General features: G+C 38.1%; 7 protein-coding genes and 1 non-coding gene across 9 annotated transcripts; 4 read left to right on the plus strand and 4 right to left on the minus strand.

Moving 5' to 3' along the window:
* Positions 1–6,369: 6,369 nt before the first annotated feature.
* TRNAQ-CUG (transfer RNA glutamine (anticodon CUG)) lies at positions 6,370–6,441 on the minus strand. The gene has a single exon. It is a non-coding gene; the product is annotated as a tRNA-Gln (tRNA).
* Positions 6,442–8,297: 1,856 nt separating this feature from the next.
* Positions 8,298–22,951, plus strand: LOC109042986 (uncharacterized). The gene is made up of 12 exons (XM_019059992.2): positions 8,298–8,558; positions 9,176–9,215; positions 9,941–10,152; positions 12,673–12,883; positions 13,576–13,703; positions 13,894–14,043; positions 14,639–14,762; positions 16,364–16,578; positions 17,669–17,825; positions 18,464–18,673; positions 19,400–19,621; positions 21,015–22,951. Exons 1-12 carry the CDS (start codon positions 8,460–8,462, stop codon positions 21,233–21,235), a joined length of 1,989 nt encoding a protein of 662 aa, XP_018915537.2. The 5' UTR covers positions 8,298–8,459; the 3' UTR covers positions 21,236–22,951.
* Positions 22,952–25,897: 2,946 nt separating this feature from the next.
* On the minus strand, positions 25,898–33,326 carry uri (unconventional prefoldin RPB5 interactor). Of its 2 annotated transcripts, none has more exons than XM_019059993.2 (7): positions 33,083–33,326; positions 31,370–31,483; positions 30,397–30,646; positions 29,529–29,678; positions 28,274–28,412; positions 27,122–27,635; positions 25,898–26,345 (listed from the first exon to the last, which is right to left on the minus strand). In XM_019059993.2, the coding sequence occupies exons 2-7, from the start codon at positions 31,427–31,429 to the stop codon at positions 26,214–26,216; spliced, it is 1,245 nt and encodes a 414-aa protein (XP_018915538.1). In that variant the 5' UTR covers positions 31,430–31,483; positions 33,083–33,326; the 3' UTR covers positions 25,898–26,213. The 2 variants fall into 2 exon arrangements, with proteins under 2 accessions (XP_018915538.1, XP_072157957.1); XM_072301856.1 differs by having other exon boundaries at positions 31,370–31,550; positions 33,083–33,325.
* Positions 33,327–33,772: 446 nt separating this feature from the next.
* On the plus strand, positions 33,773–38,350 carry LOC109042997 (splicing factor C9orf78). Its single transcript, XM_019060017.2, has 6 exons — positions 33,773–34,028; positions 34,339–34,450; positions 35,137–35,285; positions 36,078–36,293; positions 36,994–37,127; positions 37,802–38,350. The coding sequence occupies exons 1-6, from the start codon at positions 33,916–33,918 to the stop codon at positions 37,978–37,980; spliced, it is 903 nt and encodes a 300-aa protein (XP_018915562.1). The 5' UTR covers positions 33,773–33,915; the 3' UTR covers positions 37,981–38,350.
* Positions 38,351–38,501: 151 nt separating this feature from the next.
* Positions 38,502–43,006, plus strand: LOC109042967 (uncharacterized). Its single transcript, XM_019059957.2, has 3 exons — positions 38,502–40,671; positions 41,243–41,401; positions 42,493–43,006. The coding sequence occupies exons 1-3, from the start codon at positions 40,434–40,436 to the stop codon at positions 42,663–42,665; spliced, it is 570 nt and encodes a 189-aa protein (XP_018915502.2). The 5' UTR covers positions 38,502–40,433; the 3' UTR covers positions 42,666–43,006.
* Positions 43,007–43,153: 147 nt separating this feature from the next.
* Su(P) (prostaglandin E synthase Su(P)) lies at positions 43,154–53,609 on the minus strand. Its single transcript, XM_019059956.2, has 6 exons — positions 53,147–53,609; positions 51,487–51,696; positions 50,567–50,766; positions 49,601–49,813; positions 48,109–48,391; positions 43,154–45,720 (listed from the first exon to the last, which is right to left on the minus strand). The coding sequence occupies exons 1-5, from the start codon at positions 53,447–53,449 to the stop codon at positions 48,112–48,114; spliced, it is 1,206 nt and encodes a 401-aa protein (XP_018915501.2). The 5' UTR covers positions 53,450–53,609; the 3' UTR covers positions 43,154–45,720; positions 48,109–48,111.
* Positions 53,610–53,685: 76 nt separating this feature from the next.
* LOC109042964 (transducin beta-like protein 3) lies at positions 53,686–67,043 on the plus strand. Its single transcript, XM_019059950.2, has 15 exons — positions 53,686–53,850; positions 54,484–54,535; positions 55,286–55,508; positions 55,973–56,147; positions 56,728–56,901; positions 57,278–57,447; positions 58,339–58,517; positions 61,805–62,005; positions 62,752–62,944; positions 63,312–63,436; positions 63,787–63,945; positions 64,521–64,686; positions 65,080–65,304; positions 66,128–66,255; positions 66,707–67,043. The coding sequence occupies exons 1-15, from the start codon at positions 53,822–53,824 to the stop codon at positions 66,890–66,892; spliced, it is 2,385 nt and encodes a 794-aa protein (XP_018915495.2). The 5' UTR covers positions 53,686–53,821; the 3' UTR covers positions 66,893–67,043.
* A 2,136-nt stretch (positions 67,044–69,179) lies between these two features.
* Positions 69,180–110,736, minus strand: LOC109042965 (kelch-like protein 17). The gene is made up of 12 exons (XM_019059954.2): positions 110,502–110,736; positions 107,620–107,716; positions 100,849–100,970; positions 93,364–93,478; positions 80,705–80,811; positions 77,208–77,324; positions 76,507–76,720; positions 75,948–76,092; positions 75,275–75,375; positions 74,604–74,759; positions 73,764–74,019; positions 69,180–72,686 (listed from the first exon to the last, which is right to left on the minus strand). The coding sequence occupies exons 1-12, from the start codon at positions 110,613–110,615 to the stop codon at positions 72,449–72,451; spliced, it is 1,782 nt and encodes a 593-aa protein (XP_018915499.1). The 5' UTR covers positions 110,616–110,736; the 3' UTR covers positions 69,180–72,448.
* Between the last annotated feature and the right edge of the window lie 33,443 nt (positions 110,737–144,179).

Below are 144,179 nucleotides of genomic sequence, written 5' to 3' on the forward strand. Positions count from 1 at the left end.
AACGCTTAGCTCCAGCGTTCTACCGGGCCGATTTTTATGATTTTTGCGGCCATCGGCGGACAATTGTCTTTAGATGAGTTTATTTAGATTTTGAAAATCTGACCCAGGTTTTTTTATATTGCGTGGTAAAGTTGCTAATTCTCCCATGTAAACAATGTAAATTTTTATTTTTTGTCATAGTTCGTTTGAGCGTTCTACCGGGCCGATTTCCATGAATTTTTCGGTTATCGACAGGTAATAGGCCTTAGATGAGCCCGTTTTAATCAGATTTTGGAAATAGGACCCAGGTTTTTTTATATAAGGATAGACTCCATATTCCCTATGTCTTCTACGTCTATACACCCGAAAAAATGTGAAGTTGATTTAACATTCTAGATGTAAGAAAAGTGTGCGAGAACTTATGAAATGCTGGTTTACCCGCCACAGCAGTTAGTTTTACATATTGGCATTGCTAAAATAACTGCTGCAGCCGATAATTCAGCATCTTATGCGTTCTCGCACACTTTCTTCACGTCGAGGATGTTAAATCAACTTCACTTTTTTTTTTCGGTGTAGCTTTGTCTATCCAATTCAATAATTAGCTCGCAGGGGTTCGAACCCTGGTTTATAATAAAATCAAGTTGCAGTGACCCGTCACCAATCGGCAATTCAAATGCGTTAGCGCTCGGTGCGAAAACTGATTGCATCTGGCGCGTGGCGTGTCGGTGGTCGATGTCCGGACTCCGGGTGAACGCTCTGAGAAGAGTTGGGATCGAGGTGAGGGCGGCCTGAAGTAGGCGTCCGCGGTCGGCCCGACCGGACGTCACTTTCGTCCAAGATCAAGACTCCGTGCCCGACGTCGTCGGACGTCTATTTCGGTCCATTACAGAATCATTTACCGCCGGCTTTGTTTCTCTTGCCTCCAGGGTCACGCCGGTGTCGAGGTCGCCGGAGCATCCGTACTGTCGGAGGCTCTAGAGGGTGAATTTTAAAAGGAAAGGGGCTGCTTTGACGATCGCAGCGCTCCTACTTCATGTCCGTTAAAAGTTCCGGAATTCGGAACCTTTTTGTTCCAATTTCTCCCACTTCATGTAGAGTACCTATATTGAGAGAGTATGGCCACTGGAGTTACCACCTCTGATTGGCTCAGCCATCTTAGGCTGAATGGAGCCCTTAGGACCCAAAAATGGCGGACGCCATAAAGTTAATGTAATGCAAAATGATTCAAAATGTAGTTGTCTTTGCTTATCGTAACGAGAACTTTACCCAAATGCACTATTGCGACTTTTTTACATATTTTTAAGGCTAATCGTGAGCAATTTTCGAGAAAAATGATCTTAGATGTAGTAAGGTTGGCAGCAAGTGCGGTTGGTGATAACCGTCAAAAGTTGGCAATGACCCCCCTCCCATCCTCAAAAACCAAAACAAAGCACCACCATTTTTGGGTCCTAAGCCTCTCCATGGGACCCAGTGGCCATACTCTCTTAATATAGGTACTCTAACTTCATGACCGTCAAAAGTACCGGAAAATGCGAAAGGTCCGGAACATTTTCGGAATTTCAAAAATTTCGGGAAAATTTAAGAAAATCTAAAAAATCCGGAATTCGGAACTACTTCCGGGAAATGGGAGCACTGGAAAATCGTTTATAGCTTTTTTTGCGGCAATTTTACCGCGCTTAAACCCATGGACAGGGGCAGTCTGGCCAGGGATTCGAGGTTGCACCCCAGACATTCTGCTGGGTGGCTAAGAGGACCCCGCCGGCGCCGGACTGATTATTTAAATCGATAGACAAAGCGATAGACGAACAAGACAAAAGAAAAATTGGGCACAGCACGCCAATTTTTAAAAAAAAAATTAATAGTTTTGGTAAAAATATCGACAACAAATTCTGATTTTTTGGGCAGAAAAAAGGGCCTATGTAGTAAAAATAGGTGCTTTTTAGAGGGATTCCAGACCTATATGACGGGTGCATGACAGTGGTGGCTTACATCGGAATTTCTAAATTTCTTGGGGAAGCGCTTTTTAACGACCATTGTCACGAAAAAGAGGTCCAACTGCCGAGCCAATGTCCGTCGCTTTCATCTCTGCAGTCTGGAAGCCAATTATCCCCAATTTTCGGAAGACAAAAACCCTTTTCTTCAATCCGGTCACATTATGCTGAAAAATAATGAGGACGGAAGATTCGTGTGAGACTGTCGTGTGAAGTAATTGACGATCCTCTATGTCAATTCCGACCGACATACCTTGAACTCTCATTCCACTCTGCACGAAAGTCAATGGTAACCGGGGGAAGAGGAGTCAGACTTGACAACGGACCAGAGACATCAAAGCAAACGGACTTCCCGTCAAAACGCGATCAATCAGAAAATAACTCGCGACCGCGAAACCGCGACACTCACAGCTGCCAGGTTGCCTTGTGAAATTCGCAGATCGATTACAAAATTATGAAATGATGGAGCCCGATCACGGTATCTAAAAATCTCACTCCTTTTTTTATAGCCTCGAAAGAATATTATGAAGAATATTAAGAAATACTGCAATTTGGAAGCCGATGTAATTCATTTTGGTAGTTTTACCATTGATTTGTTGGCACCAACGGGATGAAAAGGTGCCTCGATGAAAAACATTTTAATGCGAAATTTTAGGAGAACATTCTCTGGAGGACAGAGAAAAGTCACACAAAATTGTATCCGATGAAAATTTCACTTTTTATACATCTTTATAATAAGAATATTATCAGACATTTTTATGCGAAATTTTCGGAGAAAATTCTCTAGAGGGGAGAGAAAAGTCACAGAAAATTGTATCCGATGACGATAATCATAGTTGCGCTCATCAAAATAGTAAAATGTACCTAACTGAAATACTGCAATATCGGAAGCCAATATAATTCATTCGATAGATTTACTCTTGATTTGTGAGTACCAACAGGACGAAAAGGCCCCTCGATGCAAAACAACTGGTAATTTAGATATCGGTATCACAATGACTCCTCGCTACGTTTGTTTCCTAAATGGCGAAATTGAGGGCGAACTTCAACTTGCCATAATCTGATACCGGGTCCATAAACTCTATTGAAGTTTATGGAGCAAGATATAAATCAATAGCTGAAGTGCAAAACCACGTATCTCCATTGCTGTGTTTCAAAATCTCGAATCCTTTTTTATTTTTTCGACGAGAAACACGTCAAGTGTTTAACTTGAAATTTCTATTGGATATTCTCCTAATAAAGAAGAAACATTAGGGAATATGTTTTTAGAAATTAAATTGACTAGTTTCTTAATGAAAAAATAAAGTATGACAGGAAGTCTGCAACGTTGCAAATGGAGGTAAGTCGTTTCGCACTTTGGCCATCGAAATGTATTTTCCGAACATACAACTATTCGCGCTCTCCGGTATGTTTGTTGCCTACTCGGTGGAATTGAAGGCGAACTTTAACTTTACGATATTTGCCAATAGGTTTAATCACTGTTTAATGGTTTTATCCAGGTTTCAGGAGCTAGATATTTGTGCACGTTTCGAATAAACGTCTACCACGTTAACTAAAGATTTTAAGCACAATTTGGCAGCATTCGCGACAGTTAGCTGCCCCTCGGGATGACCCAAGGGCGCGGGGCGGGGGTGGTGACTGGCGCTCTTGGAGTCGCGAGCAATCGTCCGCCCACGCTTCGAGAGATGGTGATCAAGATGTAATTGCGACATACACAGATACCACTTTGATTGCCATTCTTGTCAACTTTCGATTAAGTCTGTTTGGGTTCCATTACACCCGGCTAAGTCTGACCTATTTGATCGGTCACCCTACCCCCCCCCCCTTCGAAGCTTTGACTCATTTGTTCGTAAGCTCTGGATTAAGGTCCTGTTACTGTGTCATCAGGAAATTGAAACTGTTTGCAGCTAGGTTTTTGCACCAGTTTCAGCTAAAAGCATGTTGATTTAGTTTAGATAAAGTTAGACGTCAGTTGCGAATTTTTGATGGAAAAGGGCTACTTCGATATTTTCTCTTTACGTCTTGAATATTCTAAACCATCTCGCTAAGTAATATAAAATATATACTTGAAAAGACAAGTAAAGCGCTTTTAACCGGTTAAAAACATCAGTTAATCGATTTTATTTTGCTTTTGCTAAAGCAGTGAAATCCCTTGATACAAATATTATATTTCGAACGTATCAGTAAGTAATCTGCAATTTTTCAAGTACGGAGATCTCTAAAGTACCCATCTCAATTGTACTCATAAATTAAAAATCAATTGGGCTCCTCTTAAGACCGCTCTTTAAAAGTACAAACATTAATTCAATTATCAAGTAGGTACCACTACTACTACCACCAAAGTCAATGAGGCGCCTTGAAAAAAAGGAGACAAAGAAGATAGTAAAAACTTCCTTCCGAGCTGGAGTTTTCCTCTCAAAAAATTGATAACAGGAAAATGAAGCGGGGCAAAATCGTCACGTGGGTGGCATGAAACATGTGACAATTTTGAAAGTGGAACATAGCGGTAGGATGTAACACGTTTGACACAATGTGCTTGTGGAGGGGGAAACGTGTGTCTCTCGAAATTATTGCCACTTACTTCCAAAACTTATTCAAATCGAAAATTAATAACCAGGATTACTGTTGGTTTGGAGAGTTTCAATAATTTGCATATAGGCGGTGCGTAAGTCGGCAATCACATATCGACGGTGAAACTACCAAACCACGTATCTCGTTTGCGGTGTTTAAAAATCTACGCTCAAATTTTATTTTTTTGAAGTAGACCAAATCACTATCACTCCTTGAAATTTTCACGGAATTTTCTCCGCACAAAGAGGAAAAATCACAGAAATTTTCAAGACTGGATATTAAGTAGTTTTTCATTTAAAAAATAAAGTATGACAGGAAGTCTGCGACGTCGCAAACCGAGATACGTGGTTTGGTAGTTTCACCGTCGATATCTCGTTTACGGTGTCTGAACATCTCCGCCTCTATGTTATTTTTCTAAAGGAGAACAAAATGTCAGCATTCCTTGGAGTTTTTGCAGAATTTTCTTCGCACAGAGAAGAAAAATGACGGCAGTTTTAAAGAATTGCCGTTGAGTAGTTTTCCGTTTAAAAAATTAAGTATGACAGGAAGTCTGCGACGTCGCAAACCGAGTTATGTGATTGCCGACTTACACCGTCGAGATGTGTTATAAAAAGAGCTTTTATCGTGCCATTTTTCCTGCTCAAGTAAACTTTTATTTCCACACTTTTTGAGCAATGAAACGAAAAACAATGTTGACTTGGCTGGAAAATGTAAAATCAATACGGTGGAAGCAACATAACCTGCCGCAGGAAAAGGATCATCTTCGAGAAAACTCAAAATTAGATATTGATACTAGAACTTAAAATTAATCATTTCATAATCTTTTTACACTGGTTTAAAGGAAAAAAATTATGCATAATAAAAGAGAGACAATAAATAATTACAAAAATGAATGTAAGAACTTGTAAAACATAAGAATAAACATTGGAACAAACATTGGAATTGCTTAACCGGATGATTGTCCGGCTGTGAACGTAAAAAGCCTTCATTTTTGAGGGTATGCAATACGGACATCCTTCGAGTTCGAATAGTTGTATCCAGGCGTTGTCATTCATGGAATACTCGTCGTAACGTTAAACGAGACACACGTTGCCCTTTCTAAGAAAAGCAGAGGATATGAAATAGGTATTTACTTTAATCGTTTCTTTTTAAAATCCTAAAAATGTCAAACTGCATGTCATAAATGTAAAATGTCAAATGGAATTACGACACAGTTGGAAGTTTACAGTTATCAAAAGCGCAGTTTAAAGAAGAGTAATTAAGTAAATCTCTAGGTTACCATGTTTAGGACATTGAAGTGCCAAACCACGATGCAATTTTCCGGTCTTATTTGTAGACACAAAAAGGGACAAAATCGTACTTAATTTCATCTTTGGGCCACTGAAGAGAGTTTTTCATCAAGATCGAATATTCTGATGATCCATCGATCAAACTTGACGAAAGCATCTCTACTAAAAATGTTGGCACTTTGGACTAAGGTCCCTACTTCTGTGAACGATCACAAATTTAGACATAATGTAAGGAGATTCAATGAAATATCAGCCAGCATGATGATAAGCTGAGTCTTTTTTCGCGGAGCTTCAAAAATTTGCAGTCTACCCCAAGATTGCTTCTAACAACTAGCAGGACTCAGTACACTGTATCCAATAAGTAAACCACCAACAAGATCGCAGGAAGACTGTATTCTATATGCGCGAGCTAAAATTCGACCGTCCTTCGGAATTATTGGGAGCCTGAAAAATATCAAAATCGGTGTTTTTCGAATAGCGCTGAATGACTAGATTACATCTGATATTTTGTGGAAGGGGCTAGGGGGTAAAAAGCTCGAAGGTCCCACCGAGACTCGAACTCGGATCGCTGGATTCAGAGTCCAGAGTGCTAACCATTACACCATGGAACCTCGCTGTTGCGAGATGCTGAGTTCATCGGATTCAAGCGCGTTTGGGCTTTATGAGACTCACATAGAAAATAAAGAGGAAAACCCCCTTTGAAGTGATGATACTGGAAGATTGCCAGACAATGTCATAGGAACATTCCTGAGTATTGCATGCGGGAGTAGTCGCATTGTTTCACCAATTAATAATGTCTAGCAATCACGTGAAGGTGTGACAACTGGACGTATTTCTGGCAAACAGAACTATGTACATTATGACGTGAGCCCTATTATGCATATATTCTTGAGGGTGTCAGGTCTCATGTCCTAATGCATATCGATAGTGAAACTACCAAACCACGTATCTCGGTTTGTGACGTCGCAGACTTCCTGTCATACTTTATTTTTTAAATGAAAAACTACTTAACATCCAGTCTTGAAAATTTCTGTGATTTTTCCTCTTTTTGCGGAGAAAATTCCGTGAAAATTTCAAGGAATGATATTGATTTGGTCTACTTCAAAAAAATAAAATGTGAGCGTAGATTTTTAAACACCGCAAACGAGATACGTGGTTTGGTAGTTTCACCGTCGATATAGTTCCGTTTGGCAGGAATACGTTCAACTGTACAACAGTGTAAAGTCAACTGTAATTTTCCTTATTCGGCTGTACTTTTAAAAAGATTTAGGTAAATACATTTACGTACAATTTTTTTTATTCTTTTTAGCAGCACAAAAAAAAAACAAACAAAAATAACACGTAAGGCCAGTGTTAGGTTCTCGAGGGAAAATTTTAATTCACTCAATTTTGCCGTGACTTAAGTTTAAATCTTGAAAACATGAAAATAAAACCACGCGAAACCATAGACTCCTGCGACTCACTCCTGCTCAAAAAAGTACTCAAGTAACATAGATTACGGTAAATTGCAATTACACGGTTAGATAAAATCAGTGCTATGCCTGACAACATCGAAGTGCTATGTGTGTTGCGTATCTACTGATTGAAGGGGCCTCTTATCGAAATGAATTGCAATAAAATTGAATTAAGTTGCATTTATTGCTAATTAGGTACTTGTCTTTCTCACACGTGCAACTTACCATTGTTTAAATTGGCATTCATTGACCTACTTGGAAGGATTCTATTCAAACATCACAGTGCAAGTTGGTTCGTTTCTTGACATTACTTCTGCCGAGAGGAAATAGGAGATGAACCTACATTGCACTTGGTTCCCTCCTCTTCAATGATTTTATTTTCCTTTATGCAAGCGAGAGGAACCAAATTATTAAAAAGTTAAAAAAAAGTAATGATGTTTGCGACGAATTTTGCTTTTTTAATCAGGAATAAACAAATAAACCCCGTAATTATTAAAATTTTGGAACAAAGGCTTTCCTTCATGAGAAATAAGAAAGAAATACCAACAAGCAGGTTTCTGTCCTCCGCAAAACTTGGTTCCTCAGTTCCTTTTCATAAATCTCGTTCAAATATTTCCTCCTATTTTGCGAATAACGCTATCTGCAAATCCGAAAAATTATGCCAACCAGGTCGCGCTTCTTCAAAGAGTAATATTTGTTCACCTCATCCCAGTGTTTGTTGTTGACCAAATCTTTTTAGGTCATGAATCAACACTGACTTGCAGGTAGCTGTAAACATTGACGTCCAATGCTACTCAGGCAAGTACTGAATTTCGCCCTTGCGTATTGTGACTACCGGACGCAAATCCTCGGTACTCGGAGGTGCAATAAAAGCATTAGTCGAGGTAAACAAAACCCCAATAAAATCGGAAATCTCTCAAGAAGCTCGGAGGAAACACTCGAGGAAGGCTCCGGGATTGGTCGATCGATCAGGTGAGAAAAATAAGGATGGAATCTGAACGAAACAATCGATCGTATAAAAGACTATTCATCGGAAGTATTGTTATTGATTTTGCATAATTAGAGCATTGTGCTGGTGTTATCGATCATCGGGTTCCAGATCGCGAATTTCATGTGCATTCGACTTACCTAGGTGATCCACGTCCAATGTTTAGTTTCATTCAAAATATATTTAAATGTTTAATGTCACGATGAAGGTGTTGAAACATAATCTGTGGTTGAGCCTCTTGCTCCTGACGTTGAGTTACTGTTCTTCGTTGAAATTGGCTGACATTGTAAGTTTCGATTTTCTTCATCATTGGGTATCTTGCACGTATTTGGACGTATTTCTATTAAACGGAACTATGACATTCATTAAGACATGAGCCCTGAGACCCATAAGAATACATGCATAATAGGGCTCACTTCATAATGTACATAGTCCCGTTTCATAAAAATACGTCCATTTGGTTCACAATTATAAGGGCGGGAAAATCTTCGGAGGATACATGATTAATTGCGTTGGACAAAAAATATGAATTCATTAAGTAACTTTAGTACTTTTTAGGGAAAATTTTGGAACTGCTCTCCCCGTAAACTCAGAACTTTCCCCTTTCTTATATTTATTTTCCTCTTACGTAGTTTAGTTCACTCTTAACTATCATTTTGAACTTTTAATTTATCAATTTGACCCCCAGCGCCCTCTTTTACTGTTACCCTCGAGAAGTTAAGCGCTTCATAATACGTATTCTGAAATTTGCTTTATAGAAAACGGTCGAGGATATACTGTAAAAAAATAAGTCGCCATTAGAATTATTTTAAACGAAGTAAGACACGAAAAATCTTCATATTTAAAAATTCGGCGGTATAAGTAAAATTAAAAGATGTTAACATGCTTGTTTATTATTTACAGCGCAGAAAAATTGAATTGACGTCAGCTCATGGATTAAGATGTAAGTTTTAAATTTTCATTTTTGCAAAAAAAAGAGATTTCCAAGGTCTGGCTCAATCTTTACTAATTCTTCAAAACTATTTACAGAAAACCAAATGGCTGTCGGCTTCTCCTCAGATTTTTGAAGATCGGAATTGATCGGCAATCCAGAAATATGAATTATTTGCTCATGAATTACCACTAGCTCTTCTGCCTAGTACAACCCACCGGAAAATTTTGTTGACCCAACAGTTCCGTAGGTAGTTTAAGTAAATCTCATGGACCTAGTCCATCAAGAAACATCTACCGACATTTAAAACAACTTAAGAAATAATTCAAGAAAAATAGTTTGAGGAAACAGCTATTTCTGTCGAAATAAAGCTTTGTCCTTTTTTTCAAGAAAGACAAAGTATCAAGAGAAAGTATTAAGAGGCAGGATGGACATTTTCTTGGATTGGAAAGCTTACCCATGAGGTACTTTAAGTCTTTCTATTTCCTGCATGCGTATCTTTCATGTTCTCTACGCTTTTAAAAAATTTGACAGAAATTTTTTCTCTGAAAAAAAGGTGGTTTTACATGCTACTTGGGTGCTGCGCCACTGCTCAGACCCTTAATGTCACTAAGAACATGGCTCGATCTTTGCCGAAGAATGACCAATGTTTGCTTTCCCGAGAAAAAATTCCAGAGATTTATTGTCTGTTTCCTCACCACACGTTACAAATAGGGATCTTTTCCTTCTTTCCAAAGCTGATGGGGAGAGCTGTGATAGGCCTTGCAATGGTTCGACCAGAACCTGCCACTTTTCTTTCCACGTCACGGAAGAGGTCAGCATGAGTATTTTGTGCGGCGATTGTCCGTTCGAGCAGAAGGATTGCTACGCACGAGGGTGCGTAACTGCTGGAGGCTACGTGCGTCGAATTGTAACCATCAACAGTCAAGTCCCTGGTCCGCCGATCCACGTAAGTCAAATACAAACTATGTTGATACTGTCGATAAATTGTGATATTTATCGACTCACAGTAAATAACGATTATATAAATACACGGTAAAACTTGAGATATATCATGAATCATGTAATATTGAAATCGTGTTCCCAAGTGGCAATGATCACAAGAAGTTGCGATTTGATCGGAGAATGTATCGCAATTTTATTAACGTTAATTTATTTGTAATATGATCGAGCGAAAAATCGTGACAAAGTGAGATGAAATTTCGATGTACTCGATTTATTTCTGATATTATCGGTTAAAAAATTGGGATGAGTTTCGATCTCATAAACTTAAATTTGGTTATAGGACATTCCGTCGACGATTTTTTGTCCGCGCACCTGTTTTTTCCACGCGAATTTACGTCCACGCGTTTTTTCGGCACAGGAGTTTTGGTCCACGTGCCAGTTGAGACCCAAAGCTAATTGGCCCACATGTAAATACAAACGACAATTGCTCACGACGTTTTTGGATGAAAATGTATAATGTCTTGCAATAATGAGAGTTTGCTTGTTTTTTTGATTTGTCTGTTTGGTCCAACGGAGAATAATATACAGTTGAGAGATTTGGTAAAAATGGGGGAGCTTCAATTCCATGAGACAAAATTCACTAAAACTCTCTACACATCTTTGGTCTAACAGGACTTAATTATCTTTCAAGAAATTCCCACCTTGTTATACCTGAACCGGATAAACCTCTACATTTGCCTCACCTAGAGGCTCTTAGATTTTTCCTGTGTACGATGAGTATCTTGATTTATTTTGCGAGGAAAGATCTTTACTTTTAAAGGATGCCTATCATTCTTGATTCGTTCATTTTCGTATTAATACTGTGCAACACCTCTGTTGTGAAATAGTTGCTTCAGGCGCCGCCGCACGGCGGGCGAAACGCCTGCGACGAACGATTGGCGCCTACAAACCTAAGTGGATACTTCAAGCATTGTGCAATGCGTGAAGTATCCACTTAGGTTTGTGGGCGCCAGTGAGCCTCTCGCGCTGGCAGCACGCCGCTCCGCTCTGTTAGGCTGTTATATTTATACTTGCATGGTCAGCGTTTTTAACTCATGATTTTGAAATGTTTGCGCACTCTGCATTGATTATTCTCATTTAAATTGATGGGGAAAAAATATGTATCAAATTATCAAAGGAGAATAATAATATAATGTGTGTTTTTTAAATATTGGTGGTTCCGTGTCAAATTTAATGATTTCCAAAGCACTTTAATTTTTTCTTTTACATTTTGTGCTTTTATTGTGCTGCAGCGAGGTGTGCGCGCGACCAAATGCTCAAATTTGACGTATTTGACTCGAAAAGATCGATGTCCAAATGAGTTAAAACTAAAGATTGCGTGCTTCTTGGTTTTTTTCCTCTTTTATTCATTTTTGCAGTTTTTGTTGGCACCACTGTGGCTGATTGAGATTAATGTCGCCTGGAAAAGGTTTTACAAATATGTGTCACGTTTTAAAAATATAAATGTTTTTAAAATGAAGTACTAATTGCGTAAAGAAAAAATTAAAAAATAAAAAGAAAGTACCTATGCATATATAAGGTATATTGTACATCGAATATTTTAAGGATAGAAATAATACCAAATATTCACCAATGACAATTTAAAAAGATGATTCAAAAGGAGATAGTAATAACATTTCATTTAGAAAATGAGCAACCATAACAGCACCTCCTTCCCTCTCAATTTCTCATTTCCATATTGTCAACATAATTTTACCGACAAAAACCGACTAAAATATAACGCTTGGACCAAGTCACGTTGCTTATTTTACGTGTGAGCGTAAACTACTGGACAAAAAAGGTGCTGACAAAAAATCGTTGACAAAACGCCCTGAAACCCTTAAATTGAATCAATGAGAACGAAAACACACCAACTCGGAAAAATGAAAATAATCAAGACACACATACAACTGCGGAATAGGTGGAGAAGTTATTAGTTTAAGAAAAATATTTATGCCGTCGAAAGACAAGCACTTATGGACACTTTAAAGGTCCAAGTTGGAACAGATGCGCTAACTTTAATGACCTTCATGTAAATTAACTGTCTTTGATGGAAATTAAGCATTTTCGAGTTACCGAGGTGGTGTGTTTTCGTTCTCACTGATTCGATTGAAATCGCAATTTTATAGACGTTATTTTATTTGCAATATTATCGAGCAAAAATCGTGACAAATTTAGATAAGATTTTGGTTTCACTGTAGACGAATTTATAGAGATAAAATTACGACATAATTGAGGACCATCGCTCGGATGTTGATGATCCTGGAAGTTTTATTGCCAAAAAGTCGTAAAAAAATTGTAACCAAATTTCGAAATATCACGATTTTCCCGTTGAAAAATGCTACTTGGGTATAGGTGTGATAAATTGTTTTCAATTCTTCATTCAATCAACATTAGGAGTTTTTAGGTGTACTTCGCGATGGATTGAGCCAGGGTACCTACAGTCATGGACAATTTTTTTTAAGTGGTAGTATATTCATTCCAGGTATGTGAAGGTGACACAATAAAAGTTGATGTCTACAATCATATGGCGTCTGAATCCACGACCATTCACTGGCATGGATTGAGGCAGTTGGGAAGTCCGTACATGGATGGTGTGCCTTTCGTCACTCAATGCCCCATACTCCCGAACAACCATTTCACCTACTCGTTTTTAGCGGAGCCGGCAGGCACGCATATGTACCACGGGCATACAGGTTGGTTGGATCAAAAAAAGCGGAAATTAATTATTGCAGATTTTTCAGGTGCATTACTATTCCTCCTGGTAAACTGCGTTTGAAGTGAGAGGAGATAAAATTGCGTGGTTGAAAATGCTCACAATGACGAAAATTTTCAGCGATATGCAACTATTTGTTTGGCGAACGGTAGAGGCAGATCCGTTTCCTTCTCTTCTAGGAAGCACTTTTTTTTAAAAAAAAGCGTAAAAAAAATTGAAGGATACGCAAAACGAACTGCAAAAAACTAGTGTAACGCCCTCTGTTTCAACTCCTCGATCTTATTTCTAGATAAATAAATAAAATAGAAGATTCCACTACAAAAATTGAGAAGGCGTGCGAATTCTTCTGGGTATCGTTACTTGCTGCTTTGAAAATTATCGCCTCGTTAAGTCAAAAATTTTCAGAGCTCTTTTATAATGTGGAGAAACGGTTACCATAAGTTAACATAACTGCTGCAGTTTCAGAATCAGTTATTATCATATTTAAAAACAAAATCAAATAATTTTGCATTATAATTTATGCACTGACAAATATTCTTATACGCAATAAGTATCCTTAGAAAACGAGATTTGCTATGTCCTTCCCTCCCACAAAACGTTGATACTACATTGGAAAAATGATATGTTCATAGCTAATGAAACACTGATATCCATTAATTTCACGTTTTACAGGATTTCAGGAGGCAGATGGTCTTTTCGGTGCTTTCATAATTCGCCGAAAAGAACCGACGGAGATCCAAAAACTGTACGACTTTGATCTTCCGGAACACACGGTTATTTTATGGCACTGGTATTCGCAGGTAAGAGACATTTATCTTCGTGATGGCCAATGTCACAAATGAGTTTTTCATTTTATAATGATGGGGTTCTCTTCAAAAATAAATTGTGTCAGGGAAACTAAAGCGTCGCCTTAACTTCAGAGTTAATTTATATGTTCTCCACAACATTTTCCAATGACGTGTGTTAATTTTTATAATTTTATGCTTTCAGTCGACGAGTCAAAAATTGCCAATAATACTTTTCCGAAATGGAACGGTCAACGGCTTGAACCTCATAATTAACGGCAAAGCATCAGGCGTTGAATACACGCGTGGTAATGAGACAGCGGTGACTCCACCGGAGATCTTCTTCGTGCAAAAAGTAAGTTCTTGAACTTATACACGATGAACTATAACTGAATGAATTTACGCTGTAAGGAACTACGTAAAACTGAATTAAATGAAAAAGAATTATGTGTCCAAATGGCACAGCTTAATGAAAATATTAAAGTAAAGTTGTACTTAACTTGACGTGATAAAATCGCAATTTTTACCGATATTTGCCCACGTTAATAAATTCCGATTTTAAGCATCCGGTAAAACGGGTTTCATGTATCATGAAGATAGGTACGCGTATTTACCCGGTTTTGAGAATGCTGAAATGATATCCATAAATAGTTGGCAAAATTTTCCTTTCCTTCCAAAATTGCCGCCATTTTTGTGGATCCCAACCGTCTCCAAATAAAATAGTGCCCATATACATTCTCTACAAAAATACTCTACGTAAAGGGGATCCGTTGACTATGTGATATTCAAAACAACTTATAGCCCATTTTAATTCTTAAGTAGTAACGCGGTTTCTTTCAAAACTCTCTACTCATAGATACTCATCTGTGCTTAGTACACCTGTTTTTTCTAATTAAATAATTCAATTTTTCAACGAATAATAATTAATAGTTACCCATTATCATTTTCAGGGGAACAGATACAGATTTCGGATAATTGTCAACGCTGCCATATACTGCCCTCTTCAACTATCGATAGAATCCCATACGTTTTCCGTATTTGCAAGTGAATCGGGTACTTTCGACCCCATCGAAGGTTTGCTCCATTGTTTACTTCACTGATTTAAAATTGCCAGTGCCACAAAAAAACAAACATTGAAACGCCCAGTCCATATTATGTCGATTCAATTTGAGATCTCTAAGGTTTTAAAATTGAAATCGACGCGTCTTCGAATCAGAAAGATAAATATGACACGTCATTGTTGCAATAAATAGTTAGAAGAACCATAAAATTGAGTTAGTTTTGTAATGAACCTCTGAATACACATAGCGATCGTATGGTGACTTTAACGAATATGAGGAGTGTCACCTAAATTTTACTGAGAAATTGGATCCATGAACAATATTTTTAGTTCACCCACTTAATTTCCCTACGCTACCCAATCTATGTGTAGTCATCTTAGATGCAACATCTTAATGCGAACAATGCAACTACCGTTTCAACGTCGTGGTGTGGTATCATTCGAAAATGAAGGAGATTTTTTCTGTTTAGACCGAAGTCCGACCAAAATGAAATCATACATCGTACAATAACGCATTAACTCTCTGCCTCATCATTTTTGCGTTCATTGGTTAACCTATTTTCCATGCTTTCAATGTTTGACTTCGCGTCAAATTTCTTGACCATGTATTGCTTCTTTAATATGAAAAATACAAAAATCAGTGGTCAGTCAAACTTTGAATATTTTTCGCTTTATTTGATAATGCCATTCAATACAAAATGATGATGAAATGTTTAAGTTCTATAAAAGGTGCACGAACAGAAAAATGGACAAAATTTTAACCCGCGAGAGCCAAAAATATCTAGCGAACGATGGGGACACATCTACTAGTCACATGGTTTCAATAATTGTTTTACATTTCCTCAATTTTAGATGAGTTTCTGATTTTGTTTACTCACATAGCATTAGTGGGTACAAGGTTTTAACTGACCAGCGCCCTTTGTTTTTTTTTCTAAAAAATTTCGCAATCAACGTAAGGTTTAATGTGGTAACTCTATGGTGACTTGAACGCAGATGAAGAAAAGTCAACTAAATTTTAATGTTAGCCTAGCAATGGATGCTTAAACAATTTTTCTGATTTACCTCCTAATTTTCTCACCCAATTATCAATCGACTATAGGCTTTGACATGTTTGAAAAGGGAGGGAGAGAAGGAAAGAAAGAGAGACAGATGCGTTAGACGTATTATCGTTTGTCGCAATTCGTCGCTCCTCTAACGCAAGGGTGTGTCTTTATTTCCATACTTTCCCTATTGCTGTCCATATAACTTCATGCCTTCGCGGCTCACATGGGTCCGTCCTAACGACACACAGTGGATCAAGTCAATCAGAGAGTTTGGACATGAACATTTTTTACTAAAACTGCAAATTTTGATGTTTAATTCGTCGCATTTTAAATTTTGAGAGGTGCCTCTAGAAAAAAATTTTACGAGGAGACCAGTGGAACCCTTTTTAAAATCTCAAAGTTTTGATTTAACGGAGTTATGAGCGTTAAAAGTTTCCAAATTTTGTCCGACCTCCCCTCTTGACTCGATCCACTGTGCTACAGAGGAACGAAGAATGCTCATCTTAAGGTCACGTGATATATGACCCTATGTCCTGTCTGTAATTGTTTTCTTCACTTTTCCAACATTCCAGTTGAATCAATGATGATAAACGCTGGAGAGAGGTATGACATCATTCTGCACGCGGACCAAGAACCAGATTGTTACATCCTAGGAGTAAGGGGGATCGGTGACTGTTATAAAACGCAAGTGCGGCAAACTGCACTCGTCTGCTATAACACCGTCCACATAGGTCCACGAATTTTCCAGAAAAATAGGAATTTCCCGTACGCATCTCAGCCAGGCCGTGTGAGTATTGAGTTTGACATTTGAAAATCAAGCGGAAAACTTGATCAGAGTAAAAATTTGCCCTTCAGATGTAACTTAAATCAACACGTACATCTTGAGCAACTATTTTAACGCCTCGGAGGTGCGTTTTGCCTGCCCCAGGATTTTGAAGGAGTTTTTTTTCAGTGTACGTGTTGTCGCAGGAGAGGAATTAGCATCGATTAATTATTGATAACACTGCCTAAATAGGATCTCTACTCATTTGAAACAAAAACTTTGGAATTCTTGAATCAATCTGAAATGTCTAAAATGCTAAAATTAACACGTATAACACATAAAAACTTGGCATGTGTTTTATCACATGCCAAGTAAATATTCTTGTGAAAATGAAGATGGAAAAAATATTGATTAACCACCAGTTGCAATGTGCTTTGGACGCAAAAACAGTGTTTCGACTGAATATATTTCAGGGGACGAGAGCGTTATTTAGGAAGGCGGGAAAGCTGCAATAGGCTGCACTTATTGGCAATCACTCATTTCTTCTTTGTACCTGATGAATTAATGACTCTAAAGTTTAACTTAAGAAAATTCTCCTCAAAATTTTTGTTTCTAGATGTTTTATGGAATCCTGAGTCGTCCAGAAAAGTCGACAAATTTCATTTTATACATTTTTACGAAATTTTGCATCTCTCTGGGTAATCTCTCAATATCAACGAACTCCTGTAATGAGTATTTTGGCCCAAACACTTATTTTAAAAAAAATAGCTACAACTTATGATCATGGGAAGTAGGACATATAGACTGCATGTAGCAGAAAAAGAGGCATATTTGTGAGACATATCTTGGAACGGAGAGAAATAAGTTTGAGGTTTACTTCCTCCACAAAAACAAAATTTCATGTGAATATTTGCACACTAAGTATTCTTTTCGGACATGAACTTTTATTCCGGGGGGAGGGGGGGATTAAAAGAGCTCAAGACTGTCCTGAGCGATTTTTCTAAAAAAAGAAATATTACTTGGCTCGATCCTTTTCGCTAAACGCTATTAAAGCTGATCGCACTTCACTCAAAAAAACTGAAGTTTTGATTTTTCCTCCGTTTTCCCCGTATAGTTGTTCAACGCTGCGGAAGAGATATCTGCTCACTGGGAGAATAATACAATCATCCCCTTGCACTCAGCTAACAGCACTTCACACGGATATTATGAAAATCCCTACCACGGTGAACCCGATCACGTATTCTATTTAAAAACAATGGTTAAACTTTATCGTAAGTGCTCTAATTTTAGTTTTTGTTGATTTCGTTTAAATTGTAGGTCTCTTTGGCTGCAAGAACATGCAAAATCAAGCCGATCAATTCCTCTACTTTTCATTTTTGTAATTAATGTAGAGCACTGTAATAATTTAGTATGGCACATGCACGACAAAAAAATTGAGATTTTACCCTCCGATGTAATCACGTGCTGCAGTTACGAGCGGTGGCATGGCGTGCTTTGCGATATATCGATTGATTTGCCATTTAAATCTATGGAAAAGGATCGATTATCAAGGTGTTTGCAGCGAACACCTTAATAATTGATTCTTTACTACAGCTTCAAATGGAGCGATATCGATAATCGATCATTCACGCTCCGCCACTACTGAATACGAGGTGTCTGGTGTCCAGAGAGGCCCTCTCTTTACAGAGAGAAAGGACAGCTCATAACCCCTTATATTTCTGGCGACGCAATTTGCCTTGCACCAGCAACTATTCATTTAGCTGCCAACTTAATAGCGTTTTTTCGCTCATTGTGAAATTATGACCCAAAAGATTTATTTTTCTAAACTGACCTTGTGCATATGTAACTAACTTTCCAAAATGAACCAAACTGAATAATTTTTTAGAAGAAAGTGTATTTCTTTTTTTAGCGGAGCTACCGATACCTGGCCCGTTTCCTCAAATAAACGACATCGGATTTGAGTTTCCTACATCGAATCTCCTGAGGAAAAGTTCTGATAAGTTCTTTTGCAACTATTCTCGCATAGATTCTCAGTACTGTATTGGCCAATTCTGCGCATGCACACATGTTTTGAAAGTCAAAAGAAATTCGCTGGTGGAAATGGTTTTCTTTGACACAAGTAAGACCCTACTAACATGTAAACCGTGCTTAGTGCTTTTTAATGTAAATGTGCAGCGGAGTTAGCTCCAGAATGTGAATAGATAACATTTGAATTCTTGTTAATTGAGGAGTTGAGTTTCCGGCTCAAGCATTGATAATTTCAGGAAGAAGTCAGTTACGGGAAAGAATCATTTCTGTAAAATTTGTGGAAAAATTAAATGCAATAAGTGTACATTCGTCTGCTTGAAGTATGTGAATATAGTTAATTAGTCATTTCACTGCACGAAAGTGCTTTAGTTAAGTGAAGAACCCTCTTACTTGGTTAGTTCAACGTCAGTGACAACATCACAAAGGGACAGTAGATTATTTGACAACTCCAACAGAGCGAAGGACAGCTCATAACTCCTTCCATTTTTGGTCACGCAATTTGCCTTGCACCAGCAACTGTTCAGCCTCTTTTCAAAGTAAGACCTGTTTTGGAGAATGGGCATCAGTGGTCGGAATCAATCGAAATGTTCAGAAATTCCCGTAATGTATGACGTGTTGTTTTTTAGTTTAGTTTTGGGCACACTAAGTGAAACCACTGTTAGGCATTTTTTAAGTAGATGCGGAAAATTCACAGTAGCTTTCAAGGAACGTTCGTATTTCAGCTTTCGCCTTTTCTAAAACTGAAAAGCAAAACTCGCGAGGACTTGAAAACTTCGCTGCAAAACGAAAATTAAAACTTCTTCAATTTTAATTTCAGGTGGTGCTGATAGGAATCAAGACCACCCGTTCCATATCCATGGGCATTCTGTTCGGGTGGTAGCAAGCATGACCGTAGGGCCTCATTTAGATGAGGCTACTGTGAGGCAGATGAACACCAATGGGACCCTAAAAAAGGACCTCCATCGCGCTCCTCTCAAAGATACCTTTTCTGTACCCAACAAAGGCATCGTCGTTGTGCGACTCATCGCAGATAACCCAGGTGCCTACCTAATATTACCCCCAGTTATTCATAAAAATGTTTTTTAATCCATAATCTAGAGTGCTCAATATTCTGAGTTTAGGTATCGTTTAAATCTAAAGTTCTCCTTCGATTTTTCTGCATAGGCAACAATCTTACCCGGGAGCGCGAATAGTTGTCTTTTCGAAAAACAAAGATTTCTATCGCTCCATATAAGCTTCGATCGAACCGATAAATGGTAGGTATCACCTACCTAAGTTCGCCTTCAGTTTTTTTGCATGTGGGCAAAAAATGTACCATAGAGCGCGAATAGTTGTCTACTCGCGAAGTAGACATTGATCTCGGAACCAATTTTGTTCAGCCGCTAAACCCTGAATAACTAATGAATGATATCGTCCGCTTGATGTTCGCCTTCAATTTTGCCACATATGCAACAATTATACATCGAAGCGCGAATAGTTGTTTTCGGAGAGTATACTTGTTGACGTTCCATCAGCTTTGATTATAATTATAGTGATAGACGATGTTGTGGATCTAATGAAACTGGTAGATATCGCCTGTTTAAAAGTTCACCTTCAATTTTCTCTTATCGACAATAATCATACGCAAGTAGCAGTGATCGCGATAAGTTGCGATTAGATCGAGGAAGAATGTATTACGATTATTGACGTCGCTTTGCTGCAATATTATCGGATAAAAAGAATCCGATTTCATCGCATTAATTTGCAATATTATCGAACAAAAAATCGTGATAAATTTTAGATAAAATTTAGATTTTATCGAACGCGATTTTATAAATGTGAAATTTCAACAAGATTGAGGATAATAGCTCAGATGTTGATTATCCCAGCGATTTTATCGCCGAAAAATTGTAAAAAAAAGTAAATTAATTTCAAAATATCGCAATTTTTCCGTTGAAAAATGCTACTTAGGTCGCAGAGAAAGAATAGTTTTCTATTCGAAAAAACACATTGTTGTCATACCATAACGACGGTGTAAGTCGGCAATCACATAACGCGGTTTGCGACGCCGCAGATTTCCTGTCATACTTTACTTTTTAAACGGAAAAATACTCGGCGGCAATTCTTTAAAACTGACTTGATTTTTCTTCTCTGTGCGAAGAATATTCTGCGAAACCTTCAAGGAATAATGTCGATTAGTTCTCCTTCAAAAAATTAGCATAGAGCCGGAGATTTTCAGGCACCGCAAACGAGTTATATGATTGCCGACTTACATCGTCGATAAGCTTTGACCAAACTGATGAACGATGCTGTGAACCTATTGAAACTTGTAGATATTGCTCGTTTGAAGTTCGCCTTAAATTTCTCGGTATAGGCAAATATAATGGCATATGACATACCATACCCTCGGAAATGAACAGCGTTTTACTGAACATTCTATTTTTTGTGTTTAGGATACTGGATAGTTCACTGCCATGTTTCGAATCACATGGAACTGGGTATGGCTTTCGTGTTGCAAGTCGGCGAGGAGCGCGACATGACACCACTTCCCAGGAGTTTCCCGATTTGCGGAGACTGGCCGAACGCCCAGGAAAATGGAGCCCCAAATTTCACTCCTCCGATACTCGGCCTTCTGTTTTTTGTTCTCATGGTGGGATCCGGTGCTCTGAATTGATGAGTTCTTAGCAGAAAATGCAAAGCTACTACCTGACTGAACGCCCAGTTTTCGGGCAGTGCAAGCTGTGCAATCTCCATATGAACTTTGAGCGCTGCTGAGGGTACACGGAAAAAAATCTTTGGTGCTTATAGCCAGATAGTAGGTGACATTTACCATCTTGGATTCCCAGATTCGACCCCTGAGAAAATTTTGCTACGAGCACAAATGTATGATGGTTAGAAACCTCAAACCGCGATCAGGTAGGCGTTGACAACAAAGATGGTAATTCGCACCAACACTGCTGGGCGGGCGCGCCGTCCTCCGTAGACGTCCCGCACAACGTTGCTGAGATAGACCTTCAAAGATGGTAAACTGACCCATCCGGATGTTTAGTGTATCAATCATGAAAGCAAGGAGAACCTAATATTTTGTGTTTTTAGCCATAAAGAGGAGTATTTTCTTGTGAAACGTACAGCTAAAAAAATTGAATACAAAGGTGTGCAATGTCGGGGTTCGCAGCTAGGGGATGGTGGAAAAGGGTTAATCGCGTAAATAAATTTCGAAATCGAGTAAAATGAGACTACAGCACTTATTGTGAGGTGCTGTAGTCGTATCCGACCTATCAAATTTTTATGCCTACCGCGGGGATTGAACCTGGGACCTATCTAACCCTAGCCGAAGACCCTAACGATTGAGATATAAAGTATGATGAGAATTTTGACCGAAAAACCTGTACATAGCTTCGATTTGAACGGAAAACCAGGATATTCAATCTACATACTTAGATTGGTTCATTCATTTTTCTAATTTTTGTATTTCATTTTATTTTTTAACGTTATTTCAGTTTTTTACTTTATTTTATTTCGTTACTTCATTTTAAATTTTTTACTTTATTTTTTTTCTTTACGTAATATAATTTTTCTTTGATTATTTCTTTTTAATTTATTTACTTTATTTTAATTTTTTTCCTTTGTTTCTTTACTTAATTTTAATGTTTTACTTTATTGTTTTTTCTTTACTTAATATTATTTTTCTTTGATTATTTATTCTTTATTTCTTCCCTGTATTTTACCGTTACTTACTTTATTTTATTTCTTGCAATTTTTTATTTTTTTACTTTAATTCAGTCACTTCATTTTAATTTTTATACTTCATTAAATATCTCTTCGTTGTTATTTATAACTGCATTTTATTTATCTATTTTTTCTTTTTTTCTTTTCATGTCGAGAATCAATTCAAAATTTTCAAACTAGGATTATTTTTATGATTGGCTAAAGTGCTTCTAGCATTGGACAAATAAGCCCAGGCTACTTACTTGAACAAGTGAGATTATGTAGAATAGAAAATAAAAAAATTACCCCTCTAAAGTACTGAAGCCTTGACATGGTGTTAAATATAGTGCATGCCTAGCCTACTGGTAAACCTGGGATGTTTAGCTTAACGACAGCATACAATTGACAAGAAACATTGTTAAAACATTAGTAACAATTGATAAATTTCTGCCATTTCCTTGGAATTTTGAATGTAGAAAAAAATTGATTTTGAAAACTATTATTAGTACCAGGGGCCTTTGGCCGCTACGCTGCCGACAACCAATGCGGAAGAAAACAACATACGTAAAAAGTCGTAGAACAACCGTGTTCAAGTTATCTCGGAGATTAATGGATTCAAATACCGTCAATGTTTTATTTTTGATCAATGTTTTTAAAAGAATACACACTGTTATTCTAATGAGTTTCCGCAAATTTTCCTGAGTGATTTAAAATAGATAAAAGAAAATTTGACTTAAAACGCATAATATCCGAAATCTAAGCTCAGATTCGGCTTCCTCGTGAAAAATCGATGCAATTTCATGTATCATATGTCACCATATCATGAAGGAAAGAGATTAACGTAGGCGTGTAGATTCTAACATATCAGTCCGACGTGGCAACATGGGTGATTCGGAGTGGGTCAGCTGATGAGTAAGAAGAAGTTTGTTTTCTCGGAAACGGACGAACCAAATGCTTGGCGCCGGCGCCTGGCGGCGTAGCTCAAACGTTTGAATTCTGTGCCTACTTCCGCATACCGGCCGGCTTTGATAGAATCTTTACGCCTACGATTACCCTCTTTTCTTTATGCTATGGTAACATATGATACATGAAATAGCATCGATTTTTCACGAGGAAGCCGAATCTGAGCTTAGATTTTGGGTATGATGCGTTTCAAGTTGAATTTTCTGAATTTGAAAATTTAAGACGGCGGACGTAGCCTAAATTGATACATCGGCTCCCATTCCATCGATTAAATTCGAATTTTTAGTCTTATTTCGAAAATGCGAAAAACCAAGGTGGCGGGCGTGGCCTAAAACGCTATCTCGGTTCCTGCTCGTCGGATTTTCGTAAAACTTGGTGCCAAGGGGAGGGGGGGAGGAAAGAAATTTTCAAACACTGCAATCGATATGTCGCAGGCAAATAGTAAAATTAGGCATTTTGTCAAATGCCTAGGCAAATAGTCAAATACTAGGGGCTATGCCCCCTGACCGCTACGCGGTCCAACCCCCTGAAGGCGCTCCGCGCCATCAATGGCCGCTTCGCGGCCTATTTTTACCTCCTATCAGTGTTAGTTTTATTTTTCCCCTCAAAAATTACGATATGAGGTATACTTTACTTTTAGAATGAAATAATTTTTGGTTTTGATGAATATTTTAGTTCGTTTTAATCCGTTTTTTTTTAAATCAGTGAAAAATTTAACATCGTCCGAGTTTCTGAATTGTTGTAATAAATGCCCTTTAATTATCATTAAAACCGAGCAGAGTCAAGAATAATTAATTGCGCGAAGTCATATAGTTTTGCGGCGACTTTACCGTCGCCCGAGCCAGGGACGGGAAAAGGAGTACGCTCCACGAACATATTATTACACGCTTATCAGTCACACAAGGTGGGTTGAATATGAATTCTTGAAAATTTATCAACATACTTTCCCTAATCAGCCCATATCTGATTGCTTTCTTTGGTGACTCAATGTTGGTAAAGCGTAAAAAATTGACGGGGCAGACTACTAACAAAATACTTTAATTGAGTTATCTGAGATGGTGACCTTCATAATCAACAAGTTTATAATTTGCACTAACGCATTCTGTAGTTCAATGAGCCCACTTAACCGAGTAGCATCAACCAAAAACAAGATAGGTGAAGCGCAAGCGCACTCTTTGGTGCAATGAGTCAACTTGATGGAGCAGTTTACCATCAATTTTGTCTCGGTGAACAGATTTGTAATAGCTAGTAGCAACTAATTGAAAATGATTGATTTCCCTAAAGACGTTGTGGACAATACAATGCCGTTGGTTATTCTATCAATTTTTTCATGTATACGGCACCAACTTTTAATTAACAAAATCAAGATGGTTATCCGCGCACAGTCATTTTTTTCCGTGTATCGCAATATCGTATGCATGTATGAAAGCTGGAACGCCTTCAGTTTTTCTGAATGCAACACGCATGGCAATTGAGCAGGAATAATATTAAATCTGAAAGGCACTACTATCACATGAGGTTGATAGATAATATAATAAAATCGACGGAATTAATTTCATTAAAGTAGATACAATTTGAGACCCCATTCACTCAAGTTTTCCACAAATTAGGATCTTTAGAATCAAATTAGAACCATTAAGAAGTCTTCATCCAGTGCAAAAAATGATGAAATTTCATCTTTTTTTTTTTGGATGACAATACTTTCTCTACCCGCAAGAGGAGTGAGAAAATAAAAAATCTCTATGAGAAGGGAGGGAGAGGGTTCTTATGAGCCCCTGACAAGACTAAAGCACTAGATTCTCGATAAGTACTCAAGTGCCACTGATCGAAATCGAGTAAACTGTTGAGGATGTCACTACACTTAAGTCCATCATTCCTAATTTGATGTTTCATATTACATTAAGATCAACTAATATTCTTTTTCACTGCCAATTTGTTTCCAGATAATTTTCAATACAATTTTATTTCATGAATGTGATACCTAGTATTTAGTGATTAGTATGAGTAAGTAAACTTCCTCATCTTCATTACTTAATTAAAGTTTCCACTTTCCAGATGAATGAATAGAGCCAATTATTGATATGTTAGACATTTAATTTTTCTACTTCATAAGTAAATGTACACTAAATGTAGATAATAAAATAAAAGCAAATTTTGTGAAAAGGAAAATGGTGTATACCTGTTTGATTTATGAAATAAAAAAATAAACCTTATTGCAGCAGTGATAACATATTTCTGTTGTTTCAGGTGATAAAAATCAATGGTAAGGGCTTTTCTGTTATGTCATGTGCACATTTGGACTTGCTGAATTTTCTCCCATAAAAACATAATTTCGTGGAAGACTTGTTCTTTTTTTTTCTGTCTTTGAAATTTTCCGAAGATCTCACATGCTAATTTTTATAGCATGCCTGCAAAATTTAAGTGAAATATTCATGACTTTTTCAAAAATGAAATATATTAGGGGAGAAAATTCGGCAATATGAATTATGAATGTCAAATCTTGGCCTGACTAAAAAATAAGGCTATGGCTGGGTCATCAAGGGGGTCAAACAATGATTACACTTCAAATATGTTCGCATTATTTTTGCAGAAAAAAATTGAATAAGAAAAGCAGTGCTTGAATCTCAAAAACATATTACGAAGGAAAATGAAAACAGTTGTGGGGTTTGGTCAAATAAAATATTTTACTGGAAAACGATTTCCTTACAGAAAATATCTCGGTAAACATTTATAAAAATAAAATATGGTATCCGATAAAATGGCCTATTCAACAGAGGACCCTCCTAAAACTTAAAACCCTCATGGAGTTGACTTAAAACTTAAAAACAGAAAAAAAAGAATACATTCATGTAAAAAATGTGAGAATCTGCCAAAAAATTTAAGAACATTTCTTTCACCGAAGTTGATAACATTATAAATACAAAATTCACTGAGGTACAAAGATAAAAAAATACAATAATGAAGAAAAAAATATCACATTTCTAAGAGGTAGTTCTTCTGGAAGCTTTGAATTTGCTAAGTTTGGGTTTCGGAATGGGAGGTTCCTCTGCTGCCTCAGATTCCAATGGCATTGCGGTATCCGCAACTTTTCTTTCAACAATGTCACCAAAGACCTGTAGGACACAAGACAAAGTACATATTAGAATAATTAACAACTTCGTCCACCGCAAAACATGGTAGACAACAACTTAATCCAGGAATAGGCTGACGTTGAGTTACCGTGTACAGTCAAGATATGACTATAAAATAAAGGCTCCTTGAATTCTTCAAATATATTTATGTTTGCTGCGAGGATTTTGCAAAAACATCTAATCTTGAGATAAATATTTCCATCATAACTCTTCTTCAATTGGGTCATCATTATATCATTAAATTGGGTTCATCTCCAGCTTCAGAAGGACAAGAACTTTTTGAGGGTTGGAAAGTTCCAATATGACCTGCTACACATTCCGTTAATAATTTGAAAAAAAAAAGAGGAAGTTGCAAAGTTTTAAAGAAATAGAAATTGCACTGGTTCCTTTTTTCTAAAGCGATCCAAATAACTATCTTTGCTTTGATTTGCTTTGTTAACTCCACGCCTTAAAAGAATAATGTTTGGAGAAGAATAAAAGACGAAGACTAAAAATAATAAATTTGGCAAAGGATTACAAATGGTTGAAATTTACTTTCATAAAACTCACCGCTTTCACTTATTATATTTTACTGTTGACGCACTTCCAGACCGAATTAACGTCCCTTTGTCAGGACTTGCGTGCGCCTTGACTGTCTCAAAACGCTTCGACAATAAAATATAATAAGTGAAAAAGGTGAGTTTTACAAAAGTAAATTTTAACCATTTTACCAAGTGCTTTCACTGTTTGTTTAAAATTGTTTGAAAAATATTACAAACCTGAGGTAATGGTTCAGCATCCACAGGAGCAGAAACTGTTCTTGACATATTTGGAAACAGTTCTTCATTCTCATAATCACTGTCATTTAGATTAGGATTAATATTTGAACGAGTGATGATATCTTGGTCCAGGCTGGCCGATTTTTTCAATATAGACTTCGGTTTGAACAGATGTGGAAAAACCCTGTAAATATCTGAAGGTTTCTCTATAGACTTCACATCCGACTTTTCATCTACTTGGAGGCTTGAGGAAGGCTCAGTAACTTCTTTACTATGTCTAAACTTGATGACGATGATGTCCTCATCATTAGGTTCTTCAAGATTGAAAGTTATGCTTCTTTTTCTTTCAGGTTCAACTTTTAAGGGCTCTGCTTTTCCCTTTTCTTCAGCCTTTTCCTGCTCCTTCTCCTCTTCTTCTTCTTCTTCTTCAAATTCATCGCTCAGAGTGTCCGTTGAATAATCCTCTTCATCTAGATACTCATCATCTTCGGCATTTAGTTCATCAATCCGCTCCCTATGAAAGTAAAAAAAAATTATGAGTTTTTAAGAGAATGTAGATTTTTTAAAGTAAAGACTGACTTTGATCATCCAGTAAAAAAATCTGACACCTTTTCAATTTAAATTTTAAAGGTTTTTATTTTTTATTTTTGCTCCATAAAATTGATTTTCCTAAAATCGTGTGTACACAATTCTGTAAAATTTCTTCCCGGTGTAGAAAATCCGTTCCCGTGCACGTAATCTATCTCCCGGATTTTTAAAGGGTCCTGAGTATAGGGTCCCAAATATTTCCCGATCAATAAATGCTAAGAAATCAGCAGTAATTTCATTAAATGCCCAAAAATTTTGATTGATTCATAAATATTGTTTGAGAAGACAGCTGTTGAAATGAATCCCCTTAATATTCTCTCTTTAAATTACATCAAAATGGCACCATAACTTGGATGACTCTGTTCACTTTCTAAAAATTTTATATTATTGGAAAAATATACAAGCAACTGCTTGACTTTCCGATTCTTAAAAAAATCTTTCACAAGTTGAAAAGTGCCCTCTCAAAAAGAAATGATCACAGTAATAAAGGAAGAGAGAAAAAAAAGGATGAAAAGTTATGAAAATAAAATAGAGGTTGAAAAATATCATTTCGAATACACTTACATGGCTTCACCTTGGTTAGATTCTTCAGATTCTAGCCTTTGCAGTTTTTCCCAGACGTCTTCATCTTTTTTGGATACTTCTTTTTTCCTTTGTTCTGCTAACTTCCTCCGGTATTCTCTTTCTCTTTCTCGATGCTTGACTGATGGACATCAAAATTAAAATCAAATTACTAACGTAAATGTACGAATCTACTACTTAACTATAATGATCTTAAGCACTTGAAACAATTTTGTGCATTTAGATCAAGTTAGGCAGGCATACCTGCTACATAGAAACTTTGAGTAAAAACCCTAAGTAAGCAGAATTTAAGTAAACCCACTTAAGTACTAAAATTTTATGAGCCTTAAAAATTGAAAATAATCCCAAATTAAACAAACTGGAAACATAGAGGGGATTGAATTCACCAAATCAAATTTTTTTATATCCAATAAAATGGCTCATGAGACTTCAGACATAAAAATCATGCACTTTACAAATAAACTTAGGAAAATCTTCAAGCCATTTCTGTGTACTTAATCTACATATCAAACATGGGAGAAGGTGAAATTTTGATAGCTACCTAAACTAAAAAAAAAAAATGTGTATCTTTATTGCAATGTTTCAGAAGTTCCAACTGTTCCATTACATAAGGACAGCTGCGATTAATAGCAGAGAAAAGCGATTTTCAGTCTGGTGTGGAATTTTCCAGACTCAATGCGTACAGCACTTCCCTCTTGTCTTTATTCTCTTGTTGAATCATACTCTCTGTTCTGCCCTCAGCAAACAATTCACCGGTGGTGGAATTTGCGTGTGTCATGGTCAGGCAGTGTACTGTACAACCTATACCCACCCAGCTTTATTCTATCTCCAGTGATCCCATGCACATTTCTGTTTCTTCCCTTCTGTTTTCGACAAAATCTACAGACTTAAAACCTTTTTCGATGATAATGATTGCAAAAACTTTTTGACACATGAGTGTAATTTTATGTCTCCTTCTAAAATCTTAAAGCAAGCAGGGCTTACTCTGCTTAGCTGGGCCCAAAGCGTTGGCCTAACCTACCACGAGCACGTTTCTACTTCAATTTCCTGACTTCCTTCTAAACTCCCTGATATTTCCTGGGTTTCTATGGCCATTTTAAGGTCTCTGACATTCGCTTAATTTTTTCCGTTTTTGAAACCGTTTTCTTGTCTGGTCTAGTTTTTCCTTGCACCAAAACGACCATCCAGTAGAGATAAAGATTAATATTAGATGGTTTTAGGGAAGAGAAAAACTTACTTCGCCATTCAGCTTCTGCTTCTTCATCATAAGGTTCAATTATTTCTTGAACGTTTGTTTGAGGGAATGCAGCTGACTCACTGGGGAAATTTTGACGTGACTCTAAAAGCTCTGATTCCTTCTTCAAAGATTTCAATTTTTCCTCGCAATCTGCAATCAGAATGATTAGAAAATTAAACATTCTACAAATAGGCCTCATAAAAATTAATGAGGAAAGAAAAAAATTGCAATCCAACTCTGTTGCTACTTTTATTGCTAGAAAGACATGCTGAGGTACTCAAGATCTTGACGAAATGATTCTATTTAGAAAAAATTCATTCATAAGTATAGTATTCTGCTTCTGCCTGAATTCTTCTTCTGATAGTAGAAGCGGGGTTTTAAGTTGGATTCTGATTACCTCAGGCAAGGCGATAAATGGAGCATTGGTCAAGCTCTTCTCATTTTTTAAGGGTCATCTTATCATCTTTCATGATGTGAGATTTTTTTTTAATAGAAGACTTTCTCGGGTTTTTGTTTCCCTTTTCAGTTTGAGCAGAGTAGAATCTTCGGGTCAGTGGGCTAATACAGTATTCCGCTGATTTTTTTTTCTTTTCTTTTTTTCATAAAAAAATTTGGTTTAAAACTATTGTAACTATTACAAGAGCGATGTGCCTTCCATCTACTTGCATGAGTTAAATTTAAAAATGTGAATATGAGACAAAGTAACACCAGATACCTAATACAAATTTTCTAAAAGACCAGGAATTTTAGGTTTCTCAGTCTTTTGTAATACGATATTATTATTTCAGCTCATGCTCTAGAGAATAGTGCTATATCTTCAAAAATTTGTCCTTGAAAATTTTTAATCTTAGGAGGGAAATACACTTACATTCTAGGCGTCTTGTGCAGAATTCTCCAGTTTGAGCAGCAGACTGCTTGACAAACCAACCGTCTCCAAGATTGACTAAACACTCATTCGTGTGAACTAGATCGCCTTTCATGAAAGCTTTTTTTCCAATAGGCACCATGATTGGCACTTTGAGGTGTTTGCTATACTCTGCTAGATTTTTTTTTACTTCTTCAAGACTTTCTTTGTATGTTTCCCATGTGAGAGTAGATTCTTCATTTATCCTTAAGGCCTATGGAATATTGAAAAAAAGGTAAGTTTTTCAAGTACAATGAGTGAAAAAAAAATTCCGAAAAAAGTAAACAATAAATTAACATCAAATATTCATTCTCAAACAAAGGTATTTTGATAAAATTATTTTAATCTAAATTGAGAGTAAGGGTCAGAAAATGTGTAGGTTTAAAAGATGGATGATTCTGAATAAAAGAGGATGTAGGCCATTTGACCTGAAGAAGGTAAAATTTTACAATTGATGCAAAATACAACATTTTTTTATAAGAATTTTCAGGTAACGGCAGATTAATTTTGGAAAAAAGTTCAACATTCAATGAGGCCTTTTATGCTAGTGCATGGCAAATGAAGGTTTTATATGTGTGAGTTATTAATGATGACAATTGAGTAAGAGAATAGCAAATCCGCTTTATTTTGTTAACTACATGGTTCGAGGCGAGATTTCTAACGAAGACTATCATAGGTGCGAGGCGCAGTTGCGCTGGCTGGCTCGGAGAGGAAAAATGCCAGCGGTCATCGAATTTTTGCATCAAACTGTTAATTTCTTTCTATTCAGTGGCCAAGCCACTCAGGCTGTCTCACTCTGTCGACCGTAGTCCTATGCTATGTTGCTACATTGAAAAGAAAATATTTATCCATTCCAACAGCAAAGACTTGGCAAAATTAAGATGGCAAATAGAGACTAGACTAACAATAAAGTTGGAATTATTCAATAATGTCTCACCTTTTCATATTGCTCATGCAAGAAGGAAAATGAGCCTGGATTTGAAACTTTTTCTTCCATTTTGTTAGCCGCTGATTCAAAATTGTTTACCACCGCCAACAGTGGGATGTAGCTCTGTGTTAAGTCAGCATATGAGAAAGAAACATTAGATGAGGACTAAAAAGGTGAGCTTTAAAAATATCTGCGGCAGAGAAAAAAAAAATGGGAAAAATCAGACACAGTAAAACTTGGTGATGTTACATAATTCAGTGAGAGAGGGCTAAAGTCGATGGCTAATGTCGAAAAATGTAGGCCTCCAAAATGTTTAAAAATCTAGAATTACACTTCAATTATTCAAAAGGATAATAACCAAAAAATCTCCTTCATATTTTATGCGGACATTTTTGAATGAGTGATAAAAAAACATATAATTTTTTTTCATTTGTAAATTGAGTTTTTTTTATACTATACATAATATATTATATAAAAAGACCTGTTACTTGGATAAGGACTTTAATTTCTTCTGAAAAAATAAACCTGAGCACTGATTTGCAACATAATAGTCGTATATCACAGTGAAACTCCCAAATGCCATATCTCAGATTGCAACGCTGAAGACTTCTTACCAAAATTAATTTTTGAAACTTGTACCTCCTCCAATTTAGAGGAACAAATCTAAAGCAAATAAAAAGTTTTGCAGGGGGCAAAAGATAAAACATCTTTAAAAAACTATGAAAATGGAAGTTACAGTTTAGTATTCAATTACGGAGGCCATGAAAAGAGCACCACAGATAACCATGGGATCCACTTGACATAAGAGCAAAGAATCGAGAAGATAGGGCATTTGATGCATTGTAATGGACGAAAAACCAGCAAGCTATTTAGACCATTTGATGAAGTACAGGGGAAGTATAACTTCAAGACAAGGCAGCTGGCAAACGGCGGTCGCATTTCCTTTAAGGAGACTCCAATTCCATTTCAGAGACTAGAGATGTGCAGAGGGCTGCCATGTGACACCGTAAAAGTACAATATTTGACCACCCATGTGTATTTTCCTTGATTTTGAGCTAAGTGACAAAATTGCCACAATGTATTTTCCAAGAAGTGAACAGCAAACTGACTTTAGAGCCAATATCCAGTTGAGTTAGGGGGAGTCGGAAACAGAGGCTCAATAAGTCGTCACCTTCCAGGCAAAGTATCACAAGCGCCATGCGACGTTTAAAAATTTCCGCCGCCATTTTATTTCTTTACTGAGAAATTGTTGGTTGAATCTGTTTGGAAATTTCACTAAATTTTATCGGCAGCACAAAGAAAATTCAGTGAAATTTTCGGACAGCTTCGTTGAACAATTTCTCTGTAAAAAAATAAAATGGCGGCGGAAATTTTTAAACGTCGCATGGCGCTTGTGATACTTTGCCTGGAAGGTGACGAAGTACTGCAGCCTGATCGTTGAAACTTTAACTGGCTATGTCGGCAAGATAAGACAAGACATAGCCCTATCTGCTCCGTGTAATATAACGATTTTCGATTCTTGTTGTATGTACCGACATAAATTTAAACAATCGGGCTGCTGAAATACTTTACCAAGGTCTAAACAAGTTACGATCAATTTACACTTGATTCTATATGGTTTAAGCTGGCTTATTCCATCATTGAACTGGAGTGATTCTTCATGGGTGAATCTGAACAGATAAAAGACCGTCAAAGAGACAAAATTAATGCTAAAATTCTTACTAAAAATGATGCAGGTTGAAAACCACCAGAATCTTGAACATGATTCACTACGAAAGGTTGCCTTCATTAAAAAATTCACTCGGAAGAAAGTGCACGGGACAAACAGCATGAGTCGCTACTTTACGTAAAATTAGGATAAATGAATAAATTTAAGTTACGAACAGTGTAAAAGGTGTGAAAAAGAAATTATAATCAAAGCCATGCCCATGCCGCTTTTTAATTCATAATATAAACATAACCTTATTTTGAAAGTGGTCGTTCAAATCAAAGAGGTTCAAATTGCTACATTTTTCCAATTATTCCTCTTTTCGAACAGAAGGAATCTTAACCGCAAATTCTGAACCAGACGCTTTGATTGGTCTAGAGCGGTTCATTCCATTTATTCCGAGTTGAACCAAAATAAGCGGGAATTTCAAATAATTCCGGATATCCTGTCTACCAAATAGTTTCCGTTTCCGGTAAACAGTGTTGTCAGTTTTATTTATCAAATGCTCGTAAAACTGACAACACTGTTTACCGGAAACGGAAACGATTTGGTAGACAGGATATCCGGAATTATTTGAAATTCCCGCTTGTTTTGGTTCAACTCGGAATAATTGGAATGAACCGCTCTGGACCAATCAAAGCGTCTGGTTCAGAATTTGCGGTTAAGATTCCTTTTGTTCGAATAGAGGAATAATTGGAAAAATTGTTTACCTTTCATTTAGAGGTTATGTCATTGTTTACCTTCAAAAGTTAACTTCCAGACAAAAATGATTAATTAAATAAAGGGTGCACTTTTTTTAAATTTTGTGTGGTGTCTCCCCTCCCTCATTCTGCAAGTGTAGTTCAAAATGTCTGACTCTTCTTCGGAGCCCAAGATTTCGTTCAAGCATCGCAAGAAACCAATTCGGATGAGGAAACGTTCCTCAGGAAGCAGCAGCGAAGAAGAGGGTGCTCCAGTTCTGTAAGTATTTTTGTTTCAGCTGGTGTGACCAATATGGATTGTTAAATACATCTTCAGAATTTTTTTTATTGAAACCACATTCCTGTCAAACCCTGTTGTTTTTAAACAATTTCATCTTTTGTATAATCTCGGTCGAAGGAAGCGACCCAAATAATAAAGCTAGAATCAGTTATTCTTAGGTAAAAATTTGGGAATCTAAGATGACTAGCATTGTGGGATTACAGAATATTCATTATAACTTGTCTCAGGAATGCAGTCATGGAGTATAAACCTATGTTATTATAATTATTTTCATTGCTATTTGTTCCAGATCAAAATTGGAAGAAGCAAAACTTCTCCAAACATTAAGAAAAAGACCAAATGGAGTGAGCGTTGTCAGTTTGGCCATTGGCCAGAAGGTGCCTGAAATTGAAGCGTCAGTTGTAAGTAGAACTTCATTGTCTCCTTCTAATTGCCATACTCCATGAAGATGTTATTGGAAAGAGGACATTACTCGAGAGAGTAATTTATTTTACTGGGAAGTTTCTTAAATTTAATTGACCAATGAACTCCTCAAGAGCAGAAGCACCATAATTTTTAACTACATTACTGAAATGAAAATGGAACTGTCTGGGAAAAGAGACATACTTAGTCCACAGGGAAATTTTTTCAGTAGGTAGGGTGATCATTATCAAATCGAGTCAACAATTCAAATTTTTCCATCAAAATCTCTAAATTTATTCTCAGGTGTCTGTGAGAACAAGTTGTGAGTCGTTCAATTTATTTTTGTGCTAATAGAGGCCATGCAGGAGGATCATAATGCAGCAATGTCTTGTCCTAAATAAGACAGATTAGAACTTCCAAGAACTTTTTTTTGTACTTAATCACATCTGTGAACTGCCAACTTAAAACTATCATAACTCTAGCGTCGATCAAAATTTTTAGGGGAGTCTTGTTCCTTAATATTAGTAAGATGCCACTCCCGTATTAATAACTCAATTTTCAATTTTTGTGGACTTAGTCTCACATATAAAATCAAAATTCTCAAACCATACAAAATAAGTCAGTTGATCATGATATTTTATTGACTTGGTTTCACATGAATTGTTATCTTTTTGAACAATTTTAGACGGACCCTTTTAAAGTGAAGACAGGAGGACTCATCAATATGAACGCCTTGAAATCTGGTGCTGTGGAGCAAGTCGACGATGCGTATGACACAGGAATCGGAACTCAGTTTTCTGCAGAGACAAATAAAAGAGACGAGGATGAAGAAATGTGAGTAATCTTTTCTTTTATTTGATAATTTCATCTACTGCAATTTTGAGAGTTAATCAAACTAACAAGGCAACAAGTTTGCTTCTGGATAGTATCTCTCCGAACAATCTTTTTTAAAATCATAGGTACATTAATTGTTCAAGTTGGGAACTCTTTGTAGGCACATTGTATTGGCATTGTCAAAACTTCACAAACCAACTTTTTTTTTAAGAAAAAAAAATCAAGCAGTACTCACCATTACTTTAGATATTCAAAGATTATTTTTTATAATCAACAAAACTTTAGTATTTTTCTTTTAATAAAATCAAGGAGAGAAAATAAAAAGAAAAAGTAGGTAAATGTGAAGCGGTTTTGCTCTACTAATTTATTTTTTGGCTTCAAATGAAGCTTTTTTATGATCATTTTAATGGGTGAGATACTCATCATGATCACTAAATTAATGAGACTCAACAGTTTAAACATGAAAAATGATGGTGGCATTTTGATGACTGCCTCATGGACTGGACTCATGCCTAATTTGTTTTTCCACTAATCAAGAAATATTTATCGACGAAAGAAAGAATTTTTCTGATGACACTTAAAAAATAATTTTCAATGCTGTAAAAGCTATGTTCTATCAAAACCTCTGATCAACTTTTTATTTTACTTATGATAGCAGGGAAATAATTCTAGCAATCTCGCAGTCAACAGTGTCTCACAGAATTTGCCGTGTACAGGGTGCAATGCAGTCTTGTCCCCTCTTGTGTCCTGAACTTGGTAGTTAAATCATTTTTCTGCCTTCTATTTTCACAGGATGAAATACATTGAGGAGCAACTATCCAAAAGGAAAGGTAGTAAAAAGGAGGATGAAAAACCAATCGTGTCGGGTGATTCAAAGTACTGCTCTCCAGAAGAAGCAGCTTTACAGGCTGTTCCAGATCATTTGCGTTCATCCACCACTCATCGATCAGAGGAGATGTTGTCCAATCAAATGTTGAGTGGTATTCCGGAGATAGATTTGGGAATAGAGTAAGTTGTATCCTCCAGTCATGACTTTGGGGGATGAAACTCTCATTGGAGTTAAGATCAGAAGAGAAAAATTTACACCCAAGGGGTAAAACAAAATTTTACTAATGAAAATTTGAAGGATCAGGAACGAAATGAGTCTAAGATAAGATAATTTCACAGTATATATCCATTTTGAATGCTTACATTCCTTTAAATTTTGTTGGCAAACCTTCCATTATCAACAAATGGACGGAGTTTTACAGAAATTCAGAAGTTACATCAAGTTAAAATGAAGAAAAAGACGTTCAAAGTTTTATTCCACCATGAAATTCAATGTTTTGGACAAATTTTAATACCCTTCCTATGTTTAAAAATTTTTTCGACACTTCGAATTTTTGAGCGGAGAAAATTTATGATTAGTTCAATTCAAAGCCTTTCTTAGCTAATCCCCCCCCCCCTCCCCTCTAAATGCGTCTTTGTGCATTACTGTTAAACATAGTCCGAATGTTAACCAGTTTAAAATCGTCAAAACTCCTACACACCTGATGAATTCATTTTATCAGCTCAGATATCCAGAATTTATGAGTGATAATGTGAGTGTACAATAATTAAGTAGGTTTTAAACTTTCCTTATTGATTTTTCTAGATTCAAATTAAGTAATCTCTCATCCTTGTGTTACACTTTGAAATATACCTAATGTCAATCATGCTTTCCTTTCAGAGTCAAAATAAAAAATATAGAAGCAACAGAGGAAGCCAAATTAAAATTACTGGCAGAAAGGCGCAACAAAAAAGATGGCCCTTCTCAGTTTGTACCAACCAACATGGCAGTCAATTTTGTTCAACATAATCGATGTAAGTTTGAAACTGGAACGATACACCTATCTCTTACACCTTATTTTTTGTTTCAAGAGAGAAAACATTGATATTAATTTTAAATGAAAAATTCCCTTCTAACATTTCACTGATGATTTTTTGGAAAATCACAATAATTGAGAAAATCAAATAATGTATTATTTTATCAAATTTAAGTAGAGTTGGATTCTGGCGTTCAAATTTTCTTATCCGATCATTCAAGACAAGCAGGATGCTCTTAACACAATTCGTTTTTCCCTGTACAAAGGAATGTAACTTCAGTTCAACGTTACAAAATTGACTCAAACTATTCAATATTTTACAAGTAATTTATCTAGGCAATTTTTTGCCAAAATTTGTCTGATTTTTGCATGAGATCAGAAGAAAAACCAGGGAAACTTCTAATTGGAAATGCCGAATATTCTCCAGGTAGAAATGAAATTTTCAAGAAGAAATTTGGCAACATTGCAATGTAGTCACGTCCCTATGTGGGACGAACAACAAATTAGTGCCCCCAACAGGCTTTGATACACTATTTTGTAAACTGTTCTTTACACAAGGGTAACTATTATAAATCTAGATCTGTCAAAACAGTCTTGTTTGTTTTCATTTGTAATGATACTTTTGACGATCCTCTTCTTTAGTTGATTTGTAATCTTTCTTTCTAATTCCAGTCAACATCGAAGAAAGCGGTCCACCAAAGAAGCGGGAGAAAGTGGCTGTCGAAGAAGTCAAACCAGCTGCCACGGCAGGAAATCCAAAAGACAAAGACAAAAAATCTGATTCTGGTCGAGAAAAAGCCACCGACGACTACCATTATGAAAAGTTCAAAAAACAATTCAGGCGATATTGATATCTTCCATCACATATTTGTCAAGAGAATGCATGGGATCTCTCACTAGAAAGGTCTGACTTTTGCTCTGGTCTTCTTTCTTTTTGAGATTGTGCAGTCTCTCTTTGATAATTAGATAAAATGAGAGCAAGTCAGATAAATTTGGAATTTTATTTGCTGTTCAAAAATTCAAGCTGATTTGTTTAAGAGCAAATGAAGCAGTTTTAGAATTTTATTTGGTCCAATAAGTTGTGTATGATTGTGTGTAACACTATTAGAGACAGCTAATTGATCTAGACACATTTTTAACAATTTTAATTTACTTTGTAAATATGTAATTTGCACATAGTTTTCAAGTTGTAAATAAATGTTGATCATTTTTTTTTTCCAATTGTGATGATCAAATCTTTTTATCTTTTAAGTTCATTTCTTAGCTCAAAATTAGTTTTTAATCAATCATACACACCAAGTTGCATTTTGAAAGAACTGAGTCGAGAATTGTTCTGAATTCAACCAGTCTTGAATTTTCTCCTGACAAAGATTGAAAGTTCAGGAAAAAGATTTTGAACGTGGAAGTAGTTTTTAAATTTTGTCGTTAACATTGAGTCGTATGGAGGCATAAAACTTCTGACATCTTTTCCTTGCTTCTAACTTTATGCAATTCGGTGTGTTTTTGTTAAATTCAGCCCGATCACACTTCATTTTTAGTCCAGCAATTGAAAATTTTATCCGAAAGATAGGATCTTCTCCCAACACTTTTCATAAAAAAGAAATAAAAAAAAGTTGTAATGGGAACCAAAAAAAATTTAATTTGTGTCGTCATTTATCAGGTTATCATTCACCATCCACCAATCAAAGATTTCATCAAAATTTAATGCCCAATTTTAGCTGATAAGCAGGGAGACTGCTACTAGAGTTATTTATAAAATAATTTACTCAACCAAGGGACAAAGATTTATAAAAAATTCTAATCTCCTGCCATCTACATTTTGGATTTTTAAGATGTATCACTCAAGACACCTCCTGATTTTTGGTTCCCAAGCTCTTATGCAAACAAACTCGGTCATCCTCACAAAGAGCTCATTAATTGTTAAAAGTGACCGGTGGTTCCCGACAGGAAGTCTTTATGAATGGAGCAAAGCCGGCAGGGGTCACGACCGAAGGCATTTTGTCACAGGTTCATCAATCTCTGAGTCACACACAGAAATCTAATAGTTATTCAACACTGTAAACACAAAAATTCCTCGCCTGGTGTCAATGTCATCTTCGGGGATTGCAGCCAGATGGGTGATCAGCAGCAGACTAAACAGTTCCCTGAGCGGTCTTTGCCCTCTCAAGAGGGCAAACAACCTCAGTAAACAATCAAAGAGGGCATGTTTAATTAGTATCTTCTTGTCAATGAGCTGGCTGGTCACTTAAGAGGGGCTTCCTTGTGGCACTGGACAAAATCATCTCCGTGGACACTGAGTTGCCAAATTATATGAGGAATTCACATTTTGGAATTTTATTTTTGATAAATATTTTGCAGACAAAAAAAAAAAAAAAAAAAAAAAAAAAAAAATTGGCACTAACCTACCCTACCCTTTTTCAATAAAAATTCCTGTGAAAAAGTACGATTGATCATCGATGAAATTACTGTCATTATAGCATACAGAGGAGAATGAATTATGCCCTTCATGACTTCATTATTTAACTCAACCCCCTTTCCCATTAAAAAAGTGACTTTAGATTCAATACAGAGATGTGAGGACAAAAAATGATTGTGAAATCAGTAGCTTGATTTACTCACTAATATATTTGTTCCAAATTGTTTAAAGCCACCTATAAATGTAATGATCCAGTTGCAGGGCCACATGTCGACAGATTAAATTGGCCATCACATAACTCGGTTCGCGACGTCACAGACTTCCTGTCATACTTTATTTTTCAAATGGAAAACTACTCAACGGCAATTCTTTAAAACTGCCGTGATTTTTCTTCTCTGTGCGAAAGAAATTCTGCAAAAACTTCAAGGAATGATGTCAATTTGTTTTCCTTTAAAAAATAACATAGAGGTGGAGATTTTCAGACACCGCAAACGAGATATGTGATTGCAGACTTTTGCCGCTGATGTGCTTTACAGGGAGGAGGGAGTCTATATCTTAAGTGTTCTTAAGGAAGACCTTTCGTTGTAAAATTCCTAGGAATTGCAGATGAGAACTATTCCTCCCCCCCCCCCCCCAATTTTAGGGCATGAAAAGGATCTTGACTCCTTTGCTATAATTTTTTATTTGGAAAGTCCAGGTGTAAAAAAATATGACTGACAAACTGATTTTATTTCTTTTTATGGCACTTACATGCCTTCCTCAAAACCACATGATACCAATGTAAGTGATGCGGGGCTGGGATAGGGATTCACACTTAGTGAAAATAGAGGCAACTGCTGGTACAGTTATAATTATTCAGGTTTGGCAACATTGTCAGGATGGAACAAAATGCTCCATTCTCTTCGGAAAAGTCAATACTCTGTGAGAGTACTCACGGAGGCTTCAATTCAGTCATTTTCATCTCAAAAGTTGCAGCGGTCACACAGTCAGCTCTTCAAAATGTTGTTAAGTTTTTCATTGCTCGTGCTAGTTTCCGACTATGCATTCGGATTTTTTTTCCCATTCCCTCTGAAAATTCCAATCCCTTTTAAAGTTCCTGTACCTGTGCCTGCGGAGAAAGAGCGATGTAAGTTTTCTTTTTAACTTTTTTTTTACCACAGATAGTAAAGACATTTTTGTCGTAACTCAACTTCTCTCTTCGAAGCAGAGACATTTTTTGTGAAGGAAAAAACTTTAAAAAAAGCTGAAATTAGATCACACACTGCAAAAATTTATTTTAACAGGATTGAAAGTTAATTACTATTGGAATGTGCCGGAGGTATTTGTGAGACATCTGCTCAAAAAGATAGATTGTTGGAAGAAGAGGCAACTTTTTTATCGTACCTTTCTTATTGTTAATTCTAATCTCTGATTCAGGAGGAATTATATTAATCAACTGATCAGTTTGACTCAAATTTGCAAAAGTGCACAGAGAAAAAAAAGTATAATTGTCTTCTTAGAGGTTCTACTATCTATACTATAAGCTCCAAGTTTCTTCTATTGACAAAGGGTCAGAACTGAACAGATTTGGACTTGATGTTAAAAAATAGGTGGCTTCCAGACATTAAATGATAGTTATGGATTCCACCCCTGTTGTTGCTTTCACTTATTATAGAATAATTTTAAAAAATTGCATTTGCATTTTTGTAATGATTTAGTTTTCTTGCCTCCACCATGGTACTACTATCCAAGGGTGATTCCTACTGGACAGTGCATTACTGATTTGAAACAGGAAGGAACATGTATGACGAAAGCTAGCTGTAACGTTCAAGGTGGTAATGTGGGTGGCAGCTGCACAGGTGGTGTTTGTTGTGTCTGTAAGTAAACAAGCTTCACAAGAGTAGATTGACGGTGAAACTGTAGAGGCACTATGTATCTCGGACTGCAACGATATTGATCCTGTCATACTTAATTTTTTTCATGGAAAAATATTTAGGTAATATCATTTCTTGAAAACTTCTCTCTGTGTGAAGAGTAATCTTCGAAAATTTCTAGGAATAGCGCTGGTTTGTTCTCCTTTGATAAAATTAAACAAGAAATGAGATTTTGAGGATATGGATGGCCAAAAGGCTAAACCGCATATCATCTCCGTTTGCAATGTTTCAGACTTCCTATTACACTAAGTTTTTCCTTTGAAAAACTGATCAACTCAAAATCTTCAAAACTTCTTTGATTTTTTCTCCAGCAGAAAGTTCTAGTATGAATTTCGAGCTATAAAATGGCTTGATTCTCTTTGAAAAAATAAAATAGGAGCGGAAATTTAGAAACATCGAAATGGAGATGTGTGGTTTCGCACTTCAGCCATCAATATGTGTTCCTACAGTTTCACCTTCGAGATACATGCAAGCTTTGATCTAAACTCTACAATTTGTTCCTTGTGACAGTATCTTCCAGAGAGCATTGCATTTTTCAAATATTTTAAAAAACCGAGAATAGTACGGGAAAAAGTATATACATATAAAGATTTTATATTTTAAATGCTGAAAGCTTCAGTTTAAGACCTGTCTTTTGAATTAATGATAAGATCAGATTAATGTGTTGTCTCCTGGCTGAGGCAATGTAACTCATCTTTTTTTCTTGCGACTCATTTTGCTCAGTCCTTGATTGCATACAAAATGTGATCCGCAAGAATAAATAAGTTACATTTCATGGATTGATCGAAGAAAAATTTTCCTATGTAGTTGTATTCTATGTGTGGCTCTAAATTACTTGACGAGAGTTGATAACTATGTCTAGAAAACTGTGCGAGCAGTCATAGAGGTGAAAATTTAACGATATTGTTGATAACTTAATGAAAAATTGTCAGATTGCCAATAAGGTCTTCGTGGTACTTATTTTTATCATTTTCTTCTGAGATCATGTAATAAAGAACCCTGTACAGAACTGCGAATTATTTTTTGCTTTCTAGTTGAGAGAACTTGTGGCGGAAGCTCTAAAGCAGATGTAACCTATTTCAAGAGTCCAAGCTATCCAGGCCCATTCAATAGTGGGCTCCAATGCTCATTGACAGTTTCCAAAGCATCAGACAAAATATGTCAGGTAATCACAAAAAAATATCATATCTACTTCCAATGTCAGTGAGTGGTTGAGAATCACAGCTCAACTTTTTTTGTTTAGAAAATTCTCCTCCCACCCTTGGCCTCTTTTTATTGTGATAGGTAGATTAGTTATAGTTTTTCTTATTTTCATTCTTATATCAGTGCCACACTGGGCTCTTTTGACTATTTATTTATACTTATGAGACTTTCATTCAAATATTTACGGCCAATTGATATTTGATTTGAGGATAGTACAATTGATTTTTACACATTCTTGCGCCAAATCCGATTAATACTTTTGATAATTGAAGTTGAGCTATGCCTGAGCTATACATAAAACTTCGGTATCATGCAAAAGAATGATGAAATTTCGGTGAGCAGAAATCGAACCAAGTTTTGCAACAAGGGACTAAGGAAACTAAAATGGTCCATATGTTGTTTATAAAATGCGCCAAAGATAGTAGTTCTGGATTGCAGAATGGAATTTAATTAATAGTTAGAAAAAAAATTCTTGAAATAATTAGGAGTCCATTTTAAATCAGCATTTTAAGAGTTTTATTTTCACTTGAAGTTTACAATGATGGGAAAAGAATGAGTTTTTTCCAGTTTTTTAGAACTTTTAGCAGAGAAAAATAACTTGTATATTGTTTTTTGCCCCTAGCTGCGAATAGATTTTGAAACTTTCAACATCTCTCAACCCACTAAAGGAGAGTGCAAACATGATTTCTTGACAGTTGGTGAGGAGACTGTGCCGAATATTTGCGGGCAAAACAGTGGACAACACAGTACGTAATAAAACACATTTATAAGTTTAATACAGAACCAAATTTGAGGGAAGCAAAAGGGCAGGATGTAGATAAAAAAGTGCAGACTATTTTGAGGTGTTCCTTCCGTTTCTTTAATTTTTTCATGAGTTTAATAAAGCTGGGTAAGCTCATAAATTAAAAAGTCTATCTTGAAATAATTTACTTTGAGAAGCTTATTATAACAGACAATTTGTCAGTTTTGAAAGATAATCCAGCTCAAAAATTTAAACAATTACGGTCTCTAGTTTCAATGGAAATTTCTTATCTGTATACGTACATGTCGCTTCATATTACTTCCTGGAACTCTACAACACCTAACCACCATTGTTCCCCCATTTTTTTTCTTTCACTCAAACAATTACAGACATTCAGGGATAAATTGAAAAAAAAAAAAAAATGAATAAATAAATGAGAGACTGGATGAATGGGCCACTGGACAACGTCTCAACTAAAAGAAACGGCATGCATTTTTCCTTCAAATTCTTACTTAAAAAACGATTCATACAATGGGAAGTACAGAAGTCAACTCCTGAGCGAGACTTTGACAAGTATTTTAACATAAATTACATGAAAGTTACATCATACAAGTGACATCATTTGTACTTTTGTCATTCATTTTCCTTGTAAAATTTTGAAGAGGTAACATGTTGCATAATGCTTGCATTACACATTCATACCTTGTCTGAAAACCCATTCAGACAGTCATAAAAATAAAATAATCATTGACTTTCATACGTAAATCGTAATTGCTATGTCCAAAAAGTAACACAAATTTCAAATATGTTTACAGTTTATGTTAATTTTGATCCTGAAAAAACAGTATCTCACGTATCGGTGGATACAAGCTCAGCCGTTTCCTTCAATCGACTTTGGAACTTGAAGGTTAAACAGATTCCGTGCAACTCAAAATATCAGGGTGAGTTTTATCAAAACGAAAATTTACTTTGAAAAAATAGATGTGCAAACTTTTTACGAGTGTGATTTCATTTGTTGGGATTGGAAGTTTCAAGACTTGGTTTAGCCCATAACTTGGGAAAAAAATCTGATATGATGTTTACTTTGAGCAAAGGACAAATTTTTATTTAATTAGCTGTGTCTGTATCTGAGAAAACATTAATCACTTACAATACAGTTAAAATAAAATGGAGGTAGCAAATTATTCTATGTGAGGTTCTATTCACGCTGGTACATATTAGGATCAAAATCGCTGTGATATCTAAATTAATCTTGTGACTTCAAACTGAAAAGATTAAACAAGAAATACATGCTAAAATTGGATAATTTTGTGAATCTTGCAACTTTTTCAGCTCCGAATGGGTGCCTACAATACTTTGATACTACATCTGGATCAGTGAGCAGCTTTAACTACGGGAGCAAAGGCCAGAAAAGTAAGATTTTTCCTAGATTCATTATCAAATCATTAATTCATTACTAGTAATACAACTGGGTACAAATAAGGAAATATTCATAAATACTCTCCAAGCCTCTTTCAGGCGATGTTCGAAAAAAAATTGGTGGTAATTCATAGGTTTCCACATAAGATACATTATTTGTTGATAGGAAGGTCAACACAGATAGCAGAATACAAAATGCTTTCTGACTGACGAGGATACTCAAGTTATTAATATCGGTATGATAGCTGAATCAGCTGAAGATGGCGGCTTTGAAGCATTAAAAATAATTATTTTTCCTTCTCAAATAAGGTTACGAGAAAGACGTTTGATTAGACAGTGGAAATGCAGAAATACGGTTTGGAGGTTCTGCGTTAATTGCAAAAAAAAAAAAAAAAAAAAAAAAAAAAGATGTTTTGTGACTTGTGGACTTAACATCAATAATTAGCTAAAAGCCAAAAAGTTGACTTTGAAATAACACTTATTTTTGCCAGCTGCCACAGCACATACCACTAACATTTCTTTCGAACGTTATATGTACTACTCGAGTGTTGGTGGCACTTAGCCCTTCATGCAGCATGTAGTTTTTGGTACCTCGAACGAAGCACTCAAGTTTTGATTTTTTGGCCCTTAAGCAGTTATTGATGATAAGCCTGTGCTGTGTTTTTTGGAGACTGTAAGGGAAGAACCAGCTTAAGACAAGCCAATTTACTTCTAGAAATGCGGGACACTCATACTGTTGATTTTCTCCTTTTTGCAGCACAGCTTTTAACGAACTTAAACTACGGCGTTTGCATTGCATCACCTAAAGATTACTGCAGTTTAGAGTGGTCAGGTTCAGACAGCTTCAACATGCCCTCGGAGACGGAATCTTCAGTTCACTATGAAACTTCAACGGCGCCTGTGACAGGTAAAAATCAAAAAGTCTTACAAAAGTCAAAATGAGTGTCTAATAGTTAAAAAGTTACTTGTTATCAATGATAATTACTGCTGTGATCCACTTTGCGTGAGCCACTAAAGCTAAAATGTCCATCCATTTTTCAGGAGATTTATAAGTGACAAGTATTGCAATAGTTGTGAAAATCTTTAATCTTTATTGTTTTCCAAATATTTTTATCACTTACTTCTTCATTTTAGTCGACAGAAGTATTCGTTTCCATTTAATTCAACCTGCAGCCTGATTGTTGAAATTTTGTGTTTATCCGGTAGACATAGGTGACATAGGTTAAAAGGCGGAGCACGATTGGTCGTCTATGTCTTATCGCTGCTTTATCGTGCCTATGTCGGGTGGAACTCTCGAAAAGTTAAAGGCACCTCTTAAGTTTCCGACAGTATGTCGTCCATTCCACCTGACAAAGGCACGATAAAGCAGCAATAAGACATAGCCGACCAATCACGCTCCGCCTTTTAACCTATGTCATCTATGTCTATCCGACAACCACAAAATTTCAACAATCAGGCTGCTGGGGCACTTTTAGAGAGCTAATTTAGCAGAGGGTGGATCTATCCCTTCCTTGATTTGAAATCAGACTTTCTGTTCAGAGATGCAGGAAATGTCCAGTCTTGATCTGAGATATGCAACGAACATGAAGCAATTTTAAAAATGATAACCTTTTCCCCCTGATACTTTCAAAAAAGGGGAAAATCGCAAACTTAACCATAAAATTGAGTACTTTGCTATGAAATCAGACATTTGGTTGTGATGAAAATCAGGAATATGACTATACGACTGAATGACTGTGGGAGACAAAATGCTGCAAACGTTTAGCATTTTAGAGCTTTTTGAAGCCATGCTTTTTTTCAGGCGAAGGAATAAAGGAATGAAGGAATAAAATATAGAGAAATTGCTAATAAAAGAAAATCTTTAATATGCACCGAATTTAGAACAATTTTCGGATTTTTTTTATGCTAATCACCTGAGGTGAATTAGGACCCCTCCTAACAACTTATGCTCCTCTCTGATTAAGCTAAAATAGTGATCCTGAGTGTACTCATAAATTTTGCTAAGAAGATCTTTAAAACTTTAAAAACTCAAAGCCAAATTTTTTATTTGATATTTTGAGCCCAAGTGTTGGCATTAATTGAGATTTCACCTCATAGATTTAAAATATTTTAGTTATTAAGAATCTTTTCATTGCTTTCTAAATTTTTAGAGCAACCTGATGAAAAGGAAGGCAGCTGTGCTTCAAATTTCATAGTAATCCCCCACCCCTATGAAGGAGAGACAGCGACAACAACAGACCGGTTTTGCGGCAATACTTTCACCCAAATTAAAAGTAAGTAGAATATTCTATTCAACATCAAGTAATCAATGAGAAAGCTTATTTCTTTGACTGATCTTTTGAAAATTCATAAATTAACTTTTGGTGAAAATTCTACACCTTAACTTCTCTTCCTAACAAAAGTTTTCTCGCAAAAAGAGTAATATCTTAGTGGAAATTATTTTATGAAAAAATTAGCGCTTTTCTCCTAAAGTTTTCCCTTCTTACTTTTCCAGCATTATCTAAACCGTTTGTGCTGACAGTTGTGACGGCTAAAACAGCGAGTTCTGAAGAAACGTGGACGGACAGTGGTTTCAAACTTAATTTTAGGCTATTATCATGTAAGTGCTAAAAGGTTGAAAAAAATACAAAATCAAGTGTTCCTTCCACAAAAGTTGCCCTTCAAACTTGCCTGCCTCTGAATGGATTGGAGGACTGCTCGTGAAATTAATCAGTGTCTTTATGATTATCCCTCAAAATTGTGCGTACATGACAGTGAACAAAGAGAAAGTATAAGTGGTGGAAGCTAGTTAGGGATTTGTTTTCACTGACATCACTTCAGTGAAAACGAGTACAAAAAGAGGCTAAGCAGAGAAGAGCCACTCAGCAAATCAGCAAATCTGTTGTGCTCAGCAAGTTAAAAGGTGCGCATGTTGGCGATTGATGTTAGCTCAACAAACTGTCGAAAGAACTCCATCAGATTTTCGCTGACAAATTGTTATGCTGTCTTCGGTTGCCAACTTGCGCACGCCTTAAGAGCTGTATCTTAAGGTTCTTCTTTTAATTTGAAACTAAATATCATTCAAGAAGACTACCTAAGTTATGAAATGACACACAAAAAGGTTATCAAACCCTAACTGGTTATCATTTTCTGCATTCTTCAATGAGCAAGAAATACTTCAGAAAGTTAAAAAATCTAAGCAAGTGAATTAAAATTCATACTTTATGACAGAATCTTATTGATAACATTTCCTTAGAAAAATAGGGCTCAAAATAAATAAAAAACGCTCAAAATGAGCTTAAAATACCTTTTACGATCTGGTCAGACTTGCGGTGGCTTGATTCATTCCCAGATGATTGTTGACGGCTATTTTCATGTCTTGATACCATTGCTCCACCGATGATGAGTTATTCATCAAGTCTTTAAAAGCGTCACACCCTTCAATGCTGCTGAGGACTCCATACACTGCCAAGTCGCCCAGATTAGGAACATTACCGCCAATGAACTTCGTTCCTTGTTTTCTTATGTTGTTAACATAGTATTTGCACTCATCATAAAGTGACTCTCGAACATCATCTTTCAAAGCATGTCTAAAAAAAAAAAACAAACAAATTTAGAAGGTAATGAAATGTACAAGAGTGCAATAAAAATTTTAAAAAAGCTAAATTAAAGATTTGGACTTTTTTTCTGCTTCAATGGACTTTATTGACCTGTCACAATTCCTTATATCTTTTACGAGCGTCTTATTAGACTTCTTTTTCCTTTTGGAAATGGAGGCATACAGTTTTTTATTTCAAGCTCCATTGAAATCCAAACATATTAGTTTTAAAAAAAGAGACCAAAAGTTGGATAAAATTCCAGAAAAAACAAAATAATGGGACAGTGGCAAGGAATTTTTGGAGGGTTTTAAAGTATACCTAGTTTCACTTTTGTAAAATACCATGAAAAACCAAAAAGTGCATTGGAAAGTTAGAATAATCAAGAGCAAAGAAAGGCTGATCAAAATGCAACCAGAATCAAAGGCTAATACTGTAATTGACCTAGCAAGGCAATACCTGAGGAAGGGATCAACTAATCTGAAAACGCTGTTTCTAACCTAGCTACAATATCACAGCCTGCCAGGAATATTGTTTCAAAAGACTAAATGAGTCCCATTTTTGGCATTTTCAAAACGGTTTTTTTTTGCCATTAGAGGTGAAAAACTTCTTGGAGGCTTGATTTACTCCGTACTTTCAGAAAATGAATTAAAAAATGGTATGCTACTGACTTATTTTCTAAGTTATAAAAAAAAATTGAACTTTCGAAATTTTCCTCGCCTTTTTTTAAACATAAAAGTGTATTTGAAATTTTAAGCGACACAGGCTTAAAGTTTTTATTAAAAAAAATTATTCTTCCATCTCGACAGTTTTTAATTTAAAAAGTGCAAATATTTGTACTTATTAGCTGTAGAGAAGTGTCTGATAGTGTTCCTAGATTGCTGTAGATGTAGATCTTGCGAAAAAATATTGTGAAAATGAACAAAACAATGGTGTAAGTTGGCAATCACATAACTCCGTTTGCAACGTCGCAGACTTCCTGTCATACTTTATTTTTTAAACGGAAAACTACTCAATGGCAATTCTTTAAAACTGCCATAATTTTTCTTCTCTGTGCAAAGAAAATTCTGCAAAAACTTCAAGGAATGATGTCAATTTGTTCTCCTTTAAAAAAATAACATAGAGACGGAGATTTTCAGACACCGCAAACGAGATATGTGATTGTGGACTTTCGCTGTCAAAAAACAAGAAGAATAGGCTTACTTTTTCTTGAGACTTTTTCCAATGAAATACATTACAAAAGCTCCGACATAAATGATAAGATACCGCTCCCAGGTAGAGAAATTCTTTTCCCATTCTCCAGCTTCTGAGAACCAGTTAAAGGCTTGCAGAGCCTCGTCCTTTGACCGATAAACATTTGGTGATAGAGTATGCACCAAAACTTCATCAGCCCACTGCCTCCACTTTCTTTCTTCCCTGAAAAAAAATAACAAAAAATTTGGGATATTAGAAATCCAAGAATAAAGAATACAATTTTATCTGGCATGAGGTAGCACACTGCAATATCTTAAAAGAGTTATTACTTTGATTGAAAATTCAGACAAGGAAAAAAAAAATAGAAAGAAAAAGTCAGGATTGGAGCTAACACATTAATGACACTGATAGATGGGACTATCAGTAGCATTGCATTTTCTGCCAAAAAAGCAACAAAATTCTACTGTATTAGATTCTCCGTTTTTAGAATTAAAAAGAGCATACAAATAGTCTCAAGGTATCTTTGAGTAAATCCTTTTAGTATTTTAGTTAATTGATTAGTCTACATTGATGCATAACTCAGTTGCCCTGGCAGCTGCGTATCGACGGTGTAAGTCGGCAATCACATAACTTGTTTGCGGTGTCTGAAAATCTCCGCCTCCATGTTATTTTTTTAAAGGAGAACAAGTTGACGTCATTCCTTGAAGTTTTTGTAGAATTTTCTTGGCACAGAGAAGAAAAATCGCGGCAGCTTTAAAGAATTGCCGTTGAGTAGTTTTCCGTTGAAAAAATAAAGTATGACAGGAAGTCTGCGACGTCGCAAACCGAGTTATGTGATTGCCGACTTACACCGTTGATACATGAATAACTTCAATTCTATTTCATTCTATTCTACGAGATGAGATGGTCTAGTATTTGAGGTTCATCATTTTGAGATAAAAAAAATGCAAGAGCGAAATAAAAAGTCATACTTACGCATCTATATCGTTATCAGAATCTTTTTTGTTTTTATGGTTCATGACAAAATACTTGTTCATTACATCGCTCTTTACTTTACCATCTAAATCTTTGAATTTTATCGATGGATAAAAATTCACTATATCTGAGAGGTTGGCATTCTTGTCCAACATTAGGGTTCTGAGAGCAGAGATAATCATTGAGCTGTCATTCAGTTGCTGAAAAATGTGGAGAACATTTTGAAATATTAGAACCATCTGATCTTAGAAAAAGTAAAAAGTAAAGAAAAAGAAGCAAGAGATAAAAAACAATTAATTGAGGGAAACAAGAACTGATTTCTGATCAAATACAATTACTATTTTTAAGTGAAAAAAGAATGTTACAGGTATATCGATTTTAGAAAATTTTGGCACATGAAAGAATAAATCTTTCGCTAAAGGAAGCATGAGTCAATTTTACTGTATTCATTGAAACTGTAGAAAATACCTAGGGCGGTTTATGACTAAATTAGCCAACTTAGGGCAGCACAAATGAAACAAAAACATTGTAACACCAATCAGATCTCTCTGGTTGATTACTGTGATTTGGGAGGCAAATATTCCTTCATAGTGAATATCAAGATATGTCTCACTCCTCATGGTTGACAAAAATTACCAATTATTATTGTTTAAATAATTGATTTTCCCTTTAGTTGTATGCTTTCAAAGTTCGCTACCAAGGTTTTTTTCAGGTGAGCTGTGCTGATAGGAAACATTAACCTGATGTACCTTCTGAGCAATTTTTTAGATTTTTATGATAATTTCTGATCATTTTCCAGTTCTAAAAAATCTCCTTGTGATAACGATTGATTCATGGGGGTTTTTTTGAGGAGTTTCCCATATGTAAATCTCCATCAAAATTTAGATAAAAATGGGAAATTAAAATGCATCATTAGATACCTGGTAACCGCCATCAACTTGTACAAGGATTATCGGCACTTTTTTGTACTTTGACCACTTTATCTGCTGCCGTAAGACTGGATTCACTTCGACTATATCATACGAGACTCCGTAGAAATCTAGAAAAGCACGAACCTTACAGCAAAATGGGCATGTAGGATATTGGAAAAGGATTACTTTAGGACCAGTCTCATGTCCTGGAACTTCAATCTGAAACAAAAGAGGATAACAGATTTTATGATTATCATTCAGAATAAATTTATTTACTAGAAGATGTAGGTAGGTGCTTAAATGTTTTGAGACTTTTCTCTGAAGCATCCTCAGGCATTGCTTGAAGGAGGAGGTGACAGCTGTCCAAGTAAGTTCACACCTACGTATGAATAAATGTATCTTGAAATTCATGAAGAATATTGATGGCTAGACTTGGATACGAAATATATTGGTTTGCAATATTGCTGACTTCTCATTGTATTTCATTTTATACTAGTGAGAAAACTGATCATCGTTACATCCGGAGGATTTCCATGGATTTTTGTCCCTTCGAGAAGAAAATTCTACAAAAATTTCAAGGAATAGAGTTGTCTTGTTTCTCTTACAAAATAAAATTGAAATACAATTTTGGAACATTGTAATCAAGATACATGGTTTCTGAGCAAAGCCATTGATATTCTTATTTTAAATTCATGCCAAACCCCCGTTAATCTCTGGTTCTGGCTTTAAACTATGAAAAAGTCAACTCAATCTAAGAAGGGAAGAGCATCAAAATGCGCTCCAATTATATTAGAAAGGTAACTAGGTAAATACAAAAAGATAATGGGCCATTACCTAGATCAAAAAAAAAAAAAAAAAAAAAAATTATGAGAAATATTTTTTGCTACTACCTACTTGAAGAAAAATGAAATCTTATGATTTCATTTTTCCGATTAAATGGCTGATGCCAATAGTTCAATAAAAGTTTTCAAGAAACAATGGATGAATTCATGAAACAAAATGGGATCATTGAAGAGAAGAGGTACCACAGTGCTGAAAGAATGGCAAGACTTTTCATTACGACAGTATCCTTGTTTCTACCTCAGACTTGGGAAACATTTTGGGTAAATATGTACATAAAACTCATGAATACAGCTTATTATTTCATTGATGGTCAACAGATTTATTTCTTTACATCAAATACTTAAGTGCATCATTCTATGCGTTGATTAAGTACAAACACCGTAACAGCGAGAGCTTACTCATTCAAGAGTAAAAAAATTCAAGTTTTATTTGTGGCCATTCTTCAGTGATGCCATCTGAATGCATGTTATAAGCTGTTGAGTGTTACTAATGTGGAGTTTATCAGTGCTTGACATAATAGTATTTCGACATACGATCGGCAAAATCTACTAGTATAAAATCTCGCAAATACTTTCCACCCTTCTTCCTTTAAGTTATAGGGGTGGTTGCAATGGAAGCAGCAAACCTCGTATTACAGCTGTATTGTATGTATTCATGCAAGTATTAGACGTAGTGGCTTTGCTTGGAGAATACAATATTTTAAATTTAGAGCAGCGATTATACCAATTAATTTCTGCTGGGGCTGTCCAGAGCCAGAACTCTGGTTGCTGTCTCACCGAGAGTCAAATAGAAAAACAAAACTACACTATAAGGCTCCAAAGTTTACCTTCTTTGATGCTGGCACATCTGGTAAGGTTGGTAAGATTTCATAGGTCGACTCTGCTTTATTGGGGACTGGTGTCGGATCCGGAGCCTTGTAATAGGCATAATATCCTCCAATTAGAGTTCCGAAGGCAGCACTGTACCCGATGACTGACTTCCAGCTCGTTTTGGGTTTTGGATCTTTGAAAGCTGTAGAATAGCCGCAAAAACGATCAAAAATTATTCTTTTAGGATGGGCGGTGAGTCCTGAATCACCACCCCGAATTGACTTTTGAATCACACTTCTCACAGCTCGGTAAAATGCCATTACGCATTCCCTTGGAGGATGATTTATCACTTTAACTTACACAATATAAATTTAAAAGAAACTGAAGATTTCACTGCAGTTAGAGGTAGAAATAAATTAATCGCGATGAAATTAGCGCCGATCACGCAATTTCACATGTGATTTGAGGTTACGCGATTTGGATAAGGTAAACATGCATTTAGTTCCTATTTTCCACAACACTATGAGCGCTAGCTCCGAATAAATAAATACATAACCTCAAATAGATAGTCAAAAATTCAAAAAACAACAAACACACGTGTTCACAGTTTCTTTTGTGGTTTTGACTTTAGTTTTGATCGAATTTATGTTTTTGCTCGACAGCCTCATTTCATCAGTTTCCTATCAGTAAAGATGGGAACACTCATCAATGTGAAAGAAGTGTAAGTACCTCTCAGATAATTGACTATGCTACTCAATGAACGATGACGGCAGGGCTCAATCTTTTTGGAGTAATATTTTACTGCTCTCTCGATTGCCACAGTATCGAAGGCTGTAGTTTAGAAATAGGCCGCAGCAGATACTAATGAATCTCTCTGTTGGCTGGTCCCTTGCAGTCTTGACAAACAGCTGCCTCAAATATGGAAAATATATGGAAATGCAACTTCACGTAACCTAAGGACTTCTGAACGCCAGTCGAGAGGCAGCCAAGTATCATTTGATTTTGTGCCCAAGAATGTACAAGAAGAGACAGTAGGTAAAATCTGTAGTGCATCGTTAATGAATCGATGGATCTGATTTTGATGATTTAGAAGCTTCATTCTACTAAATTGACAGAAACATGTCCGACTGCAGACTACTGAATTTTAAGCAGCTCATTTGAATTCGATGTGTTTTCTCAAATATTTCATTCACCTCACCACACCTGCAAAGTAGGCACTTTTAAGTAGTTAGTGTAATGCAGGCTCGCAACTCCGCCCTCCACCTAGAGTGTTCTGTAATTTGAGAATGCTCCCTTGGATTTTCTTGAGAGCTCATAAAAGTAATATTGTTCGTTTTACTTTTTCTGCCTTTAGATTCAAACCTGACAAGGTCCATGAAGCCTTCTTTACTGGAGGAAATGTTGCAGTAAGTTATTTTTCATCTTTTTATCTATCTCTAGTTAGAATCATTTTTGGTCCATGAAACTTTTGGAGACCCGCCCAAGACAAATAACCAATAAAATTTTTAAAAAACTCACTTGCACGTAAAATATTGATTTGCAAGCCGGAAAAACACGTCCGCAAATAAATATTGTACGTGCTAGTGAGTTTTTTTTTTTTTTTTTTAAATTTTATTGACTGTCACTACTTACTTTTAGACTACAAACTCGTAGGACATTTCAGTCGCCTCTGGAATACTCATGGAGTGTATCTCACATTTAGTCTGTGAAAGCCCTAATGAAAACTGTCGGCAAAATATGCAAATGTTTGGTGCATATCCCAGCAGATGCTGACTTGAGTCTTCAAAGAAATGATGGAAAGATGTGGGTTAATTTAATCCATCTAGCAATATGCATTGTTGTGAGCTCCGACAAACTGTTGTTTGAAAACACCTAGATCTCTCAGAAAGTCTCACACTCATGGAGTGAAAAAGATAGTTAGCTGACCATATATAGGTGACGTGGGCTTCTAAATGACGTTATCTAGTAATTTTTGTCGTGTGAATCAAGTTTCATGTATAATTTTGAATAGGATCCTGGCATTACTTATTAGAATGCTTCAAATCGTGTCTTGTTTAGTGATCCATTGTTGCAATGAGTCTAATAAAGTTTTCTAACAAATTTTCCTTCTCTTGCTTTTTTTTTGTATTTATCTAAGTAATTTTGTCTTTTTTCAGTGGACTAAAGATGGTCAGGAGCTTCTATGTCAGTGTACTGCGGTTGTTAAAGTTCTCAATGTAGAGACCGGCAAAGTTACAACAACTGTTCCAAAATTGTCTGAAGAAGAGGCTGCAAACGAGGAAGATGCAGACACAATTCTAACATTTACGCTTAGTGAGGATGACAAATTCATTGTTACCGCCCATAAAAGTAGTCTTCTAAAATTGTGGAATTGGAAAGGTACTCATCTGATACATATTAGTTTGTAAACGAAAAAGAAAGCAAAATTATTTTTCATTTTGTAAATTTTTAAATAGCTGCAAAATAGTATCGTAAAGGAATCTTTTCATCGGAGATCTTTTCATTATCATCCATCCATTTTATTATTGTCATGAAAAACTGGAATATGCTGTTAAAATGCTTTAGCTTGAATACTATACAATCGAAGAAAGTAATAAGTTTTGAAGTATCAAAATTTTTAAACTGCTTTTGGAGTGTATGCAGCCTGCCTAATCCTCCTGTATTTGTAATTCTATATTCTTCACAATTTTTTCTGGCCTTGTTTCAAATTAAACATCTCTGTCGATTGAGCAGCAAATCCTTCACATTGAACATTCACCTCTTTTTTTTTTAAAACAAACCGATTATTTTTCATTGTTCTATACATGTTTTCGTCTCTTTTTCCCATTTTGGATTTTGTGCAGAGGAGAAATTAGAAAAAGTTTGGAAAAGTATCCATAAAGGTCCTGTCATCAAACTAGCTTTCAATTCCGATGGGAGTGTTCTGGCAAGTGGAGGAAGTGATACAAGCATCAAGATATGGAACATGAAGTTTCAATCCTGCACCAATAGTCTGAAAGGCTTGCAAGGCGTAACAAGGTATGTTTGCCATATTTTTCCTGTCAAGAAGAGATCAAACATCCAGGAAATGCCCTAACATGCTTAATGGCTTGTTTGCTCATCTGTGCCAATTTTGAATATGAAAATAATCAAACAATTTGGGACAAGCATGGAAACTGGGCACTCGTCAAATCTTGTTAATTTTTTACAATGTTTTTTACAACCTTCTTATGTATACTTTCTTGCATCTTAAACAGCAACCTAACCATGTCTTCTTGCATAAACTAAAATAAAAGTGCTGAAAAATTCCTTTTACACCTCTTTTTTTAAGTCTAGCACATAACAAGTTTCTTCTTTTTGCTCATATTGTTCCAAAAATCATAAAGAACTTCGCATAACAAAAATTTGACCTGGCCCAAATTCCTTTGATTTTCGTGTTTCATCTTTTTTAATAAAATTTGGTTAAGGCCTCTGAAGCCTTCAAAGAGGCTTCCATGATGTTTTGGACTACCCTTGATTTTCGCAAAAAAAAGTCAACACAACGCAGTGATTGAGGTTTTGAGGATTTTGAAGTTTTTTCTTGCGCCTTTTTCACTCTAAAATTTGTGTTTGCTTTCAGTGTTCTATGTTTCTACGATTCACCGAGCGGTGCCAAGAAAGTCATCGGTGCTGCCGATGACCCAGACATTCATATTTGGGACCTAGGATTTGACGATTCAGTTGTCAATTTAAAGGGTCATTTCAGTAAAGTGACAGGCGTTGTTGTCTGTAAGGAAACCAATCAGTTAATAAGGTTTGTCCATCATGGTATATTTATTTAAATTATTTAATTCTTTAGAGCTAGTAATGGTTGGCAGTCAAAGTTTAGAAGTCACAATGTGATAAATTTCATACCAAAGTGTGAGAAGAGAATACATTTTGTTAATGAAGCGTACTTTATAAGTTCTGATTTTGAATTTATTTGGTAACCACTCTATAATTCAAAAATTGCTATTTTAAAATCCTGTTAATTCAAGGTGAACTAAAATCCCTTGAAATCTGAATAAGCTTGCGGCCACTTTACTGCATTTGATTCAAAGTTTTGCAATTAATTCTCTATTTAGTCCAGATTCTTCTTCAAAATTCATATTTTACAAAATTAACAGATGTCTCTTTCTTTTTTTCCTTAGTTGTAGTCGTGATAAAGTTATGATTGTTTGGGACTTGAAATCATATACTCAAACTCTAACAATACCAGTTTACGAAAGCTTAGAGGCACTCCTTCTTTTACCGAAGAAATTAATGTTACAAGATTCAAAAAAGTCCTCGGGTGTTCACATTGGATATGGTGGAGAAAAAGGTGTTGTGTTTTTACTTCATACTATAATACTTCATTTATAACATTGGCAAAAAAGCATAATTGTATTTGTGACTTTTGAAAGGTTTTGCCAATTATTGAAATATATTATTATAGTGTTTTACTTGATTTCTTTTTCAATACGTTGGCTTCTTTAAAAATACAGCAGATGATCTGCCATCTTGATTCTTTCATCTAGTTTAAATGCCGAAATTAAAATGGCCGATCTTCAATTCTTTCTTGAAATTTTCCCAACCAGTTTAATATAGACTTAATTTTAAGAGAGGTCCATGGACCCAAGCAAATCAAGTTGCTAATGATGTAAGCTAAATAATTTTTTCTTAGAAAGACAATTGTTTGTTTCAAGCTTTGAATTGCACCCTCCCTGTCGCATATTTACTAAGTATGTGGCAAAAATGTCGTTTTATTGCTAAAGGAAGAAACAATACCGTGGTAAAATATCATCTTTTACATTCTGATTTAAAAGCAGACAACCAGCAAATCTTCCAGAAACTTCAGTCGCATTTGTAATTTTTTTATTTTCCATCAAATTTCAGGAAATCCATTGATTTTTCCTTTTCATATTTCAGAGAGCAATAATTTCTCCTACTTATATTTTCTGAAATTTCAGGTCCAGGGTCTTGTTCTTTCGTCAAGAAGTTTTGACCTCTGATTGGACCTGTCTACAAATGCACCCTTACTTTTCAGAATAAAACAGTTGATCATCTCAAAATGCATAACATCTTTACTTTCCTCATCTAGGTTTCAAATGCTCCAAGGTTTCAGAAAACGAATACACTCTCAAGCCTTCTGTCAAAGCAAATTGTAAAAATCGCTGTGATTTCAGTTCATTTTGTAATTTTCAGAGGTAACTTTAAGTGTCTTATTTTTCAGGGCTTTTCAAGGTCAGAAATGTGAGTAAAAATACAGAGGTGTTCTCTGACTCCAAGGAGACTGCCACTCCTATTAGTCAATTACTGTTCAATCAGGCAACGGACATGGTTGCTGTAGTCTCTGCAGACCAAAATATAACGTTGCGAAAAATCGGAGAGTCCTTTGAAACATACAAGCAGGTAATATTTTAGTGTAATTATTATTTAGATTGATTTTTAGGGTTATTCCAGCAGCGGATGCATCATTTTATTTTATGTCCAACTGCCTCTAACCAGATGATGAGAATTCTGTAGGTCTAGTGTCCCATATAAAAGCCCTTTAATGTCAGCTCGGCCCAAAAGACAAGAGGGGAGGAGCTCGTTCATCTTCTCTCATTGCCTGAAATGTAGGGAAAAAATCACCTGCAAGAAAGCAGAAATACTAGGCAAATACAGCAAATAACTAATGGTGTATGGGCCGTTGTACCTCCTTTCTGCAGTATTGTTTAGTAGTTGTTGCTTGAAGGCAAATTCAGGGATTTTCTCAATATTTCTGCCCATCAAAAGGAAAGAGACCTTAGCGCACAGAGACAGAAGTTTCTTAAGGTGGGGCAGAAGACCGAATTCGTGTTGTCAACAAAAATCGATCTTCACGCGGTTTTATAAAGAATACATTGGGCCCAATTTAGCTCACTTTTGTGCCAACACATTTGTATTTCAATCAACAGTTTTCAGCCTCAAACATGACTGATATATATATATGAGTCGCTTTTATAGCGCTCTTTGGCGCTGTGCGACGCCTAATCGCCACAAAGCTCGGTCTTCCCACAGGTCATCAGGGAGTTGACAATCTCTTATCTCATTTAACACCCCCTGTCGCCAACCTCTCACTGGGCGTCCCCTACGTCTCCTCCCAGGAGGAACCCAATCAAGCATCTTTTTTGGCAGCCTCTCTTCCGTCATCCTATTGACATGACCATACCAAACAAGTTGTTTGGTCATGACGTCGAACACGATGTCATTTTCGACTTCCATTATCTGACGCACTCTATCATTACGGACCCGATCTCTCCTAGAAATTCCTGCTGACCTTCTCCAGAAATCCATCTCCGTTGCTCTTAGCATATCCTGTGTCCGTTTCTTCAGCTGCCAAACTTCACATCCGTATGTTAATATACTTTTGACTACAGCGTTGTATATCCTCCTCTTGTTATCTTTGGAAATCCGCTGATCCCAGAGGATTCCATTTAACATCGCTATAGCCTTCCTTGCTAAGGTGTTCCTTTCCCTGATAGCTTGATCCGTCCTTCCATCCTGGGTCAACCGCACTCCCAAGTACTTAAAGTGCTCGCAGCCTTTGATCTGCTGCCCATCCTCCAACTCAATGCTTTGCTGATCACCGCCAAAAGTCATCTTCTCAGATTTGGATATGCTGACTTCCAGACCCCACTTCCGATACTCTTCTACTAGCTTGCGCATCATGTATTCCGCGTCATCTTGATCTTGAGCAACCACCACCTGGTCATCAGCAAAGCACAGAGTAAACAGAGTTTCGAGATCACCCAAGGGGACACCCATACCAGAGCATTTCTTTTTCCATTCTTTTAGCACGCACTCGAGATAAATTTTAAATAATGTTGGCGACAAACAACATCCCTGTTTTAAACCCTTAGTCACATAAAATCCCGCTGACAACCCCCCATGGCACTTAACTTTGGTAAAACTCCCTTTATAAAATCGCTTAACAGCGTCAATCAACCCCCCGTTAAAATTCGATTTTTCCAAGGCCTCCCAAAGTTTCACCAACGGCACGCTGTCATACGCCTTCTGGAGATCCACAAAAATTAAATGCAGTTCCTGAGCTACGGCCATTTTCTTCTCAATGACCTGGACAATAACAAAGAGGTGATCTATCGTAGACCTGCCAGCTCTAAAACCAGCCTGCTCCTCTGCTTCGTGATCCTGCCATTCGTCCTCGATCTTCGCTTTCAGTATCTTCCCGTACACTTTGCTTATTGTCCCGGTCACTGAGAGCCCCCGGTAGTTGTTACAGTCGTCCTTCCTTCCCTTCTTTTTGTAGATGGCCTTGATCCAAGACTCCTTCCACTCCCTTGGTACCTCGTCACCCCTGATGCATTGTTGCATCAGTTTTCTGAGGCACTCAAAGAGCTTGGCAGTCCCGTACTTGACCAACTCGACAGGAATCCCACCAGGACCCGGTGCTTTGTCATTAATTAGCTCTTTAACCGCTTTAATTATGTCACAAGTGTGGATCTCCAAGTTGTTCATTCTTCCGTTGTCCGTGCTGTTGTCTCGAAACTCTGGGCGCCTTTCCGTCAAAAGATCTTTAAAATGATCCTCCAGTTTTTTAAGTGATATCGGAGAAACGATGTCGCGCTTCATGTCTCTACGTAAACCTTTAATTAACTTCCAGCTCTCAGCACTTTTTCTCCCCCCTAGGTAGGTGTTAATTCTAGAACAGTTGCTTTCCCAAGCTTCATTCTTCTTCCGTGTTATGAGGCTCCTAACTTTAGACTGAGCTTTCCTGTAAGCAACTTTATCTTCAGTCTTTTTAGACGACAGAAATATAAGGTGTTTTTGCCTCTTAAGATTTATCTCGTCTTCAATTTCTTCATCCCACCAGTAAGGATGCTGGTATTTATTACTGGTTTTGTGAACACCTAGGGCTTCTTTCGCTGCAGAGTGGATACAATCTTTGATGAACTGATATTGCTCTTCCGTGGTACCCGAGAGTCCATCCCCCAGCTTCTCATCTAAGCGTTTCCGATACAGAGCCTTGACACTAGGGTGCTCCAAGCTTTCGATGTTATACCATACTTCATGATTTTGCGTTCCCTGACTCTGCTGTTGCTCAGGCATTGGCTCTTTATCTTTAATCCCTTTAACGGGAAACGCTATATCTGCTCGGAGGAAATGATGATCACTGCCGCAAGAGAGTCCCCTGCACACTCTAACTTGCTGCAATTTCAACTTAGTAGTGTGCTTTACAATTACATAATCGATGATGGATTTCAATCCTCGCGTTGGCTGGACCCAGGTATACTTATGGATGTCTTTGTGTTGAAAAAAGCCATTCAAAATTGACTGATAATGACTGATAATGATTATAAATTATGCATCTTTAAAACTGCGTTTTTTAAACTTAAACTTCACCAAATTGCAACCTCGGTTCTTTGTTACGTTTTGGGCAACTTTTTGCTGCAAAGACAGTTGTCAAACACTCTTCCAAACAGCAAAACCAATAGTTTACTTTGAGTTTTTCTGCTCTTCAGTTTCTGTTCCTGTGAATTGTTCCAGTTTTCAAAAATAATTTCAAGTCATGACATCTTTGGAATTTTACTTTGACTGAGGACGAAAGTCCATTTATTGATATACTTGATTATATGGACCTGCTGCACTGCTTCAATGAGCCATTTATAAATTTATAAGTACCCATTAATCAATACACATGTTCTCTTTGTTCACAGTATGTTGGATTTTGCGATGAAATTTTAGATGTAGCTTTTATCGGTAACGATTCTCACATAGTGGTGGCAACCAATAGTCCGGACGTGAAAGTGTACAATGTTGAAACTTTTCATTGCCAGCTTTTGCATGGTCACACAGATACTGTGTTAACGGTGTGCGCTACTACTGCCAACCGAAATTTATTCGCATCCAGCAGTAAGGTAAGCATCTGCATGTAAATTTTTTATGTGCAATAGGTGTTACTATTAATGGGGTCAAGATTTGTGAAATTATTAATGATTGACAATTGCAGCTGCTTCTGATTTAACAAACTATTTTCCTGTTAAATCATTGATTCTGATTCCTTCTTCATGAGAACATTACGGGGGTCTGGAAAACCAGGAAAGTCAGGGAATTCGAAGATGAAGATATGGCAACCTGCATTTTTGCCGTCTATTTGTTTTGTAGAAACCATACCTACTAAGTTTTTATTGCTCCCCTGTAAAGTTCTTGAACTTTTTTTGCCTGATTTTTTCCATTTTCCCTGTTACTTTTTTATTTTTTTATGAGCAATCTTTGCCATTTCCTTCTTGTGTCTGGACATCTCTCTACTTTTCCTGATACCTCTCTAATCCTCTATATTTCTTTATTCTTCTCAACCTTTCTTATTTTCCCTATATTCTGTAAGTTTTCTCAATTTCCCCTGATATTTTCCGGATGCTCTCCTGCCACCCCCCCTCCCTCCGCGTCTGTGTGTCCTGTCCTGCTCCGCCCTAATTTTCCTGTTTCTAAGGTATTTCTTGATTAGGGATGAACCAGAAGTAATGAGGTAGCAAGTAAACCTAACTAAAAGTAGCCTTAATTTTTTCCGCAGTATATTTCATCAGATACTAGCTACAATTAAAATCCAGAAAATAGTTTTTCAAAATAAAAATAAAAAAAAACTATGTTTTCTTCCTGTTTACAGGACAAGAGCGTACGAGTGTGGTACATGTTTAGCAGCGAGAACATTCAGTGCGTTTGCGTCGGTTCACGTCACACGGACTCTGTGAGCACTATCGCTCTTAGTCGTCTGCCGAAGTCCAAGGATGTGTTTTTAGTTTCTGCCGGTGTAGATATGTGTATCAAAGTTTGGTCTCTGCCAAGGAAATTCAAACCAGGTTAGAGCAGTGAGTCACTCATTCAATGTCTTTCAACTCGATAACTAAAGATTCATTTTATAGTTGTGTTAATACCACAGTGCATCTCAGCATTCAAAAGGGCTCCGACAGGTCTTGAAAATAGAGCAAAGTTCAAAAGTCAGGAAAAAATCTTTACCTAAAAATGTCAGTGAAATGAAGGAAGTGTCCAATAAAAATTAAGAAAAGCTGAAGAATTTTAGGAAAACAGCAAAATGTCTGAAAAATCAGAAAAATTCCGAGAGAAATTGAGTTCTTAGGAAACTCACTGTGTGGTCATCATGTTTTTACCAGCGTCAAATTTTATAATCTAATATCATATTCTCTTCATAATTTAACTTTTTTTCAGAGGATGATCAGCAAATTCTCAATGTGAAACTAACAGAATTAGCTCATCAGAAGGAAATCAACTCCGTCTCCATATCTCCAAACGATAAAATTATTGCTTCTGCCTCTCAAGATAAAACTGCAAAGGTAATTTAAATTACTATCCACCTAATAATTTAGTTTTAAGATCTGTTAAGAAAGACAACTCTAGCTGCTTTATCTCCTAAGTTTCCTTTTGTGTCAAATCAATGATTTTGAAAAAGTATAGTCATGACGAGAAGTATAGTCATTAAAGAAAAATAGAACAGAAGGTTTGAATGAACAATTAACGCAAGAGATGCACCTCTCTCTATCGATACAGATAGGTTACTGATAGAAAAAGTAAGAAGACTTTTGTCTTTTTGGGCTGCGGAATATTCTGAAAATATTTCTCCGTGTTAACTGTTACCACGTTGAAATTGTTAACTTTTTGTAATGCAATGCCTTTTGGTTTCCAGCTCTGGTCTGCAGATAAACTCAGTCTTATTGGCGTTCTGAAAGGTCACCGTCGAGGAATATGGCACGTTTGCTTCTCTACAGATGATCAGGTTGTTGCAACCTCATCTGCCGACGCTACAATTAAACTCTGGGCCATTTCTGATCTCAGTTGCGTTAAGGTATTTTATCTTTAATTCTAAACCATCGCTCCATGTGGCTGTTCTGCTTTAATTTATTTGCACCTGTTTTTTTTTTAGTTGATTGCCCTTTCAGCTTGTAAATTTATGTTTGATTGTCATAGAAGATTTTTTTTTCACTGATAACTTCTTCATCAAAGTACACTCATTTGGTACAAATAGGTCCAAAGGTATTGTCTCTTTCTGAATCATTTTTATGAAACCAATCATTGCATTTGGAATCGAATCATTTAAAAAAGTTGTGATAGGTATTATTTTTTTCTGTAAATGTCTAAAATGTTTAGCTTTCCCATTGTCAGTTTGTGTCTCTTTTTAGCTTGCGCTATGTATAGATGATGGAAAATTGATTTTGTTTCGCTAGTAAACATATGATCAAATTCAAATTAATTAAATTTTTGATTCATACACCAGAGAGATAGAGAAAGAAAGCAAAAAATAAATTTATCTTGTCATTTTATCGGTCAATTATTTTCAGTCGTAATATTTCATCAGGCAATTTAAATTATCTAAAAAAATTATAAAATGAAGTAAAATCCATCATTTTTACCTCATTTCAGACTCTAGAAAGTCATGACTCATCAGTTATGAAGTGTATTTTCATCAATCGGGGAACTCAGATAGCCAGTATAGGAGGAGACGGTCTTTTAAAATTGTGGCTTGTCAAGTCAGGAGAGTGCATCGGCACATTTGACAAACATTCGTCCAAAATTTGGGCTTTAGCTGGTATGTATTGATTTCTCTCAATTTTTTGTTTTTCCTATCTGTTCAAACCATGTAGGTGTAACCGTGTTCTTTGTATCAGTGCTTAGCATCTCGGCCAAAACCTGTACGTTAAAGCAAAATCCTGCAGTTATAGTTAAGCACTATAAAATTTTCGGACATTTTAATCTCTAAAGTATCCAAGCTAGATATACTAGAAGTCAAAATTGTTCACTTTTTTAAATTTATTTTTCTATACATGACAGTATATAATGAATTAAAGGAATGGAAACCCAGACAAATTTGAAAAGTTCTTTACTGAAATCTGGAGATTATCCTTCTTACCTCCTCACTGCGCAACAGTTATGTCACCTGTAGCAAGTACATCATTACATGTATTGTTACTTTATTACTTAGCCAAAGAAGATGGGGAGCAACTACTAACTGGAGGTTCCGACTCAAGACTTGTGGAATGGAATGACCATACAGAAGAGGCGAAACGTGAAGCTGCCGAACGGTTGCATGAAAAAATTGCTCAAGAGCAGCAGCTGGCCAACTTGATTCAGTCAAATCATTTACTTCCTGCCTTACAATTGGCTTTATCTTTAGAACGGCCTCTACAAGTTTTAAAAATTATTGAAAGTAAGCTCTCTTTTCTCTTATCTTTTTTTTTACTTATACTCGTTGAGAGAATAATCAGCCACTCGATGTACTCCTTAAAAAGGTCTCTGGAATCAATTTTTGTTTCTATGTGAGAATGAATTTTTTTAAGATTCAAATTAATTTTTGTTTGTTTTCGCGTTCTAAAGTTTAAACCTACCAGAATGAGTACAGAGTTTCCTTGAGCTGGTTCTTCACTCGTAATTGCATTCAGAAGAGATACAAATGTAGTCATTACACATTTACACTCCATGCTTTTAACTTGAACAATTTTCCGCCAATAAGGAACGTAAAGAAATATATTTTTTGTGTGTGTGTGTAAAAAATGATTTCCGCCTTGGATAGCTTGTTAAGTAATGAAATTGGTTAAATTTGATTTTTTCATCCATTGTCTACTGTAGCTACAATGTCCACTGATTATATCGACAGTAGGATTTCAATAGGTAATCATTGGGAAAGCATTTCTAACACAGTGCTCAACCATTTTGATCTCTATTTCATTTTTTCAAAACATACTTTTAATGCTCGAAATTTTTACAAATAATGCTGTTTCTCAGAAATGACATAGATTAGTTTTGAAAGTGAAGAATGAAGTGTGATGAAAGAAATTCGCAATGGGAGAAAATTGTGTGCACTGTTTTTAGAAAGCTGTGTTTTTAATCTAAGAGATTTTCTGTTGATTACGTAACCAAGAAATTGCCTCTTTTTTTTGGCGAACATGATTTTTGCCTCGAATAGCCTGTAAAGTCTTCAACTTGGTCCAGTCTGAATTTTAATCCTATTGACTGGTATGTCTGTTCCTCAGAGGTGTTCCCCAAAGGAAAGGATCATCTTCAATCCACAGTCGAGATGCTAACTGACGATGAGAAGCTTTCGTTACTTAAATGTGCGGTAGCTTGGAATACAAACAGTAAAAATGCTTATGCTGCTCAGGTAAGATAGAAATCACGTATGAAAATCAATAAGTATTTGTAACAATTTTAAAAGCATCACCTTGAGTAATTTTCCGTTTGGACCTACTGATGTTTTATCGTCTTTGAAGTTTACAAAAATACCAAAAATTCTCTGAACTATGAGCTTCCAAACCTTTTGACAGCATATTTCTGAAAACTCAATATGTGTAACACTAAGTTGTCATCAAGAACCTCTAAGTTAGAAATCATGCATGGGAAAAATTTATGATTTTGTCATGTAAACGTTGTAATAAACTACTCTATATAAAGTTTGCACAAAAATGGAAGAGAAAAAAAAGTTATTGAGTTTTGACAATTGTCTAGATAATGAGGCTGTATTCCATGTCTCTGTTTCTTTCCATTTTTTTCTTCTTTTTTTTTGTCTGAAAGTGAAAAATCAGCTTTTTAGATTCCAAATTTGGTGGTTTCAGCTAATAATTTCAATTCTTCTGGACGAAGTTGGGAAAGAGAAGTTAGCACTGCCGCAATCCACTTTAGAAGGTCTTCTTCCCTACACGGAGAGGCATTTCAAGAGGATAGACCAACTGACCATGCAACTTAACCTTCTTCAATATACAATCAACCTAATGCAACCTCATGCAAAAGAAGAACCTTGAGTAGACTGTAAGGAAGATAAGAGGAAATTTTATTATGTCTTGTTGGAAGCTTAAAAGAAATTGATACGGAAGTGTCATCGTTTAATTTTTGATACAAACAATCTGTTTTTAGAATGATGATTTTGAATAAATGTTATCATTATTTATTCAATTGATGTCGTACCTTTAATCTTCTATTCCCAGAGAGTTTTGTCCTAATGCAAGTTTGTCCACAATCACTATATAATAGGTTACACGGGTTTAGGGACATTCTTACCCTATGCTTTTTCCAGCCGTATTACATGTACTCTGCGGCGTATGGCTGTGGTTTTTTGCCTTGGCTATATGTATTCCGACTTACAATCATTTTGATGCCAAGTCCCCCAAAAGTTACTCTGTTGATGTCATTTGCGGTTATTTGGCTTAGTCGTCCCATTTCAAACAACACTAAGGAATGTTGTAGCTCCGCTCAAGAATTAAACCTTCGCAAAAATTCGAGGCTTTGCAAAATGGCCCTGGTAGCCCTTTCTATGTGGGGTTTGTCATGACTGTCAAGTAACTGATTTATTGCTAACCTCAGACTCTGTACTTTATCGCCAACTTTGAATTTCTGACAAAAACATATCATAGATCTTGATGCATTGACAATGGAAGTAAAAAAAAAAAAAAACGGAGTTATCTTTATTGCGAAAAAAAAAAAAAAACAGGAAAAACTGTCAATAATTGTGGACTTTTGTAGCAAATAGAAGAAGATTATTTCAATTTTTAATAATGTTAAATTTTTCCTGCTTTTAGTTTTGATAATCACTCTGTTTTAATTTAAAAATTCATCTATGACTCTCATATTACTTTCATTCTCTACCAGAAAAGTGAGATATATTATAAATTGGTCTCGTTTAAACTGATCTGCTGAAGTAATGGTGATGAGAAGCCATTTTCTGAAATTTCAACAGAAGCATTTTTTCCACTTTGAAATTTCGGAGGAAAATTCAAGTGACACAAAAATACCAAATTCGTACCTTGTTGAATCCATTCATTAAAAAAGCGAACACAGAGAACTCTCCTAACTTTTATTGAAAAAAATATTTTATCGGGAGAAACGAGGCAACGTTGGAATGCTCATACGTCGCCGAAACACAATAGGGGCCCCTTAAGCCCCATTATTCGATGCCGCGATTATTCTACCGCGAGTTCGAATAATCGCGCCCAACATGGTGCGGCCGGTGCAGCGTTGAACGCATATTAGCGCCTGCAAGAGTGTAGAAATACTTCACGCATTGCGCCAAATAGTGTGGCCGGCGTGACAGCCATATCAGCGCCTACAAGACTGCCTGAATACTTCTCGCATTGCGCCAAAAGCAGCGTGAAACGCTTATCAGCGCTTGCATTGCTTGCACAGCACGGTGCGCTTATTAATCAAATATCAAAATTTGCCAGTTTTAGTTGCAAATTTCATGGCAACTTTGATCATTGGCTCGTTCTGCTATGCTTTGTTGTCTCGCAATTTTGATGTTTTCAGTCATGGAGAATCCATTGTAAATTGGTAAACTAGAACTACATGTCATCATTCTTGATTCTCTGCTCCGGTTTTTACCATAATTAATGGGAAAATATTTACCTTCGTAACGATTCAGAAATTTGGATGATATTTAATTTTTTTTTGTTACATAAAAAAAAAAAAAAAAATAGATTGAATGAAAATATCGTGTCGAAATTTTCGATGCTTTTATTCGAAATCATTCAGGGAAATTATAAATATGTGTAGATTTTTAAAAATATTGATTAAAAATAAAACATTAAAGTGGTGCATAACATTGCAAGCGGAGATGAATATGTTTTCTTTCGCGTGCATCTGTCAGCATTTGAATCCATTCATCTCCTAAATATCTTGAACATGGCTGTCATAAGATTTAATCGTGTAATTTTTTCAGTGGTTGGCGGCCCCGCACAATAGATCGAGTCAGAGAGGTCGGACATGCAATTTTTGACTAAAACAGCGAATTTTGATGTTTATTTTGTCAAATTTTAAATTTTAAGGGGTGCCTCTAGAAGAAAATTTCATGAGGAAACCAATGGAACCACTTTTTGAATCTCAAAATTTTGTATAATCGGACTTAAAAGCTTTTAAAGTTTCCAAATTTTGTCCGACCTCTCCCATTGACTCGATCCACTGTGCCCAGCAGCAGCCACGGGCCCCTAGTATATTCTAATCTACCAACTCAAGATAACTTTTTGATGGGTTACTTCCAACCTATCGGTGTTTTCGGTGAGAAATAAGAGTTATAGGTAAATAACAGGGAGGGCACAATTCATTTATAAAAACTGTATTTCACACATATGACATGGAGCAATGATAAAAAATGCTAACAATGAACATATACTACATTATTCAAATCATAATATAAATGCAGTTGAAAAGCATATTTGTTTTCATGACAAGCATGAGGGAAGATTTAACTATTAAAGGCAGCTCGGTAATAAGGTACTTCCTCTTGTACCTACCAATGCAAAGTACCTTACTGTATCAGAACTTTCATCAATCTCACATAAAGGAATCAAATTGTAAAAGCTTTCATGATCAATTTCATAAAAATTAAAGGGTTACCTACCCTCAGAGGTGGGAACTTTGAGTCAAAAGTGTTTCTGCAAAATTTCAGCAAGCCAACATGTTCATAATTTGAGGGAAAAAAGAACAATTAGTTTTTTTCAAGCACCCAGTCCAAAGAGCGACGCCAAGAATGGCACAATTTGGGCCAGAAGGGATTTTTCTGAAACCGGACCCAAACGATACCTTATGATACCCTAAAACTCTGGTAAAAATTTTAGCTTGAGTATACGCACGGTTTTTGAGAAATGAGGGGGCAAAGTTGCCAAATCGCCATCATTCTGGACAGCATTTCTACAGCAAAAAGACAGGAAAAATGAACGAAAAAGTTACACCTTTGATGGGTTTCGGTCGTAAATGTTCTTATTGGGCTCTCAAGCATTCAACTGTGTTCAATTTTAACAATTTTGGTCGCACAGTGGTCCAAAATGGGGAGAAATCGTCGACAAATCAGGATTTTTTGTCAAAATTTTTAAAAATGGAGGTAAAATTGACGGTCTGCTGCAGTTTCCATGGCTAACAATGTTCTTATCGGTCCTCAATGCATGAAACTATGCTCAGCTTTACAAATTTACATCGCACAGTGGTCAAAAATGGGGGAATTAGTGGACAAATTAAGATCCTCTGTCAAACTTTTAAAAATGAAGTGAAACTGTTGGTCCCCTGTAGAGTTTAGATCCCGGAAAAATTCATGTATTTAATTTTTTTAATTATTACTGTATGTCAGACCGTATTGTTTATAGAACGTTGTTATAGAATAGACTTTGTAGCATTATCTCAATAAAAAATGCAAACTTTCAGAAATTTAAAAAAAAGAAGGGAAAATGGAGAAAAAAAATTAAAAAAGGATTTAAACAGTCCAAAAAAAAATTAAAGAATTTTTCGGGGATCTAAACTCTACTGGGAGCCAACCGTTTCACTTCAGTTTTAAAAGTTTGTCCACTAATTCCCCCATTTTTGACTACTGTGCGATGTAAATTTGTGAAGCTGAGCAAAGTTTCATGCATTGAGGACCGATAAGAACATTGTTGCCGTGAAAACTGCAGCAGACCGTCAATTTTACCTCCATTTTTAAACATTTTACAAAAAATCCTGATTTGTCGACGATTTCTCCCCATTTTGGACCACTGTGCGACCAAAATTGTTAAAATTGAACACAGTTGAATGCTTGAGAGCCCAATAAGAACATTTACGACCGAAACCCATCAAAGGTGTAACTTTTTCGTTCATTTTTCCCGTCTTTTTGCTGTAGAAATGCTGTCCAGAATGATGGCGATTTGGCAACTTTGCCCCCTCATTTCTCAAAAACCGTGCGTATACTCAAGCTAAAATTTTTACCAGAGTTTTAGGGTATCATAAGGTATCGTTTGGGTCCGGTTTCAGAAAAATCCCTTCTGGCCCAAATTGTGCCAAAAAACGGTCGTTTTTGGCGTCGCTCTTTTTATGACGCAGCTTATTTCTGGAATTGAATGATTAATTACGATTATGATTATTATTGCCAATTTTCCGATAAACTAGATTTTCCTTTTCACAAAGGTGTGGAAGAGAAACTACTACCTGCACAATATTTCCCTTTAAATGTAATACAGATTCTGAGAAAATCTTAACCTTTCGACAAAATTACTATTTTTAAGACAAAAATGAACAGATATGCATATGGCAGTAGCCTTTTAGAGACAACAAGAACAATGTCTTAATTCCATCACAACTTCGACTTTCAAAAGATTTAACTATGTACTAAAAATCACAAAAATCTTAAAATTTGTAAATCAATTAACACAAACATAGTGGTCAATTTAATAGTAAGTAAGGCAGTTCTTTTTTGTATTTCATAAGTTCAAAGCCGAGTAGTTGCTAAAGTATAAAATTATCCTAAGACAAGAAAACCTACAATCGTAACAAATAGGTGTGTAAAAAATAAACGAAGCCGTCATATTCAGCCGAATAAAATATGTATGGTCTCCAGTTCCTAAAAGCACAACTATTGTTTCAGATCCAAATTAATTACATACAGCAATGTTTGCAAGGCCATTGAGAGATCGAACAAAAACGTGGATATTATAGGTGTAGTAAATTAAGATTAAAATACAGGTAAAGCTATGAAAGTCTTCATTTAAAATTGTATAAAAGAGTCGAAAAAAAGTTAGAAGTATTGAAAGAGTAATAATATCATGGACCCAATCAAAGCACATGTCCGTTCAGATTAAGTCTTTGCAAATCTGATTGATTTTTTTCTTGATTTAAAAAATAAAGAGGTATTCCCATTTATTCAAAGTGTAAACATTTAGAAATGTTCCTCATTTTGGTTTATGCAAATAAGAAAAAGGAAAGCGGCATATAAAAGAGGCTTCGTAGTAATGATCGAATTTGAACGTTTAAGTTGATTTAAGTAACAGAAAAATAACTTTAAGTCAATCATAAAGTGAATGCATTTTGATTTTTCTGTAATTTCATTACTTCAGTTTCAATAAGTTTTGTATTTTTTTGTTTTTAACGGCACCAATATTTTTTTTCACAAAATGTCAATGAAGAATGACCAAAATTTTCCAAGCCTTCACATAAAGCAAGCGCTTGAAGAATGTCAGAGTACTATACATCGGACAAAGTTCAATAATGTCTTTTACAGTGCCCTGTAGGTCAAGACACAAAAAGGAGGAAGAGAACTATATATCTGGTTGTCATTTTAAAATTCATGGATTGCTGTTTTAACAATTAAATTGTTAAAAACTATGTCCGTCATGTTTCATATGTACATTTTACAGTGGTGGAAAGCTAATTTAATCACAAAGGTGGTTAAATTAGCATTTTTTTATTGTAAAATCCACATTGAAACATGTCGGACGCTTTTTTAATCACAGAATTGTTAAATCAGGAATTTAATATTTTCCGTGTTTTACTGTTGGCTACTGTACAACGGTGCCGGTTGCTGCATGTATACATCGAACACAAGATGCCGATGAGAACCATTTAAATCAAGTGATCTGGGTCGTGCCGTTCGTCAGGGAGGGGTGAGGGACCAGCCGCCGCTCGATGTTGAGGCAGTCCAGAACGGCGGCTCCCAATGCACTGCGCCGATTGAGCATGGAAGTGACTAGAGACCATTTGTTGGATTTCGGGTCATAGCGTTCTACTGTGTTCAGGCTGGAGCTGCCATCGTTACCGCCAAGAGCGAGTAATGTACCATCGGTGACTATTACTTCGTGAGTTGACCTGAAATTTTGAAAAAATTATCATGAATTTCGGACAAGTATGAAACAATGTTTGATCATCAATAGTCCACCAAATTCTAACCCTAGTGGCAATTACCTTTTAAAAAAATTTTCAAAAACTCTTAAAAAACTGTTAAAACATTTGTAATCTGAAGCCTTTTTTGACTATTCTTTAAAATTAAAATTTACGATCAGTGAAATTTAAGTAAAATTTAGGTAAAATTTACGAGCAGTAAAATTTAAGTAAAATTTACGAGCAATAAAATTTAAGGAAAAAATGTTTAAAAAAACTCTCAAAAATATCATTGCAGTTTTTTAACAATTTTTTCAAAAATTTTAGTGTTGAAAAATTACAGTTGATATTTTAAGAGTTTTTGTGACACTTTTACCTAAATTGTACCACTCATAAATTTTAATTTAATAAATAGCCAGAGAGGGTTTTCTGATACGAACATTTTAACAATTTTTTTAAGAGTCGTCTTTTTGAAACTTACAGATTTTTTAAAAGTTTTTTCAACAATCGTTGGTGCCAGGAAAGCACCGACCACAAATCCAAAAGTCATCTAATAAGTTGCACTGTAACTTTAATGTAAGGGTACAAAAATTTCCCGCTCATGCGATTATGATTGCGTTGCTGCTTGTGCGAAAAATGGGAAGGTTGTGAAGATTGGGAAGGCCAGCTCGCAATAGCGTCTATTTGTGTGTATTTTTGTAGAATCGCGGTAAAATTTGTGTGTATTTCGCAAAATCACAGTAATTTGTGAATGTAAAGCATTGAAATAAACAACATAGCTTTGGAAATTTTTGGGGGAAATGAGTCATTAAAACAGGAGACCAGTACAAAAAATGGGGAAGCTGAGAACTTCATGTGCCCATGCTTCAGAGAAGAAAAATACATTAGCTGAATCTGATTCATAAATACGTTTAATTTATATAGAAAATTATTAAACGCCGTTAAAAAAGCACTAATATCCTGTATCAAAAATTAGAAGAATGACGACTAAGTTCCGTGGTTACATTCTGTTAAAGTCTTCTCTGAATTTGCTAAAATTAACATTTATTTGATGAAACTGCTTACCTGCGTGAGTGCATGCATGCAATAGGCTCCCACGCATTCCTTCTGATGTTAAAGCGTTCTCCACTGCCCATGCACATGGTCCCATCGTTTCCACCGATACAGTACAACATTCCATCAAGAGCTGCCACACCGCAACTGCTTCTGCGACTGCTCATCGAGGGCACACTAAACCACCGTCCAACTCGGGGGTCAAACCGCTCCACACTCGCTTGGTAATTGGTCGAGTCAAATCCACCAAGAGCGTAGATACAATTTTCTGTTCAGACAAAAGATGCTGATAATTTTCTCTTGAGTATCGAAAAAATACTACTATCTTAGGCAATAATATATGTAATTACTCTCAGTGTCAAATCCAATTGATAGAGCCACACATTTTTTCTGGTGTAAAAAGCTGCAAGGGTACATATTTTTCAAACCTTCGAAGAGAGGTTGCCATTGTTTTATTAAAGGAAAAATGTTGAATCAACAAGTTTTTTTGCCCAAAAACTACACTTCAGTTTTAATTTTTTCTCGAAAGGTTCAGAAAATATCCAGAGAAAAAGCACAGTGGTCTAGAAAGAACAGAAGGAACTTTCTGCTATGTGAATTTAATTTTTCCTACTAAAATATACTGAGATTTTTACTGACTACAATTTTTTCCTGACAACACACATTGGTCACATGACTCCAAAATTAAATAAGAAAATTAAGCTACACACTGATTAATGCTAAGGATTTTTATGATCTGATATTCTCAGAGGGGGTGGTAGGAGAGTTGAGGTGCAGATCAAGATGGTTTTTCTGCATTCCCCATAATAATTATAGTTTTTTCTTAAAACGAATGTTCTGAAGCATACTTACCGACAACAGCTACCCGACAATATCTTCTTCGGGTTGTCATGGGAGGGCATGAAGTCCAGACTCCAGTTAAAGGATCATACCGTTCCATACTACTAAGACATGAAGCACCATCATAACCTCCGCAAGTATAGATTAGACCATCAAAACTGCAAATTCCTGTGGTTAAAAGAGAAGATTTCTTCAGACAACATGCAATGAGCAATGTTACAATAGTATTCATTTAATTGAACCTGATTTACTCACTCAAAGTTCAGTACTTACGATGTGGTAAATAATCCAGACTGGTAGTTCAATAACTTATTGTTTTATAATTTCGATCAAAAAAAGCTTCGACCTTGTAGACTTTGTAAAATATACCATGTTAAATTGAAAAGTCAACTTTAATCGGGCACCTCATGTTGGAAAGATATTGCACACACTGGGACACTGAGACATATGGTCAGACTTCGTTGCACAGGTGCATGGGGTCCCAATCAGACATTGACTAGTCTGCTGAAGACACTTTTCCGATTCTGATTGCTTTTCAAAGTTCGACAAGTTTTGCGGTACAGTTCTCCATTCAATTGTGTATTTAAAACTTTTGGAATGATTTTTAAGAGAGTGAAAATTAGACCAAAAAAATTGGAAAAAAAATCAACACTTTTTAAAATATCTTTGATGATAGAACTCACCCAAACAGCTTCTTTTGGTTCCCATGGGAGTGATTGAGGTCCATTTGTTCACTAAAGGATTGTAACTTTCTGCGGTTGCTAGATCACAAGCTCCATCATATCTAGAAGGAAAGGATGAGAAGATAAAATTCAATAATTCTACGTATCGGTTAACAATCAAGAATAAAGACCTTAAAACTAACTAAGAAAAGAAGATCATAATACCTCCGCTGCTTTGGTTTTATCTTAATAATTTAAGGATTTAATTTGATAATGTAATGATTTTTGACTTTTAAAAATTAATGACACTTAGAGATGTATCCTGTCAAGTTTAGATGCAGGGTTGGTTTCATGATCGAGTGTATACCTATTTTTTATGGAGTCTCTTTCAGTTGATGGCGGTGTAACTGATCACTAGAAGTCCAATATGCAAGGAGATATTTGATCAAATTCTTGTTCTGGGTGATCAGAGTTGATTATCAATATAAATATTCCTTGTCCTGCCTGAGAAATTACTTTGGTGAGACTTCACAAAGAAGTTGTTAAAAATTTCCATTTCTTTCATTCTCAATATTAATGGACACTTAATTGCGTCTTCTGATGGCAATAAACAAAAGTATCGCTAAATATTATCACATAATACTCAATTTCTACAGCTAAAGGGAGCGAAGACCTTTGGAAAAACAGAACTTACCCTCCAACAACATAGAGGAGTTTTCCTAAGGCAGTGACTCCACTTCTACTTCTCCTGAAGATCATCGGAGCAATTTGTAACCACCTATCTGTGCGAGGATTGTAAACTTCACACTCACTATGAATTGCGAATAAGCTTCCACCCCCTAGAATAATGAGAAGAAACACAATTTTGAAACAGCGCCATACACAACAAACATACAACAAACTTCCATATTTCTACTTTTGAAAAATATAGATTTATTTTGTATACAAGTATGGTTTACATCTATATTTCCAATGAGTATCTTCTCCAAGAACTCAAAATTTCAGTCAAAAATATTAATGCGGAAAAACAATCTTCAGTTAATCAAATTGTAGATTCTGACATCATAAGGTTTTGACCTACATTACAATTTTTCTTTCACCATTCTCCTTTCACTTTAAATATTAACCAAATCACAGTAATATACTTAAAATTGTTTCTTTGATTTATATTTAACAAAAGGCAAAGTAAAAATAAATTTTGAAGTTCTAGATAATTGCTTGGCATAGGTACCTATATAGAAAAAAAACCTTACCGATTGCAAAAATATAAGGCTGCATGCCTTCGGGTCTCCTTTCTTCTGTCCTGTGATTTGCAAGAGAGGATCGCTGTTCTGGTAGTAAGTGGTACTTCATGGCCTCTAGTAGTAACTCCAAACACTCAGGATTTTCTCTGACCAGTGGCTCTGAGTCGACTGCGGTCATGAGGAAATCACGAGAGACCAATGGTAACCTTACATGTTTCATCAACTGTGAAAATAAATAAAGAGATTTTTTTTTTACAATTTTGGCCTCAGAAAATTGATTCGCTGTTAAAATAGCCTTTTGAAATAGTGTCATTTTTATTACATTCTTGAGACATAACAAGGTGATTGAACAGAAAATAGTCTCTGGTAACACTCGTACCTAAGTACTATTGTTAAGGTAGACTTTCTGAGCGGTCTTGTTTCATGGTAAAAGAACCTGTATTAAAATTCCGTAAATTTTTTGAGAAAAAAGATTCAACGTTAGCTAATATCGTTAAAATTAAATTTGAAATAATGTAAAATCAATAATTAATTAAATACTATGAAAAATTACTAAAATTACTTTATTTTCCACTAGAATATTTACGAGAACAGGTCGTTCTGAGTTGTACACACTTCTATTTCCTTATGTAATATTCTCCTCCTCTTGTATTAATTTGTAACGTTTATGATCGTTTTATAATTTCTTTTTAAAATAATCCCTCACTTACCTTAGCAATACTAGGCAGTCTTTCAACAGGATCATGTTTTACCCAACTGAGAACAGCTAAAAATACCTTTTCTTCACACGCAATGTTTAACTGACTATTTGATATCAGTTCCTCAACCTGGAAAAAAAACCAAAAGAGATTTCATGTAGGGTTAGTATAATTTCTATTTTGATTGGTCATAATTTTTGTGAACCTTCCTTAGTTTTATATAAAAGAAGAATATAACTTTCCGTCACAACTAGAACTTTTATTTCAAGATAAGTAGCTAACTTTTCGAGTTTCTAATCTAAGACACAGAGAAGACAACCGAATCCTCAAAAATTAAAACTCAGCAGCTTTGACTGCTCACATGTCTGCTTGGCTATACCTTCTAACCCAAAATCGTGTAAGTATCTTCAATGGTAACCCTTAGATGCGTAGTTTTTGCTTAGCACAGCTGAACTGGCGTATTTTCGAAACGGGAAGCTCTGTAAAACTTTAAAAACGGTCGAGTTTCGATGCGCTTAAGGCTCGACTCTTGAGAAAGTTCTTAATGCGTGGGTTTTCAAAACGCCTTCAATTGGAGTTGATACCACAAAATACACGGATGCGCGAATAGTTGCATCAATCATAGAGGCCCTCTAATGCGGGCTTATTGCTCTGAGACGAACAATAAGATTGCACCCTTTGAGTAACATTTTGAAAATTTGAAATTATGCTACTAAGAACTATATGCGAATTGATAAAATCAGAGGGAAATAGAAGTGATATGAAGCACACAATGTAGGTACACAATTCCTTTTGATTTAATTTATGTAAACGTAGTTTTTTTCTAGTGTGAATAAATTGTAATTTCGTAGCGGAACTGCTTTTTTCGATAAAATTACATAAATCCAAGAGGTACCCCTTTTTTGATAAGTACGTGTAAGTGAACTGAAGAAGGTATCCGAGAGGAACACGTTTTTGGATGAGTATTGAATGGGGAAAAAATGTATCATAACTTGCATATCATGATTCTGGAGTTTATGAAGGACAATACTGCGATGCTTATTTTGAGTATCAATAATTACTCAGGGTGTCTAGTTTTTTTCATATTGGAAAATCCTTGTTTTTCCTGATTTTGACTGCTAAATCCTGATTTCATAACTTTTCCAAATCCTGATTTTTTGCGGAGAAAAATTGGCGAATGTAACTTCACCAAAATAGCTCGATAAAAAAATCCGATCGGACGGCCGACTTTTCTCAAATCCTGATTTTACGACCGATTTTTCCTCAAATCCTGATGAAATCGGATTACATCCTGATTGACCTCAAATCCTGATAGAATCGGGAAAATCCTGATGCTAGACACCCTGTACTGATAAGTTCGAATTTTTATTCCAACGGTATCTGTTTTCAAACAATGACTCCACGTTTATTAAACACCCACATTTCTTTGATTTGATCCCCCACCCTCGTAAAAAAAAAAAAAAAAAAAAAAGCTCATACGGCGTCGAAACACAATAGGGGCCTTTTAAGCCCCATTATTAGATGCCGCGATTATTCTAACGCGAGTTCGAATAATCGCGCCCAACACAGTGCGGCCGGTGCTGCGTCGAACGCATATTAGCGCCTGCAAGAGTGTAGGAATACTTCACGCATTGCGCCAAACAGTGTGGCCGGCGTGACAGCCATATCAGCGCCTACACGACTGCCTGAATACTTCTCGCATTGCGCCAAATGCAGTGCAGTCGGTCAATGGAGATGTTGCATGTGTGAGGAATTTGCGATTTGACTGTTGATTCATGTGTAAAAGTTCGCAAGAAACACGATGGTGCCACTGGTTTTCTCTGAAATCAACTCCCAAGCTCAAAAAAAGCTCTCAAGTTGAGGCCAAAATGGAGGTCTACATCAAGACAAACTCTTCATGCAAAGATAGGGAGTAAATACATTGATAGGGCTGCCACTTTATTTGGGGACTCTAAAACTGAAAACACGGCATCACTGCTAATGTATTTGCTCCCTATCTTTGCATGGAGAGTTTGTCTTGATGTCTCAGCAAAGCGTGGGATATCCCCTCCATTAGTGCCTCAAATTACGAGCTTTTTTTGAGCTTGGGAGTTGATTTCAGAGAAAACCAGTGGCACCATCGTGTTTCTCGCAAAATTTTACATAAGAATCAACAGTCAAATCGCAAATTCCTCACACATGCAACATCTTCATTGAAAGTCACATACATGTATGTTTTTGTCGAGGAGAAAATCCATTAGACAAGCTGTTCCCACCCCCAAAGACACAACGGGAAAGAGCAAGCACGGAACTTTGCAAACATCAAGCAACGACGAGGTTCAAGAGAAGCGACGTAAAAACAACCCCCGACGGATTGTTCCGCACGCTCTCTCGCCGACTTTTCCTTTTCTCTCCCGGTCCCGGTGGAGTAATGAGCGTTAAGGTACATTAAATCAAACGCTATTATTTTTAGACGCGCGGCGCCGCGCTCGCATTCAAATCTTGGCGCCGACCTACATAGCAGCGGCCGCGGGGACAGGGATGAAGGGATGCGCTCGCCAAATCCGCGATCGTGAGGGGTCGAAGCAGGGACACTGCAACGGACGATGAGCGGATTAGAAGGGACAGAGTCGGCGGCGCACAGTGGATCGATTCAATTGGAGAGGTCGGACATGAAATTTTTGACTAAAACTGCAAATTTTGATGCATATTTCGTCGAATTTTGAATTTCAAGGGGTGCCAATACTGCCGTGCTAAAGAAAAACGCCGCACAGTGGATCGAGTCAATAGGAGAGATTGGACAAAATTTGGAGACTTTAAACGCTAATAACTCCGTTTATTCAAACTTTGAGGTTCTAAAAGTGGCTTCATTGGTTTTCTGGTAAAATTTTCTACTAGAAGCACTCCTTAAAATTTAAAATGCGACGAAATAAACATCAAAATTTGCAGTTTTAGTCAAAAATATCATGTCCGACCTCTCTAATTGACTCGATCCACTGTGCGCCGTATGAAACTTCAGATGTTGCCAAATTTATTTTAATAACCAACGAATTTACTGAGAAAATTCTGAATATTTTGCTTCCGATTTTTCAGACAATTTTGTTCCCAATTTAATCTTAAATATCGGGAAATTTCAAGGAAAAATACGCATAACTTTCTTCAAAAAACATGGTTTCCTCGGGGAAATTGGGCAACTCTCAAATGTTCATACGGCGTTCTAATATCTCTGTAAACTTTTAGCAAAAATTTCAGTTGATACTCTTTTGCAACATTAAAAAGGCACTTTACCAACATTGCGATCCAAATACGGATGTTTCTGCCGAAACTGTATGGATAAAAAAAAAGGAAAATAAATACATTCTTGATGACATAATACGATGGGGAAAAGCGTCGAAAATTCTGAAAAGTAGGCTTTATGTCACATAGATGGGAAAAAAAAGAAAACGGTATTTGCGGATTCACCGTCTTTTCTTCAAATAAGGAAAAGGTGGGCAAACCTTTGATTAAATAAAAATCGAAGGGGCACTCACTTGCGAGAAGGGAAGTAGTAAAAATTCTTCGGTGCCGACTACCTCTTGAAAATTTTGTAGAGCGTATCGGTGAGATCGTTTGTGTAGCTCTTTACACGCATGTACATCTGGAAAAGACCAAAAAAACCACACCAAAAATTAACAAATTGAATTGAAAATTCAGACTCTGAGTTTGAATTGGGACAAGAGTTTTTGTTTCCCATGCAGTCCTGGTCTGTGAAGCCCTGGATAGACGATCAAATTCCCGAACCAATTCTGATCAAAGTAGCATCAAAGTGTCGGGAGTCATCAGTCTCAAACTCATTAATTTGCTTCATTTTAAAATGAAAACTTGGCAGAAATGTTTTCTGTGGCAGGAAATGGTGAATGGTGGCACTCCATTCTGATCTTACTTTGAACAAATAAGTGCGGTCCGTCAAAATTTGATGGTAGATGGTGACCATCAGTCATCAGCATGTCTCCTTTGATCGGAATTGGTTCGGAATTTGATCGTCTATTCAGGGCTTTACGTCATTGCTCCACGCAACGTTTCCTGCTGGATCATCAAACATGTTCATGGCTCTTAAAACAATTTTTTTTAAAACTACTAAGAGTTAGATTTGAGGCTGAACGGCTTTAAAAACTTCAGAAATACCAAAGCACATTGCTAGTTAAATTTGGTTGTTGAAATGATTCATGGCTCGACAGATTTATCGATGGCATCGTGTTGATGCCGATGACTGCGAGCAACTATTTTAACTCCTAGGAGACCAAATTGCATAGTCAACGAATTGAAGGAGTTTTGAGTGAGTCCGATAAATCGTGACCAGGTAGACTTCGATAATCTGGGGATGTTCCCAACACTTTATTACAAGCAGGCAACTATATTAACTCCCGGGAGATCAAATTGCATACCTAACGAATTAAAGGAATTTTGAGTGAATCCGATGAATCGCGACCCGACAGACTCCAGTAATTATCGCAACAGCTCCTCAGAGAGCAGACTGTGCCTTAGCGGAGAGTTACTACCGGTGCGCCGTTTGCAAAATTCTCCCCACAACCATGCTGTTTTTGGTCTTAAAATTAAAGGGCACACGCTTAAATTGCCCTGCTATGGAAGAACGCCGTATGAGCCTATGAGCCCTTAGACGTTGCCAAATTTCCTTGGATAAATCACGCGTTTTCGGGAAAAGTTGCAAATAATTTTCTTCAAATTTTTCAGAGAATTTATTTTGTAATTTGATCTAAAATGTCTAAAAATTTCAAGGAAAAATATTCATAAATTTCTTCCAAAATAAATATTTTCCGATAGAAAATTTGGCGACATTCGAGTGCTCATAGGCGTTTTCCCTTCGCACGGCAGTAAAGTGGTGTCTGTAATTGATTCGGTCTAGATTTCTAATATGTCAATGTTTATGTCTATGTACCTTTTAAAACTTTCCTGCTGCATTTTCTAAAACGTTTCACAAGGCTCCTCAAACGTATGCCAATCAGCCAAATGGTTTTTCAGACTTTAGAGTGCAGTTTGAACATGACTGACAGCCTAGAGCACTATGTTGGTGGTAACAAAATTTTAATTACAAGAATCAAGCATTCTTTAGACTCAACCAGTCCTAAAGCTGATCGTATTTCATTGACTTTTTACCTTTACCTCAGAGCAATTCCATCTGCCTCACCGGCTTTAACCGTAGCAGCTCATGGTATACGACTTGTGAGCGGTATTGCCGATCTCACGATATAACCGTCACATACATCGCACTTAACTACTGGGAAAATAAAGTATTCACGCTAAATACGGCAAACCAAACTGCACGATTCAATCTCGACCGAATAATTCAATCGAGAAACGTGAGGGGATTAATTAAGCGACAAGTATTTTATCACGGAAACGATCCCTTAAATTTCACCCCGAGCGTGCTTCAAGGGTCCTCCCGATGAGTGGGAGGGGGGTGTCGTAATTTGGACAGCACCTTTATCCACCCCCCCCCCCCCCGCCCTAAATCTCCACGTGAAACAATCTTGTGGAAGCTGCGATCCCATTTGAGAAACCGTTCGGGAAGGATCAAAGCAAGGAATTTCCAAAGCTAACACTCCAGTTAAACCGGAGATGAGATTGCATCGCTTTGAATTGAAGGGGTTTCTGGATAACAAACTGGATGAAACCCCTTCAAGTGCTGAGATCAAAACGGTCTATGATGGAGGAGTCTGAGTTATTGGCTGACGTCCGGATCAGTGGCGAAGCATTGATGATCGACTATCGATTTTTTCCCATTTAAAGCTATGGCAAAGAATCGATTATTCAGGTGTTCAGTGCGAACACCCTGTTTATCGAACTTTTTTCATGGGTTTAAATGGCAGATCAATCGATATATCGCTATGGTCCGTATCATTTGATCCTGGATTATCGGGACTTAATCGCCACTCCATCGATTGAGCCTTAGTCGTCCGACTTTATTCACTCGTCGAATGCACGGGATAGGCTACGCTGCCGTGCTAAGGAAAAACGCCGTATGAGCCTTCAGGCGTTGCCAAATTTCCCTTCATAAAACACGAATTTCCTGGTAAACTTATGAATATTTTCCTTCCAATTTTTCAGATTATTTTCTTCGCAATTTCACCTAAAGTCCCTGAAAATTTCAAAGAAAAATATCCATAACTTTCCGCAAAAATTAACCTTATATCGGAGGAAATTTGGCAACTCTCGAATGTTCATACGGCGTTCTTCCTTGGCACGGCAGTACGGGCCACGGATATGAATTCAATAATCGGCTCGCCGAGATGAGATTGCAACGATAAGACTTCAAGTTGCGCTCTTTTTAGTGGTTACGTTATGTCAGCGTTGCTTTCTACGATCAAACCATTTCAAATTTCAAGTAAAGGTAACCTACTATACTTGCACTTTCAGGGCCCCTGATGTGTTTTCGTAGTTTGCTTGAGATATTAATAAAAAATGAAAAATAATGCAAAAATGAATTACATAGATAAGCTTGATTAGGAGGATTTCCATGTAATTCAGGTGATCGTTTCAATGTTAGTTGATCTTAGACCCTGAATCACATAAACATGTCGAAGACTTGAAGAGCTAAGTCAAACACTGTGAAGTATTATCACTCTCAAATAAAATCTCAGCTCATTATATACTCAACGTTCTGAAGGCGTTTTATGCGCGAAAGTAGATCATCCTGTTGAAGAACAACAGAAAAGAGATTGAATGAATTGCTCAATCCCTACTTCGTTCGTTCTCCAACAGGTTGCGCTCCTTATGCACACGAAACGCCTTCAGAGAGTCGAGCATGTAATGAGCTGAAATCAGCACGCACAACATATTCGTAACAACAATTGCTGCAGGCGAATTGCAGGGCGAATTGCTTTCGCACATTAAACTCCTTTCTGCTAAGCACGGATCAAATATTCATACGGCGTTTTTCCTTGCAGGGTTGCCACAGAATTTAGAAAATTTAATGCCCTAACATATTTTGGTGAAATTCCCTGACAATGGAACAAATGTCGGATTGTTAAAAAGATATAAATAAAAGCTCGCTAGGTCGAACTACACGGAGAAAAAAACCTCATGCGTGGGACCCGAAGTTTAGGTCATATGGATCTCTTAGGTTTTCAGATTGAGCATCTGAACACTTTAGATCTAGCTGTCGAGGTTTGGATCACACATCTGAAACTTCAGTTCTTACATCTGAAGTACAAGTACTTCAGATGTGAGAACCGAAGTTTTTCGGATGTGAAAACCGAAGTACTTCAGATGTAAGAACTGAAGTTTCAGATGTGTGATCCAAACCTCGACAGCTAGATCTAAAGTGTTTAGATGCTCAATCCGAAAACTTCAGATATCCATATGACCTAAACTTCGGGTCCCACGCACGAAGTTTTTTTTCTCCGTGTACAGTTAAGATGAAATGCCGATTAAGTCGAATTTTTTTTCGGTAGTAGGTAGCAATAGTTTTCAGGCAAAATTTGATGTTCGAAACTTCAAACCCACGCGAGAAAGCAAAGAAAGGTGACTTGAAGATTTTTCCCTGATATTTCCAGGTTTTCCCTCACTTTTTAAATTTCCCTGACAATTCCCGGTTTCCCCGGAATTCCCTGACTGTGGCAACCCTGCTCTTCGCAGAACATGACTATGGAAGATGCCGTCCTGATCACCCCAAAACGAACCAAGGATCACCTCAACGGTCATTCTGATTGCCATTGATGGAGGCCCAAGCGCCCTCCGTTGAATTTTACGACGCAGCGCTAAAAGAATCCGACCCCACTTTTCATTTTCATTTTCACTGGGGTTCAATGTCAACCCGGCTCGGTAGCCGGGACCGCAAGCTTCCTTCACCGACCCCCCGTCTCTCGAGCACCTGAGAGGCCGTTTATCCCGAGTTCCCGACGTCCATTAATCTTTGCGCCGAAATGAAGTGCGAGGACCGGGATCAAGCGAGACAGTGTGTGCGAGAGAGAGGGTCCGGCGAGACGGGGGTGCGAGAGAGACGGAGCGCGAGGGGGCGGAGGCGGGGGAGGGGAGTGCGTGAGACTGGATCAATAATGGAGGGTGCTCCCCGCGGGGGCGGGGGTGTCTCGGGGGCACGGGGGACGGAGGGGGGCTCCGAGCAGACGGAACACGACTGGCAAGGTGCTCCGGTGTGGCGGTCACCGATTCGGAGCCGACACGCGACGATTACCGCTTCCGCGGGCACCTGTTGGGTTTAATTGGGTATCGGAAGTGAGAGTCGAAAAAGGTTTGCCCGATTGCGACGTTTCGAAATTTCTCACCGAAAAAAATTAAAAGTTGATGCAGCATTTCCGAAATTACTTTCTGAATTTTTTTTTTTTTTTGGGGGGGGGGGGGCGTAGCTCCGACTGGGGGCACTTCAGGAAAAAAGTTTATACAAGAAGTTTTAAATGCTGATTTCACATTTAAAAAATGCTGACTTATATACAGTATGATCCAGGGTTAAACGGCTAGACTGCAGGAGCCGAAATACTCCCAAACCCCCCTTCTTTAAACTGAGATTTTTATATTTTTTTTGCACCATTTATGAATTCAGGGATAAAAGTAAAGGGGAGTCCAAATCATGAGATTTGATTCGCAACCGTTGCCAAAATTCAGGAAAAACGATTTACTTTTCGACATTTTTTTGGAGGGGGGACTGGGGGAGGCGTAGCTCTGACTGGGGGCACTTTAGGAAAACCCTTCATACAAAAAGTTTCAAATGCTGATTTCACATTTAAAAAATGCTAACTTATATACAGGATGATCCAGGGTTAAACGGCCAGACTGCAAGCCGAAACACACACCCCCCCCCTCTTTAAATTTAGATTTTGATTTTTTTTAGATCATTCATGATTTCAGGGATAAAAGTAAAGGGGAGTCCAAACCGTGAGATTTGATTCGCAACCGTTGCGAAAAGTTAGTAAAAACGATTTACTTTTCGAAATTTTTTTGGAGGGGGGGGGGGAGGCGTAGCTCCGACTGGGGGCACTTTTAGAAAAAACTTTATGAAACAAAAAAGTCTTATTTTGACCCACAGGACACGCTCCTGCAGTATGGTCATTTAACCCAGGATCACCTTGTATTTTTTAAAGATGCCCGAAAAGTTTCTAAATGCTGATTTTATATTTAAAAAATGCTAAATTAACTACGCCAGCCGGACGGTGAGTTATTCAAAGCTATTTGTGCCAAAGACATTAGATTTAATGAAAAGTGGAGGATCCAGACACTGAAAAAAGTGGAAAGTCGTTTGATATCACCCTGGGGCCTATAAAAGGAAAAAAATCAACAGAATGATACAAAACATAGGTTAACGCCCTGCCTCTTCCGGGTTTGCTCACTAGTTGCCTTTGATTCGACTCGATAAAAAACTTCGTGGCGGGGCAATCAAACCCTCTTTGGTTAATTGCACGGTGCAGCTGGTAAATAATTCAAACGCCTTCAAATGGAAGGAACGCAGCACGCGATACTCTTTTTCTCATGAGCTCACAGCGCGCGTGGCCGTGGCCCCCACCGCACAGTGGACCGAACCACCGAGCAAACAATTTACAACTAAAACTGCACATTTTGATGTTTATTTCGTCATTTTATAAATATTGAGGGAATTGTCTGAAAGGGTATTGTATGAATTAACCCCTTTTAACCTTATACGTTTCGTATAACGAAGATATAAAAGCTTTTTAATCTTGTCCAACATCTTCTACCGACTTGCTCCACTGTAAGCCGTGTCATGTTCATAGTTAAGTCGAGCGTTCCCCACGCACTCAACATCGTCGATACGCCAAAGTAAGTAGCTGGGATCGAGGATGGGATTATTTTCCATGTTTCCTCTAAAGTTGTATCCCCTTTTTGAGGCGGAGCTCTTACACGCGGGCGAGAGACAATTTTGTGAAGAGCTTGGGTCTGATGACCAACATGATCACTTATTGGAATACATTTTGCGATGTAGAGCGACTATTTTTCATTCACTTCAGGAATAACATAAGTCCAATCAGCTTTCCTATACAAGTAGGTGCTTATAAATGGGCCTCAGGAACAGTGGTTCCTTGTTGAAAAATGAAGTAAAATTGTCAAGATTCTGTCAGTCCAAAAATTTGAAACTTAAAAGTCAGTCCCCGTCGGTGGCTTTCCGATAGGAAAATAGTCTTTACATTAAAATTGTATTCGGAGGTTATGAAAACTTAAGAGCAGTTGTGCGATGCATTATTTTTTTTTTTTTTTTTGATACACGCTTGCATAGCTAACGAGGTTTTATGATGCGACCTGTAAAGAGCGTATAGTTGGTAATTTTCATAAAATATTTAAAGGACTAAAAATGTGACTAAAGACCAAACATTTTGAAAATTTTCTTTGTAGAAATTCAATATACATTTCGCCTAGATAATTTTAAAAGTTGAGTTTTAGACTCAAAAAACCCAACTTAACAAAACAAGATTTAACTCAACAGAATCTCTTCTACGGTATAACATTTAACGCAGTTTTTTGGACATTTTACACTTTTTTGAAAAATTCCGGCAAGCAATCTTCAAAACACCATGAAATTTTACTAAAGGACATTACCACACAAACTTGGACTTGTTTTAACCGTCAAGTTCCTCGTAATGTGAAAATGCCAAAAACATGACTAAAAAAACCCCTAAAAAAACGCGATTTCCTTTTTTTTCAAAACTGTTATGGCAATTGTTTCAGAGTTCATGAAAATCATAGATAATTACCATTATGTGTCGGAATACATAAGCATCGCGAACAGTCCAAAAGTGATTTAACCCGATAAAAGAAACAATTCATCCCTAAACAACTGCGATAGGCCTATTTACTGGCCGAGTCGGCAGTCCATTTTACGTTATTTATGGAGGCCGATAAGCCCGTAGGTTATCTCTGGTCCGAGGCTGTCAGGATCGATAGGAAATGCCCGACTTTTCTCGCACAAATAACGGTAAAATGACGGTAGAAAACACGATTTTGGAGGCGAACCGGCAACATTCCTTGTCGTCGGTCCCATTTTTCATCTCGTCTCCGCTTTCGAGAGAGGATTCGGCTCAGACAGCCAAAATCCCGCGTGGGCGCGGTAAAAGGATGATTTTTTGGACCTTTTTCCTCCTAGCCTGCCAATCTGTTGACTGGCGAATTCTGGAATTGCTCAGGAATTGCGCGGAAGTAAAGGTCTCGATATACGATCAAATTCTCGAACCAATTACCAACAAATTGTCGGGAGTCATCAGTCTTAAACTCATTAATTTGCTTAGTTTTAAAATGAAAACTTGGCAAAAATGTTTCCTGAGGGAGGAAACGAGGAATGGTGGCAATCTTACTTTGAACAAAATAGTGCGGCCCGTCAAAATTTGATGGTAGATGATGACCATCAGTCATCAGCATGTCTCCTTTGATCGGAATTGGTTCGGAATTTGATCGTCTATCCAGGGCTTTAAGGAAACAAGCAGATGATTCTAAAATACCGATAGATTGTTGAGTGTTCGCGGAATCCGCTGCAGGGATGAATCGCATAATATTTCGACGCTCCTCTGACGTAAGGGCGTATCTCTGTTTCCATGTGTACCATGGAAGGCATGGAGTTCTATGGAGAACAGGGATCACGTGGAAATTGAGATACGCCCTTACGTCAGAGAAGCGAAGATTTGTGTAAAAAGTTGTAAAAATGGAATTGTCAACCAGAGCAACGTTTAAATCACAATTAGCAGAGGAGAATCAAAGTGAATTCCACCCAAAGTGTGCAGCTTTTTCTGAAATTTCAAAATTACTAAAATATACGTACAGTGATAAAATTTACACGCTCAGTTTCTTTTAAATCGAACATTTTTAGGAAGAAAAACCAAATAACAGTTTACTACTCAGGGCAATTCTTTAAACTAAGATGATGCACGATTTACACAGCATTGTAATTGCATTGACTCCCTTCTGCTAAGCACGATCCACTATAGAAGTTAACACAATTGGACGGATTTCATCAGAATTAAAGTTGTACGTAACTGAAATTATACTTTAGCCTCGAAACTATCAGACCTTTCAAACCGAAAATTTTACCGGTTTTCTCCTGATTATGCGCAACAATCAGCACTATTTTGGGTAAAAATCATGCGGCCATATTCATGTATAAACAACATTGTGTAAGCCAATTTTGTCACCTTGAAATGAAGTTACGTTCATTATCCATAAAAAAACAACGATATATGACTCGGCCATTTCTGTTCAAAATTTTGCTGACTTTTGCGTGTGATCAGAGGAAAAACTCAGTGAAATTGCTGGTCAGATATGTCCAAAACTTCCTCATAAAAATTAAAGTTATGAGTGAAAATTACGAGCCATTGAAATATAGTTACGAAGCGCGCTTCACTTCGATTTGGGCAAGTTGATTAAGCGAGCTCAAACATTCACGTCACAGCACAGACCGTTGCGTTGATCAGTGGCGAGGCTTTAATCATCGATTATCGATATAATCCCATTTGAAGCCATGGTAAAAAATCGATTAACAAGGTCTGTTTCCGTTGCGAACACCCTAATAATTGATGCATATCAGTTGAAGATATGGTAAAGAATCGATTATTGAGGTTCTCGTTGCGAAACCTCAGATAATCGATCCTTTACCACGGGTTAAACAGCAGATAAATCGATTCTTCGCAAAGCACGACACACTACCGGCGCACATGAGTTCGAGTCAACCGGAGAAGTTGGACATGAAATTTTTCACTAAAACTGCAAATTTTGATGTTTATTCCGTCAAATTTCACGTTTTAAGGAGTGCTTCTTGCAGAAAATTTCACGGGAAATTCAGTAGAACCACTTTCAGAACCTCAAAGTTTTATATGAACAGAGTTATGAGCGTTTAAAGTTTCCAAATTTTGTCCGTCCTCTCTCATTGACTCAATGCACGGTGCGGCGTTGACACGAGTCCTAGTTGAAACCAATGAAAACGTCTCACTCTAGACGACCTGCATCCTGCATAGCGACATCAAATCCCGGGGGAGGGGGATAGTGCCTTGCGGGAGGGCGATGAGAGGGGCTTTCGGGGGTGGCGACGCATCGGCAATAAAACATTTCGAGGAACATCAATAACAACGATGAAGAGTAAGAATCGAGTCCCAGAAGTGGGTCAGTTGATCCCCAGAACAATCTCAGCGAGTCAACCCTGTTCCTGTTTGGCTCGTCTTTTTATTGGCGGCGCTAATCCGGAAGACCAACCCCCTCCCTCGCGTGGCGTGGCGTCGGGGCGACCGTCCGTCTGGCCCTGTCACCTACTGCCCCCCCCCCCCCCCCCCCCCCACTGAGGACTGTGGAACTCGGAACTCAGGATTGAGATTCATCCCTAATTTGAAAGACTTGGATTTTAGGACTACTGACATTTCATGCAGAGGAAGCGTAGCAGGGGGGAATAGTTGTTTTCCTTTCACTGAAACTGAGTATGATAGGGTGGCATGAAACGTAAGAAAGAAATGAAAGATTGGAATTTCAGTGAAATATTTCATGAAATTTCTCGAGGCTATGAATTATTTCATATTTTTCAGGGGCTAGAGTATGCATCCCGAACTCAAATACACACAAATAGAAGGAAGTCGCAATTTTTACATTTTGCGAAACATGAAAAGGAACCGGTATTTTTCAATATCTTTCATAAATTTCTAAAATTTCATGGAATATTTCACGTGAAATTTCAAGCTTTTATTTAATATGAAATTTTGCCACCCTGAGTATGAATTTACAGGACCGAAACATGAATAATCTTCGAAACCCGTTAGGTTGGCAACGGAGCGCAAAAGCTAACACTTAGGACGGAATCAAAACATGAACCACTCTAATAACACTCGAGGTGGCGCACGAGCTTTTGCAGCGCAAAGGAAGCGAACGCTGTTGCCAAATTAAGCTAAATTCTACAATTTCTACCCGAGCGCTCTGCATAATCTCTTCGGACACAATGGCGATCATGGAGACATTTTTGAAGCTTCGGATTATTATCATTTTGTGCAATTTGATTTTATAGAGTAACTGGCAGATTATGGAAAAAAGGTGGATTCAGTGACAAGAATTAAATTACATGGAATAAATTCTTTCAGACACCTCCCATCCTCCCAAGTGTTTGTAAATATTCCTTTCCTAGCTGTCAAAGCCATGCCGCCTAATAATATTAGAGCCTACTTTTCCGGCAATTGGCGACCTACTGTAAAAATGCCTATCCAGTCACGAAGAAAACAAAATCCGTAAGAAAATTTCAGGCAAAGAGCTATCGAGAGAATGAGATAAAGGTCTTTGGAAAACATGTTTTGTCACAGGGTAGGGCTACGAATACTTACCTATCATGGAACCACTTACAAGGAAGGTTATGTGCTTATTTCTCCAAGTACCTAAAACTAGTTTCCCTACGATCTGGCGTGTACGCAGGGTGGATTTTCAAAGGAGGAGGAGGTGATTATTTGCACAAAGGCTGGATCCAGCTCTGCGCTGGCTGTGCTGCGCCCGGACCCTAGGACGAGACACTGGATTCTTGGCTCAAGACAAACACGCTGATTGAGCTACAGAGAAATTATTTTCGATCCTCCTGTCTAATTTATCTCTCTGCTCCCTCTCTTCTCATTCCGTGCCGCTTTCCGTCTCTTGTTTCCTTTCACGGTCCATAGTGCTTTTTTCGAACTTACGCTGAAAAATCGCTTTGAGGTATATTTTCTCGAGGATGGAAAGCTACGTAACGATAAAAAGAATGGGAATGACCTTGTATTTGGTCGTTAGAAAATCTTGAGGGTAGCAAGAGATGCCTCGTAGAATGAACTGGATGCCTGGTTAGCGTTACTAAATGCATAGTTAACCAGACATCTGATGCTGGTCAACAGATTTCGCGGTGATCATATTATCTTGGTAATGGGCCTGTTGCAAACTTTTACTAGAGCAAAAATAAGAGTTGTTTCTTATAGATAATGCCTCAAAAATCACGATGAGCGCATCGGCAAAGTCTGAAATGCACTCATAACTTCACAATCTGCGTAAGAAATTTGCGTTTTTTTAAGCTTCCCGCTTCAAAAACGATACTACGGCATAGGTGAACATTTTGTTAGAGGAGTCGCTCCATCGTCGGCGATATTCATCATGGCCGACGCTTGCACGCAGTTCCGCGCGTAATTCAAGGAGAGTTCAAGGTCAATCAATTCGGGCGTGGAAAATATGGACGTTAACACACCGATTGTTATCTGGTCTAATCCAGTTCAGGTGTTATCTCGTCCCATCAAACGTGTTTTGGCGGATTGCCGTCGGCTATGATGATTATTGCCGACGATGGAACGACTCCTCTTACAAAATGTTCACCTGTGCCGTAGTATCGTTTTTGAAGCGGGAAGCTCAAAAAACCGCAAATTTCTTACGCAGTTTGTGAAGTTATGAGTGCATTTCAGAGTTTGCCGATGCGCTCATCGTGATTTTTGAGGCATTATCTATAAGAAACAACTCTTAGTTTAGCTCTAGCAAAAGTTTGCAACAGGCCCATTGTAGTGTTGGGTGCAAAAAAGGCAGCTCTTGGTTGTGTTGTCTCCAAAATTTCACTGCTAATTTATGTATCAGAGAGGAAACTATTCAATAAATTTTCTGAAATTTTCCGTTTTCAGCATTGTAAAATCATGAAAAAAATTCGGTAAAAGTTTGAAAGAATGCCATAGAATTTGCTTTTATTATAATGGATGAAACGTTAGCGGAGATTTTGAGTCCCCGCAACTAAGAAATGCCCTTTCTGCACCCAGCGCTTTAATTGGACGTATTTAGGTTAAAAAGAACTACACGTGCATAGGGTTTGCGTGTAACATAGTTCCTTTTAGCATAAATAGTCCAATTAAGGATTAGCTTGGTGAATTTTCCCTTTTTACAGCAGGTTATAAATGAGGCAGTCGTCTGAAAGTACCTCAATGTAACAATTTTTTTTCTGATTTGATCCATAAATGTCATCGCAAATGTTGAGAATGATTGTTTGCTCGAACTTTCGAAAGGGTAGCGGCTCAAAAGAGGTGGGGTTTGGAAGAAAAAGTTACTTATTACACAAAAGAATTGTATTGGCCCACAGAGTCTCCTTCGGTTATATGAGAGCATAGTTTTAAATTACCCTGTAGCGCTAGGAATTCAGTAGCCACACTACTAATCTTTTATTCCGTGCAAGATCGAAATGGTAGCTTGATATACGCAGAGTAATGGGTTCACTCACCTGCAAAACTCCTAATTCCGAGGCAGTTGGAAGGATGCAGCTGACGCAAAAGGAACTTACAACAGGCTTCACGCACTAGGTTTATTTGCAGAAGATTCGAGGCTGGTAGTAAGACCTGCAACAATAACAAGACGACATCAGAATTGAGTTGAAACATCGATTCGTACTCCCGCCCCAAGGGAAATCGCGACACGAAACATTTCAGTTTTTCACCCCGAGGAGCGATTCCAGTTTCGGAAGTTCAATTTTAGCTTCACGTCGCACAGTGGATGATCGAGTCAATTGGAGGGGTCGGACATTAAACTTTTGGGCTAAAGATGCAAATTTTCAAGTTTATTTCGTCACATTTTAAATCTTAAGGGGTGCTTCTAGAATCAAATTTCACAAAAAAACCAATGGAGCTTTTTTTTATAACCTCACAGTTTTGTATATGCGGAGTTATAAGCGTTTAAAGTTTCCAAATTTTGTCCAACCTCTCCTGTTGACTCGATCCACTGTGCGTCGTTGTAAACATGATCCGGTGGCCCGGATTCAAGATTTTCGCAAGATGGATTGTCATCGTTTTGGTTCAAAATTCTTCGTGCTTAATCAGAATTGTGTTTTGAAAATTTCGTACTTAAACGTCAAAATTATTTATGCAAAAAAGGGAAAAATCCAAGCAAAAGACGACTCGGTAAAGTTGATCAATGGAAACTCTACAGATCATGCTCAGATATGTATATTTTTTGAGAGTAAACAATTTTATCGATTGGTATCGATTATAAATCCATTGAAAACTATTAAAATATTTTTCAGAGCACTGACGATGTCGCAACAAAATAATCAGTAATAGTTAATTTCATCAGCGCAATAGACAACGCTGGAATTAAGTTATAAGATGTAAGACGAACAAGCGTAGTACGCTCAGTTGGTATCGCATGCAATGAAGACGGGACGAATATCATCATAACTCCTGGATACAACTATTCGACCTCTGCGGATGTCCGTGTTGCGTGCGCCAGAATTGAAGGCGTTTTGATTCTCCAGCTACTTACCGCTTGAACTGCGACAAAGCGCGCGGACGAGTTAAACATGGCGTGTCGCGATACTTACATCCCACACTTGACTGCATGTGTTCGTGGCGAAGAGATACATTTTTAGTGTAAACGAAAATGGAAGGCGCTCCATCATTTTGGATCCTCGCAATGCAGCCCGCTATATGCCATTGCAGTGTTAACGAAGAATGGAAGGCGCTTTTGTTAATGGACCACTAGACAAGGTACGAAATTAAGCATTCTAATACATGTTTATTAACCAGAATTTTACGTAGAACACGATTCGCGCAACGAAAATTACTGAAATAAACTTCTAACGAAGATATCAACGTTTTGATTTCACATTGGTTACGAGGAATTTGAACTGCCCGCTCACAAGAAACTCAAAGCTCTACGTGAGTAAAATTGTGCACTACAACGGTTTCAGCAAGCTTCTCAATCGAGCAATGTTCATTTCCCACCGTGTGTTGTTCAAACTATAATCAACTTGCTATAGCTGAACCAAAGCGTGATGATTGAGGTTGCCAGATTTTTATATTGCAGAGACTCTCATGATAACGTTTAGCGCGCGATGTGAGTCACGTAAAGCATTGAGTTTTCATTAGCGGTTGGTTTGAATTCACGCATCAAGAATCATCAAATATCTTCGTTAGGAGTCGATTTCGGTAATTTTGGTTGTGTGCATCGTGTTTTACGTGAAATTTTTGTTGCGAAACATGTATCAGAATGCTGAAATTCGTGCCTCGTCTAGTGGTCCATTTGGACTTTTCAGGCACTCGCCACTTCACCCGCGGCGCAGACACGGAGGCGCGCAGCGGGCTGCACTGCGAGGATCCGAAATGATGGGGCGCCTTCCGTTTTCGTTTACACTAAAAAGGCGTCTCTTTGACACGAACACATGCAGTCAAGTGTGGGATGTAAGTATCGCGACACGCGACGTTTAACTTGTCCGCGCGCTGCGTCGCAGTTCAAGCGGTAAGTAGCTAGAGAATCAAAACGCCTTCAATTCTGGCGCACGCAACACGGACATCCGCAGAGGCCGAATAGTTGCATTCAGGAGTTATGATGATATTCGTCCCGTCTTCATTGCATGCGATACTAACTGAGCGTACTTCGCTTGTTCGTCTTACATCTTCACTTAATTCCAATGATTTTTTGATGCGACATTGTCAATGTTCAGAAAATATTTTGATTGTTTCAATGATTTCAAAATTCGCCACCCCTTGAAACCGGAAAAAATGTGGATATCTGAGAATGATTTGTATAAATTCCGACAAACCACTTTAACGCGACGTTGTTTGTTTGGATTTGTTTGAAAAAACACGATCTGAGCGATCTGCTTCAATGACGACATTAAAGGTTAAGAATTGCATTAATGGTCCTGTGATCACTGCGATTGTAGTTGACTCTTCTGCCATGCTAAAAAAGTACACCGAATGAACATTCGGGAGTTGCCAAATTTTTCGGGATAAAACAGTATTTTAGAGGAAAGTTATGAATAATTCCTCTTAGAAGTTTAAGATATTTTAGATTAAATTGCGAACAAAATCGTATGAAAATTTCTAAGAAAAGCATACACAATCCTCCCTGCAAATTCGTACCTTCCTGGAGGAAATATGAAAACGTCTGCCGATTCATAGGACGTATTTTCTTAGCACGACATTATTACGGTGTCACTCTCAAGGAACTTGACGGATATAATCAGTAGACTTTATTAAAGAAACAGCGAATAAAGAGACCTGGAGAATTTTGATTGGGGATTTCGAACCAATTTGCCTTAGGGCATGCAAATACAAGCTCGCTGAGTTGAGGTGTCGGGACAAAAAGTTTTACCGTGGGGGTGAAAGGGAGCCGAGCTTCCACGGTGTTGCCTTTTGGAGAAATAAAGAGGTAGTGCTCAAGAAGGGTTCCAAGGTTAGGTACCTATTTCGGCCTTTTTGGGTACAGCCGTCTCTTCAATATGGACTTATCGCAAACCTCAGCTGGAGGAAAAATAAGAGTTGATTTTTATGGCTTGTATTTCAGACCTTCCTGATGCACTCATCGTGATGTTTATAAAAAATAGCTCTTGTTTTTGCTCTGCCCATTGTAACTACCCCATTGTAACAGGCCCATTGTAACTACATTGACAAGAAGACGCTATGCTTTCATCAGTGAGCACGATATTTTTTCCAAGAAACCGTTTATTGCACCAACTTCCCATCAATAAAAAATAAATGCATTAGTTGCACCGCGAGAAGGGTTTTCATTTTCAAAAATACACAATTGTGATCAAAGATGGTTTTGACCATTATTTAGGAGTCCATGTTCATACCGCACTTAGAAAAAAAATGACTTGGATTTGCAGACAAGCAAATGTTCTCTAAAATCGGATATAAAATCGCTTGAACAAGGTAGATTTATGCTTGATATAGGCGACCCTTTCCATCACATACGTATCGATTTTGCTTGATTTAAGAGCATTTTTTTCTTGGTGGAAAATTCTACAAAATGCCTATTTAAATTAAGTCGCTTATTGCTTCACAGAGATCCGGCAGAAAACTGGTCTGTAAGTGTTCTTCCCACAGAACGCCCATAATTATGCCAATTTCTTACTTTTTTGTAGCTCAAATTACATAACTATCGGATTGAAAGCGTAATAAGAATAATAAATATGAGGAAGGAGGCGGAAGATAAGAAGAAAGAGAAGAGAAAGGAGAGAAAGGGGCAGAAGAAGAGGAGGCGACGACATAGAAATAATTGTAAAACTCTTTCCTTCGACTGCTGCAGTCTACAATACAGACTTTGTATAAATGGCAGCCCTGTTCCGAAATTACCTAAACTTTAAATAGAACTCAACTAGCGTGTTCCGCATCCAAAAGAGCAACATTTTCGGGAAAGGCGACCGGCAAGGGTGAGGGGGGGAGGATGCGCGAAGAAAAAAGTTTGGGGATAAGGAGCGAGACGCAGGATGAAGTTGAGAGAGGGGCGAAAAACTACTTTACCCTCAAGTGACGAAACTTTACAGCAGAGACAAAGACATATTGAGGATTTTTGCGAGAAGGATGTAGTCTTTGTTTTGACTGATCGGTGTTTGTGTTCCATTCTTTTGATTGAACCCCGAGATAAAAAATATGCTTCCTCGCACGGAGGAGAGATTTCTCAGGAAGATGATTCTGTTGCCTTGTTATTTTAACATTTCGACTCTTTTGAGACAGTATTTTGTTCACGGTATCCATCTGCTAACCTTATTCTAAATATTTTTACTGAAATCTCATGAATTCGTAATATATTCATAACATATCTCATAAACTGGAGGTAATTTTTCAGGAAAATGAAGAAACGAGAATGAAACATACCAGGGGATGAAGATTTGATTCCTTGGTATTTCAAGGGCAATTTTGGATTTAGAAGTATGCTTCAGACGAACGAATCGCAAAAAAGGAATGGCAAAATAATTTGGAGGCAAGTTTTGAGATGAAATTTTCAAATAGTGCGTCGGCTCCAATGCATTTTCAGTTCATCATAAGGAAGTTTCGGAGAACGGTATAAATGTGCAGACGAACGAAAAATGTACCATCAATGACCGAGACCTGAATTAAACGTTTTTGATACCCTGCATACGGAAACTATAGGTTGAACTATTGAAGTGATAGAAAACAAATTACGGCTGCCCCGAAATACTGAATTTATCGACACGATCAGAATTATCAGGACCATTAAGATGAATTCCAACCAATAATGATTTCTCTCCTTAAAAAAAACATTTTTTGCCTCATGAGAATAAATTCTTTTTATAAAATTAAAAATATAAAGAAATCAATAAACCAATTGAGCCAACTCACGCTTTATCTACTTCCTATTTTGGACCTTCTTCCATAGAATTTTGAGTGATTACATCTTCGTGCTGCCATTTCGTTTTTCGAGGTAAATTTTTTCTTCCACCGATACAGTATATACTTGATAAACATTTTTATACGATGAATAATTTTTCTCCATACATACGAACCGATTTCCACGCATGTCTCAACCGCTCATTTCCTCCTAAAAGCGTGAGAAAATCTTTACCCCCATATTCCTCCAAAGCTCTCGTCCGGATAATGTTCCACTCCCTCCCCCTCTCCACCACGACATGCGACAAGCAGGAAATCCGAATGACATCAAAAGTAGCTTTGCGGCAACAACACATGGCAAAGCGACGGGAGACGACTAGGGTGCCAGACAGCAGAAACACACTACAAAATCCTTCAGAAAATGAAAAATCCACGGTCAAACTTGACAACAAGGCGGGCTAGACGCGCGGCCTGCAGAAAAGTGAGGGGGAGAGGCGGACGAAACTTGTGCATTACGCGGCATCTTAGGCGCGGAGCACGCCGCGCCTTCGAACAAGGGAGCTATGCAGCCGGCTATGCACGACGACTGCGGCGGCATTGCAGCCGGCGCCTTCGAGCGGGGCGGCCGCAACCCGGCGCGCGCGGGAGCAGCGCCGGGAGCATCGACCTCGAATTCCGTGCTTGCTGCCAGTCGATCCGCTAATTTCCATGTCTAAGACCCCCAAGTCGGGTATTTCCGCCGAACGAGCGTTATTAAAATCTCGTCGGGGGTTTGACGGCCCGTGCCGCCTCTCATTACTGCAGTGCTTAGCGGGAACCGCGTATCTACGTGGAGATTTTTCTGAACTTGGGTGGTTCTTTCTCAGGCGGAATGGTCGGGTTCGATGAGGCGGGCAAAAACATGAATGAACACTACCGTGCTAAGGAAAAGCGCCGTATGGACCTTCAGGCGTTGCCAAATTCTTTCGGTAAATCACGAAATTTTGTGGAAATTTATAAATCTTTTCCTAAAATTTTTCAGATAATTTTGTTCGCAATTTCGACTAAAGTTCCTGAAAATTTCAATGAAATATATTCATAGCTTCCCTCAAAAACACGGCGTCTAGAATTTTTGAGCAGGTTCATTCCCTGATTTTCAGAAGCTCATTCCCTGATGAGAAACCGAAGTTTTCTCCCACCTCCCCGGGATTTTCTGGGGGAAAAGAATAAAATTCTCCAGATTTTCATGTATGAATATCGATTTTAATTCATCTTTCAGCCATTTCTTTGGCGCACATTCAACATTTTAATTCCGATAGCGTTCCTGATGTTTATATTATCTGGCCAATGAAAGTTTCTCCATTCATTTGATGATTTGAAGCTTCAAATGTGTCATTCAAGAAGTTGATAATAGCGCTCGATCAGATTAGACCGCCAAATTTGAAAACGAAATGATCCCCAAGCGGTAGAGGAAGAGATTCCCGGTTTCTGGAACAGATCTCTTGACTTTTCCCTGATTTTTCATGTAAATTTTTATTCCCTGATGAATCCCGGTTTTCCGTGGTTTTCCCCGGTCTAGACACCATGCTCAAAAATGAACATTTTATTGGAGGAAATTTGGCAACTCTCGAATGTTCATACGACGTTTTTCCTTAGCACGGCGGAACAAGGCACGCACGTTCGACGTTCGGTCTTGCGCTCCTCCATTAGCTTTGATGAGATATGCTCGCTATTGATGCAGTTTGACGGGAAAGGGGGCTCAGCTAGGAACCCCCGCCCACTCTACCAAAGTACTACCTTTCTCATTTGAGAAAATATCAAGAAGGTTTAGGTGCATTGTTACCACAGCGGGCTGATAATTGGACGTACTCCTGCCAAACGGAACTATGTGCATTATGGCGTGAGCCCTACTACGCATATATTCTTAAGGGTCTCAGGGCTCGTGTCTTAATGCACATAGTTTTGTTTAGCAGAAATACGTCCGATTGAAATTGATAAACAAAGGAAAACATGTGAAAACGAAGGGATCCTATTGGTGGAAGCGGGTGGTTGCAATTGAAGTAAGTTATAGAATAGACTATAACTAACAGCAACTCACAAGAGATCCTATAGTTAGTCCATACAACCTTAGTCTATAACAACCGCCCGTTCCAACCAAGTGGATCACTCCATTTTCTTTTGTCTATCGCTTTGTCTATCATTTTCAATAATCGCCCCGCGAGTTGGAGAACGATTTGACAGTCGATCGATGAATTAGACTACAGTTTGCAATTAAGAACTACAATTTCTGGCTCTTAGATAAAGACAAGTATCTGCTTAGGGAAACTAATGGCACATATGTTCTTTAAAAAATAAGCCAGAGACTGTATTTCCTAATTGCAAAATGTAGTCAAATTAATGATTTCTGGATTTGAGGACATTTTTAAAAAAATTCGAGCACCAAATCGCGCTGTAATATATCAAGTATTTGTATTTTGTATGTACACAAAATTTGACCAAAATACACTTTGAATTATTTTTAACTTTTTGTAGATATTGAAGATACAGATTTCCGTGGAAGGTCGAAACCAATGGTCAAATCAGATATACATATGACTCTTGGTGGGTCAAATTTAAATAAGTAAATAGTATCATAAAACAAAATAAATAAACGACCTTACCTGAACATTATCTTCTGTAATTTGTACTTCGCCAGTATAGGAATAGTCGACTAAAAGTCGAAGTGCGGTGGGATCTACATCGTGCAAAACTATTTCCCTGGCCGATTTCTCTGCCATGTCATCTGCAAAAGAACAACGACGATTAAAACTAAATATGATTTTGAGAACTAATGATTTAAAACCGCTATCAGGTCGACGATTTCGAGAGGAGAAATCGTATTGAGAACCGAGGAGTTCGGAAAATCTTCATCCGCCAGAAATCATTTCGGGCCGCCTTTTCAGAAAATACAATATATTTTTAAATAAGAATATGGCATCCCTGTCATCTTTGACGTGTTATTTTCATAAATTTCTCGAGAAAAAACACCTTGAAATTGCTGTTAAAACGTTTTGACCTTCAAAATTATCTCAAAAATACCTCCCGGACCCCTCCTAGAAGCCAAGAATGGCCCAATTGGCCTCGGCATTGTATTTTCTGGACAAGTGTATCGATGGCTAAAGTGTGAAATCTCAAATTGAAAACATTTTTGCGACGTTGCAGATCTTCGGTAATGCTTTATTTTTTCTTTGGAAAACTATTCAACTTAATTTCTTGGACACTTCCTCGACTTTTCTTCTCTGTTAGCAGATTATTCCGCCACTTCAAGGGCTATTTTTCTGCTATTTTCTTACTTTCCAGTTATATAAATGGCTTGTTTCCCTCCGGAAAAATAAAATAGAAACACAGATTTTGAAACACCGCAATGGAGATACGTGACTTTGCACTTTAGCCATCGTTGTTTACGAAAAAATAAAAACTTAATGTTCCTCGTCTGACAAAGATTCGTCGAATCTACCATCATCTTACAGGCTGGCTTCAAAATGCTCACGATAATCAGTTCTCATTGTCGTAGACCGCGTCATAAAACAATAATAAATAATGAGGAAACCACTCATCCTCGGGGGACCTTCAACTTCAAAAGGTGATTCGGAAAACTCTTGTCCGATGATATTCAAGTTTATTCGCTGACCATGTCCTTGAAAACTGGCTTACCGATGTCCGACATCCGTTGCTCATCGCTGTCACATCGAGGGAACATTACCCCGAGCTCCATGCATCGTCGAGGGGGTTTTTTTCTCAACTTTCAGGCGAAAGGCAGGGCTGCCCTCATCTTGTTGACAACATTTGCTCAACGGTTCGAGAGTGCTAACCTTCACCCTGTTTTCTTCATTGCCGGCGCCATTAGTCTAATTGAAGCTATTCCTGTTTGATGGTCTCGAGTTATGACTTTCGACCGATTAAGAGACTCAACAGTCCCCGATGGTGCCAAACTGTGCTCTCAAGATTTGGAATTGAAGGAGAGAGGGATGATTGGGGATGATCGATTCTGGCATCGTTACCTTGTTTCGAGTCTAATTACAAAATGTTGAGTAATTTTAATTTTGGACCAATAATCAGGGTTGCCACAGTATCCAGAGAATGAGATTCCCTGACATTTCCCTGATTTCCCTAACAGATCTTGGTGAAATTCCCTGACGATTGAAGGTGAGACGGATGGTTAAGAAGACATAAATGAAAATAGTCTTCAGGCAAAAGTTCTTGTTCAAAATCTCAAACCAATTCTAGAAAGTAAATGAAGGTGATTTAACAAATTTTCCCTGACATTTTCGTCATTTTCCCTTAAATTTCCCGGTTTTCCCTGACTTTTAAAATTCCCTTACATGTCCCGGTTTTCCCTGACTGTGGCAACCCTGAATAATCGGTCAGCATTTGGGAACGATGGTTCAGACTTCTAATACGACAAAATGGTGTGAGGTGTGTTTAGCACAACATACAATGACCAGCATCGGGATATCGTAAAAACAACCGAGCCACGCAGGTATTGTTAATTTTTTTTTCCGGGTAAATTAATTCTTGAGGATTTATCAAAGCTGCAACTTAAAAGTGTTTCAAACATTTCTCAGTCCAATGCGTACAAAAAATTGTCGATACATCGGAAAATTAATTTCCCTGAAAATCTTAGGCCGCGTGTACTCGTGTAGACTTCGGGGAAAAGTTGCTTGCCTTGCCAGATCTTCTCGAGCAGAAATACTAATTTAAGATAAAACCCTTGACTTGCCGATTAGAAATGTGCTACAACGCATAGTTAGCGTCAGTTGTGAAACCTAGTATTTTTGGTTTTCTTTCTTAAAGAAGCGATTTTCCGAAATATTCATTCCGATGATCGGAAAATTCTTGTACATTGGCGAGAAGAAAAAAATCAAATCCTTTTAATTATATTACCTTAGAGTGCCTGTTCTTTTGACAAATTTGGGTGAGAGTTTTTGCCCTGACCTTTTCAAATTTTAGCCCCCATCCCTCCGAGAACAATAAATCGTGGGCCTCGAACACGAATAGAAGTTTGTGCTAGTTTTCTGAATTGATCCCGAATGGTGTTATAGAGTTATTTTGTTAGTACCATGCGGCAACAATCGGTAGTCCTTCGCTTGTAGAGCGAATTTCGGGATTGAGATGATTAATTACTTTATCCCGTGAGACTAATTTTAGTTTGATAATTGTAAAAGCGTCACGTGTCGCTACCATCGACGATTAGAAGACCTTCAGTCGTATACAAGTGCTTAAGGAACGCGATAATCGAGGTATTTTTCGACTCGTAGATTTTCCACGAAAAAGGGCGTTTGAAGCAGAAATTTCTGCTTGAGCTTTCGGGTATTGTTTTCTTATTGTGGTGGATGAATTACCACGAATTCTGATACAAAAAACAGTATTGAGCTTTTAACGAAGCCGGAAAACAATTTAGGTGCAAATTTGGGACTAATCTGTGAGCCGGAATATTTGAGATTTTATGGAATTTCGTTTCGAGAAAATCGAATCAAAATAGGTTTAGATGGTTTCGGAGACGCATGACGATGCGATCGAAGATGAAAGAAATCAAAGCAAAATTCTGCTTTGAAATTAATTTATTTTTGATAATCTAAAAAATAAATTAAACGGAGGTTACGCGGTCTATACGGCTTAATTTTCTCATAAAAAAAAATATATATAGGAAAAAATTAGGGGACGTAGAATTCAGTTAGGTTAATTATGGTTAACTCTGTTGGATTGATTTTCCGGAATTTTTTATCTTGTCTGAGGCACGTCTAAACCCTTCAGTTCTAAACAACTTTATTGTTGAGCTTTATGATAGGTCAAAACTATAAACATGCCTCTCTACCAACCAGAATCAGAAATTTTTTCGAGTGACTTTAAAGTCTCCAAATCTATCCTCCCCAAGTCACGTACCGTAACATTCCAAGGACATTACCCCCGAATCCCCGAGAGCACGAGGGACAGCCCCCATAATACACGGGTAAGTCTCGGTGAAATGTGCATTATTAGGCTCCTTTCCTTGGCGCGTAGTTTACAAAGAACTTGCTCGACGTCAAATGGCAGGTAAACACGTGAAAAAGACGATTAGCTATTCTATGCTCACGCGCATGTCTGAAGAGACGCAGCACGATGTCGCCGTGCGGCACGCAGTGGATCGAGTCAATTAAAGAGGTCGGACAAGAAATTTTTGACTAAGAATACAAATTTTGATGTTTATTTTGTCACATTTTAAATTTTAAAGGGTGCTTCACGAAGAAAATTTTACGAGAAAACTAATGAGACAGCTTTAAGAACTTCAACGTTTCGTATAAACGGAGTTTTAAGTGTTTAAAGTGTCCACATTTTGTTCGACCTCTCCTATTGACTCGATCCACTATGCGGCATTTTACTCCCTACATACGGATTGAACCGGAATGAAATTCAGTTACCAAACTAACAGCTCGATGTAACGAACTGAATGATTTGATCGTTTTTCAGTACCGAACGCTTGGTCAATATGATTGTGCCTTTTTTTTTTTTTGCATGATGTTCATTTTTTTAGATGCAGTTTATGAATCATATTGCAATAAACAATTAATATTTTTGGTTCATCCGTATCAGCACCTGAACGCACCTTCATATGGAGAAATGAATGGCACGAAAATGTTATTTCTATCGTGTACCGAAAATAGTGGTCCCTCATTGCAAAATAAAACGTGCTTCATGAAGACAATTTCACGAGAAAACCAATGAACCGATTTCAGAACTTCAAAGTTTCGTACAAACGGAGTTATGAGCGTTTAGAATTTCCAAATTTTGTTCGACCTCTCCTATCGACTCGATCCACTGTGCGGCGCCACACGTCACCGCGTCGCGACGCGACGGGACGCGACACCGCGATTTACATACCAATTAAAATGAGTGCTCCGTCCGAGCGTGCCGAGTTGCATAGCTTTCAGGCGCTTTGCATTTTTATTTGGAATAAAAATGGTTATTGCACGGCTCGATCCAGCTAGAGCTTTGACCCTAAAGCTGGAGGAGCTATTAGGCTTCCGTCACAATCGCTACTTTTAGCAAGGGCGAAAGAGGGATGAAAGAAGGAGGAATATGCACCGATAAAAAACGTCGTAAGATTCTTGGCACCGTTTGATTTAATAAAAAATACAGCTAAAGGCGCCGCGGTAACTTAAAGTCACTCTCACCAGACGTTTGATGCGACTACCAAGTATTCGGTATCCTTATTGCGTTTCCACGCCAACTGACCGACTGCACTGCGTTTGGCGCAATGCGAGAAGTATTCATGCAGTCTTGTAGGCGCTAACATGGGCCTTGCGCCGACCGCACTGTTAGGCGCTATGCGTGAAGTATTCTTAAAGTCTTACAGGCGCTAATATACGTTCAACGCCGGCCGCACTGTGTTTGGCGCGATTATTCGAACTCGCAGCATCGAATAATAGAGCTTAAAAGGCCTTTGTTGTGTTTCGACGCCGCGCGCCGTATGAGTATTCCACCGTTGCATCGTTAAGAAAAGTTAGGAAAGTTCTTTATACCCATGACTATTATTCAATATTTTCACTTCATCTTTTTGATCGTAAGACGTCGATGACTTGTCAACAAACTAACCTGAACTAGCGTCAACATAAAAATTCGTCTATTTTCCAACTGTTTCCTGTTAACTTCATTTCAAATTCGTGCATTCCTGTAGCATATGCTAAGGTTTTTACTCGCGCAATCCTTGTGCCTTTTTCGCGCAATTATCATATATTTTCTTAGACAATTTGCGCAATCCTGGATTACCGGTATAAGTAGTTGCTGTTTGGACGGATCTAATTATTGTTTTCTGATCTGCAAGAATCACGAATTGAAACACAATTTTTTGATCAGAGTGACTGACCCATTAAATAATGCTGATTGCGTCCTAACTGTCAGTCTTGTGCGCTTATGAAAGTAGTTAAAAGAATTCTCATAGACAGTATAGACAGCGTAATTAATAAAAATGAAAAACCAGTGGTAGTTGGACCACGTTTCGTAGATAGAAACCAAGCCGCATCAGCTATTGTTAAATTTGACGGAGCAATTTAATTTTTTTCAATAAAATTTTTGTGCGAATTCCTTGGAAAAATTTAAGGAATTTGCTTCGTACTATGCAGAAAACTCACTGAAATTTGCACAAAAATCCGCACAACCGTTTTCAAGTAAAAAATTAAATTACCTTTAAAACCTTCAAAATTAAATATATTTGATCTTATACTATCAGTTATCCCGCGGAGTGAAGTTCAAATTGAATTTTTCTGCATAGCCTGTTTTGAGTGTTTTGTACCTAAAAAAAACCGAGTCAAATGAATAAAGAGGGCAATTCGCTCTGCGCGCGAGGGTGGAAATAAAAAGAAATCCGAGAAGATTTGATTCTGCAGAGCCACTCTGAAGTAATATCAGTCCAGTTTTGTTGGGTCAAAGCAGACTTTGAATAATATTTAAGAAGACTTTTAGATCCCTTTTCTCTCTGCACACACCACGTTACCCACGTTTTTTCTTGAAAAATTAAATCACTATTTGCTAGAAACCCTTATTAACTTAAAGGACGCAAAAAGCAAAGCGCCTTCAACTTTTCACGTATGCAATATGGACATCCATCAAGTGCGAATAGTTGCATCAAGCATTTTTATCAAATCTACGGTTGATGTTGCAAGAGGCGAAAAACAAGCGAAGCGCCTTCAATTTTTTACGTATGCACTGTGGTCATCCATCAAGTGCGAATAGAGGTATCAGGCGTTATCATCAAACTAGGATCGTTGACACTAAAAGCGAAAAAAAGACGCATTCATGAAGTACGAATCGACATTTTTTGTCGGGGTTTTTTTTTTCTTTTTTTTTTTTAAAAATTAAAGTTGACACAATTGTTCTTATAAAATCGGCGCTTCTCACCAATTTTCGCCTTCAACACACAAAGTTTCAAACCCCCTCCTTCCCATCCTCCTCATGCGAGATTAGCCCCCCCCCCTCCCCCACTCTTGTAGAGCGTGCATTAATTTACGCAAGGTCCCTGACGCAGAGGGGGCTCTAAAGAGGGGGAGAGATGCAACCCCGCTTCTCAATGACGTCATTAGAGTACACTTCCATTCACCTGTATCATCACGCTCCCCCTCACCCCCGCTGTTGGAGCTCATTGGTAAGGCGCACAGTGGCTCAAGTCAATTAAGGAGGTCGGCCATGAAATTTTTAACTAAAACTGCACATTTTTACGTTTATTTCGTCACATTTTAAACCTTGAGAGGTGCTTCTTGATGAAAATTTCACGAGGAAACCGATGGAACCACCTTTAAAACCCCATAGTTTTGTATAAACAGAGTTATAAGCGTTTGAAGATTCCAAATTTTGTCCGACCTCTCCTATTGGCGTGATCCACTGTGAGGCGCGAGGAAAAAGAGGGAGGACTGACTTACCGTTGAACATGGCGAAGAAGTACGGGCTGTTGGATGCTAGAACTACTTTATGAGCTTGTATGATGTCGACTCCGACACGTAACCGCACGTCGCATAACTGGAACAAAAGAAAATCGAGACCATTGTTAGAGATGTCTGCGAGTGAGAGGAGAAATTCGCAGATGCCGATTTTCTTGCTCCCGTGTTGTTCCGAGAAGTCGACCATTGACACGCAGCTTTGCAGCGTGGATTAAAAAAGTTGCTTAAGACTAGACGGAGATCCAGGGGAATAACTGGATGTAATTAGGCTGAAGGAAACAATGTGCGAATAAAGTCGATCAGAAAGAACTACGAAGCAATACAAAGCATGCAAATCCGAGTTTTATAGTTCCTTTTCATTTAATTCAATTGCACAAACTTATTTTTAACATAAGGATAGTGAAACTTTCAAACGACGTATCTCGTTTGCGGTGTCTTAAAATCGCCGGTTCCATTCTATTTCTTTGAAGGAGAAAAAAATCAGCATCATTCCACGTGGTTTTTATAGAATTTTCTTCGCACAGATGAGAAAAATCACGTTTGATTTAAAGAATGGAATAGAATAGAAAGAATGAAGTTTGGGTAGTTTCCCGTTTAGAAGATTAAGTATGACTGGAAGTATGCGGCTTCGGAAATCGAGATACGTTGTTTGAGAGCGTGGAGAATTATTCGGTGGTCAATACCCCATACTTTGGCTGCCTACTAACAAAAACCATCCGGTAATCACTAATCAGATAGTTCAGTTCCTACGAATAAAGTCCAGCTGAGTGAGCTGTATAATGTGGTTATGCGAAGTAAGTATGATAGGCACAGAGTTTCGTAGCCCTACAAACATTCATATCACATTCTAGGTCTCAAAAATTTCATCAAATTGTTTTTTGTTGCAAACACGATTGTAATAAAATATTTGTAGCAGTGCATGCATTTTTCCACAAACAAAACATTTACTAGTTCATCGTTACCTTCAAAGAAACGTTGATTCATTCGAATGCAGCAACATTTTCACTTACGAGTTTTTATTGTACTTTGAACAAAGTGCTCGGCATTTAGAATCAAAATTTCACATATTTTTTTCAGATTGCACGCCAAAATTTTACACATAAATTTCATAATCATGGTCTCGTACAAGATTTAATTATTTGAGTTAATTATGCAACATTGGAAAAGTCATGTTCCCTCGTCTGGGAAACGACGAATTACGAACCAAAAAGTTCAGTCAAACAAGACAGATAGGTATGCGTTTATACAAATCGGACCAGGCCTAGTTGCGTATCATCCGAACTACAAACCTTACTATCGAACTTTTTAACAGCGTAAAGTAGGTTAAAAATTAAAAACTGAAGTTTAGGATACATGTTTAGCCGAGAATATTACCCAGCAGACGGACTATTGGAAAGTGGAAGTTGGAAGTTGGAAGCAGCTCGATAAGACACAAAATTTCGATGTACATCTTGTCTAATCGTGCTTACAAAGTTTCAATAATTGGCCCGTAGGGCACGATGCTCACTTAAGTGTGAGGGTTCTCAAGGGTAATGGCAGCTCCACCGAGTTACGCTACGAGGGAACGGATTTTAAGCACCTTCAATGTGAGAGTTAGACGAGTTGGCTTTTTGTCAACTTGCATACATGCTTAAAGTTGACGATCATAGCCTGTTGCATTCTTTACGCAGAATTCAACTTTGTACGTGCACTCCCGTAAATCGTAAAAAAGTAAAAATTTCCTTCCATTCGTAGTCCTGCTAGAACACAAGTGCAACATTTTTCCTCAGATGAATCTGCGAGAGGGTATAAATCCAGTGAGTATAGAATCGGACATAAAATGCTCAGGGAATTCCTCGTGCAACCATTGCGTAACTCTCTGCTTCCTAACTACCAACCCTTCAACACCGTTGCGTTATGTCGCATTCACGACCACGTGCCCAGAATGCGTATTGTTTCGTAAGTAATCTACTGCAAAATTTCAGAAAATTCAACTTGAAAAATTTTTCGGCGTGCCAATCAATCGTGCCCTCGATTCAATACAAACTCCCCTTGCCTAACATTAACTTCAAAATTATTTTTAAAAATAAAATTTGTCATTTGCCGTCTTAAATATTTGCTTTGCGGACTCATTCACCCCCACGTCATGAATAGAGATTGAGTATTTGAGAGATACAGTTTTTTCCATCGAAAACACTGAAAAAAGATCCTGCATTTGTTTGGTTCCAATCCGATTCAGTAGCAAATCGCCTCCCAACAGTGCTGAATTGGATCCAAACAACGAATAACCTATTTCAGTGGAACTGATGGTAATAAAACCATAACTTTCGATATTTTCCTGGAAGCCTGGAACTGTGGCAAAGCTATGTCTTAATGGTTCTACAGCGATGGCAACAAAGAGGTGTGCTGATAAAACTAACGGAAGGCACCAAATCAGAGGGTGAAAATCGTGTTGTTTTGGGGGGACTCTGACTCCAGACTGATTGTCTACCAAAGCGCTATTCGATGCAAATTAAGTCTGATTAATCCTTCCTCGCACAAAAAGGTGCACTTGAAAAAAAAAACACAGTGCTTCAACAAAGAAAAAAATTGAGACAAAAATCACGCATTAAAAACAATCGGTCACTGGATGAAAGAAAAAAAAAATCAAACAAATCACTGCGTTCAATATGGTTGAATACACATGTGCCGGCACATTAAAGCATAAAAACATCAATTTACATAGTATTTCCATAACGGGAACTGATTGCGTAGGAGGGGGAAGGGGGCCTCTCGAAAAAAAAAACATGCAAGAATTGATCTGTGCTGTAGATTTACCCGCTGGAAGTGTTTGACGAAGTCGAGAAAAAAAATCATGCATAGATTGATCTGTACAATAGAATTACCCGCGGGAAGTGTTTGGCGTAGTCGAAAAGGCGGCCGCCCTCGGGGTCCTCGGAGGCCGGGTCTCCGTGACCCTTGACCCGGGGCTTCCGGGGCGGGCAGCGTTTCTCCAACATCCCTGCAGAGCGCGCACAGAACCGGCTTCGGACGGACGACCGCGTGTCACTGGGGCCGCGAGAAAAATCTCCGCGGAGGAAACTCGGCGCCTCGAACTTACTCGGGAACCGGTTTGCGCTATTCTACATATCTCGAGCGGGCCGCCCGGGTGGGGAAAAAAGGCCGGGCCAAAAATGAGACGACACCTGGGAAAACGATTGGCTCTCGGTGACGTGGCCCGGCCAGGGTTGTCGGATGGACGCCGGAGCGTGGATAGAGCGTGGCGCTTTCCTGTGAGTGAAGAAGAAGCTGGAATTTTTGCAGGAGTGGACGATTTGCGATTTTGCCACCTGTTCTGATGTTGACTCTACTCTTCTGTAATGCCTCGTATTTCTCTTATCATCCTATTTCTTTTTCTGATGCTTTTGTCTTCCATCACTTCTCCTACCTCGAGTTTTTCCTCTATTTCTTTTCTTCTCATTTTACCTCTCTGTACACTGAGGGGGGGGGGGGAACTCCGGCCGTGGAAGTCGTACTTACATGCTATACAGATATACCGTTCGCGTTCCAGGCTCAGAAGCCGAAAGTTCCGGGCGCGGGCGTAGCATGCGGAGCAATCGAAGCCACGGCTCCAGCACCCGGAACATTCGTCCTCTGAGTCCGGAACGAACGGTTATGTCTTTGTAGCCCTTTACTTTTTTTCAGTGTATGTATGTAGTAGTCGCTTTTACAGCGCACTAACGCGTTTTGCAACACCCAACCGCCACTGGAGTCTGTCAATGTCGAGAATTTCCGGAGGCTGGCGTCTTTCTTTCTCTCTTTGTATGCAGTCTATCCACCTTCCGGCTGCAATTTCGCTCCTCACTCTTATCAATTTTTTCTTTCTCTGCTACATCTCTTTTGTCACATCCTCTTCTACTGCATGCATTCCCCTTCACATCCTTCTCTCCTTACTCTCCTGATCCAGACATATTCTCCTCATTCTACACTGAGAAAAAAGTTCGATAATGTGGGCTGAAAGCTCAGTGTTCAATATAGTTCAAACTAAGTTTTCTTTAATAGAAAGTTCGGTTTTTGTAACTGAACTTTCAGTTTGTATGACCAGACTTTCAAATGTAACCAAACTGGGGGAAAAAAGAAGAAAAGATGCAATGCGAGCCTAGCTTTTGGTCACACTAACCTAATGGTTTGATTGACATTAGACGTCGAACATTCGGTTCACATGAACTTTTTTTTCTAAGTCGACAAATTCTGCTTCTTCCACAGCTCCTATTTTGTCGTTTTCTCCATCCCCTTTCTGTTCGTCCTCCTTTTTCCTTTTCCTTCCTTTTTATTGAATGGAAGTCCTGTCCGCGAGAAGCCCAAATTATACCTTTGACCTTTCTTACGATAATGACACAGACACCTTACGTGAAAAAAAATTTGGTGTATCCGAACTAGTTAGGATCATATGAAACTAGGTTTTGTTCGGTGCGCACAAACGAATTATTCGGCCTGCTCAACCAAACTATAAGAATTTGTTCTAGTTCGGTTCAGCGGACCGAACAGTTTGGTTGAGTAGACCGAATAATTCGGTTGTGTGTACCGAACAAAATCTCGTTTCATAGGCTCTGTTCTAGCTCGGATTCACCGAAACTTTTTTTTCAGTCATAAAGTTTCAGTTAAGTCATAAAGACCGAACTTTCGGAGTTAAGTGACGACTGGGTAATTCAATTAGTTACATAAAATTTTTCATTTTTTTGACCAAAAAGAAGAAAAAAAGATTCTATATTACACGCGGACCGAAAGTTTTATGAGACAAAACCTAAGAGTTTAATCAGTAGAGTGAACCATCACGTTCGGTTCAAAGGCAACTGGAACAAGGTGCGCGACAACCGGTCTGAAAATTTTCGATGAAATTTGGCGTCAGCAACGCCGTTGAACAAACGTGTTTAATCGGCGAAGTGCCCCACTAACGCGACAGAGTCTAGTGCCGAATGGCTGTGCATGCCGTTAGCGGAGGAAACAGCTGGCCTGGCCATTCCTGGGCGGATAATTCTGGAAGATTCACGCATTGGAAAAATTCAATCGTAGATTAATGGACTGGTGTGACTGGTCCTGCTGATCAACTCGGCCGGAGTCGTGCGACAAAGCGCGGCGGTCATCAATGCGCTCCGTCATGCTGAGCAAAACCGCGTAAGTACGCGAGATATCCGTTGGAATTAGACCAGTTTTGGCAAAACTAGGCTCTGAGTCATCCAGGCTAGAGTGCAGTGCAACTAACAGCGAGACCGGTTTAGAATGACGTCAGTATTCTCGTGGTGAATCCTCCCTCTATATGGGGCACAAACCCACCGTCGTTTTTAATTCTGGCATGCAACTCATCAGTCACTGTCTCATTCATTATTTAGAGGACGTATTCACTTTTAAGGGACAACATCTTTTTTTTTTATTTTTTTTTGGGGGGGGGGGGGGGGCAATCGCTGCTGCCTCTCAGAGGATTAGCATGACTGGATATGCAAAAGATGAAATTCAATGGGTCCCGGGTTCGAATCCCGGTGGTGGCGTCTAATTTTCACGGAATTGACGAGTAGATCTGCTGAAACAGATTCTCCTCGGCCCTAACCCCTGAAAATTAGAAAAGCCTGGAGCATTAGGATCCCACAACGTCTACGGACACTAAACATCGTCTAAAGTTGGCTGCAGGTGCTTGACACAAAGCCGTTAAACCAGCAGAAAAAAAGAAAGAAAAAAAAGATGAAATTTGTTACAAATGTCATCTTATGCTCATCCGGCTAAAGCCTCACTATGAAATACCTGCTTCCAATTTAAAGATCTTTTTTCTTGAAAGTAAGGCTTTGTCGAAAAATCATCTTAAAGAAAATGTGCGACCATCGATAGAAAACAAAGTCATATTTTAAGCGACTCGGAAAATTTTCAAACTTATCAAAAAAGTAGCAACTTGATGATTGTGACACCTGTTCTGGCTTTTGAACTCCTCTTGCACATGCTGTAGCACGAGCAATTTATTGAATTTTATCGGTTGGTTCTATTCTTCATTGATTTTTCCATCCTAAAACGAAGTCCAATATTTTACTATTTCCAATTGCAGAAATCGTTTTCAACTCTTCTCTTTCATTAAACTTTGGGGTCCCGCCCGACAAATGAACTTTAGATCCATCAAAGTAACATTTGAACGTATTTAGTTTAAAGGAAGTATGTTGCACCTAAAACTTATGCACATAGTTCCTTTCAGCATTAATACGTCCATTTAGAGGACTGAGACTAAAACCTGTCCCCGTTGAAAATATCCGGGCCGCGTCGTAAAATGCTTGAAATACAAACCACCAAGCAGGGCGTGGTTTGAACCTGATAATTAAGAAAAAGAATAAGATGAAGAAGAACCAGGAAAATTTACTTCTAGTAAAATATCACAGGTCGCACATGCCCAGGGCAGGTGAGGCCTCCTTTGAGGCAGCAGCCTTTTACAAGTTACATGGAGAGGACATTTATCGTGTTGATAACTATTCGCGCTTCGAAGTAAGTTTGTGGTATCTTGGAAAAATGAAGGCAATTTTTACGATTTCGTACAAATACACGTTGCGCTCGGCTATGCTGATTATGAGTAGGAAAGTGCAAGTCACAATGGCGCCCGATGGTTTTTAACATCATCGATGGTTCAAAAACAGAGACGATATACATATGCGGACATTTTTATAAAATCAATGGCGTTGCAAAGGTCCGACTTTGGATTGTATAGACGACAAAAATAACCTTGAAGTTGACAAAAGAAATTTCAAAAAGTCAAAATCCGCGGCAAGTGCTGAAAAGATGATTTCTTAAATAAAACTAAGTTAATTTTTAAATATCACCGAAACAACAATTTTGTTTTGTTTTTTAAGGCAAAAGACAGATAAGATATAAGATTACTGTGCACAATAAGTTCGTGCGAATTTGGAACCATGCAACCATTTTTTTAAATTAAAACTATACTTCATTATTGAAGTATTGGAGCGGGAGGAGGCTTAGACAATGTTCAAATTGACTTGTTAGAGTTGAGCATGTATTTGTTGGCTATTCGTACGGACATCTGTAAAATAATTACGCGAAACTCTGCGAAAAATAATCATAACGTTTCGTGTATTAGGGTTGCATTCACCAGACGCGTGTTCATTATACTTTTTTTCTTCATTTATTGTGGTACTAGTTTACACCAGATTTAGCTCTCAGTTACTTTTGTGCACTCTTGCAAGAGGTGAAACGTGTACGCAAAAATCTGCACCAGGAAGTGAAGTTTGTTTCCCCGCCGAAAAGCTTTTCCATGTACATTACAGTACACAGGGCACGAGACTTTCATTGTTACCTCCCATCTCATTAAAATCCCATTACTCTTGAGCCAACCATTAGCTTCCACAGGTCGATTAATACAGAGTATTCCATGAACGAGTCGGATTTAAATACCACAAGGTTTTTTTTTACAAAAAAATGTTGAAGTACGTTACGGTATACAGATTTTTTAATAAGACCACTGGAACGCTGAAGTATTCGTCGCTCGCACAAAAATCCACACTTAGACCGATTTAAACAGAGTGTGCCCAACGACACGAAGGTTGCCTAATTTTCTTCGATGTTTTAATTCTTTGACAGAAGACCAAGTAACATCCTAACTCAAAACTTTGTGAGAATACTCTTCATAATGTAAGTTGATATCACCGCTCTTGCTTAGTTTGAATCTAAAGAAATAATTATTTCTAGCTGAGATAGCCTGCTTCGGAATGTTTGATTATTTCTCACATATTACATGGGAAAAGCCGAGTATTTACAACTTGTCAACGATTATTCTTGAAGGCGCATAGGTCAATTCCTGAAGATACAACTATATCGACTCTTAGGAGCTGTTTTTGCCTATCCTCTCAAAATGAAGGCAGATGATTCCCCGTTTCATAAAACGTGGTTTCCGGAAAATGACAGAGACTGGTTCTTCTTCAATTTGAACAGAAATCTAAAAATAAATGTCATGATGCACTTTTGCATAAGATGAAAATATATATTTCATAATCATCTGAAACTTGAATGAATATAACTCACTAGCATATGGACTAATTTAATGACCAAGCAGCTTGATCGATGTTGTCGAGTGAAAAAAAAGCAAGTTTTATGTATTATTCTATTTTTCAAATTGTTACATTGATAGGACAGACGGAGTCAATGAAGTTTGCCCAGTACTGCAGTGATTCAGGTTCAGGGATAATCTACAAATTCAACGTGTAAAAGTTTGGTTGGGATCATGAACAGGGTGGCACGGGAACGTAAGAAAGAAATCAAAGATCGGAAATTTCAGCGAAATGTTTCATGAGATTTTGCGAAGCTGTGAAATATTTCATATTTTTCAAGGGCTAGAGTATGCAACCCGCACTTAAACACACAAATGTAGAAGAAAGTCACATTTTTACATTTTGCGAAACATGAAAAGGAACAGATAATTTCCAATATCTTTCATATTCTGAGATTTCATGAAATATTTCAGGTGAAATTTCAAGATTTTATTTGCCATGAAATTTTGCCACCCTGATCATGAAACCTAGGGGAAGAATCTTCACGCCATCGGGGGATAACAAAGTCTATGAGCCGGTGCCAACTCCTCCGCGATTAAAACTCTCTATTAAAATAGATTACTTGACGTCAGACGGAATATCTAAAATTAGATGGACTAGATGGATTATGCTGAAAGGAACTATCTGCATAGGGCTTGCATGAGACATAGTTCGTTTTGGCATAAATATGTTCAGATGAGAAAGAAAACCCCGGGAAAACTGGTCGGAAAGCGGTGCAGCGTGAACGCGCCTTCATTAAAAGTTTATTCAGTCCGTCTCATCAGGAATGATCTCAAACCGGACTGGGATCCCGACATGAATTCTTTTGTGAGTCATCTTAAGCTCGAGAGGTCTTTGGCTTTAAGCAACGCTGCCAGATCTCAGAAGAAATTGCTCTTCCTTGCCGAGACGATGACGCAATACACTGGAAAAAAAGCACATTGGATCTCGAGTCCTGACTCTTAAAAACATCTACAAGAAAAAATACTCTTGATTCAATCAGATTTAAGCTTAAATCAAGAACCCAGCCTCTTAATTTGAGCGGATTTCCTTTTGATTTAAGCTTAAATCTGCTTGAATCAAGAGTCCTTTTTCTTGTCAATGTTTCAAGAGTCTGGACTCTAGATCCAATGTGTTTTTTTTTCCCAGTGTGTTTAAATCAAAAGGATCTATCTCCATTGTGACATAGGCCCTGAGATATTGGAACATAAGCAGAATAGAGCCCACATCACAATGGAAATAGCTCCTTCTGATTTAAGCACGCCAGGTTGAAGCTCGATATTTTTAATTTGAATTTTTAAGAGCAACGAAAAAAAACTCAATAAGGAAAACCCGGGGAAAACGAGGAAATAAATAAAATCGCGAGAAAAAATAGGAAAAACGCGCGCATTACCCGTGCGTTCAACTGCTCATTGGGCGATTCCGACCTTTTCCCAGGCCATCTGGCAAAACAAGTTACACACTACGCTTGTCAGATCCGATAGTCGGAGCAACTCATCTTGCGGCTCATGCAAAATTCAAACAAGCTCAGGATAACCTCGTAAACTCGCCACAAAGGTGCGTCCTTTTCAATCCCCCCGTCCCGCCATTTCTTTTATTTTCTCCTTGTTTTCCAATTCTTGCATGCAGTGAAGTCCAGACGACAAAACAAAGACATAAAGACGGAGTGCTCGTATCTAAAAGCACGGGGAAAAAATGAAGCCTGGTTTGGCGCTGGGTGCTTGTGTGAGTGTGTAAATGAGCGCGGGAATCCATGGCGGCAAACGGAAATTTGATTTGAACTTGTCCTCTTGATTTTTCCACATTTCTTCTTTTAAACGTGTTTTAAATGCCTGAAACGATTATATTAAGAAAGTTGGGACTGCGTCCTAATATAATACACCTACTTTTGCTCGGTAATAGGCAGTAATCTCAGATAAAGTTAGTTTTTCTTTTGCTCATGGTGGTTCTGCCGGTTCAAACAGGCCGTTACAGTCCTAGATGACCGTTACTCCCAAATGAAATTAATCGGTCGACGACGGACTAAAACTAACCTAAAGTTAAAAAAATATGAGTGGGTAAGTGAATTTGGGCAAAAATCAACCTAGAATACTTTGTTTCCGCAATTTTATTTAGTTCCCGCCCTACATTTGAATTTCAAACTTGTCCCGATTTCGCCGCCAATCCTCTAGCCAATAGTAGAGGTGATTGAAAAGAAGCTTCATTTTTTGCTTTTAACGCTCCGTCTTTATGTCTTCGCGACAAAATCATCTTGTTTGCTTGCTCCGTCCATTGCCTGCGGTCTCAAACTGCAGACCCGCTCGAATGGGGACCTCGGAATTGTTTCAGTCCATGACTCTCGTAATTGACTGATAAACTATGTTAGCTGCCTTTAATTTGATTATATGATCCCTCAGTGAATGACCAGAGTTTTTTATTTTTTTTATTTTTAGAAAAATTTATTTTGCTTTTAATTTTATACAGACACTAAACAGAGGAGAATGACGAAAACTCGGGGGACTGTGTTACACTGATGGTGAAAATTGCCAAACATCAATTGGATTACATTTTGCAATAAGGAACCACTATTACTGGCTCATCTTAGAAACAACATATGAGCCATTGATTTCCCTATGAATATACGTGCTTTTATGGAAGAGCCAAAGATAGTGGTTCCTTATTGAAAAATGTAATCCAATTGTGATAAAGTTTCAGATGAGTGATGTTTGTGCTGTACGCGTTATTTCACTTTTTTTAAAAGGTAAACCAGTGAACTTTATGGTTTGAGATTCACACAGATTATCGCACAGGATGAGGAAAAATTAGTAAGAGTTGCGATGATGTTCGTTAGTTTTCCTTTTCCTCGGAAGAGTGTGTCACGAAATCCAACGTCACAAATCGAGATACTTGTTTTGCGATGTTCACCATCGATATGGGCTATCAGAAGAATTTAGGCATATAAAAGTGACGTTGGGGTGAAAAACCGCCTAAGTCTAGATTAAATTAAAGATATTTAAACACGAATCACTTGCAACCTTTTTTTCCGCCCTTTTTCCTCATTTTTTCATACATAAACAGAACTTACGCAAGAATAATGGACCACTTAGGTGTGTGGGTGTTCTTAAGATAATAATTGATTCTGAATAATGGCTTAAAAAATAAATGCCAAGTGTTTTTCCGTGCCATGCTCTATGAAAGTGTGCCTCAGGCTATTTATGGGAAAAAATGATGTTCTGGCATGCACAAGAAACGAAACACAAATCCAAAGTTGTTACGCAAGTTACACTGCACCACTAAAACATATTTTGATTCTAATTAGAAAAACCAGGAGGTATATATTTTTTTTTAAACGATGAAAAGCGATATTGAAGAAATCATACCACAAAAAAATAAACACAAAATTTAAAGGAATTTTATTTACGCCTGTATGAATTTGTTGAAGACTTAGCTAAATACAGAAACGAACAAAATCATCTTCCAAAAGTCCCGTTTACTTTGCACCATCCTTAAGATTTCAATTCTCTTAGAGGGATACAGAGGGCATCGCCATGCGCCACCACTAATTATGCACTGCGCTTTTTAAAACGCCTTTTGTGGTGGCGATAACTATACGTGTTCGTGGGATGTTTTTCTGCCTACCTGACAATCTGAAGGCGTTTTGAGTGTGCGGGCGATTCGATCGAGCTTTCATCTGTCTTGTCTCCAGTTTCTGAGAGGACGATGATCGCTCGGGCTCGCTCGCCGACACTTAAATCCATCAAAACGCCTTCAATTGTCCTGGTAGGCAGCAACATATATATTTATGCTACCAAACACTAATTTTTCATATTTCAGTTTTATTTCAAGCTTTTGGAACATGTTTATATAATGGATTTGGCATGTAATTCTGACGAGGACTGAGATCATATCTTGTATTGCTTTAATACTCAGTCTGCTGATCCATTAAAACCGAAAATAGAGGGATGAGGCAGCAGAAATGAAAAACAATTCGAGGAAAATTAAACAAAATTGAGTTCACAAGAAAAAACGGAACCGTAATTATGAAAAACACCAAACGATCGCACAAAAGTACAACTGTTAACAACCTACCAATTAATAGAACAACTAAAAAAAAAGGCGATCAGGGAATGGTGTGTTAGTGCCTTCTCGCTCTTTTTTCCATTTTAATTATTTCGTTTGCATTTTAATTGTCCTGATAATTACTTCCCGGTTCTAAACTAACGTCGTTTTCGCCAATATCCTGTCAAACCTTAAAGAAACCTGCGGGAAGGTGAAATAATGGGAAAACTTTCTAGATTAGAGATGGAAGACTTCCGTCTCCCTTGCAACTTTAATAAGAATCCTTTCCCATTTTTCTTGTCTTACATCGAGACATTGCGGCTTCGAGGCTGCGAGAATTAAATTTTTCGGCATCTGATTATCATCTTGTAAATTTTTAAGAATATTGCAGACATTAAAATGCATATCACCCCAAATAGTTTGGTGGGAAGGAACTAAGCATTTGACGGGTGGGGAAGAAGGGGGTAGGGTAACAAATTATACTCCAATAAACATAACTTTGCATTGCTTAGACAGAGCGAACCCACTGTTTCACGAACACTTCGCTTTCTCTCAATTTTAACCTGGCCACAGTATGCCTTGATGGGAATGGCTTAACTTTGAGTGTTTATACAATAAAATCCGTCCCCCTATACTACCGCGCAATGAAAAAACGCCGTATGTATGATCATTTGATAGCTGCCAAATTTCCTCCAGTAAAATGTTTATTTTCCAGGAGAGGAGTGAACATTGTTTCTTGAAATTATCAGATAATTTAGATCTGATTGCGGATTTAATTCTTAGACAAATTGGGGGAAAAATACTCATAAATTTTCCTACAAATTAGTATTTTATCAAGGAAAATTTGGCGACGTCTGAAGGCTCATACGGCGTTCTTCCTTAGCATGGCAGCAAGGGCTCATGCATATCATTAATATAACCAATTTTTCGACTCAAAAAGTGCATTTTCAATTTACCCGCTTCCGCCTCAACATTAAAAATCTTGACAAGGACAAATGTCCATAGAAAAATTACAGATAAAGCGTCGAATAAATGCATCATGACTTGATGAAGATCCCATAATGGCATCAGGAGACAGCAGTTCTTTCTGATGTCGTGAAACTGACAAGCAGACGAGTGGCATGAGAATTGCATTCATTTTTATTTCACGCGGCTGCACACTGCGTCATAACACTGCACTGGCATGTGAAATGTAAATTAATACTGTGTGATCTAATTCTCCACCGTAATTACTACAAGTGGCGCCTGCCTCCCGTTGCTACAGGTTACGGGAGACTTTCTCCGGCTGCGCAACAAGACTGAAAGATGGCGGGGTGAAGCAAAAATTCTCAACTGAAGAGCCCTGGTGTTCATGGGCAATGTTCAAAGAAAGAGAACTGACTGACATTTTGAAACAATGAGTGATAATTTTGAGCCTGTCGCTGGACATTTACTTTCTCTTGCCAAACATTAAACGTCTGCAGTAATATGCCATTTGAGGGAAGTTTTGACTAAAAATTATGTGCTTACATTGAGCCTTCTTGAAGAGGAAACTTCAAACTTATTTTCATCACAAACAAGCCCATGACACTTGGTTTGCTAAATGGTGCTCATAGTTTCCCAACATTTTTCTTAAAGTGGGATTGGACAGATTCAACCAAATCAATGTAACTGCATTTCACGTTACCTAATAACCCCTAGTGTTCTATTTTGGTTACAGAAATCTCAAAAAAAAACGCCTTTAAACTTTCTGAGATTTTCCCTTGCTTGTCAAGAATAAACTCACAAAATTTGAAGACAAAATGTTACTTAGCCCCCCCCCCCTCCCAAAAAAAAAAATAAATAAAAATAAATAAATAAATAAAACGAGGGAAGATCAGATAGTTGAAGTAGTTAAGCTGATTCTGATTAAATCCGCCCAACTGTTTATGGGAAAAGTTAGCTGAAAGCCAAAAAACTCAAAGCCGAATTGTAAGGAGTGTATATTATGAACATTTTACGAGGAATCTTCACTAAAATTAAGTCATGATATGCGATTATGGACCAATTTAAGGATTCAAAAACTTATTTATGACAGAAAGCGATTAAAAGTTTTAATCTCCTGTGTTCAGGACCAAGGACTACTGGATTAAATACCTACTTCCCGTCTTTCATCGAAACCTAAAGACCACTTGTTGAACTAATGCTCTACATCCAGAGCCACCACACGTTTCTCACAGGATGACAGGTTTTGTTGTGACACCGATTGGGATTCGGAGATAGTTCCTGGAACCAGAAAAACCAGCACCCAACCCAATTCAACTTTCGAGGAACCGATGATCGGTATCGATTCAACTGGTCCGCGCCGCGTGGTGTGCCCCGTTCTCCGCGTTGAAAGATCTCACGATAAAATTCGCCTCGTTGTTCACCAATACATTCGACACATTTATGCGAAATAGGTGCCATGGAAATAATAACAATAGCCAAAGTGCAAAACCACGTATCTCTATTGCGTTATTTTTTTTCTTTCCATTCTTGTTTTATTTTTTTGAACAGAAACAAGCCAAATTTATAACTTGAAATTTTTACAGAATATTCTGCTAATCCACGAGAAATATCAAAAAAAATTTTTGACTAGTTTTCCAAAGAAAAACTACAGTATGTAAGGAAGTCTACAATGTCGCGAACGGAGATAAGTGGTTTCGCAAATTTGTCATCGATATGTACTTTTTTTACGTAAATGCCACGGGGAAAAAAAAGTCACTTGGATCGAGAGTCCAAACTCTTAATGACATTGACAAGAAAAAATACTCTTGATTCAATCCGACTTTTTCTTGAATCCAGGAACCGAGCCTCTTGATTTAGGCGTATTTTCTTTTGATTCAAGCTAATCGATTGAATCAAGAGTATTTTTTATTCTCAATGTTTTTCAGAGTCTGGACTCTATATCCAAGCGACATTTTTTCCAGTGTGGTTCCAATTAGAATGTGTGAATCTAAATTTTGTAAATTTTCAAAGCTGTATCGCCAAAATCATCTTTGAACTTCAGCTATGACCTCAACCAGACACTTGGACTAATTTTGGGAATGTTAGGTATGCTTTCCCCATTACAGGGTCTCGTTTTAACCACATTCCGATCAATTTCATGGGGTTTTTCGACAATTTTTCATTTACGGGAAACTCCTCGGCATATTGATGTAGGATTTTTTCGAGAGCCTGGCAAGGGGGCGCGCGGGCGTCCAGGGTGAGGGACGGTGAGTGACAGGCGAGAAAGAGAGAAAAACGAGCGGAACCCGGCGCCGCGGCGTGACGCGGTGGAAATGATATAGAGTGCGCCTGAAAAGCGTGTAAAACACTTTCCTGACAAATTAGTCGGACATACATCAGCCGACGAAACCCAGACCGCGACACCGCAACACGCACCGGGCTCCAAGACCAAGAAAAAGGGATCGACCAAAAGAAAGGAAACTATCGACACCAATGAGGGATCCAGATCAGTATTCGAATCTCACAGGCGCCAACGCTCCAAACGCGCCTAAAAATCGGCCATGGCGCCTAAATAATGAAGGCTCTGCGCCAACGTGGCTCCTATAAATTGCCCCCCCCCCCCCCCATTCTTTGACTTTTCTCGTGGATTAGCAAAATATTCTGTAAAAATTTCAAGTTATAAATTTGGCTTGTTTCTGTTCAAAAAAATAAACGGCGCAAGAACGGATATTAAAAAAAAAATCAGAATTTTTTTGTTTGGTGATTTTTCGAAAGTTACAAGTCAAAGCACAGCAACTATTTCTGTACCTAAAACATCTAGCATCTGACTTTATACAAAATGCGCCGGGACATATAGGCAAAAAGCCAATTTGGCCCCTAAAAAATCTTCGATGGCCCCTAAAAATTGAGCTTGATGGGCCGCACTGCTCCTGAAACTCGAAGGTGAGTTTCGAACACTGATCCATTGCAGATACAATTCGAAGGGATAGACATTGGACACTTGGCGAGGCGAAGCGGGAGTTTGAAGGTCCATCCCCGGGAAAAAGGCGAATTCGGGGAGTCTCTCGTGGAGAATTTTGCAAAATGAACTCCTCCCTTAAATCTAATTTTAAATAGTTTTAGCTTAGGATTTGCGAGGTATATATGAATGTTCAAAATATTAGTTTTTGCTTCTGGGGTGCGGAAAGTCAGGAAGAAATTGCAAATAGTGAGAAGATTGGAACGGGAGCATTAAAGTAGACTATATATTTTAGGCCACGAACATGTAAAATCCTTCCTCTTTCGCCTTCCAAAAGTAGAGAAACAGGTAGATCTTAAGATCATTGGAGTAAATTTGGATAAAAAAGGTATCACTGATAAAAAAATTTCTTGAGATATGAATTTTACTTAAAGCGCCATTTCTTGTCGACAAAATTTGGTTTCTTCTAGTTCAATCCTGGCAGATAAAGTAAGTTTTTTTTTAGTTAAAGAAACGTTATTTTGCTATCGGTTTTTAGCTTAAACTTAACGCAGGCAAAACCGCAAAACGACGCTTTTTTTCAGTGTATGTATGTGCTACTTTTACTCTCTTTCTATTCTCTGTCCGTACTCTTGCTTTCCTTGGATTTCTTGCCCCAATTTTTTTCGGCTCCAGGAGTATCCATGCCCCACCTTCCCTTGATCCGCCACTGATCGACACTTGTAAGAATGTATTTCTGATTAACTCAGGCACCTTAGGCTGTAGCTCTTCAATTGGCTCATTGGTGTCTTTCTCCCAATTAAGTTCAACTGAACGGGGGTATGGCTTCTCATCATCCACACTTAAGTAGCACGGTAACTTCTACTTAAGATACAACACAGTCCCCATTAAAATGATTTGGCAACACGGTTCTCACGTCGTCACTCATATTTAAGTTGCGGAGCTGAAGTGTCGACAGCTGTGGCGTGCGACCGGGGACCACCCTTACAGCTTCAGCCGGGGAACCTGGAGTTGAAGTTGAAGTTGCCAATCGGCCGTGGCTGAGGTTGAGCCGCTGCTCATTAACGGTGGTTCCGCTTCTGTTCCCCCGCCGCCAACTCCTCTCATGCGCGATGATTGAAGTTTGACAAAATATGGATAAAAACTTCTCAAGTTGTGCTAAATGCGACCGGTGCTGTGTTGAGGATAAATTGTCCTTTTCGAAGGTTCCACCCCTTGACTTGAAGTCAAAGTTGGCAAAACGTATGATAAAAGTATCCTCAAACGCGTTGACATTTTTTTCGATTTACTAAGCTCTCAGACTTCTTAATTTTTCAAGCTTTTTTTCATTTTTTTTTTTTTTATTAGAGGAAGTAGTATGGGGCCGGGGAGACCTGATCCCATAGGAGGATGTAAAGGGGTGCATAGGGGGCATACGTCCCCCGTTCGCATGAAAAAAAGGAGGGATAATACGGGAGAAAACGGGAAGAAAGAGGGAAGTATAAGGGAAAATGCTTATAATTAGTAATTCTTCACGACGAAATTGACCCTAACTGGCTATTAGATGCTCCAAAATTGCGACAATTTTCTGAGGAAGACCCCCAGACTCCCCTTTCACCCTATCCCCGTCCGCACTGTGTAGGTCCGCCTATGCCTGCACGGTTTCAGGACATTTCGTCAACGATTCTTTGTCCGTGTAACTGTTTTGTACAGTAGTGTAAGAGCGTGAAGATTAAATGAGGAAATTCCATGCTGAGAGTGCAAAAATTTCAAAACCATGCATGAGTTGAAAAACGCTGACTCCGCGATTTTAAATATTAGAGCGAAACAGCGGAGCGGCGTGCTGCCAGCGCGACATTGCGCACATTGGCGCCAATGCGTGAAGTATCCATGTTAGGTTTGTAGGCGCCAATGTGCGTGTCGCGCTGGTCGCCCTCGCCAAGCAACTATTTCGCAACACCAACAGAGGTATTGCATATTATCATACGAAATTAAAAGCGCTCCAACATACTAAATATGACAGCCATACTTTAAGAGTACAGAGCTTTCGTCGCAAAATAAATCAAGATACTACTACACAAAAAAAGAGCGGTTGTCCAAATACTCACCAAGTCCTACCATCCGAATTTAATAACTTCTAGCATACTTTTTGAATTGCATTAGAGAAAAAAGTGACTTGATTTAGGCAGAAACATTCTTGAGTATGCCGTCACGAAGATTCTATTTTGAACCAATAATAAAATTGCTGAATGAAAGTGGGTTTTCGATTGATGTAAGTGACTTTTCTTTACATGTAAGTATCTTTTCCTCTTTAAACAAGCATTATTTTCTTTATTAATTCAAAAGGAAATCTTTTCTGCGGTAAATTTGAGCATAATTCTGTTTGAACCAAATCACTATTTCCTCTAATTTAGTTCAAAAATCATGATAAACATTATTGAATGAGGATACCAGGACTTAGTAAGTTTTTCGAATACCGCACTCTTTTTGTCGTCGTTTCTCGATTTAATTTGCGAAGGAACTTCAGCTTTTGAAAGAAGCCATGGATCGTGATACATTTGGGTGCCTTCAATCTCGTACGATACTGTACAACATCTCCGTCACAAAATACCACCGCTGCGGCACGCCGGCGCCGTAAATCGGAGTATCGTACACAGAAACAATCTAAAAGCCTTTAGCTGAGGCAAATCAATAGGTTTATCCAGGACAGGTATAAAAATATGGAATTTTCATGAAAGCTACTTAAGTCCTGTTGCACCAAAGAGGTGTGGAGAGTTTTAGTGAATTTCCCGCCGTAGAATTGACGCCCCCCCCCCTCCCCCCATTTTTACCAAAAATTACACATTTTTCTCTGTTAGGACAAAAAAAAACCCTCATTCTTCCGGGACATTATACATTTACATCCAAAAACGTTGTGAGCGATTATCATTTGTATTTACATGGGGACCAATTAACTTTGGGTCTCCATTGGTAGGTGGACCAAAACTTCCCTGCTGGAAAAACGCGTTGACGTGAACTACAAGAAGAAACATGTGCGCGGACAAAAAATCGTTGACAAAATGTCCTATAACCGCCTGCACCCAACCCCCAGAGATCTACTCGGTCCTTTCCAAGAAATAAGGGACGTTTTTTTTTAAATAAGTGAGTGACATATTTTTCATCTTTGACTTTGTAATTTCACCTATTTGTTGGTAAGCACAGGTATGAATGTCATTTGAGACAACTCAATTTATGAAATTTTCCGAAAGGAACCAACCGAGTCTCCCCTTTGAAGTTACAAAACTCCCCCGAACCCCCTTTCAGAGATGAAAAAGTCTCTTCGATTCTGTTAGATGAGGTGTTTTTCGATGCCCCCCCCCATCCCTCTCTAAAAAAGGCCTGAAAAATGCCAAGTAATTATATCCATAACTTTCCTGAAAAAGGATAAAGGCAAAATCAGGCAAAGTTCGAACGTTCTTAAGTTGTTTTCCCCTGACAGAACAGCATAAGCTCCGAGGTTCCCACAGGCTACAGGAATTAAGTACCCCGTTCATTGACGGATTAATTTGCCAGCGTTGTCTGGTTTCCCTGAATTTTTCTTATATTCCATCGAGAGGGAATTTTCGCTTACTATAATCTGAATTGGCATCCTCGCGTCTGATGCAATACGCTCGGACAGGTATAAACGAGGCGGAAAACCGGGGGGGGGGGGGGCATTCTTCGGAGCGGATATCCGGAAGTTCACTCAATCGATTCGGAGAACCTGATTCTTCGGGGGCACGGGGTACAATGTGGTTCAATGTTCACGGTGGGAATAGCAGCGAATGAAGGCTCGTTTGGGTGCGTCTGTCTCACTGCCAATACAATGTTCCGTTTGTAACCTGAACCTTTGAAATTCAGAATTTAAAATTTTTTCAATAGGTCTCGGGTTCGAAACCCTGGAGTCGGAACCAGTGGCGTGGCGTGAACAATCGATTATCGATATTTCCTCATTTTAAGCTTTAGTAAAGAATCGATTATGAAGGTGTTCGTTGCGAACACCCTGTATATCGATTCTTTTCCATAGGTTTAAATGGCAGATCAATCGATATATCGCAAAGCACGCCACGCCACTGGTCGGACTCCGGTAGTGGCATCGAATTTTCACGGAACTGACGAATAAATCTGCAGGAATAGATTCTGCTCGGCCTTGATCCCTAAAAATTTGGAATGCTCGGAGCATGGATGTGCCAAAAACCGCTTAATGTCTACGGGCAATTAGATAGCATTCAGCAAGAAGGAACCAGCGCGACTACAGCGTTTTCAAAATCGTGCAACTTCTTCTTTTCTTTTGAAAATACTCGATACGTGTTCAGTAATAACATTTACACGATTTTTTTCCTATAAAATTAACAAATTCTTGATGGGAGGCGAAAACCGTTGCCATTCTGAGAGATTTTTTAGATAAATATGAAGCGAAGCAACATTTTCACAACACTGTAATCACGCTTGTTCCTTTTCGCTGAATGCGATCCAATTAATATAGCCTATAGATTGCTGTAGGTCCTACCGGAATATAAGCCAAAAAACCGCAGCAGAAAAAAAAAACTTGTTTTTCTTTTATTTTAAAAAAAGGGGGGATGGAAAATTTTTGTTAAAAAATGCAGAATTTCCACCGTTCATTCATTACTCGTGTGAAAAAGAAACTTAGACAAATTAAAGGTAAAGGACCGTTCATTTGGAGCGGAAGGTAGAGGCGCAAGGATTGCCTTGCAAACCCATTCAAAGAGAAAATAGATGGGGGAGAGAGGGCCCGACATGGTAGATTTAAAGGGGCCCGAAAGTAGAGTACTTATATGAGAAGAGCACGGAAAAGTCGAAGTATAGAGCTCTTTGGGCCCGAAAGGGCTGCTAACCATCTAATACGAAAAACGAAGGGCTTGACTGCTTGAGCCCCCCCCCCCCCCCCCCCAACTTGCCTGAGCCCCTCATAGGTGCTTTACCCGAGAATTGAGGGGAAATTGCTAACGAAACTGCCAAGGTAAGCTAAGTTCTTGTAATAACGAACTTTCCTTGCGAGCTTTTCTTAAAGCGTCAAAACTGAGTCAAAAGGAGCACGTAAGCGGGTTTCCGGGGAGATCTGCCAACTCCAAAACGCGCCGGCTCTGGATTAGGAGCCTTCCTAATTGCTCAACCTTTTCCACGGGGAGTTTGGTGACCTTTATTCCGCGCGAAAGTGGAGACGGTTAAAGTATCCTCCGCCCCCTCCCCCGCCGAAAGATCAAGTGGCGTGCTTGCCCGAAAGTCCTTTTGATGCACTCACTGCAAGCTTTAATGTTCCGACAGCAGAGCTCGCCCGGCCCGCCCCCCGGTTTCGCGGACTGCACGGATTTCGGGTGCTCGGAGGTCTTTGACATTTCAATGTGTTTTCCTGGCGTTTCTGGCGGTGTTGAAGATTTCCAGTCGAATTTTGTCAGTTTTAACATAGGATAAGCAGGGAAAGGTTTGTAAGAAATTTTTACAGCGGCGTGTCCGAAGTAAAATGTTGGAAGTTGAAACACACACATTTCGATTGTCAGGTTTCACCATTTCCGCTGTTTTTTTATTCCTTTGGATGAAAGCGAATGAAAGGGTATCGTTTGAAATTACAACATATTTTGTATGGGACAAAGAGGACTCATTTCGAGCGCAAAGTTTCAATATTTTTGCTGTTTTTTTTTATTCCTTTGGATGAAAACGAATTAAAGGGTATCGTTTGAAATTATAAAATATTTTGTATAAGACAAAGAGGACTCAGTTCGATTGCAAGGTTTCAACATTTCCGCTGTTTTTTTATTCCTTTGCAAGCGGTTCACACGTTGTTTCAATAAATCGCAATAATGCGTATCGGCATAATGCAATTTTTAAGTGTTATGGTCTCCAAAAGTATGAGCTCGGATTGAAACGCCTTCATTTGTTGTGATATTCTACGCTTTGTCACGATGTTAGTTTAGTTGCCTGTCCGATCTCAACCCAACTAATGTCACGGAGTTCCCTACACGCTCCTCTGAGTGTGCATATTCTTGCCATATTTTTAAGGATGGAAAAGTGTCTGTTCACATTATAGGTAACATAATCAGCACTCTAATCTTGTTCTTTTGTTTTTGAATTTTATGATTTTCTATATTTATTCACCACTGGTTTGTCAATTGCCTGCGACATATGCATGACAGGGCTCACGTCATAATGCACATAGTTCCGTTTGACAGAATACATCCAAATTTGATTCCGGCAATTAAATTTTTGCTAACCATACAAAATCTCGTATTTTTTATCAAATACTTTGGCTATATTTGAACCTGGGTATGCTCTTCATGACTGAAAACTTCAGCCATCACCAAAGCTGAAAAACTTGGGTACGCCATTATGATCCGAAAACAGACTAGTGAGCCGACACTTTTCTCTCTGTGTACGTCACTTTTCTAGAACCCTCGGGCCTCCGACCTCAGTATCTATCGATTCCATGTTTCCCTGAATGTTCGATTTTCCGACTTCCGCCTCCGGGGGTTTCCGGGAGGTGGCAATCCCGCGCTAATATCGTGTCATGACACGGCAATTTCCCGCACGGCGAGGCACAACCGGACATTGGTCGCTGCAATTTATCGCCGTAAATCACATCACACCGCGCCTTCAACCTTTTGTCGACCCGCGAGTGCCCCAGCGAGAAGATTAGGCCACGGGTGACTGGGGTTCGTGACTGGCCAACTCGCGCGTGCAGCTAATACGGGGTTGATACGAGCTTCCACAAAAGCACCCAACTCCAAAAAATATCGAGCTTCAGAACCCGTGGTTATTCTCATCTTCCGATGCTCAGAGAACTCGTCGCTTGGGTCCTTTTGAAATGACCGGTTCAAATCCTCGTCCTTTTTGCATTCACTCGACCGGTGGAGACTGGAATGGATTCTCGCTGCGCGAAATGCGGAATTGAGGTGTTGCGGAGAGTGAGTGAGGGAAAAGAATAATGACATATTTACTATGGGGTGATGTATGCGCGGGCAAGATTAAGGGATGGACCGACCCTTGACTACCTCACTTTTCCGAGGGAAACAAAAGGGGGGGAAAGTGAAAAAAACCAGGAGAAAAGTTGCCACCGGAATAATGCAACGCAATTCCCCTTCTCTGCGGTTTAATTGTGAATGCGTCCCTGCATTATTCAGATTCGTGATGAGTCCCTTAAGTCTTAAAAGAGAATGCTTGCCAGTTACCGCTGGCAAAAGAGGGGCTTAACATTGCGAAGTTTTCGTAGCTTTTTTTCAATTTTGTTGAAAGTATAAATAATTTAAATCCTCTCGTATTTTTTTCAGATTCTCTGACAATAATACTGAGGCCTTTAGTTTTGTAACAAGCAGCGCAAGTTTGAAAACAAAAAAAGGATAACTGAATTGGATGTAATGAACTGAAGCTGTGCTTTAAAGCCTGCATGTTTATGATAAAATGTAGATAGAGCCTTAAAAAAGCGATAACTTGAAATTTCAAGATCTGGCCCTCATTATAAGTATGGAAAAATATTTTAAAAAATCCGTCGAACGAAAGATCGATTTTTTTGGACTCGTTAACTTACGTCAGGTTAGATTCCATTTTGAATTTCTTGGAATGGATCTTAGTAGGAGTCAAATAATTGGCAGGCTGATTAATCGAAAAATCTGGGATGCATATTTCATATATTTTAACTCGTTGACCGAATCCAATTTTCACATCAGGATTACATTCAATAAACCATAGTGAACCATAGTTTCTCATTGTGCTTTCTCTTTGCAGTACATACAATATTGACACGCTTCAAATCTAAAAGTTTTTATGATACCTCGTGAAAATATATTCGTTTGAGGTCTATAAAACAAAGACATTGAATATTCATCCAGAGTTCTGCATGATATGTTATAGAAATCTAGAGTATTGATTGGATGCATTCATATTGAAAATCCATGTTTGAGGACGTATAATCTCAGAGTTCAAGGATTCTATAAATATCTGTAAAAGTATATAAATCTCTATAAAAACACATAAAACTTCGTGTGATACAGTCCTCGGTGAAAATGAGCGGGCTTTTCTCCGTGAGTTGCATTGCAAATGATTTTAATCCCATGTTGCGCGTTTTATCGCGTGATTTCCCTCAGGACTGGGATATTTGATTTATTCACAGAAATGCACCATAAACGCGCCGTCGTCTCACTCAAAATGCGCTGTTTGTCTTCATAAACTTTTAACTGGAGTTTGCGGCGACTTTCATCAACTCCGTAACACGGGTCTAAGGGAATAGACGCAAAACTTTACTGGATTTTCTCACTCTAGCATGAGATTTGGGCGAGAGTTTGGCTTCTTGAACAAAATATAAAATTATGAAAAAAAAAGAGAAAAATCCAATGCGACGTTTGAAAAAAAGTAGATTACATGAAATGCGGTAGTAATTCTTACTCTCATAACATTTATCTCAGGGAATACAAGAAATATTTAGAGCGAGTTACAGGTTCCAGAACTCGGGATAGCAAAGTCAATTTTTCTTCCTTTTAGACTTATTCTCGGTATACATTGGAATGACGAATTTCTATCGTCCTTTCTTTCTTTCAATAACTTGCTTGCGGCATCAGTAGCATAATTTAAGTTAATTATACTGCATTTGATTATCGTCTTGTAGCTCGATTTTATCCTCATTCTTAGTCTAGACTTAAACCCAGTTCCTGATAGAGGGGTTGGCATAGAATGTATTTCCAAGCGCATAATTGAAAATAAAATCTGCAATTTTATTTAAAAGCGCGGCATATTATTGTCATGAGTCAATTTTATCAGTGATTGTGAATAAAAATTGCTCGCACGAACCTTTAAGAGGCAACAGCAAAAAATACACAATTTAAGCAGGCTACCTGGCAACCATACTTTCTACCTCTCAAACCGAAAGTTACATTTTTATCGGTTAATTCTCGCGACCGGTGGGTGAGCACTAGTACTCTTACCTGCCAACTGATAGGATGCGCAGTTAAGGCGTGATAACAACTTTGCATCGTAAAAGACACCGTTCGTTTAAATCCGCTAGATGGCGGAATAGATTATTGTTTTCCCTACTTCCCTAGAAAAAATGACGATGAAGATTTGACTGGGTCGGGCCAGGCATATGCTATCTTCGGTGTACTTTATAGAAAATAGTACGGTTAATTTTTGAAAGCCTAGTCGCGAGGCAAAGCGACTAGGTGATTAGCAATATCTGTTTCCTATAAAGTCGTAGCATATACCAAGTTAATTTTTGAATCCTAGTTGCATTTCAAAGCAAATAGGTGATTATTAAGAGTTATATCCTTTCAAGTGAGTTGGTGCAGTTTTTAAATTATTTGAGCCGGACTGTTCTTTAAACCCTAGTGATTAGTTTACCAAATTTGCAGGTTTGCGTGGCGACTCATAATCTAGATTTGAAGAAGCGAAACTAATTTTATGCACTTTTTGGGGATTCTTAAGTAATTGGCTACCTCTTTTTGTACAGCATGAGATGGCATCCGAGTGATAACCAACAGCGAGCGTGAATGATCAATTATCGATATTTTCCCATTTAAAGCTAATGTAAAGAATCGATTATAAAGGTGTTTTCGGGTCATGTTGTCATTTTTCCTCGGAAATTTTTGTAAAATAAAATCTTCTGGTCGAAAAAAATCCTTTCCAAAAATGTAACTTTTTAACAGTGTGGGTTGCAAACTTTTCTTTTTGTTTTTCATGTAAAGAATATGATATTTCTGTTCTTTAAATTGTTTCTCCCAAGATGAAAGAATATAATTCAGCTTAATAAGAAAACGAGAAAAATCCCTAAGAATTCCAGTTCTGAATGATTAAAAACATTCCCTGTCTTGTTCGGGTTCTGCAGAGAAGCAGACACTCTGATCCAATTTCAGAACCTCTCCCGAGGCTCTACAAGTCGTAAAATACGTAAATCACGGCAAAGCTTGCTGAACACAGGGAGCTGTGCGAAATAAAAGAAGCGTAAAGCTCCCGGGGAGAATTGAGCCCGGCGCGATTTCGAGCCTGTTTCTCGGCTCGTTCGAGCCGCTCATTTTTCAAAATTGATTTTCTTTCAGGCTGTTCTTTCCTCTAAAGCGCTCCATCACTTTTGGACTTCAGCGCCGCTGGAAGTCACGGTCGCTGAATCTTCCCTGCAACCTTCTCCTCGTTCCATTCTAACCCTTTTGCTCCCCTCCTGACCGGTCGGTATCCTCCAGGTGCTCAGAAATTCCCAAAAGGTATTTTCCAATCGAATTCAGATATATCCGTGCAAAAAACGAGGTAATGTATTTACATTGAGTGCCTTTAAAAATACGCAGATCCGGTCAAATAATACAATGCGGTTCTGGAAAAAATGCGTACTTACTGTTCCTCAGAAGGGTAGTTGAGAAATATGATATGTATGCAGAGAATGATAATTTTGCTCACCTGTAACAAAGAGAGGGGAAAAGTTGGTTATTACTTGAATCTTCATGGATTTAGATCACTAAAACACGCACAAAAAAGAGGTCAACCACGATTGAAAAAAGGTAGACAGACATTTTGGAGAATCGTTCCGGGAAAATCGAAAGCTAAGTTGCTGATAAAAGTAAGGTCCGGTCCTCTCAATCCTTCAGGGAGAGAACCTTTAAAGGGATTCAATAAATGTATTCTTTTGTAAAAACTACCCCCCCCCCGTTGCACCCCCTTCGCCTTTAAGACCTTGTCACATACAGTTCGTGCCACATTTTTTTAGCGTTTTTCTCTTACTTCAATAGGTTCAGTCGAACTGAAGAAATTTTTTTCACAGCTTCAAACCTCACTAACCTTTAAAGAACACGGCACAAGCACATTGGATGTTTGGTAACACTACCGTGATAGCAAAGAGAGCAGTGAAGGCATGCTAGGATTAGAGTCCCTTTACACTGAGAGTCAAGACAACACCCCCTCATGAAGTCACAAACGGGAATAAAGATTACAGAAATTGAACGTTTTTCGTAATCTTTGATCGGCCCATTCTCAAATTCCTTTTTCTGTTCCTTCTCTCATTCCGTTTGTTCCTTGCCGAACCCGTAATTCCCTGGTCCATTCCAGATTATAATCTTTGCAATCGGCGAAAATGTAATCTTTATTACCGTTTGTGACACTGTGAAGGCCTAAAATACGGGAACCAATCAGAAACGGATTCACATTGTCTTGACTCTCAGTATAAAGGGACTCTAGCTAGGATGAACCCTGAGATACATAAAAGCATGCGCTAACCATGGCTCATACCGAAATGCACTTACTACTCTCTTCGCTATCCCGGCTGAATAATCTATCGCTTGCAAGTACCCGAATAGAAGCACTTTGGAAGTAGCATAATGCGCAAGCGTACAAACAACACAATTTCACCGTTTCCACTTATTCTCGAAGAATAAAAAAGCAATGGAAAAGCGGTTGATGAGGACACAGAAGAGGAGTACGGGGGGATACGGTGGTAGCGTGCTCGGCAGAGATATGACTGAGTAATCCCCAATTTCCAGACGTCGAGGTTACTGAGCTCAGAGCTGACTCCTCTTCTCACCCCCTACCCTGAAAAAAATGCCGGATTTCCTTGAATTACCCTAAAATCTCGACTCTGATTCGCCAAATTTTCATGTCCATTTTATCATCCTTTAAGAACTAAACAATTCCTGCATTTAGAATTAGATTATACAGCACTGGAAAAAAAAAACACATCCCTGAAAATGGGCAGTAGAATATGTGTTCCAAAATACCATAGACCTACAGCCGACTGGAAGATTTCCAATAGCTTCTATAGCCGGCTACACAATTTCTTATAGCCTTTTATAGCCGATGGCGATTAAGCATCAGCCAGGCGATAAAGTGTACGCTAAACGTTACTAATTATACGGATGCTAGAACTTAGTGAGTTTTTGGACTGCCGTAGTATCTTGATTTATTTTGCGATGAAGTTCCGTACTTTTGATGGATACCTGCCATTCCTGATATATTAGAGCGCCTTCAGTTTCGTATGATGCTGTGCAATACCTCTGGTGTGAAATAGTTGCTTCAAGCGCCGTGGGCCGTGGCACGCTGCGGCGCGGCAGGCGGGCAGCCAGCGCGGAACGCGCATTGGCGCCTACAAACCTAACAGGGATACTTCACGCGTTGCGCAATGCGTGAAGTATCCCTGTTGGGTTTGTAGGCGCCAAAGCGTCGCCGCTCCGCTTTGTGTCAGGCTCTAATATTTGATCTGGCGGAGTCAGCGTTATTCAACTCATGATTTTGAAATTTTTGCACATCCTGTATGGATTATTCTCATTTTAATTGATGAAAAAAAATATGTATTAAAGGAAAATATAATGTGTGTTTTGTAAATATTAAGGTGGTTCCGTATCAAACTTAATGAATTCCAAAGCACACGAATTTCTACACAATTTCTTATAGCCTTTTATAAACGATGGCGAAAAAGCAACAGCCAGGCGATAAAGTGTAAAGCCCGACGATAGGAACTATAGCCCGGCTGCATAATTTTTTATCGCTTCGTATAGCCCGGCCGTATGATTTTCTCCGCATTCTACAGCCAGCTATATGATTTTCTGTAGCCTTCTTCAGCCGGCTATAAGAATTCCTATGGTATTTTGAAACTCTATTATCGCCAATTTTTACCAGGGATTGCATCTAGAGTCCAGACTCTTGAAAACATTGACAAGAAAAAATACTCTTGATTCAATCGGATTTTTGCTTGAATTAAAACGAAATCCGCTTAAATTAAGAGGCTTGGTTCTTAATTTAAGCTAGATTCTGATTGAATCAAGAGTACTTTCTCTTGTCGATGTTTTTAAAAGTCTAGACTCTAGATCCAATGGGTTTTTTTTCCAGTGAGGGTGATCCAGGGTTAAACCGTCAGTCTGCAGAAGCAAGCGTGTTCTATTCGTAAAAACAAGACGTTTTAGTTTTATAAGGTTTTTTCAAACAGTGCCTCCAGTCGGAGCTACGGCCCCCAAAATTTCGGAAAGTAAATGGTTTTTCCTGAATTTTGACAACGGCCGTGAACCAAATCTCATGAATATTTGTATTTTCCTGTACTTTTATGCCCTGAATTCATAAATGATATAGAATAACAGATCGAAATCTCAGTTTAAAGAGGGGGTTTGGGGGTGTTTCGACTCCTGCGGTCTGGCCTTTTAACCCTGGATCACCCCGTTTATGTCGCAGTCAATTAGCCGTCGTCGCAAAATTGCGATCTATTTGAGTCGAGTAAGAAAATGTAAAAATTCAGAAGTTACAAAAAACAAAAACCCAATATGGAGTACAGATTATTCTGCGCAGAAGTTAAATAAACTTTTATTAATTCTGAATGCGTGGTAATAGCTAGCATTTTTACGAGTGCGTGTAGTGAAATCAATGATCCTAGTTGGGTATGGTCGGATAGGCAACTAAACTAACTGCCTAGAAAAGCGGGGCGTATCACCATGAGTTGAAGGCGCTTCAATCCGAGGCGGTGCTTTGAAGTTCTTTACCAAAGATTCCATGCTGCGTCAAAACGAATTATTGCAATTTAGCGAGTGAACTCGAATGCTGCATGCAAAATATCAGCGATTATTGATTGCTTGCGACAAACATCCCTTAAAATAATTCTTCGATGTATAACTTTGCCACATCCTTGAGTTATTGCTACGTTTCTTTCCGACGGACTTTATACGAAAATGAGAAAACGGCTACACGTAACAACAACAAATTTCGGTGAGAAGGACGGATTATAACCTCCCAGAGCTGACACCACGAATTCGAACAGCCGCACAGTGGATCGAGTCAATTAGAGAGGTCGGACATGAAATTTCTGACTAAAACTGCGAATTTTGATGTTTATTTCGTCAAATTTTAAAGTTCAAGGGGTGCTACTAGAAAACACTGTTACAAGGAAACCAATGGAACCACTTTTAGAACCTCAAAGTTTGTGTAAAGGGAGTTATGAGCGTTTAAAGTTTCCAAATTTCGTCCGACTTCTCCTATTGACTCGATCCACTGTGACCCGGGCCTGGAGGGTATTCCTGGTCCCTCGAGGGAGGGTAGACGGAGCCATAGGCAAAGCTCCCTGGACGGCGATTTGGGGGGGCTTAAATATTTGATTTCAATTTTTCAGGCGTTCACCGCTGCGACACACGCAAGAGAACAGCGAAACATTGACGAACGGTGTGATAGCTCAGAAGGGAGTCTGCAATTGAGAGGTTTTACTTGAAAAAAGAGAGAAAAAGTCATTGGGTATCCAATGTGCTTGCGTTATTCTTTCCATGAGAGTCATTCAGTTACGCGTGTTGGAGGTCGAAAGCCCAAGTCCTGGAAAATACACGATGCATAGAATATTCTGTTGCCAAATTCGTGCAAAATCGCACAAAATTAGCCTGCATGAGTTTAACGTGAGAAGTTACAAGGATAAGGTATATGGAATTAGAGGGATGACAATCTGAAGGATTGCATTTCTACATAAAATTAAGGGTGAGTGTTCCTTATTACAAAAAATTTGATAATTTACCATAGAATCTTATTTGAAGTTGCAAATTCGTACTATTCAAAAAGTTGTCCATCATCAGTAATGACATACTATCATGAGTGACTGTGGAGCTAAAGAAAACAGTGGATGCATTCTAAATATAAGACAGTCTCGGACAAAGCTGTGTGCGTACCCCTCGTCGATACAGTGGCTTTTCTTCATTTGAATATGTATTAAGTTCGAATAGGAAAATTTAGTTTAAAAAAATGAAAAATTGACGTTTTGAAACCATTCTAAGAGATAAATATGAAAGATTCAAGATTCATTCTTGGTATAGGATGAGCGAGATCGACTAGTTTTTTTTCTTCAATTTTCAACAAAAAAAGAAAAGAAGCATTACATTGGGAAGAGAAGGTTATGAATTCCTCGCAGTTTCATGACGCATGATTTACTCTTTTCCAAGGGAATCTGACCTCGGGCTCGGCGTGAGACTGGATATCATTCCTTGGAATTGTGGTTCCATAGTGCAGAAAAAATGGAACAATGATGGCGTCCTTTCAGAGTATGCATTTTTGTGATAAAAGTGTCGGCTTTATGGAAGCTCAAACGACTGATAATGAGGGAGTCATTTACAACTAGAAACTGGACGCCCGCACGGCCATTTGAACTTCGAAGCTCAAGACCGCGATACTCTCATACATACCATATTTTGCAATGAGGAACTATACTATTTCTCGCTCATTATAGAAACACATTTTCTGCCTTTCGCTTCTGCACACTGATACATGCTGTCGCGGGTGAGCTAAAAATATTAGTTCCTTGTTGCAATATGATAAAAGAAAAAACATTAAAAAGAAATGAAAAGTACGCTGAAAAAAATTGTAGTCGAACGTTCGGTGCTTAATATCGATCAACCCGTTCAGTTCGTGTAACCGATCTTTTTTTCTATTTCGGTTCAATCACTAAATCTGGAGAAACAAGTCAAGGACTTACTCGATATTGGACATGGAATGTTGCATCCTTTGGACGGAACTTTTCATTCAGTGTAAATCCCTGATACTAAAATGAGACCATCCTTAGTAAATGGGACCTTGGTCCTTGGTCCACAACAATTCAAAATTTGGATTATCAATACCAGAGGAAAGGTATGTGTACACATGTTTGTCCAAAAACGTCGGACCACTTTAAAATGTTAAAGTTTGCAGATACAAATACATAGTTCCGCAGAAAAAAAAAAAAAAAAAAAAAAAAAAAAAAAAAAACCCAACAGCTCTATTCTATCTACGCTCTGCAAAATAAGATCCTTTTTCTCGTGCCTGCACTGGAAAAAACACCCATTGGATGTAGAGTCCAGACTCCTAAACATCGACAAGAAAAAGTACTCTTGATTAAATCGGATTTTTGCTTGAATCAAGAACCAAGCCTCTTAATTTGAGCGGATTTCCCTTTGATTTAAGCTTAAATCTGATTGAATCAAGAGTATTTTTTCTTGTCAATGTTTTCAAGAGTCTGGACTCTAGATCTAATGTGTTTTTTTTTCCAGTGTGATCACAAATTACGAGAAAATTCTCCCTGGAGAGCGGCAAAGGGTCTAAAAGGGTCAGTCCGATTCGATGCCCCTGTAACTGACCTCTCCAACAACTCGTATTGGGCTTGACCGTGTCTCCGCTGCCCGATACCGTGATTAGTATGCGCGACGCCTGGATGGCAGGCAAAACGCGGCACGAACTTCAGCGGCCGAAAGGGGTGGGGGGGGAGCGCGGGTGGGGTTTTTGAAACAGAAGCGCGAAATTAACAATGAACTTGGGACAGGGAGAAATGAGACAAGATAGAGCGCAGACGGAGCAGGGACAATGGCAGCCCCCCCCCCCCCCCCCCGGTGCGACGAACTTAATATTGAAAGCTTTGCAGCTGGCAAAGCACCCTGTTGCCAAATCGACGATCGAAACTTGCGGGTTGCAGGTCGGCTCAGGTTTCCGCGGGAGAAACTTGCAAATTTCAAATCGGAGCGGTGAGATAAGAGGGTGTTTCCCGTCAAAGGGATGTTTCCGGAGAGGAGGTGTCATAAAAGGGGATTTTTTTTCAGAGGGGTTTTCTTACTGAAAATCTAACGGAAGCAGAATCGACACAAAGGCGGTACAGAGATTAGGTACGTTGCTATTCCGCCTTCAATTTTAAGGGTAGGCCAGGAAACAACACCAGTGCTGCAATAGTTATCTTTTTGGGGTTTGCACGTCTTGCGCTATTTCCATCAGACAATTTGAAATGCATTCAGCAAAAAGGAACCAGCGCGATTACCTACAGTATTTTCAAAATCGTGCAACTTCTTTTCTTTTAAAAATACTTAATATACGTACAGTATTAAGCGTTGCACAATTATTTTCCTTTAAAATTATCAATTTTTTGATGAGAAGTAAAAACTATTTACTAATCTGGGAGATTTTTGAGAAAATTATGAAGAAGAAACATTTTTAGAACACTGTTATCACACTGATTCCTTTTTGCTAAATGCGATCCCTGTTATTCCTAGAGGTATAGTATATTTAAAACCGCACAGTTAGCAAGGAGTGCCTGCTTCCCCTATAAAACCACCGTTTTTTAGGAAACAGCACGTAAGGACATAAGGGGATCTGAACTCTGAAGTGATCTTGTACTTCCTTCTTGTGAAACGCTTGACTGGAGCTTTACGTTCTGCAGTAAATAACCAAAAGCTAGCTCTCTCTAATTACCACATTTCTGCAACTTTGTCGCCATCTTCTTTGTTTAACCTCGTAGAGCTGTACTCTAGAGCTTTGTCGCCATCTTGTTTGTTTCCATCGGGCCAAACTGGAACAGAGGGGCTGCTGGGGCTTGTTTAAATTGGGCCAAATTTGGGGCTCCATGATAGCCGACCAATCAAAGAGCGGCACACTTTTTCTGTAGTAAAAGGATTGCACTGAAAAAAAATTCTCGGCGTTTTTACCAAGGGCCGTTGGTACCTTTACCATCTCACTTGTTTACCAATTATTGATAATTTTACCAAAACAGACTGGTAAGCTTACCTAAAAACCGGTATTTTTACTATTTTTTTTTCAGGTAAGAATACCACTTTATTGGTAATCAATTCCCGGTAACTTCGCCATTTTATCTCGGTAATTCTACCACAGTAGGTAAAAAATATTGGCGTTTTTACCAAGGTCCAGTAAAGTTACCGAGAATGTTCAATAATTTTACCGGAATTTCTCGGTAAAATTACCAATTCCATAGATGGTAATTTTACCAAGAAAAAACTGGGATCAAATAGAGCCCTGAATTCTTGGTAATTTTACCCTGTTCTTAGTAAATACACCGATATTTTTTTATCAGTGTGAGATGACAATACTCTCCCGTTTACAAGTGCTCTGGGTTTTTTCCCTTCGTGGTCTGCTGATTTTTTTCTCGACGAACATCGGCAGCCAAGCGATGTCCCACTACGGACGATCATCAAGCGAGCGCCTGCGCGACGGCGAGCGTCGCGTCGGCGGCTCCGCGCGTCGTCGTGTCGCGAATACAAATCGGGTTTACACACGGGAATTGTGTTCTTTTAACACATTAATATCAGTTTCCGCCATCGCGTCAGCCTTCGCGCGTTTTTGCATTTTATCCCTCCCTGGCCGATGTCCCCCGAGATCCACCCGCCAAACTCCGCGTCAAAAAATGGCAAACATAAACAACGGGAACCGCGAGAAAGTGGAGGAGCAGCAAAACACAAACAAAAAAAGAAAAAAAAGGGGGGACAAATGCGCGATACCTGACTTGACTCTATTGAAAAGCTCATAAATTTGATCAACGTGACGGTGAATAAAAAAACTCGCATATGCAGCGGTAAACTGACACTGACTTTAAAATAAACTGGACATGAGCAAGCAGATGGGTTCTATCTGCACAGTGTAGAAGCATAATATCTGCGGGATAGACAAAGCGATAGACAAAGAAGACATGGGGAGTATGGAGCGATACTATTGGTTGAAATGCATGGTTCCTAGACTTAGGGAAAAAATGATGGACTATAACTATAGGGTCTCTCGTGGGTTGCTGTTAGTTAGTGCATTACCTCCCTCCTTCGTCTACTACAACCAATCGCTTCCACCAATTGGATATCCCTTTTGTCTTCTTTGTCTATAGCTTTGTCTACTGCAACCAATCGCTTCCACCAATAGGATATCCCTTTTGTCTTCTTTGTCTATAGCTTTATCTATCAATTTCAATGATTTGCTCGCTGGTCTATAACAACGCTTCCGCTTCAGTAGATGTGCGTTTTTTAAAACTTTCTACGAGGATAAAGCTTGAGAACCGCGGGAAAATCTAGAAATAACAAAATAGACAAAACAAAGAGAAAATGCGTAAAGCCCAACTTGATTTTATTAGCGAACTGAAAAATTCAACCCAATTGACTTTTAGTAGAGAAACACATAGGTCCAGCAATAGACTTGCTTCACGTTTCGCATCATACAGCAGAAAAGTTTATGTACAAAGAAAGTTTGAAAATACATCTCATTCATTACAGCGATAATACGCGGTACCTGAATGGTTGTTTCTCCTGTTACCAAGAAAAAGTGCTCGCAAACGCGAGAAACTTGAAAAAGTGCGTTACAAACTATGAAGATTGCGCCTTGAGGAGTGGATTTCACACATTTTTTATGCGCCCAATGTGATTTTCGAGCGAATTTTCCCTTTAAAAAAATATTCAGTTGACTGTATCTCTTGCTTGCAACAGACCCATTTCGGACCCCAGCAGGGCGATTATTGAAACGTCATCGACTTTATGTCGCCACTTACGACAAGACATAGCCCTATCTTAACCGTGCAATACATCGCAATTCGATGTCTTATCGGGCTGGTTTAAATTTCAATAATCGGCCCGCTGGTGGAATATTTTTCACCACAGGTTCCTCCATGGAAAAAAGGTCTCACTACGCCATTAGTTGAACATAAAATATAGGCCAGAGCTTTTTGATACACTAACATTTTCTAAATTCAAGACGTCCGTAGAACTTTGCTCCCCCCTTTTTAACGGTAGAACCAGATATTTTCATTGTTTTCCTTGTGATTTTAAAATTAAACGATTCGTATGCGAATTTTCCCGGACAGTGGCAACCCTGGAGGTTGTACACACAATGACGAGGTACAGTGCATACATTGAGAGGGCCACTCCTGAAAATCAAGATCCCTCGAAAATACGTATTGTATCAGGCGCGAAGATCAAGGCTTGATTGGAATTCGTGTCATATCAAACTCATCGGCAGCAGGCTGTGCCTTGCGAGACGACGAGGATTTTTCCGACGCACAGTGAAACAAGCTATTATAAGAGGTTGGAAGTGAAGTTGTAAGCTAAAATTTCAAATTTTGATGTTTATTTTGTCACAAATTCAATTTCAAAGGGTGTTTCCGAAAGAAAATTTTACGAAAAAACCAATGAAACCAGTTTTAAACTTATTTGTCTTATATTTTTGGAAAATGTGAGCTTTCAAAATGTCCAGATATTGTCCGACTTTTCCTATTGACTCAGTCCAGTGTGCGACGAAAATAAGCGTAAACCTAGGATCAAGCTCTTGAGGTTGATTGAAAGGTAAAGCATGTTTTCAGGGTTTGAGAGTACTTTTCTGAGAGTGAAAATTCAATTTTTCCAGACGATGATACTGTCGCCCCTTCAGAAATTTAAATTTTGGGGAAGAAGAAATTCTTTCTAATCATCGCGAGGTTCTGAATGATCGAAAGTTTGAATTAAATTAAAATAATCCCATTAAACCATGCGAAAGAGCTCAGAATAAAAATCGGGAAAATTTGGTTTTTTTTTTCAGTTCATTCACACATTCAGAAGGGAGTAAGTTGAAAATAACATCATGACATCAGAGGGAAATCAATGTTGAAACTGCGCAGCCTTATATATTAGTTTGCGATATTGTGGTTTTTCTGACACATTTTATTTTTGAAGGATGGCTATAATCATTGCAATTAAGGAACATTTCACGAGAAAAATATTTGTTTTTTTAATGATTATTACATGAACAGTTCATACACAAAAATGCTCGGTAATACTTCTGATGCGGTAAAACTTACTACTATTTTTGACGAAATTTATGCATATTTTTCCCGAAAATTGTCAGATATTTTAGATTGAATTGCGTACAAAATG

Source organism: Bemisia tabaci, chromosome 6 (assembly GCF_918797505.1).
Source record: "Bemisia tabaci chromosome 6, PGI_BMITA_v3".
NCBI classification, from domain to species: domain Eukaryota; kingdom Metazoa; phylum Arthropoda; class Insecta; order Hemiptera; family Aleyrodidae; genus Bemisia; species Bemisia tabaci.

What these genes read in the sequence shown, in the direction of transcription:
- LOC109042986 (XM_019059992.2), top strand. Translation starts at nt 8,460, where the DNA reads ATGTTTAATGTCACGATGAAGGTGTTGAAACATAATCTGTGGTTGAGC. An exon ending in CGTTGAAATTGGCTGACATT is followed by an intron (nt 8,559 to 9,175) that starts GTAAGTTTCGAT and finishes TATTATTTACAG; the next exon opens with CGCAGAAAAATTGAATTGAC. An exon ending in TACTTTCGACCCCATCGAAG is followed by an intron (nt 14,763 to 16,363) that starts GTTTGCTCCATT and finishes CCAACATTCCAG; the next exon opens with TTGAATCAATGATGATAAAC.
- uri (XM_019059993.2), bottom strand. Translation starts at nt 31,429, where the DNA reads ATGGAAGAAAAAGTTTCAAATCCAGGCTCATTTTCCTTCTTGCATGAG. An exon ending in TCTAACCAAGGTGAAGCCAT is followed by an intron (nt 27,636 to 28,273) that starts GTAAGTGTATTC and finishes TTACTTTCATAG; the next exon opens with GGAGCGGATTGATGAACTAA. An exon ending in ATGCTGAACCATTACCTCAG is followed by an intron (nt 26,346 to 27,121) that starts GTTTGTAATATT and finishes TGTGTCCTACAG; the next exon opens with GTCTTTGGTGACATTGTTGA.
- LOC109042997 (XM_019060017.2), top strand. Translation starts at nt 33,916, where the DNA reads ATGTCTGACTCTTCTTCGGAGCCCAAGATTTCGTTCAAGCATCGCAAG. An exon ending in GAAGAGGGTGCTCCAGTTCT is followed by an intron (nt 34,029 to 34,338) that starts GTAAGTATTTTT and finishes TATTTGTTCCAG; the next exon opens with ATCAAAATTGGAAGAAGCAA. An exon ending in CTGAAATTGAAGCGTCAGTT is followed by an intron (nt 34,451 to 35,136) that starts GTAAGTAGAACT and finishes GAACAATTTTAG; the next exon opens with ACGGACCCTTTTAAAGTGAA.
- LOC109042967 (XM_019059957.2), top strand. Translation starts at nt 40,434, where the DNA reads ATGCTCCATTCTCTTCGGAAAAGTCAATACTCTGTGAGAGTACTCACG. An exon ending in GCCTGCGGAGAAAGAGCGAT is followed by an intron (nt 40,672 to 41,242) that starts GTAAGTTTTCTT and finishes GTAATGATTTAG; the next exon opens with TTTTCTTGCCTCCACCATGG. An exon ending in AGGTGGTGTTTGTTGTGTCT is followed by an intron (nt 41,402 to 42,492) that starts GTAAGTAAACAA and finishes TTTGCTTTCTAG; the next exon opens with TTGAGAGAACTTGTGGCGGA.
- LOC109042964 (XM_019059950.2), top strand. Translation starts at nt 53,822, where the DNA reads ATGGGAACACTCATCAATGTGAAAGAAGT. An exon ending in AAAATTGTGGAATTGGAAAG is followed by an intron (nt 55,509 to 55,972) that starts GTACTCATCTGA and finishes GATTTTGTGCAG; the next exon opens with AGGAGAAATTAGAAAAAGTT. An exon ending in AAAATGCTTATGCTGCTCAG is followed by an intron (nt 66,256 to 66,706) that starts GTAAGATAGAAA and finishes TGGTGGTTTCAG; the next exon opens with CTAATAATTTCAATTCTTCT.
- LOC109042965 (XM_019059954.2), bottom strand. Translation starts at nt 110,615, where the DNA reads ATGTTGGAGAAACGCTGCCCGCCCCGGAAGCCCCGGGTCAAGGGTCAC. An exon ending in GCCTTATATTTTTGCAATCG is followed by an intron (nt 76,093 to 76,506) that starts GTAAGGTTTTTT and finishes TCATTATTCTAG; the next exon opens with GGGGTGGAAGCTTATTCGCA. An exon ending in CTCCTCTATGTTGTTGGAGG is followed by an intron (nt 75,376 to 75,947) that starts GTAAGTTCTGTT and finishes CTTTCCTTCTAG; the next exon opens with ATATGATGGAGCTTGTGATC.